Below are 144179 nucleotides of genomic sequence, written 5' to 3' on the forward strand. Positions count from 1 at the left end.
GCCACTACATCTCCCCCAGGTGCCCCACAACCGCATCGGTTGTGTCCCACCTAACCACACACCGTGGGTGGCGTCACAAACGTAATACGGCCTAGCCCGTACATCTACGTTCCCCCTTTTATTCGGCGTGTCCGCGAGACCCCTGGGTCCGGAGACCCTCAAGCCACCCCCAGAAGGTTCGTAGCGGCTGCTGCTGGCACGGGGGCGGTACATAATCATTACAGCACACACAGCTTTGTGGTGTACTGAAGGCTTCTGGTTTATTACTTCATGTGCCCAGTTTATATACGATCTCAAAACAAGGAACAAGATTCCTCTGAATTATGCACCCATAAGAGCAGTAGGGATGTGTAGCACCCACAAGGCAAGGGGTTAATTTTATTCGTCGCTGGGTCGGTGATGTCGGGTCTGGGGATGTCACGGGTGGCCCTGCCTGGCTTCTTGGCCCCGAGGCGTACAATAAAAGGGGATGATGAAGAAGGATGTTTGTGTCGTGACGCCACCTGTGGTACGCGGCCAGGGGTCAGCCGCCACTGCGGGTGGTATCCTCTGGGGCTGACGGTGTCGCAGCCAAGATGGTCCTGCTCCTCACAGTTGGAGCTGATGGGGATGATAGTCGGCATCTGGCGCTGAAGCGCAGGGCAACTGCACCGGTAATGATAGACTGAGGCAGCAGGTGCGGGTCAAGTTCTATTTACTCACAGTTCTAGTGCTGCACTCAGGATACTGGTCTCCATTGTGATGGGCCCCAGTCGATCCCGGGTAAGTCCAGGGTCAACGCCAGTGCTGTGAACTGAGACCTTCCTCCTTGCGCTTGGGGTTGGATCCCCGTGGTTTTAAGCTACTTGGGGCCCCCGGTTCTTATAACTCAGCTACCGTCCTGTATGAAGGTGAGGCGGGTCCGCTGTGGGGCCTGACCATAATCCTGACCCTGGGCCCTATGTGCCACTGTGCTCCGGCAATTGGTGGTGGCCAGAGGGACGTACAATTCCCCCTGCAGATTCTTGTAGTCCAACATGGAGTATGTTCCACCCTAGGGCTTTGCACCCTGCTCTGCGCCGGTTCCGAGGGAGCAATGAAGCTCTCTCATCAGCAACCATGTTTCTCCTCTGTCCCTCCAGCTCACCCGGTCGTCTCCTGCCTCTTCCAGTCGGGCCGGTCCTAGCTGGAGAAGCTCTTAAGCACTGTCTCCAGCGACCGTGTTGTTCTGTGTCCCAGACTATTCCGAAGTGATTTTCCTGTGTGTTCTGTAACTTCCCCAGTGCTGCCCCACCTTCCAGGCCGTTGCCCTGGTAACCGGGAATTTTCCAGGCTGGCTGACTTCCTGAGTTGTGTAACTGACTGGCTCACTAACTGGGTGTTTGTGTGAATGTTGTATAAGTGCTAAACACCAGCGTTTAACCTCTTCATTACCCGGGATAAGTACTGCACCTTAAGTGAGATGCAGTACCCTGTGGCGACTGAAGCCTCAGGGGCGCCACAGATGTGTATAGAAATGTGAAAATTCCCCGCCCATCAGTACCACCCAATCACTATGACATCATACAGTTATAAGATAAGATGTGTACTATAATAATAAGGATTTTGTTCTACTTATATAATATTATTTATTTATTAATATAGCACTATTAATTCCATAGCGCTTTACATACATTGGCAACACTATCCCCATTGGGGCTCACAATCTAAGGTCCCTATCAAGTATGTTTTGGGAGGGTGGGAGGAAACCGGAGTACCCGGAGGAAAGCAAAAAAAAAAAAATATTCAGCCTACCCCTTAGTTGGTTCAAAGCTCCACTGATGCACGGCTTAGAAGCGGAGACCACATCCAGACAAATGGAAAAAAGAAAAAACTGCCAGCACCAAAATCCACAGGAATAAAAAATCCGTTTAAAATTTTTTTGAATATAAAGAAATAAACTGATTTTTTATTCCTGTGGATTTTGGTGCTGGCTGTTTTCTCTTTTTTCTACCCAGAGGAAACCCATGCAAATATGGGGAGAACACTCGTACAAACTCCTTGCAAATGTTGTCTTTGGTGGGATTTAAACCCAGGACCCCAGCGCTGCAAGACTGCAGTGCTAACCACTGAGCCACTATGCCGCCCTACTTATAGGGGTGAGAGCAATGACAACATGCAAAAGTGACCAAAACAACAGCCAAAACGGATGAGAACAGAGAAATGGTCTGTGGTTACCACCTGCAGAATCCTCCTCCTTTTGTGACGAATTATGGCTATATCAAGAGCAGTGGTGTAACTAGAGTTTGATGGGCCCGGATGCAAAATTTGAACCTGGGCCCCTAAGTTTTCTATGTTCTGGTATCTATATTGTCCTCAGCACCTGGCTTTCCATGCTCTGCTATGCATCTTTCCCTCAGCTGCCTGCTTACCCATGCTCTGCTATACATCTGTCCCTCAGCACCCAGCTTTCCCATACTTTGCTTAACATCTTTCCCTCAGCAGCTGGTTTCCCCATGCTCTGATATACATCTTTCCCTTAGCACCCAGCCTTCCCATGCTCTCCTATACATCTTTACCTCAGCATACAACTTTCCCATACTTTGCTTAACATCTTTCCCTCAACAGCCAGCTTATGCATCCTCTATCACACATCTTTCCCTCAGCTCCCAGATTTCCCATGCTCTGCTATACATCTTTACCTCAGCATACAACTTTCCCATACTTTCCTATACATCCTTCCCTCAGCACCTGGCTTCCCCATGCTCTGCTATACATCTTTCCCTCAACACCCAGCTTTCCCATGCTCTGCTATGCAGCTTTCCCTCAGCACTCAGCCTTCGCATGCTCTGCTATACATCTTTATCTTTGCAGCCGGCTTTCCCATGCTCTGCTATACGTCTTTCCCTCAACACCCAGCTTTCCCATACTATGATATACAGCTTTCCCTCAGCACCCAGTTTTCCCATACTCTGTTATCCATCTTTTCCTCAGCAGGCAGCTTTCCCATGCTCTGGTATCCATCTTTCCCTCAGACAGCTTTTCCTGATCTGCTATATGCCTTTCCCTCAACACCCAGCTTTCCCATGCTCTGCTATACATCTTTCCCTTAGCACCCAGCTTGTCCATGATATCAGAGCATGGGAAAGCTGGTTGCTGAGTTAAAGATGTATAGCAGAGCATGAGAAAGCTGTGTGATGAAGGAAGGAGCCTCTTTCCCACAGCAACCAGCTTTCCCATCCCATGCTTTCTCATGCTCTGCTATACATTTTTCCCTCAGCACTAAGCTTTCCCGTGCTCTGCTATACATCTTTCCCTCAGTACCCAGCTTTACTATACTTTGCTATACATCTTTTGTTCAGCAGCCAGCTTTCACATGCTCTGCTATAAATCTTTCCCTCAGCACCCAGCCTTCCCATGCTCTGCTATACATCTTTCCCTCAGCAGACTGCTTCCCCATGCACTGCTATACATCCTTCCCTCAGCACCCAGGTTTCCCATGCTCTGTTATACATCTTTCCCTCAGCAGCCAGCTTTCATATGTTCTGCTATTCATGTTTCCCTCAACAACCAGCTTTTACTGATTTGCTATACATCTTTCCCTCAACACCCAGCTTTCCCATGCTTTGCTTTACATCTTTCCCTCAGCACCCAGCTTTCCTATACTCTGCTATACATCTTTCCTCAGTACCCAGCTTGACCATGGTATCAGAGCATGGGAAAACTGGTTGCTGAGAGAAAGATGTATAGCAGAGTTGGGAAAGCTGTGTGCTGAGAGAAAGATGTATAGCAAAGCTTTCCCATCCCATGCTTGCATCTTTGTCCCCCATCCTGGTAAATGGCCCTATTCTGGTATTATGTGGCCCCCACCCTGGAATTACATGGCCCCCATCCTGATAGTACCTGGCCCCCATTCTGATAGTACCTGGCCCTCTACTTGGTATAACAAGACCCCCATCCTGGTGTTATAGATCCCCCATCCTGGTATTATATGGCCCTATCCTGGTATTAAGCAACGCAAATAAAGGCATTAAGTAATAAAAGAGCAATTCCTTGGTAAATACAAAGGACTACATTTTCTGAAAAATTGGTAGGGACAAGAAGGGTTAATCAGAATAATAATTATCCCATGGTGAACACTATAGAATTTACATTATTCATATATAACTTAACACATTAGTATAAAAACACTGCTGCTATTAAGATGCCTATGCAAATTAAAGTGACAAGTGCTAGTCGTTTAAATGAACACTAAATGGCATCAGTACTCAATTATTGTCTGTAAGTACTTTAGAATGATACCATATATTTTTTTGTCAAAAATACACGACATTCAACCACTGATCATCAACTGTCAGAATATATCATCTATAAGATAGAGCTAAATAATTCTTAAATAAGACTAAGTTGGCATGAGGTTACTTTTTTTTAAAAAGCACAGAATAAAAATCACTAAACAGCCACCAGTTATTCTGCAAAAAAAAAAAATAACAAAAGGCAAAACTAGCAGATTTATTATCCCCTTCACCTCCGGCCGATTTTCCGTTTTTGTATGGGGTTTTTTTTGCTCCCGTTCATCAGACAGTCATAACTTTTTTATTTTTCCGTCAATCTTGCCATATAAAGGGGATATTTTTTGTGGAATAAGTTGTACTTTTAAAAGAAACCATAAGTTTTACCATATAGTGTACTAGAAAATGGCAAAATATTTCCAAGTGTGGAAAAAGTGCAAAAAAAAGTGATTATTTTTGGGATATTTTATTCACCGCGTTCACTATATGGTAAAACTGATATGTCGCTCAGTACGAGTTCGTAGACACCAAACATGTATAGCTTTTCCTTTTTCTAAGGGGTTAAAAAAATTCAGAAGATTGTTAAAAAAAAATGATGCACTTTTTGCACCTTTTTTCGCGACCCATAGCATTCTTATTTTTTAGGCTCTATGGCTCAGTGACAGCTTATTTTTTTGTCTCAAGCTGACATTTTTAATGGCACCATTTGTGTGCAGATGCTACGTTTTGATGCCTGTTATTGCATTTTACACAAAATTTGCGGCGACCATAAAACTCAATTTTGGCATTTGAAATGTTTAAGGTTAATTGATTTTATATTTTGATAGATCGGGCATTTTTGAACGCAGCAATACCAAATGTGTGTATATTTTTTCCCAATGGGGCGACTGGGGGGTGATTTGAACCTTTAGGTTTTTTTTTTTAAACTTTTTTTTACCTTTTTTTATTTTACTAGGTCTCCTAGGGGACTAGAAGGAACAGGAGTCTGATCGCTCATTCATTCTGTGATCAGCTGAAATGCTTACCTCTTGTTACACAGAGCACTTGGTCAGGTGAAACAGGAAGTGAGTCATGTGAGCTACAGGAGTCATCACGTAACCCTGTGCTACCATGGCAACCATCGGCTCACAGCAATCACATCACGACGTCACCGATGGAGTCTGGTGAGTAAAGGTTTACCGCAGCGGGAATTTAAATCACATTTTGACAGTGCGATTTAAGGGGTTAACAGGTACGAGTGGATCGCGGATCCACCCGTGCCTATGAGGCACACATGTCAGCTATTCAAATTAGCTGACATGTGCAGGAATTCCCACCGGCTGCCCGCAGCAGCCGCTGGTGATTACAGCTATATGGCTTAAGACATGTTGTTACAGCCCGCGGTCATTAAGGGAGTAAACGTGAGTTCAATGCATTGTAAGAGACATGAATAGCAATTTAAGTGACACCATGAAGATATTCACATTGAGTTCACAATTCATGAAACCTGAATATCCTCTTGGTCTATCCCATATATCAAAGGATCACAATTCCTCTCACCAGTACCAAGACTGCGTCCCCTGACGCGTGTTTCATGGATTTTCTTCGTTACAGGGGGTTGTTCTGAGGGGGATTCTCCTTTATATATCTTGGTGATTACCAATGTGCCACATGTGTGGGCAGTGCAGCGTTTAAACCTGCCGGAAATACTCTGTCCTGCTAATACACTTGACCTCCCAGGATTTAGCTTAGAAATATGTGTTGTCATGACTACAGCAGACTCTGCCAGGGCAAAAGTATTCCTTCTGCCTCTGGGAGTGCCGGACGCTGATAGAGTATCCCCGCTCCTGCGTACAGCCTTCTAGGGTTGAGCCCAGACGCAATGAAAGATCCCACAGGTGCTGATAGGGTGGAATGCTCCTGTGCGCCCTGCAGCGCATTGGCAGCTCAATAGTTTAAATGCCTAAGCCCAGCTGCAGATGTTGCCATGGTAACAGCAAACGCTGTCAGGGCAGAAGATCGCAATCTGTCCCGCAGCTCGCTGACAGTTCCTAAGTGAAGACCACTCGTGTGCCCAGGAGCAGTCATGGCCATGGCAACAACGTTAACGTGACGTTATCCGCAGATAGTTCGGGGGGTGCATATCAGGCATCCAGTGCCCTGGTAACAACACCAACGCCTCCGACAGCACAGGCGCCTCTTAAGGAGGAGGCACCAGCATTGGACATCCCACATCTCTCATCCCACAAAAATCAAGCCCTCATATGGCTATATTGATGAAAAAATAAAAAAGTTATAGCTCTTGGAAGCAGGGGAGAAAAAAACAAAAACAAAAAAATCGCCGGAGGGTGAAGGGGTTAAAATACCTGCATGTTTGGTACCAGTCTTCTACTGTTGCGTAATTAGGGTTGACTTTTAGCTTAGTGTAGAAACAAACTATAAAACCTTAAAAAAAAACCAAAAAAAAACCCCCAAAAACGTTAACGACATTTTTACTTTTCTAGTTGAGTTCATGTATTCATCCATCGCAGTGTTCTGACGCATGGTGCATGTATGTTGGCCACATAATATTTGTACACCTACACTTTAATTTAATACTAAAGGAACAGTCAAGCTGGAGCGACAGATGGTTGTCTTCAGCATTTTTAATTATCATTGTTAAGTTCCAACTTTAATAGCACAGTACCCCTGATCTGCAAGTTATCATGTCAATGGAAAAATTCAGGTAACTGGTTAACCACTTTGCTACATAAAACTAGGAGGATTAATCTGACTAGGTTAAGTTGTTATAAGTAGACAGAGAGAGACTTGGAATGCGTTTGCTTGAGAGAGAATATCACTTTCAGTTAGGTCCATATATATTTGGACAGAGACAACATTTTTGTTCTGTACTTTACCACAATGGATTTTGAACAAAACAATTCAGACGCAGATGAAGTTCAGACTTTCAGCTTTAATTTAGTTTGTTGAACAAAATTATTTCTCAAAAATGTGAGGTACTAAAGCATTCTATAAACTCAATCCCTTCATTTCAGGGGCTCAAAAGTAATTGGACAAATTAAATATTTTGAAATAAAATGTTAATTTCTAACACTTGGTTGGAAACCCTTTATTGGCCATTGCTGCCTGAAATCTTAAACTCTTGGACATCACCAGACGCTGTTTTTTCCTTGTTAATGCTCTCCCGGCCTTTACCGCAACGGTTTTCAGTTGCTGTTTGTTTGTGGGCTTTTCTGTCTGAAGTTTAGTCTTTAACCAGTGAAATGTGGCTCTATTGGGTTGAAATCAGGTGACTGATTTGGTCGTTCAAGTATATTCTAATGCTTTGCGTTAATAAACTCCTGGGTAGCTTTGGCTTTATGTTTTGGGTCATTGTCCATCTGTATTATGAAACGCCGACCAATCAGTTTGGCTGCATCTGGGTGGATTTGAGCACACAGTATGTCTCTGAAAAACCCAGAATTCATCCGGTTGCTTCTATCCTGTGTCACATCATGCCATGCATGCCCGGCAATCACACTGCCTCCACCGTGCTTTACAGATGATGTGGTATGTTTTGGATCATGATCTGTACCTTGCCTTCCCATACTTTTTTCTTTCCATCATTCTGGTAGAGGTTGATCTTGGTTTCATCTGTCCACAAAATGTTCTTCCAGAACTGTGCTGCTTTTTTAAGATTTTTTTTTTTTTTAGCAAAATCCAATCTAGCCTTCTTATTCTTGAGGCTTATGAGTATCTTGCACCATGCAGTGAACCCTCTGTATTTTCTTTCATGCAGTCTTCTCTTTATGGTAGATTTGGATATTGATACGCCTACATCCTGGAGAGTGTTGTTCACATGGTTGTCTATTGTGAAGGGATTTCTCTTCACTATGGTAATTATAAAATAATAAATAATAAAAAATAATTATTTTAAGCAAAGAAATGCCTGGATCAGCTGGATATTTTTGCTTCTCTTAGGCTAGATTCACATTTCCGTTAAAATGTATCAGTCACAATCCGCGGCTATGGTTAACAACGGAATCCGTTTAGCGGATTCCGTTGTGTCCCATAGAGTTGTATAAGTGGCGGATTGCGACTGATGACCTTACGTTGCATCTGCTGCGTCGCGGTCAGTTGTTTTTTGACTGACCGCTGGGCGGGAGCAACACAGAGAGTAACGTTTTTCGGGACGTCAAAATTAACCGTCCGCAGGAATCCGTTGCAATCTGTCAAGCGTGTAATGGATGTCTATAGTGCTGGATTCCGTAGTAATCCGTCTTACGACGGAATCCAGCGCTGGATTCTGTCATGCTCTACTGCCAGAGCAGACCTTCCAGAGACACCATCTATCCAAGGAGGAACAGCCAGTGCCAGGGTGAGGAAATTCTGTGATCTGTTGTCCCATATTTTTTTTTTTGTTTTTTTAGTTTGTTTTTTTATGTTTTGGGTTTATTTTGTATTTTTTTTTTTCTTTTTCATTTGATGTTTTATTAAAATTTTTTTTGTGGTTTATTGTTTTTTTTCATTTGAGGTTTTATTAATTTTTTTGTGGTTTATTTTGTATTTTTTTTTTCTTTTTCAGTTGAGGTTTTATTAAGTTGTTTTTTTGGTGGTTTATTTTGGTTTTTTTTGTGTATGTTTATTTAGTATTTTTATTTAGTATTTTTTGAGGTTAGTTTATTTTTTTTAGCATTCTTCTGAAATGTATTTATTTGTACTGTCAATTTCTTCAATAAAGAGCCTCTGCTCCATTTTTTTTTAAATTTCGAATTTTTTTTTTTAAAAAAAACTAAAATAAAAATATGCACAATCTGTTCAGTTTGCATAATTTTGTGCCTGTTTAGTGTTTTTATATGGTGTCAAATATGGTTATATTGGTTTTGTTGGATTTATCCACAATGGTCAAAAAAAACCGTTAATGCACTTTGTTGCATGGGGATATATATTGTTAAGGTTAAACGTTAACCTGGGTGTGTGGGTAGTTAATGGTATTTGATGAGGTTTTAAAAATACAATTGCAGAGGGAGGGAAATTTTGGTTTGCCAAAGGGAAAATGTTATTATTGTGCTGGGAGGGTATAGAGGTCATCAGTTCATGGGATTATTGTACTTAGGTGAATTGGGTTCTTAATGGTATTATTGTGGGTAAAAGTGGGGATATTGATGTATTCTTGGGTTTACTTATGGTGTGTATATTTAAAGTATCTACGTTAGCAGGCCAATGTACCAGTGATTAGCATCCGGTTTGTTTTCCTAATGTCTTTTTTGTCTCTCCATAGCGGTTAATCTGAGCGGTGCTTCACAAACCGTTTTCCGGTGGTTCGCAAACCGTTTTCCGGTGGTTCGCAAACCGTTTTCCGGTGGATAGCAAACCGTTTACCAACACATGTAAGTATGTATGTTTGCAGGCCAATGTACCGGTGATTAGCAACCAGTTTGTTTTCCTAACGTCTTTTTTGTCTCTCCTTAGCGGTTAATCTGAGTGGTGCTTCACAAATCGTTTTCCGGTGGTTCACAAACCATATTCCGGTGGTTCGCAAACCGTTTTCCGGTGGTTCGCAAACCGTTTACCAACACATGTAAGTATGTATGTTTGCAGGCCAATGTACCGGTGATTAGCAACCGGTTTGTTTTCCTAACATCTTTTTTGTGTTTTTTAAAATTTTTATAGCTGTTATTTAAGAAACATGTCTTCTTCTGGGAGCCCCCCTTCAAGGCGACAGCGATTGGAGGTAATTATTATCAACCGATTGACTTTGTAATCGGAGATGAAATGTAACAACATTCTTTTAACTTGCATATAGGAGGAGGAAGCTGAAGAACAGGGGATCCCAGAAGGCGGCGAACGGGGTGGCGAAATGTCTGGTGAAGGCTCGCAATATGTAAGTATATTCATATAACTTATATCACAAACATTACACCACAAAATACTTATCCAAAAAACCAATACAATGCACAATTGTTTGGAGGGGATATCATTCAAACAATATTGGGGTAGACAACATACATCACAGCACATACCTTCCTTCAAAACAGAAAAAAAATAATTATATAAATAAGTATATTATCTGTTGTTGGTGCTAAGGTTTTAATTCTATTTTTAGGTGCAGGGTGGTGCCCTTCCTAGAGAACCTCCCAGCGGCACCCAGGGTCGTTAATTTCCCCACTACTATACCACCTCAGCCTGCAGCCCCTACTGTACCACCTCAACCAGCAGCCCCTCCGCCATCACCTCACCCAGCAGCCACTACTCAACCACCTCAGCCAGCAGCGCCTCCTCACCCAACACCTGCCCAGTTTTAGCCCTCTGCCCATTACCCTTCACCTGTCCAGTACCAGTCAGGAATCCCAAACCCAACTGCAATTCCTGCCCATCATCCACACTCTATACAAACATGTTCCTTCTCCATCTCCACTTCCTAGCGCACATATGTCAGCCCCAACTCCATCCCCATCCTCAATGTCCGCTCCACCTACACCACATTACCCGTACCACCATTCTGTGTCTGTCCCCCTCTTACTACAAAATCCACCATCTCCCAGTCCTCAGCCTTCTCCCAGCCCTCAATATTCTCTCTCTCAAAACCCTTTTCTTCCAAACACTTCTCTTACCTTTGCCACACCTTCCCCTTCTGTATTACCCTCTGCCCAACCTTCTCCATCCTCTCTTAATACCCCATCTGTTGAAGGGGGCAGCCCTGCGAGCCTCTCTAGCCTTATCTCCACCCCAAAGATTTTTGAGAATTTATAACCTTTTTTTAAATTTGTTAAATTTACAATAAATGATGTCTTATTTAAATTTACTTTAGTGTCTTTTTTTATATTAAGTAACACAGTTTTCAAATAATCATTTTTATTTAAATTTTAAAAGTGTTTTCCAAAATCAAGTGTATGAAAAAATACGAATAATATTACATTACAAACAGATCAAAACAAAAACAATTCTTAATATTACTCAATATTACGGTAATTTTGCAAAAATTATGTAAACATTCTAGAACATTAACTGTCAAAGATGGTAGAACTAATATAAATCAAAATTAAAAAATATCACACCAATTGATCCTGCCAGTCCAGTCTGCCAACTGGAGAAACAAAGTAAGTGGCGAACTGTTCACGGACTTGCAAAATATCTCGACTGCTTCGAAAGGTGATGTTTGTGTACTCTGGCAATGGATTTGTAGAAACTTGTTCCTCAGTAGCAATTTCACCGTTTGATAACTTTCTTTTATGTAAAACCACACACGCTTTCACTACATGGTCAACATTGTCAACTTTCAAATTTATTGCACTTGTCAAAACTCGCCATTTTGAAGTTAGTATGCCAAAAGCGCATTCAACCTTGCGGCGAGCTCGACTTAACCGATAATTGAATATTTTCCTGGTGTGTGTTAGAGCATGGCTGTAAAACGGTTTCATCAAATGTTTGTCTATTTGGAATGCCTCATCTCCCACACAAACGAATGGCATCGGTGGTCCATCGGTGTTTGGAAGCGGTGTGGCTGCAGGGAAGGAGAAACTGTCTCAGTACAAATTGCGTCCCATTGCTGATAGTTTGAAAACCTGAGTCTCATTAGTTTTGCCATATGCTCCTATATCAACAGCTATAAACTTATACTCTGCGTCAGCTATAGCCATCAACACAATGGAAAAGTACTTCTTGTAATTAAAGTATTCGGAGCCAGTGAGAGCCGGCTTGATGATCCGAATATGCTTTCCGTCTACAGCCCTGCAACAGTTTGGGAACTGACATATTTCATTAAATGTTGATGCAATTGCCAACCAATCTTCTTGTGTGGGATGTGGTATATATTCGGATTGCAGAGTATCCCACAATGCTTGGCATGTCGTTATCACAATTCCAGCAATTGTTGATTTTCCAACACAGAATTGGAAGTGCAGAGATGCAAAAGACTCCCCTGTTGCCAAAAAGCTGTAAAAAAAAAAAAAAAAAAAAAAAGGGGAAAATACTCAACAATTATCAACAAGACAGGCAATAGATTACATTACAGTATGGGTAGAACAGAAGCTACTATACAATTGGCTTACCAGAGTGTTATCATTAGCCGCTCTGCAGAAGGGATTGCCATGCGGCAAAATGTATCTATGCGTCGTATGAATGGGTCCACCTTCTCAACCAAAACGTTGAACATTTGGCCAGACATCCGTATGTAACTGTGGAATTTTTCAGGGTGGCTTCGCAGTTCCAAATACAGGGTATTAAAAACCCCAAGGGACATCCTCACTGAGTTGATCGGGTGGATCCAAAACCGCCGACGCAAACGCCTACGCCGTTGATGCTGCTCCTCTGCAACCCTATATGCCAACATGTTGGCTTGATAAGAGTATTCCATAAAAGCCATCATAATTTTAGAAGTAACTGCATCAATCTTGATTCTTCTTCTCCAACCTCTAAAGATGAGCTGCGCAAACACATTTGTATACATCTCCAAAAGTTCAGCTACTCCCAGTGGGCAGTCAAAAAAAAAAAAAAGTGACGGATGACGACGGATCCATTAAAACGGACGCTTAACGGACGCATAACGGATGTAATGGATGCGACGCATGCGTTATTTCACAGGAATCCGCTAACGGATTCCTGTTAAATAACCACAACAATTGCGTCCGTTGCAGAAAAAAAATGACGGATCCGTCGTTTTGACGCAGCGACGGACCCGATGCAACAGAAAGGACGGAAGTGTGAACCTAGCCTAAAACTGTAGATTTAGCTACGTCTAATATTGTAGCAATTTCTTGGATTTTTTTTTCTTTTCTGTTTTTGCAGATGAATGATGGCTTGTTTTACCTTCATGGTGAGCTCCTTTGACTGCATGTTTACCTCTCTGCAAAAACTTCAAAATGCAAGCACTACATCTCAAATTAACTCCAGGCCTTTTATGTTCTTCATTGAGAATGAAATAACAAAAGGAATTGCCCACACCTGCCCATGAAATAGCCTTTGAGTAGTTGTCCAATTACTTAAGGGCCCTTTAAAACCAGGATGACACATGTAAAGAAGCTAAAACTCTTCAACCCTTTCATCAAATTGTAATGTGGATACCCTCAAATGAAAGCTAAAAGTCAGGACTTTATGTCCATGTCCATTATATAACTATAACTTTAATATGTTGCAGTAAACAGGTAAAAAAAAAAAAAAAAGAAATTGTGTTAGCTTTCAAATATATATGGACTTAACTGTACCTAGAGCTTAATATACGGGATTTCTTTAACATGGAAAGAATTTATTTCCGACATTCCCGTTACAGCTCGAGGTGTAATTGATACAGTTATTTGTTTTTTGTTCACCTCGCTTACGTCTATCTCATCTGTTTTGTGTAATTTCTATGTGTCTTCTTTCTATGTGTCTTTCTTCCTAATGTTGTTCATATACATTTTATAGAATCTGTTCAAACTGGATGTTTTACATTTGTTTTTTTGTTATTGTAGGCTAAAATTAACTAATAAACTCTTTACACAGTTACTGTAATGCAAACTTCCTATTGTAGGCAATGTTGAGCTTGGATTCCCACTGGCTGCCTAAAGTAAGGAGATATCATATGGCTTAAAGGGCCATTTCACAGTGTATGCACAGACTCCGATTTCCAAACCCATGAAAAGTCTCCTGTCTTGAATTTGACAGCTTCATATGGGTATAAATGACACAGTTTAAAAGGTTTTCCAGTCTAAAAGGACAGGTTTGCAGTCACGCTATGTGACTGCAGACTTGTGAATCCTCAAATTGCAAGCACTGTGAGGATTCTCTGTTTTCAACGCCAGGAACTTTGGTCATGTGATCACATGTATGTGATATGTATACTACCAGCCACAATCTGGCTAGATGAGTGCGGCCAATCTCAATACAAGTGTATTGTGCGAGGTCGGAAATAGTGTAGTCGGACTGTGGCCAGGAGTATGCATATCGCATACTTTGGGTCACATGACCAAAGTTGCCAACTTGGACACTGGGGAATCCTCACAGCACACAGTGCACGTTATGTGAGCCTTCAGAAGTTTGCAATCACAGAGCGACTGGACACCTTAAAGGTAGGGTCAAGAGAAGTGGCCAATCTAAGTTATTGTGGTCTGTGCATGGTTTGTGAAACTTGGACATATAAACTTTCAATGACTATTTTAAACAATTTGGCAAAATTCTGTGAAAAGCTTACTACCACAATGATTCACTATGACCAATTTTGTTTTATTTAAAAAAAGGCAGGATTACAACTTAAATCAGTTAATCTGATGGGCTATGCCTGATTGAAGCACTATGTCTATACAGTATGTCCCTACAATCCATGGGGAAAAATTGGTATTTGATTGGATACAGTTGTAATTTTATATCTCTCAGTACATCAGAGGGGCCCAGACCGAATGCTCTTAGCATGACCTTTTTGCTCACCTTCATCCCAATGGTCGTTGACCCAATTCATTCAACAGTAGACATGAAAATCAGAAAGGGGTGCCCATTATCTCCATTGCTATATGTTCTTGCCATAGTTATAGAAATTACAAAGTGGAGTTCCCAACTGAATAAAGGTTGCAGACACTCTGCTGACTGTGGCCCATTGATTCGTCAAATTGATTACAAAAAACTTCTGGCATAAATTGCTTTGAATAGTCACAGTTTTGGTGCAATGCAGAGTTCCATCATTTTTTTTAACTTTTGTCATATTCATGTCAGGTTTGTCCAGCTCTGCCAAACTAGACAAAGCATGGTTGGCTAGGGGTTTGACCCAACAGCTCATCTAATTCATGGGAAGCTGTGGCGCTTCTTACTCAAGAAATCTTACTCCAGTCACTGATTTCTGGCATAGCACTTGGAGACGTAGGCCAATTGTCAAACGTTTTGATTCATCTAAAGGGGGCTTTACACGCAACGACATCGTAACGAGCTGTCGTTGGGGTCACGGAATTCGTGACGCACATCCGGCCTCGTTAGTGACGTTGTCGCGTGTGAAACGCAGAAACGACTGTTAACGATCAAAATTACTCACCTAATCGTTGATCGTTGACGTGTCGTTCTAATCCCAAATATCGTTGCTGTTGCAGGACGCTGGTTGTTTGTCGTTCCTGCAGCAGCACACATTGCTATGTGTGACACCACAGTAACGAGGAACAACATCGTACCTGCGGCCGCCGGCAATGAGGAATGAAGGAGGTGGGCGGGATGTTACGCTCATCTCCGCCCCTCCGCTTCTATTGGGCGGCCGCTTAGTGACGCCGCTGTGACGCGTCACTTCCTAGTAACGTCACTTCCTACTAACGTCGCTGTGGCTGGCGAACCGCTTCCTTTCTAAGGGGGTGGTTCGTGCCTTCACGAACCATCCCCTTAGAAAGGAGGCGGTTCTCCGGCCACAGCGACATTGCTAGGAAGATAAGTATGTGTGACGGGTGTTAGCGATGTTGTGCGCCACGGGCAGCGATTTGGCCGTGACGCACAACCGACGGGGGAGGGTGCTTTCACCAGCGACATTGCTAGCGATGTCGCTGCGTGTAAAGTCCCCTTTACTGATTTCCCTCTCATCAAGATTGGCATGAACTTAACCAGTCTTGATAAAATGAGACTAACGACTGCAGAATTCCAAAGCTCCTCTGTCATTAAATCAGCAGAAAATCTGTGCTGGAAGCTTCAAAACATTTTTTGTTACAAATAAGCAACTGCTGCACCGCATAAAAGTCTTTCATCACCAAGCACAATGCCAAGTATCAGATGGAGTGATTAATTGCCCGGTATTGCTACCTATCCAACCCTATCTTTTCTAATTTACTGCACTTACTGCTATGGCTACACCCTACTTTGTTTGAACTTAATGGCTTTTGTACTTTATGAAACTTTTCAATAAACAGATTAAATATAATCAATATTCTGTGGCATCTAGGAAAAACTTGAGGATCAAATGTAAACAAAAAAGAGAATTCTGATATTTTGTAATTCCCATCAATTTATTTATACCATTACATTTCAGGTCAAACAATTGCTACAGTCTGAATTTTAAAATGTATTCGCTTCTTATGCTGAGCAAGAGCTGATCTATGGTTAAAGCATTTCCCACATTCGGAACACGAAAACGGCTTCTCCCCTGTATGGATTAACTGATGATTTACAAGATCAGACCTCTGAGTAAAACCTTTCCCACATTCTGGACATCTATATGGCTTCTCCCCTGTATGAAATTTCAGATGTGTAACAAGTATAGATTTCTGTATAAAACGCTTCCCACATTCTGGACATGAATATGGCTTCTCCCCTGTGTGCCTTCTTTGATGAATAATAAAATCTGATTTTTGCCGGAAACCTTTCCCACATTCCAAACATGAAAACGGCCTCTCATCTCTGTGAATTTTTTCGTGCATAGAAAGAATAGATTTTCTTTTAAAACATTTTCCACATTCAGAACAAGGAAATATTTTACCCCCTGAAATTCCTGCACTTTGTTTAATAATGTGTGATGGTCCGGATAAATGTCTGCTGTGATTTGTGGGATCAGTAGAAAGATTGCTGCTGTGAAGCACAAATAGTAGATCTGTGCTAAAAAGTGCTGAAGAACGTTGTTCACAATCGTCTTCTGTGATACTGCGATATTTCAAATCTGGTGTTATAAGGAGATTTCCCATCAGGTTTTTGGTGCAGTCATCTGTTGGGAATAGAAACAGATTTTATTTCTATTGTGCAAAACAAAGTGTATGATCTAAAACATCCGTACATAAAGCTTCCATTACAATAGCTAAAGCATGATTTAAGTTTAATTGTCAATACACAAAGGTCTGTTTCTTGTGTTACAAATCAGTACATGAATAAAAATACATCCTCAGGTATATAGGTATAAAGGAGTTCCACATCGCGAGGTAAGCGGGGCTGGTGATGTCAGGTTTACAAAGGTCTGCCTGATTTTTTTTGTGAACCTGGCCATTAGAACGCCAAATGTGTAGACATGATGTCAGCAGTTTGCTCATCTTCTGATGCAGAAGTGAATGGACTCAGATTACCCCCTTTAAATCTTTTACTGCATAAATGATATACATTATGTGCTATTATCTTATCCCCTTCATGGCCCGGCGATTATGTTTATCCCTACTATAATTCAAAGAGCAATAACTTTATTAGTTTTCCATTGACACAGCTGTGTGATGGCTTTTTTTTGCGGGAAGAGTTGGAGTTTTAAATGCCACCTTTCCATCTGTCAGTTCATCCGCAGCCCTACTAGACTAATAGGCTGCCTGTCAGTATAGCAATGACAGGTTATATAATGCAGTGTATGACATAAGTAGTGTGTAACTGCAGTCCACAGGAGCCATGTTTTCAGTATTTCCTTTGTAATGCACAGGTGATAAAATTATCACTTCCACAGGGGATAATTGCATCACCAGTGCAATGCTAAGGAAATCCTGAAAACATGCACTGCTGGTATCCCTTAAGGACTGGAATTGGGGAACTCTGATCTATTGGATCAAAGGGCGTTCAAGTCCCCTGCGGGACTAATATGTATTGTGAAAAAAAGAAGTTTCGCCCGGGTTTGTGTCTGAAGCAGGAGGTGTCATGCATGTAAATCATGTCCTGTTATCAGTCCCGAGAGGAGGGACAGACACCTCAGCACACACCTCCAATAGACAAGACTAAACAGATTTACATACAGAGCGGGAGATTTCCAAAAGGTATTTGGGAGGTATACAGAGGGAGTCAGGGGATAATATGCACCTTTATGGAATGCCGCACAGGCGCTGCTGAAGGTGGTAGTTTTGGTTTACACATGAAACATATGGTAACAGGTTCCCTTTAAAACATCCCAGAACTGTTTGCTTTTTTTTTTGCTGCTGTATCACACTGTTGACTCATGTTCAGTATGTTATCTATTAGTGCACCCAAGTCTTTTTCACGCATGCTGTTGCTTAGCCTTAATCCTTCCATTCTGCATATGCTTTTTTCATTTTTCTTGCCCAGATGTAGGACCATTCTGTTAGTTACCACACACTGTTCCAGTTTGTTTAGATCTTCTTGAATCCTCTCTTCTCTAGTATTAGCTATCCCTTCTAGCTTTATGTCATCATCAAATTTAATCAGTTTATGTAGTGCCTGGCCCCAGACCTTGTCTGGCGTCCATGCATGCTCCTGCTCCCAGGGGCGTCCCCTCTGTCACGTGTCCAGCAGCTCAATGGCTCCCAGTGCCAGCATGGCATCCACACGCGCTCCCGCTCCCAGGCTCCAGCCGATGCGTCGTCCTCCTCTCCTGCCCAGCAGCTCCACGGCTTCCTTCCCTGTCTGCCACGGCCTCTTCATGCTCTCAGGCCACGTGTACTGCTTCTGTGAATACCCTTGAGGATGGGCGCGCGGCCACGCACCCTCTCTTAAACGGCCGGCGTCCCATTACCCGGAAGGGAATCCCAGAGATCACTTATTGCTAAAAGGTATTTAAGGCATCCTCCCCTTACAGGAGGCACCTGAGCAACGTATCCTGTTTGTGCATTGCTATTCTTGACTTACTGTGTCTAGTCTTGCTGTTTAGTCCTAGTACCAGTCTCCTGTTGCTAACCTGTCTTGTTCTAGAGCCTGCTTCCCACCATTGCCCATGTGCTGTCATATCTGAGCCATCTCCAGAACGCCGCCACGTCAAAGCCTATACCATGGTGCCATCACATCTGAAGCCATCACCAGTGTGCCGCCACATCTGTGCTTCTACTTCAGTGTCATCATGCCTGAACCATCAGCAAAGTGCCACCACGCCTGAGCCATCACTATAGTGTCATCTCATCTCAGTCTCTACCACTGTGCTGCAACATCTGTACACTCCTGCATTGGATATTCAGACTTTGACCGTCCATAAGAGACTTTCACCTCTGGTCCCTGGCTGCTCGGTCCAGTGGGTCCACCCCCAGACGCTCGCAGCGCCTCGGTGACCATAACAGTTTACCTTCAATTCCTTCATCTAAATCATTGATAAAGATGTTGAACAACATAGGAACCAGTACAGAGCCCTGTGATACCCCACTTGACATACTCTTCCAAATGAATGTCCTGCCAATTATGACCACTCTTTGGGTCCATTCACTAAGCCAGTTATGAATCCACCCAACTGTAGCCTTGTCAATCCCATACTTAATCGTTTGTTTGTTTTTTCAAAAAGGATGGCATGAGATACTTTGTAAAAATGCTTTGCTGAAGTCAAGATATACTATATCTACTATGCTTCCCTGATCCACCCAGTCAGTGATTCTGTCATCATAGAAGGTAATTAAATTAGTCTGACATGACTTATTAGTTATAAACACATGCTGGGTCTGGTTAATCACTTCACTCTCATCCAGGTACTTGCATAACATGTTGTTTAATAATTTGTTCAAAGATCTTTCGTGGCATTGAAGTCAGGCTTACAGGTCTATAGTTCCCTGGGTCCACCTCCTTCCCCTTTTTAAAAATAGGGACAACATTTGTTCATCTCCAGTCTTCTGGACTTCTATGTCTATCAGCCTCTGAAATGTGGCTGGAGCCCCATGTAGACCAAAAGCCAAGATGACATACTGATAGAGACCCAGTCTTTTCTTTTGCTGACTCGGTCAGCGGTACTTGTCAGTAACCCTTGGTCAAATCGATCATTGTGAAATACTGTGCCTGTCCCAGTCTCTCAATTAGTTCATCCTCCCTGGGCATTGGATAAAGGTAACATTTTGACACTTCATTCAACTTTTGGAAATCATTACAAAATGATAACGACCCGTCTGGCTTTGGGATCAACACAATAGGGCTAGCCTATTCGCTCGTGGACTTTTCAAGAACGCCTAGTTGTAAAAAAAATTTCACCTCCTCTGCAATGGCTTGCCTCACTCTGGATTCCTCATCACTGGTTTCCACCTTGGCTGGTATCAGAGGGTCCGAAGTAGATAAAAATGGGGGTTACATCAGTCACCATGCATTCTCTATCCTTCCAGTCTTTCAAGATGTTTACGTGGTATATTTGTCTGGTTTACTTTCAGCAGTGGGTACCAACACTAAAGGGGGCTTTACACGGAGCGACATCGCTAGCGATATCGCTAGCAATGGCACCCGCCCCCGTTGTTTTTGCGTCACGCCCATGGCACACAATCTTGCTTGTCCGTGTCACACGTACAGCCCTCCCTAAGACGTTGCATTGGGTAGTGAACAACCTCCCCTGAAAGGGGGAGGTTCATTCGGCGTCACAGCGCCGTTGAGGACACAGGTACGCTGTAGTTAGTCGTTCCCGAGGTGTCACACGTAGCGATGTGTGCTGCCTCGGGAACGACGAACAACCTGCGTCTTCAACAACCAACGATTTTTTGAAAATGAACGACATGTCAACGATGGACGATTTGGTGAGTATTTTCCATCATTAACGGCCGCTCGTTGGTGTCACACGCAACGTCGTCACTAACGATGTCGGATGTGCATCACGGAATCCGTGACCCCGGCGATATATCATTAGATATGTCGTTGCGTGTAACGGGGTCCTTTTTAAAGGACTTGACAGTAGATTTTCTATCATACCTAGAGCTTTGAGCCACCTGTGCATCCAACAGATGCTCCGGGATTGCCTCGGATACTTCAACCTCTCCTAGGGGAGACCTGTTAGGATTACACTCTGTCCCTTTGTTGGCAACCCCTACAGCAGGTATCCCTGACTCAGGATATTCGGGTTCAAGCCCCTAACAAACCATTACAATGGGAGGGCTATGCCGCTTTTCCAACAGAGTCCAGAACAAGGGCAAGTCTCTCTCAAATATAGCACCATGGGGAAAAGTTTTTATCATTCCCACCTCATGGTGTACTTCTCCGCATGGCATAGAAAGGGTGACTATTTCTCTAGGGTACTTCCCTGAGATCACCATGGATGAAGAGGACCTCTACCTTTCATCCCGTGGGGTTCAGGCCTGAGATGAAAGACACATGGATGAGACTCACTAGGCTTCCTGAGTCTAAGAGAACCTCCACCAGGTGCCCATTTACACGTACCTGACACAGAGGGCTCTCCCCGCCAGTAGCAACGGAGTCTGTAGTACATCCAGTCTGGGTATACAACGACACCTGGCGAGAGTAGCCGCAGTCCATAGGTTCAGACGTTAGTGGGCACTGAGCAGCCATATGCCCCTGCTCTTAGCACTGCCAGCACCTAACAACGGATGCGATCCTGCTCCGTGCATCTAGTTTAAGGGAAACGGAATCCTGGTTGTCCTTAGACGCTCTCAGCAGGGTCATGGGCTGGAACCATCCCTGCAGAGGGTCGGGTGCTTTTTGCAGTCTCAGGGGTTGTTGTGGGCCGACGTAATGCACGGAGCGACACAGTCTCTCAGACCAAGTCCTGTGTTGTTCCACCAAACTCACCAGCTGGTCCAGGGTACCTGGATCCCCTTGCCCGACCCAACATTGAATGGTGACCGGCAATGTTCGCCCAAACCGATCAACCACCACTCACTGTATCATCTGGGCTGGGCTCAATGTCTCTGGCCTGGGAACACACAGGTTTGCTCTCCTTAAAAGTCCACAGGTGTACACGCTGAGCCTGCACATATGTGTTAACCCTATCTGGGCAAGGATCTCACCTTATAGCTTCCCATAGTACTGGGCATCTTCAGGGCTAAGGTCAAAAAAACACTTTATGGGCATCTCCCATCAGGAACGGAACGACCACTTCGGCCCACTGTGAGTGAGGAACACTTTCTTCCTCTGCTGTTCTCTCAAACACAATGAGGAAGGCCTCAGGTCATCTTCCGTACCCATTTTTCTCAGCGCCACCCTGACTTTATCTCGAGCCTCAGGGTGGAAATAAGGGGTCGCAGCCACCGCTGGTACCACCTGTGGCAGGGCAGCAATTTGTTGGATCAACAAGTTGTTGATTTGCTGTTGCTGTTCATAGGTCTTTTGCAGCTGTGCATTAACTTGCTGCTGCTGCGCATTAGCATGCTGCACATGTGCATTGGTCTGCTGCTGCTGGGCATTATCTTGCTGCTGCTGGGCATTAGCTGCTGCTGCTTTATAAGTTCCTCCATATTGACCGCTGACTTAACCTGCAGTTTTGCTGGCCTTATCACTGACGTCTGGTTAACTCCTTAATAACCGAGAATGTACCAGTACATCCTAAATTATGAAAGGGGAATCATCACCGGCTGCTGCGGTGAGCCTGCGACGATCCCCGCATATGTCAGCTGATTTGATCACGAGGAGCTGATGGTTGCCATGGTAGCACAAGGTCATGTGATGACTCCTGTGCTATTATGACTCACTTGCTGTAACAGCCGGCAGCACTGGCTGTTACAGAAGACGAGCATTTCTGAAGATATGAACTGTGCAGCTCTCATCTACAGAAATGAATGAGCGATCAGTCTGCTGATCCTTATAGCCCCCTAGGGGAACTAGTAAAATAAAAAAAAAGATTTAAAAATTAAAAAAAATAAAAAACACAAAAAGTTCAAATCACCTCCCATTTGCCCCATTGAAAATTAAAGGGATAAAAAAAATAAAAAATGTACACACATTTGGTATCGCCGCGTTCAGAAGTGCCTGATCTATCAAAATATAAAATCAATTAACCTGATTGGTTAACGGCGTAGCGGCAAAAAATTCCAAACGCCAAAAGTATGTTTTTTGTTCGTTGCAAATTTTGTACAAAATGCAATAACAGCCGATCAAAACGTAGCATCCACACAAAAATAGTACCATTAAAAACCATTAAGCCTTCACGGAGCCCCATATCCCCAAAAATGAGAACGCTACAGGTTGTGGAATATGGCACAAAAAGTGAATCTTTTTTTTGGACAAACATCAGAATTTTTTTAAGCCGTTAGAAGTAAAAAAGGTTTGGTTTTTCGAACTCATACCAACCTGAGGCATCACACTGATACATCAGTTTTACCATATAGTGACACTGAATAAAGTATCCCAAAAACAATCATGCAATCGCACTTTTTTGAAATTTTTCTGCACTTGGAATTTTTTTTGCTTTGCTGTTTTTCAGTACACTATATGGTAAAACTTATGGTTTCATTTAAAAGTACAACTCATCCCGCAAAAAATAAGCCCTCATATGGCAAGATAGATGGAAAAATAAAAAAGTTACTGCTCTTGGAAGAAAGGGAGCGAAAAACTCCAGAAAATCGCCTGGGGTTAAGAAATATGCCTTATTGGTGCCCGCGTTCTCGCACCATGTAAATGCTGTCCTATAAATGTTCTGAGGCTCACCTCCTGCACTGTTGTAGGAATCTCGAGTGCAAGGGTCCACATACAGTGTCCAGGTCTCTGTTTTGGCCTCTGTTACTCCACAGAGCCAGCCCAGTCAGCACCTACTGCTCCCATCTAAGACACACCTTGCTTTGCACTGCAGGATTAAATGCAATTCCCTGGACATGAGCCTGTTGCAAAACCTGAACTGGAGGGAGAGACCCGTCTCATTGCCAGAACCTACAGATCTCTCCAAAAATAAAAACACTTCTTGGCTCGATGACGCACGCTTTTTGAGTCCTAGGGTCCGCCTCTTCTGGCGCTAGAGCCCTGTCGTGTCACCCGTCCGACTCAACGTCCACGTCCACAGCCACGCCTCTCGCACATACTGAGCTGCATTCACCAACAGGCATTTATTTGGCTGCTGCGCCCACCTCTTGCGGATGCCTCCTCTTCTGGGCAGGACCTTAATCTTTCACCGGACTCTGCTTCAGAGGCGGCAGGACACTGGACACCCTCTTACACACACACACAATGCAGCAGTGATTTTGTCCCACTTCCCCATACAGATCTTGTCCGGATCTTTCAAGTTTTGTGACTGTTTTTGGGCAACAGAGTTTCAGCTCCCTCCAAAGATTTTTTATTGGGTTCCGGTCTGGAGACTGGCTGGGCCACTCTAGGACCTTGAAATGCTTCTTATGGAGCCACTTCTTAGTTACCCTTGCTGTGTGTTTCCGGTTATTGTCATGATGGAAGACTGAGCCACGATTCATCTTCAATGCTCTTACTGAGGGAAGGAGATTGTTGGCCAATATCTTGCGATATATGACCCTATGTATCCTACCTTCAATTCGGTACAATTATCCTTTCCTCTTTGCAGAATAACACCCCCAAAGTATGAGGTTTCTACCCACATGCTTCACGGTTGGGATGGTGTTCTTGAGGTTGTACACATCCTTCTTCATTCTCCAAACACGGCGAGTGGAATTGATACCAAAAAGTTCTATTTTGGTCTCATATAACTTTCTCCCATGCCTCCTCTGTGTCATCCAGGTGGTCATTGGTGAACTTCAAATGGGCCTAGACAGGTACTGGTGTAAGCAGTAGAAACTTGAGTCCCCTTCGGGATTGTAATCCATGATGGTGTAGTGTGTTACTAATGGTAGTCTTTGAGACTGTCATCCCAGCTCTCTTCAGGTCATTGACCAGGTCCTCCCGTGAAGTGTTGGGCTGATTCCTAACCTTCTCAGAATCATCCTTACCACACGAAGCGAGATATATGTTTTGCGCTGCTTATAGTACTTTAATTGCAGTGACACCATAAGGGTCCAACTATAAGCCACGTTTAAGTCTAATGTATGCGTTTTACATTATGGCCTGATCACACTGTTTCTGCAGTATGCCCGGTGGGTTCTGCCTGAATCACTTATGGAACCATAGACTGCAATCACAGGAACTCCATTTGCAATATTTTTCTACAAGTATCTATCTGTGAAACAGGCACAGAAAAGTGGTCTGCTTTATGGATACTTTCAAGAGAGAAAACAACAACTTTACAATATGAAAAAAACAGATGGTCAGCTTCAGAAAAAAACAACAACCCACAAATGGAATTAATTTGATCTCCATTTGTGTCATTGCAGGCTATTGCGCGTTGCCCTGGATAGTAACTGTCTCTCTCCCAGTCTCTGTCTGTCTATAGGGTACTTTACATGCTACGACCTCGCTAGCGATCCCGTTAGCGATGTGAAATTCTAGATCGCAAGTGCGATCTTTTGAGATTGCACATAGGTTATTTTACGCATGTGCGATCTCAAAAGATCGCACTTGCGATCTAGAATTCCACATCGCTAATGAGATCGCTAGCGAGGTTGCAGCGTGTAAAGTGCCCTTAAGTATCAGTCTCACTCTACCTCTGTGTCTCTGTATCTGTCTCTCTCTAGCTCTGTGTCTGTTTGTCTCACTCTCTCTCTCTGTGTCTGTATCTCTGTGTTTACAGTAACGCAAATAGAAGGAAAATTATGCTGAGCATTGTTTACCATATGACAGGTATCAGCGGCGTCTTCCAAATCAAATCCGTCCCATATGGGGGAGCCATATATATTTTTTCCGTCATGCAGAAGGATCCTGTGCACCTTCTGAGTCTTCACCTGGTCAAACTGGCTAGAGGAAAACTGATCATACCCGAGGTGCTTTTGCCATGAAACAGAAAGTCCATCCAAAGAAAGATCGGCAGCACTCTGCGGTGTAACTGGATTTTACTTTTGCTTCATGCAGACAGGTGGGACAGCACAGGGGAGGGGAGGGAGGAGAGCACGTAGGATGACGGTACCGTTTCGCACCTCAGGGGGTGCATTCACGGGTCCAGTTACACCGCAGAGTGCTGCCGATCTCTTTCTTTGGAGGGTCTATCTCTGTGTCTGACTCTTTCCCCGTCTGACTCTTGCCCTGTCTGACTCTTTCCGCGGTCTGTCTCTTTCCGCGGTCTGTCGCTGTCTCTTTTGCTGTCTGTCTCTTTCCAGGTCTGTCTCTTTCCAGGTCTGTCTCTTTCCAGGTCTGTCTCTTTCCCCATCTGTCTTTGTCTGTCTCTGTCTGTCTCTTTCCCCGTGTGTCTTTCTGTCTCTCTCTTTATGTCTGTCTGTCTGGCTTTTTTTTTCCTATCTTTCTGTCTGTCTCTGTCTCTTTCCCTGTGTGCCTCTTACTCTGTCTGTGCCTATGTCAGTCTGTGTCTGTCTCTCCACCAACATCATATTACCTCTCACATAAGCGTCTTATACTATGAATGTCCTTTGTTCTTATAGCAACCAATCATAGCTCTTATTATTAGCCTGTAGCTCGCAGCTCCATTCAGTTTAATGGAGGCAGGTTTTTTGGAGAGTAACTGTAAAGCGCAGGGTTAAATTTTCTTGTCAAAACATAGTCTATGACGTTCCCTAAGTCACATGAGGCATCTGTGCAAAATGTAATGATTATAAATGCGACGGTACGGATTTCTTTAGCGGACATACACCACACACACACACACACACACACACACACACACACACACACACACACACACACACACACACAGCTTTATATATTAGATTTTAAAGAATAGTGCCGTTTACTATGCTGTTCCAAACTCTCAGTACAGCAGCCAGACACAGGCTAGAAGGCACTTGCTTTTTCATGGCTGATGTACCCTATGGACACACTTGGGGCTCATTCACATGTCAGATTTTTCCATGCACGAGATCAACGGATGAATAATTTTGATAAGACTCTGGTCGCAGTTTGATCACGGTGTGGTCAGATACACGGCAGATTTTCTGTCTTAAAAATTCACAGCGTACCAGCATTGTGGATGAGATTTGTACAAAGTGTCATCACCCTGCAGAATATTAGAAGTGGAGATTCACAGCGTGCCAGCATTGTGGATGAGATTTGTACAGTGCAGAATATTAGAAGTGGAGATTCACAAGCACTGCAGATTACACATTTACAGCTTGTGAATTTATGCTGTGGATGTTGTCTCACAGTTTCCACTGCAAAGTAACTACCCAATAAAATCCACGCAAATTGCTGCAGATTTTACCACCTAGCGGATAAGTTGTATTTTTGCTTTTTTTTTCTTGCATTTTTTGAGCTGCTGGGTGTTTTTGCTGCAGCAAGTCAAATTTTTTGGCATATTTGTAGCATTTTTTTTCTGTAATCAAATGAATGAGAAAAAAAAGTAAGTAAAAATGTGTCAGAAACAGATGTAAAAAACCCTGTGTGTGGTATTTTTCAGGCCAACACTGTGGTTTCTGAAGCCGAACAATCAATAGCAACTAAAAAAGTGCATGTGAACATTCCTTCAAGGGGTTTTGTGAGAATGTAAAATAAATTAGCATAGAAATGGTTAATCCCCCATGGGTCCAGAACCGATGCTCAGGTAGTCTCTGCAGTATTGGCACTTGGCTGCATTCATTTTGTGGCTGCACTTTATGTAACAGCTGCAAAGTATATAATAACAAGCAGAGACACCAGAACACCAGCATTGCAGCCCGACAGGATGTATCTGGGTCGTTTGGGAGACGGAAGTCTTTTTTTTGTGTTGCTTTTTATTATGTTGGTTGTTCTTTGACTATTAGGGTATGTGCGCACGTTGCATTCGGCCGTGACAAATATTCCGCAGCGTTTTGTCACTGCATGTGCGTTTCAAAACGCATCCAAAACGCTGTGTTTTGGATGCATTTTGAATGCAGAATGGATGCATTTTTGACAGTGCGTTCCCATTCGGCTCGGCTACATCCCCATAGAGCCGAGTGGGAACGCACTGTCTGTTTAGCTGGCTGCTAGACAGAGCCGCGCAATCAGAATGAACTCGGATGAACTTCACCCTACTTCATGGTCATCGCTCGGCTCTGTGTGTGTGCCTCGGCCTGATTTGCGGTCACCAGTGAAGGACTCACCGGTGACCGCAAATCCCCTGAGTGACTGAAGTGAGCCGCGCAATCAGCTCTGCCGTCACCCAGGTTACCCTCGGCCACAGCTGTAGTCCTCCACCTGAGACAGTTGGAGGATCCAGCGGTGGCCGCGGGTAACCTGAGTAACGTCATCACTGACAGCGCGACTCACTTCAGTTGCTGCGTGGAGCTGACACAGAGCGGTCGTGCTCTGCGGCCGCTCCTGTCAGCTTCCGATGTAGCAGAGCTGGATGCGTCGTGGGACCTCGTGTGGATTACGTCGGACCTGGAGGGGTGTTTGGGGATTTTAATAAAGTGGTGAAAGAGGGTGATTTTTTTTGTCTTTTATTCCAAATAAAGGATTTTTTTTGGGTGTATGTGTTTATTTTCTTTAACTTACAGGTTAATAATGGGGGGTATCTCATAGACGCCTGCCATGATTAATCTAAGACTTACTGGCAGCTATGGGCTGCCATTAACTCCTTATTACCCCGAATGCCACCACACCAGGGCAATTCGGGATGAGCCAAGTTGAGTCCCAGGACTGTCGCATCTAATGAATGCGGCAATTCTGGGCGGCTGCTGGCTGATATTTTTAGGCTGGGGAGCTCCCCATAACGCGGGGCTCTCCATCCTGAGAATACCAGCCTTCAGCCGTGTGGCTTTACCTTGGCTGGTATCAAAATAGGGGGGGGGGGGGGACTGCACATAGCTTTTTTTAAATTTATTTATTTATTTTACTAAACGATATAGACCCGCCCATTGGCAGCTGTGATTGGTTGCAGTGAGACAGCTATCACTCACCGTGGGGGCTCGTCTGAATGCAACCAATCATAGGCGCCGGTGGGCGGGGAAGGAGGGAATACGAAATGGAATAATGAGCGGTTGCCATTTTCAAAGCAGGAGAAGGCACCAGAGCAGTGTGACAGCTGTGCAGCGCCACGCCCGTGATCGGTGAATATGAAAGAGAGAGGGAGAGACCGACCAACTGACAGAGAGAGACCCACCGACAAAGAGAGATCAACATCGATTTCAATGGGTGGAAAATGCATCCAAAACGCACAAAAGAAGTGACCTGTTGCTTTTAGAACGCAGCGTTTTGGCAAAAAATTTCAGCAGCCAAAACGCTGCGTTCTAAAACGCAACATGTGGATGGAATTTCCACAATCTTCATAGATTGTGCTGGGGACGCAGGATGCATTTGTTTACGTTGTAGTGCAAAACGCAGAGTACACGCATGAAAAAACGAAACGTGTGCACACAGCCTTACAGTATTGTTGGTGGAATATTTCAGGCTTGGGGGATTACTTTGAATTCCGTCTTGGGCCCCAAATTGTCTAAAACCAGCCCTGACTGACAGCAATATTGATTAAAAAATAAATGTGGAGAATAAAAGAGGAATATGTTATCAGAATTTAAAGCAGTTGTCCGGAGAAAAAAGTTATCACTAGAGAAGGGCGAGCACTAAAAAGTCAGGTCAGACGCTCTGAAAGAGCTGAACTCGAGTAAGGAGTATAATGGATGTCAATGATTGATTTGTCTCTCCGCCCACATACAGCCAGCCATAAAGAGACCATTTCTGGACACACTACATCCGAGAACGTTTCTTTAATCCCAGTGAGAGCCATTCAGAGAGTGCAAATGGCTTTGGTGCCTGCGTATAGCATGCAGTGAAATACACCTGTGCGTTGTGGTCATTGTTTAACGGATGAAACATCTGGGCACCCACAATGCTCAGCTGAGCTCCACGAGTACCCGACCACCCAATACTTGATCGAGTAACGAGCAGTGCCAAGCATGCTGACGCATCGCTAGTTATCACAAATCCTCAAGATAGGGGTTAACTTCTTGATTGGTGGGGGTCCCTTGGTGCTGACCTTCACCTATCCCTATTAATATGGAGTAGCAGTCTGCATGTTTAACCACTGCAACATTCATTCTCTATGGTCCTGCTGACCTCTGTACTTGGCTTTTTATGGCACCCACAGAGAATGAATAGAGCAGGTGTTCCACCTACCACCCTATTTTGTAACAGAAACCTACCGATGAACACGTTATCACCCATCTTGATAAATAGGGGTTGTCTAGCAATACAATTTATCACTTACCGGAGCTGATATCTTTAGGAAATCTCTCCTCCTCACACAGTTGGGTTACATCTGTATATGTTGCGTCTTGTTCTGTTATGTCTTCCACTTTTATACGACTCAGATTTGTAGCCTAATCCACCATATATGAAACAAGTAATTGACAATTAAGAATGGATTTGGAAAAATTAACTAAAAATTGTCACCATCACCTGTCACTATTCAATGGCAGCAATATGCATCTACAGCAGATCGATAAACTCCTGAGTTTAGTTTATTACTGCTCTAAATATTATAAGAAGAAAATAAAATTTAACATGAAGATCAAATGCTACTGTAAATGGCAAGTTCAGGTACCTGACGACACTGTGGGGCATTCTGATATTCCGTTGGATAGTCCTTGGTATATAAAGTATTGGAATATGTCTTGAGTGGTTCTTCTCTGCTAGATTCATCTGTGAAAGACAAACACAACAGAACATTCATTATTCACTTAAAGGGGGTTGTCTACTATTTGGACAACATCTTCTCATTCCACATATTTGAGCACTCTAAAATAAAAAAAGCTTGTCCTCACCCCTGCCGCCGGCACTGTTTCTGCGGTGTCTGCACTCTATCTTCAGGGGCTCGAGTGACATAACCTCAAGGGCCATTTACACGCTGTGACATCGCTAACGATATATCGTCGGGGTCACGGTGTTTGTGACGCACATCCGGCGTCGTTAGGGACGTCGCAGCGTGTAACATGTATGAGTGGCTCAAAAAATTGATCAATTATTTGCTAAAAATCTCATTTTTTTTATTATAGTACAGTTGGAATAAATCTGTGAATTCTCACTTTTATATGATGCATGCCAATTTCAGATCGTGCTGGCTCCTTTTTCTCTGTTATGACTGTAGTTATGCTACAAATTCTGGTGGCCGGTCACCACCATGCCATGCACGCCTGATTTTGGTTTGCTATGTATTCCTCCTGTTGGTAGCTGTTCAGATTCAGTTACCTCACCCCTTTCCACAGGCAATGCTAATTAAGCACCATTCTTGGATCTGGTCCGCCTTTATCAATGGTTGCAGTCTGGCACTGGGAGGGTCAGTTCTGATATAGTCCTGGTATGTGTAGAGCTTGCTCCACATGCTGGGACCTGGGCTGGTCTCTATCCACAATTGCCTTTTTTGCAACATGGAAGCGGCTATATACAGGTTACAGGTATGTGTGCTCCATTATGGTTCTGCTTTTAACTTTATCTAGGAGGCCGCATGGCACATGAAATACAGAATATAGAGTAGGACCCCCCTATTGAGATTTGCCGTGACGTTGGCAGGGGTGGCTCAAAAAATTGATCAATTATTTGCTAAAAATCTCATTTTTTTTTATTATAGTACAGTTGGAATAAATCTGTGAATTTTCACTTTTATATGATGCTGCCAATTTCAGATCGTGCTGGCTCCTTTTTCTCTTCAACATGTATGAGTGACCAACGATCGCAAAATAGGCAAAAAATCGTTGGTATGTGAGAGGTCGTTCACTTGCCAAAAATCGTTGTCTATTCAGTAGCGAGGTTGTTGCTCGTTCCTGTGGCAGCACACATCACTATGTGTGACACTGCAGGAACGAGCAACAACCTCGTACCTGCGGCCGGCCGCAATGAGGAAGGAAGGAGGTGGGCGGGATGTTCGTCCCGCTCATCTCCGCCCCTCCGTTTCTATTCGACGGCTACGGGGACTCAATCTACAGAGAGTGCCGGGGATAGAGCAACCTGGGTCACTACATTGGCACTGATACTCCTGGGACCGGAGCCAGCAACTCACTGTGGACCCAGGGGTAGAGACTGTTAAAGTTAACCTGGTGTGGTCTCCATCATTATACATCATACATCTCCCAGGCACAGCCCTACCTGCGGAGGGTCTACCACCATAGCTGCCACTATCACCATCACTGGGAGTACCCACATTGAGCAGCGGCGGTTCTCCATTCTTAACTGCAACCCGCAGGTGACGTCACGAATATTAACTCTATTATCCCCTGTAAATACCCCCTTTTATTAAGCGTCCCCAGGGCACGAGACCGGCCAAACAGCCACCTGAAGTGACATTCCCGTTTGCAACCGCCCAGGACCGAGTACCCCCTTCCCTGGGCGACACACCTTCACCTGTCGATTACCTGCCTGTTTAAATTAAAAGAGCTTTGAAGAGTGCGGTGATTTTCATACGGAAATGCAGGGATTTGCAATTTTGCACCCAGAACTGCCCGTGGTTCCGGGGGCATATTGGACCTGACAGGTTCCCTTTAACTAAATGATAGTTTCTGAAAACATGACATTGTTAATAAATGTGGGCCGTTATTTATATGAATGTGGCCTAAAAGACTGGGGATGTTAGAATAATGGTCCAAATCTTTCCTCACCCAACATTTGCCATCAAGTGAGTGCCGGGACATGCAATACACAGTAAATTCTGTGAAAATAAACCGTTTTACACTACTTTATTGTATCAAGCCAGATTTGTATATTTTTTTTTCATTTTCTGCCCTATCTGATCTACTCGTGGTTTAACTAGGCCATCTCTATAGTGCAGTAATGAACCAATGGGTAAAAAATGTATTCAAATTACCCAGAGTGAAAACAGTCTTGGACTAAATTCACACTTGCATTTTTGTTGTATGCTGTCACAAATTATTAGGCCCTGTGCGCACTGGAAAACAGAGTTTTCTTAAGAAAATTCCGCAGGGTCTGAAAGATTACCGCACCCGCGGTAAAAAAACCGTGGCAAACCGCACCCAAAAACCGCATGCGGTTTGCCGCGGTATTGTTCGCGGTATTGCCGCATGCGGGTTGGTACATGTGCTTTAATGCATTCAATGCAATAGAGCACATTGGGAAAAAAAAAAAAAAAAGTAATTTCCTTCTGAGATAGATGATAGATAAATAGACAAATAGAAGAATAGATAGAAGGATAGATAGATAGATAGGGTCCCTGTGAGCCCACGCTGCATTTCTCTCGAGCGGTAATGTGTGTTCACATTACCGGCCGTGGGAAATGCCCTGTAGTTACCTCTGCTGTCTCGCTGCAAGGCTGCATTCAGCAGTGTGTCATTCGCGGCTGGATGCAAGCATCGCAGGACGTGGATTACGTCGGAGGGAGCTGTGTGTTTCGGGGGGTTAATAAAGGGGTGAACCAGGGGCTTTTTTGTGTTTTATTTAAAATAAAGGATTTTTCTGTGTGTGTGTTTTTTTCACTTTACTTACGGGTTGATCATGTCAGCTGTCACATAGACGCTACCATGATCAAGCCTGGACTTAGTGGCGGCGATTCGCCGCCATTAACTCCTTATATTACCCTGATTGCCACCGCATTATGGCAACACGAAGAGCCGGGGACACTCCGGGACTGCCGCATAATGGATGCGACAGTCCTGGGGCAGCTGCGGGCTGATATTCTCGGCTGCAGGAGGAGGGGGGGCATTAACCCTGGCCCTCGCCCTCCCCAGCCTGAGAATACCGGGCCGCCGCTGTGTGCTTACCTCGGCTGGACGGTAAAAATACAGCGGAGCCCACGTGTTTTTTTTTCTTTATGTCCGTTTGCTTTCTATGTGTATTCTATATGTCTGTGTCTGTGTGCGAGTGTGATCTGTGTGTGTGTTTACTATATGTCTGTGTCTGATATGTGTGTGTTTACTCTCTGCTCTGCTTCCTCTTCCTGTCATAATGACATCACTTCCCTGCAAACCGCAGGCAGCGATGTACATTACCGCAGGTAAACTGCGAAATACTGGAGGGAATAACACAGGAAAACGCAATGAACCGCACAGAATTTGCTACCTGCGTTATTCCCTGCGGGATTTCACGATTACATCGCAGTCAATGGAGTGCAATGCCGCAGCGACGTGCGGAAAAGAAGTGACATGCAATTGTTTTTGCTGCGGGAATCCTGAAGTAACACATGCAGCTGTCAAAATCCGCATAGTGCGCACAGCATTTTTTTTCCCATAGGTTTTGCTGGTGATTCACTGCAGAGATGTTATGAACATAACATGTAGCAAAACATGCAGCAAAACCGCAGGACATTTGCGGCAAAAAACGGCAAGTGCGCACAGGGCCTTATGCAGGGTTTTAGAATTTTTGTTTTATAACTCCTTCCCAGCATGCAGCATGCAGCTGTCAAAATCCGCATAGTGCGCACAGCATTTTTTTTCCCATAGGTTTTGCTGGTGATTCACTGCAGAGATGTTATGAACATAACATGTAGCAAAACATGCAGCAAAACCGCAGGACATTTGCGGCAAAAAACGGCAAGTGCGCACAGGGCCTTATGCAGGGTTTTAGAATTTTTGTTTTATAACTCCTTCCCAGCATAAGATGTAATAGTATAATAATAATACAGTTTTATTTCTATAGCGCCAACATATTCCGCAGCGCTTTACAATTCAGAGGGGACATGTACAGACAATATGAGACAATACAAAACAAAACTATGATACCAGGAGGAGTGAGGACCCTGCTTGTAAGCTTACAGTCTATGAGGAAATAGGGGAGGCACAAAAAGGTGAGGGGGGGGGGGAAGCTTGTTATATATTGTCCAGCCATAAATTTAATAGGGGATTCAAAACCAGCTGCATGAACCTGAGTCATTATCCAGAATTTATACAGGTACAGGGGACAAGAATTGGAAGTAATTTTTTTGTTATGAAGGGCAGAAATTGTCTAGATTAGATCAGGGCAGTGAGGTGATAGGCTAGTCTAAAGAAATGCATTTTTAGGGCCCGCATAAAGGTGGGGATGTTGGGAATTAATTGGATTGCTCTTGATAGTGTGTTCCAGAGCATAGGTGCAGCTCGTGAGAAATCTTGAAGACGGGAGTGGGAGGTTCGAATTGTTGAGGATGTCAGTCTTAAGTCATTAGCAGAGCGGAGGGCACAGGTGGGGAGATAGACAGAGATGAGGGAGGAGATGTAGGGGGGTGCAGAACCGTGGAGAGCTTTGTGAGTGAGAGTGATAAGTTTATGTTGGATTCTGTAGCGGATAGGCAACCAGTGCAATGACTGGCACAGAGCAGAGGCATCAGTGAAGCAGTTGCAGAGGGAAATGATCCTGGCTGCGGCATTCAGAATGGATTGGAGAGGGGAGAGTTTAGTAACAGCGAGACCAATTAGTAAAGAATTACAATAATCCAGGCGAGAATGAATGAGAGTGACAGTAAGAGTTTTTGCAGAGTCAAAAGGTAAGAAAAGGTCGAATTCTAGAGATGTTTTTGAGGTGGAATTGACAAGAACGAGCAAGTGAACGAATGTGGGGAGTGAAGGAAAGATCGGAGTCAAATATAACCCCAAGACAGCGGGCGTGCTGCTGGGGCGTAATGGTAGAGCCACACACAGAAATGGTAATATTGGGTTTCGGAAGGTTGGGAGAGGGAGGAAACAGAAGAAGTTCAGTTTTTGATAGGTTCAGTTTTAGATAGAGGGAGGACATGATGTTGGAGACAGCGGAAAAGACAATCGGTAGTATTTTGTAATAGTGCAGGGGTGATGTCAGGAGAAGATGTGTACAGTTGGGTGTCATCATTATAGAGATGGTACTGGAAACCAAATCTGTTGATCGTTTGTCCAATAGGGGCTGTGTATAGAGAGAACAGGAGGGGGCCTAGGACTGAACCCTAAGGAACCCCAACCGTAAGGGGAAGAGGAGAGGAAGAGGAGCCAGCAAAAGATGCAGTGAATGAGCGATCAGAGAGGTAAGAGGAGAACCAAGAAAGAATGGTGTCCTTGAGCCCGATAGAGCGGAGCATAGTGAGGAGGAGCTGCTGATCCACAGTATTGAATTCTGCAGAGAGATCCAAGAGGATCAGCAGGGACTAGTGACCATTAGATTTAGCTGTAAGTAGATCATTAGGGATTTTAGTAAGAGCAGTTTCAGTAGAATGTAAGGAGCGGAAACCGGATTGTAGAGATTTCAGGAGAGAGTTATCTGACAGATCGCGAATTAGACGGGAGTGGACCAGGCGTTCCAGGAGTTTGGAGATGAATAGGAGATTGATTAGAGACAGGTCTGTAGTTAGCGGCTCAATTTTGGTCCAGGGATGGTTTTTTTAAGTAACAGGTGTATGCTGGCATGTGTGCAGGAGGAGGGAAAGACACCAGAGGAGAGAGAGAGAGATTGAATATTTTAGTTAGGTGAGTGGTGACAGCTTTAAGGAGATGTGAGGGAATAGGGTCACTGGTGCAGGTAGTAGGGCGAGAAGATGCGAGGAGCCTGGTGACTTCTTCTGTGACCGGATCAAAGAGTGAAAGTGAGCTAGATGTAGTGTAGGAGGGTATGTCTTATGTCGGGTCACAGTGTATGCAGCAGGCTCAGGAGCTGAGATCCACCAAACCAGGCAAATGATTACTGTAATATGAAACTAGCATCTGCCTGTAACTACAGTGGTTGGAGGTAGCTCGGAGGTAGCTCGGAATTCTTTGGTTTAACCACTTAAATGCCACTCTCAATCGCTAACACCGGCTTTTTAATGGCGTAACGTAATTGCAGGGAATTAATGATTGTGATGCCAGCCCGGGGCCTACTGATTGCCTCAGTCACTGCCATGTTGGTCATCCTGTGCAACATGAAACAAAAATATTTTTTAACAGGGACTCAGGTTTTTGCTATTTAATCTGAGAGCAGCATGAAGTAGTGCCAAAAACCCTGATTACATTGATGTGTCAATTATTGGGTTTTGTGTAGTTTTTATCTGAGTTATCAGCATGTGATTATTACTAGAGGACTAGTTGCCTCATGCCATGTAGTCCTCCTGCTCTGTATGGCCCCATCCCCACCCCAGATTAGCAATTTCTGACTATGCAGTGTGTACACAGAAACTTTCCAATCAGCGGTGTGGAGGGTTTATACTGATCTCAGCATTCAGAGAACTTTTAGATCTGCAGCAGAGACATCAGTGATTTTGCCAAATGACAGCATTAGGACCAGCAAGTGATCCATTGCTAGAATCAGTGTCTCAGACCCTACATCATGCTGCTCTAAGATGAGGTGGTAAGAACCTGCTGATAGATTCCTTTTTAAATATGAATACAAAAATTAAAATTACCTGCATTAAAAATAAACATTTGGTTTCTGTAAAAGCGCAGTCTATCAAAATATAAAATTAATCCAAATGATAACCACCATAGTGAGGGGAAAGTAAAAAGAAACAGCAGATTATTGCAACACTACAACAAATTGCAATTAGAAGTAATCAAAATATTGCATCTCCACCAAGATGGTATCAATAAAAACATCAGACGCCACGCTAGAAAACAAGCTCTCACCCGAACAATGAAAACATTACGGGGCTTAGAAAATGTCAACCAGCAAAAATGCTGTATACAGTATCCCATTACACAGTACAGTATATACTATATGGCATGCCTATCAATGTGCATTTGTGGATACAGTATTGTACTTTCTGCTAACCAGTGCAGCACATTGCTTAGGCTACTTTCCCACATCAGGTTTTTTCCATCAGGCACAATCCGGAAAAAAACGGGTAACACGGATCCGGTACTGCATCCGTTTCACCCCATAGATTTGCATTGTTACCGGATTGTGCCTGATGGCTTTGCGTTGCATCTGTTTTTTTCCGGATGCGGCAAAATCAATTAAAGGGGCGGCAGGAGGCAACATATCTTGTAACGTTTTTTTGTCCGGCAAAAAAACGCATCGCGCCGGATCCGGCGCGATACGGCATGTTTTACACTGGAAGCCTACGGACGCCGGATCCGGCACAATGCGGCAAAAAACGGATGCGGCTGCCGGATCCGTTTTTGTAAACTGTGCATGCTCCAATGTTTTGAAAAAACGGATCCAGCAAAAAAAAACAAAAAAAACGGACAAACCGGATGCAAAAACGGATGCAAAACGGATCCACCGGATCCGTTTAACGGATCCGTTTAACGGATCCGGCATAACGGATCCGGCATAACGGATCCGTTAAAAAACGGATCCGTTGGATACGGTTTTTACATTTTTTTGCCGGATCCGTTGGATCAGGAAAAAAAAAGGATTGTGCCTGAATGCAGAAAACTGATGTGTGAAAGTAGCCTTAGGCTATGTGCACATGTTGCTTTTTTTTCAGCGCGGAAAAAAACGCACCCTCTGGCAGAGGAGAGAATTGTAAACAATGCTTTTTGAGAAAAACGCATCGAAAACACATGCGTTTTTCATGCGTTTTTTTAGGTGCGTTTTTTTAAGACTTGTCAGTGTTAATAAAGTTGGTTGAACACAGACCTTTGGAAAAAAAACCCTGTGATGTCATTTCCTTCTTCTCCACATTCTGTTTGGATAAATGGGAGGGCTTGGAATGGAAGGAGCACCATTTGAATTTTGGAAAAGTTGAAATAAACTTCGTGCACCATGTCACATTAGCAGGGCCCCTTGGGTACCTATACGTCAGAAAACCCCCACAAGTGACCCCATTTTGGAATCTGCACCCTTCAAGGATTTTATTCAGGAGTATATTAAGCATTTTGAATCCACAGCTACTTCACCCAAAATGTTGCTGTAGCAACAATATTCTCACTTTTAGGCTATGTGGCCGTGATCCAGCGACACGGCGTCTAGTACACAGTGTCAGCCTTCCTGCAGAGATGTGAGTGTTGTCCACGGGAGAACGCAGCTGCCCATGCCCACGATTTGGGTTCAGGCTGCTGTGGACTTTAGCTCTGTTCTACCTGAAGAGAGCACTCTTGTCTCCGCAGCATAAATTGACATGCTGAGGCTCGGGAAGCCACGCCAACGGTCAGTTTATGCTGCGGAGAAAAGAAGCACAGTGGGCACGGGATCTCCAAAAATCCTTCCACTGTGCTTCTACTGCACAACGCAGCGTTATGGACGCAGGGAAAACACTCAGCGCCCAAACCACTGCAAAACCGGATTGTGGGCACACAGCCAAAAAAGCGTCAATGGATGAATGGATGTCAAATATATATAACGTCCCACCCCCGCCTGCATATTCTAAGCTGGCACCTTTATACCTTTCATGTGGCACTAAAGGGTGCCTAGCTTAGTATTTATCCAAAAAAAAACAAAAAACAAAACAATGAAAAAAATGGCGTGGGGTCCCCCCTATTTTTGATAGCCAGTTAGGGTAAAGCAGACAGCTGTAGCCTGCAAACCACAGCTGGCAGCTTCATCTTGTCTGGTGATCAATTTGGAGGGCTCCCCAGGCTTTTTTATTTATAAATAAAGAATTAAAAAGAAAATAACGTGGGGTCCCCCCAAATTAGATCACCAGCCAAGGTGAAGCTGACAGCTGGGGTCTGGTATTCTCAGGGTGGGAAGAGCCATGGTTATTGGACTCTTCCAAACCTAAAAATAGCAGGGCGCAGCCGCCCCAGAAGTGGCGCATCCATTAGATGCGCCAATCCTGGCGCTTCGCCCCAACTCATCCCGCGCCCTGGTGCGTTGGCAAACGGGATAATAAATGGGGTTGATACCAGATGTGTAATGTCACCTGGCATCAAGCCCAGCAATTAGTGATGTCACGGCGTCTATCAGATACCAGACATAACTAATTGACAGTAAACAAAAGCAAAAAAAATGACAAAAAATGTTTTATTAGAAAAAACACTTCCCAAATCATACCCTCGTTCACCAATTTAATCAAAAAATTTGAAAAAAATGGGTCCGCAGAAATCCATTTGGACGTCCCACGTCAGCTCTGGACCTTCTAGAATATGGGGGCACGTTCAGGGAACGTATCCCCCATTTTCTAGGAGGGCAGACCCTCCATTTGAGGAGAGTGGGTGCCAAAAATCTGCACCCACTCTCCCCGGGTCACAGCTGCACAGTGCCGAGCAGCAGCAGCCAGCACAGCTCTCTGAACATAGTGCTGGCTGTCAGCTGCTCTGCTCATGTGACCACACTGACCGGCGTCTGCTGTGAAGGAGGAGGGGGCCGCGGGGGATCAGCGCTGCGACCGGACAGGTAAGGGGGAATACCAGGGGGAATAGGGGGTGACCTGGCAGGGCCTGGGGGGCATTTTTCTGTCGCATGTCTCAAGGCACATGCGACAGAAATCATAGGAGTAGGTTGCGGCCGGTGCGCTACTGTGCGTGCGGCCATTTTGGATTTTCGGGAGGGGGGTCGGGGGTCGGGGCGGGCACTTTGGCGACACCGGGGGCTTTCCAGGACTTTGCCAGGAAGTGAGGTCAACAGGAAACCTCTTGACCTCACTTCCAGGTAAAATGCCTGCGTTCTGTATGCCGACAAAGCCCGCGGACCGCAACAACAAAGCAGCTCACTGCGGTGTAGCTGCGTTCTGACCCGCATCATTGATTCAATGGGGGAGAGAACGCAGCCACAACGCACAATAGAAGTGACATGCTGCTTTTCTTTCCACACCGATTTTTGGCATCCAAAACGCTGCGTTTAGAAACGCAGCGTGTGCACTGATTTTTCGGCTTTCTCATACACTTTGCTGGGAAAGCTGAACGCATGCAATTTGCCACTGAAACGCTGCGGTTCTAAACGCAGCGCTTCCGCGGTAAAAAACGCAATGTGTGCACACAGCCTTATACTGTACCTCCCGCACACCAACATCTCTATTGTAAGCTAAAGTGCAGTTTAAGTTGTTTCACATGTTTTTTCCTCTACTGTACAGTATTTTGTATCCGTGTACTGTAATCATTTTATATGAATACAGGACATTATTTTGTATTACTGTAATAACTTTGTATAAATACAGTAAATATTTTTGGGCTTTGGAACGAATTGTCTGTGTTTTAATTATTTCCTATGGTAAAATTCGCTTTGATATAAGAGTAACTTGGTTTAAGAGCTCACTCCCGGAACCAATTATGCTTGTAATCCAAGGTTCCACTGTATATATTTTTGTAAACAAACTGCCAACTGTATTCACCACTTAAACAACACACACTATACAAGTTTAGTATTGCAAGGAACACTGTAAATACAAAACCCAAAAAACGATTGAGGAACTGTGGTTTTTGCAGAATTTTGTTCAGATTTTGCTACAGCAGAGAAATCTGACAAAATGTCACAACCACAGAAGAGAATCAATAGCTCTGAAACTATGTTTTGTGAATAAAAGTTTGCAATGAAAGACCGAAAAAAATCCAAAACATTTTTACCTGGTGAGGTGAAAATCTGGTAACTCTCCATCTTAATGTCCTCATACTGATCCTTGTGTCTTTCTAGATACTCCCACTCCTCCATGGAGAAATGGACTGTGATATCCTGATATCTTACAGAAATCTAGTGTGCACAGATACAAACTCATTAGGAAAATGACATGGAATTTTCTTGTCTAACTTAGCCATTACTTAATGAACAAAAGGGAAGGCTAGTACCAAGATCAAGCCATGACAGCTGAAAGCGGAGTTGCTACAATGGAGCACAGCAAGTACGTTTGTGTTCTCTGACAATCTGACCATCGTTCAGGCCTGTTTCACACGTCAGTGAAAAACACAGACGTTTTTCACTGACGTGTAAAAAACGCACATGTCCCTCCGTGGTCCGTGATTCACAGCACACGTGGGTTGTCCATGTGCAATCCATGATACGTGCTCCATTATCCGTGATTGCACATGGACGTATACTCACCTGTCCCTGCTCCTGCTGTCCGTGGTGCTGAACTCTCCGGTTCTACTGTGTTTCCGCCCCCGTTGCAGCTACTTCTGGGTCGGCTGTGGCTGCATATGTTGCGGGCGGGGGCCAGACCGTAGCTAAGGGGGGCTGCTGCCGACAAGTGAAAAGGGGGGTTGTTTAAAAGGGAGATTGTCCGTGATGCCACCCACAGTGTGTGGTGAAGTGGGACTCCACCGCTACTGTTACGGGCCCCCCCGGGGGAAGATGTGATGGCAGCCGGATGTTAACCACTCCGTGGGTAGGGATGGTTGCCCCGGGGCCCAGTGTCTCTGTGCAGGGTATGGCGATGGCTGGGGCATGCGCGCCCGGATGGACCGGGGGATGCTGGGTTACTCACGAGTAAAATGAACCACACGAGTCTTTTGGTAAACCAAGGTGCTGGTGGCCGGCCGCCGCGGCCGGTTGTATTCTGGTCCCCCATTCGGGCTGATGGTTGCCGTCTTCTCCTCTGCACTGACTGTTTTAGACTTCCCGGTATGGAACACGGGAGTCCGCTCCCGGCTTTCTGTGTGCCTGAGGAGCCGTGCCCGCTGACCCGTGGGATCTATGGGCTCTGGCAGTTGCCCTATCCCTCTCTGCGGGTGGTTGTCTGCTTTTGGGACTTTGGTTGGGACAGGACCTATAATCCTGCCCTCAATCGGTTGATTAGCTAGGCAGTTGGTTCCGGTCCTGGCTTCAGTGTCCGAGTACCCCCTTTGTGCACGGTTTCCGGTCGGGTCTCCGGTGTAGGTACCGGCAGGCTCCAACCCTGTCCCGGTCCACCTCGGTTCTGCCAAGCCGTCTTCTCGTCTCCTGCTGATGGAGACCACCGTCTGCCACCTAGCCAAGGCACCAGGGCTCCGACCCTGGCCCCGTTCAACTTGAACTCACTCCTCCGCTGGAGCTACACCTAGCTCCAGCTTACACTCCTCTGAACTTGAACTCCAAACTTGATCTGACTCAGAACTGCTTGTTTTCCCACCCCGGGCTGTCTAGACCACTAGGTGGGCGTTTCCTAACCGCCTGGTCCCGCCTACTGGTGTGCCTGTCTTGCCCTGAGGGGGGTGACTAGGGTTTCAGGTCGGCTGTGTGTGACCTAGGTGAGGGATGGTGTTATGCGGGGGCCTATTGTGTGGCTACCTGGATTTCCCAGGGCGACACACATACATGAATATGTACGAGAATAAGCAGCTGTCTCTGAAGCTGCAGAGAGCAGAGGCCGGAGACAAGCAGCACAGGAGAAGGCGAGTTAAAAATGTTTTTTATTTTCAATGTCCGTGTTTTTTTGGTATGTGTTTCACGGATCCCACCATAGTGTGGTCTGTGGGACATCAGTAATGCCAGTAAAGAAAAAAAAAAAGACATGTTTCCGTGCGGCAATCCCGGATACGCATGTACGCTGCACAGAGTCATGGTCAGTGAAAAATCACTGATGTGTGAGCAGACCCATTGATTATAATGGGTCTGCGTATGTCCGTAATTCTGGTATGTAGAAAGACTAGCACATATGTACCAGAATCACTGACATGTGAAACAGGCCTCAAGTGAACAGAACTGACAATGGACCTGAACAGTTAAACATAACAACCAATGATCAGGTACATGGAATCTAATCGCATGTTGTTTAATAGCCTGCTGTTTAGACAGGCCGGTACTCACACAACAAATCGCTAATACCCTTGTCCACATAGACTGTCGTTGTACTTGCTAGCACATGTCTTATTTACATGGGATGGGGTGCAGCCGAGAACAATGATTTTTCAAAAAAAGAGCATAGATGGACTAAAGGCGGCGTTACACACAACGATTTATCGTAGGATCGCATGAGCGATCGCACCCGCCCCCGTCGTTTGTTTGCCCGTGTCGTACAAAGTCGATAAACCCCCGTCACACGTACTTACCTACCTAACGACGTCGCTGTGGGCGGCAAACATCCTCTTCCTGAAGGGGGAGGGACGTTCAGCGTCACAGCGATGTCACACAGCGGCCGCCCAATAGAAGTGGAGAAGCGGAGATGAGCGGAACGTTACATCCCGCCCACCTCCTTCCTTCCGCATTGCCGGCGGGATGCAGGTAAGCTGTGTTCGTCGTTCCCGGGGTGTCACACGTAGCGATGTGTGCTGCCACGGGAACGACGAACAACCGGCGCGCAGAAGGAGGAACGACATTATGGAAATGAACGACGTGTCAACGAGTAATGATAGGGTGAGTATTTTTGCTCGTTAACAGTCGTTCGGAGGGGTCACACGATGCGACATCTCTAACGATGCCGGATGTGCGTCACTAATTCCGTGACCCCGACGACATATCGTACCATGTAACGCCGCCTTAACAGACGCGATGACAGTAGTGTACAATTGGGTTACTACAAAAGAGGGAAGAAATGTTAATCAACAGTAGAGCAAATGTTATATCTGAAAATATGAAAACTGTTCTCCCGTTCTCTGCTCAGCAGGCACTGCTTCTCTAGCAAGACAAGAAAAGGATTCATGAAGTGGTTACATGATAGCGCACTCTCGTAAGGCTGATGCGGTGGAAACACCTAGGTTACTTACTGGTAGCCGGTTTTTCCAGAACCCATGACAGCACCACGTGAGAGAGGGATCCGCCCAGCGAGGACAGGAAACCATTCTGAAATAAAAGGGCGGTACCTCTCCCCTTCGTCAGTTGATTACCGAGAATTGAGAGGACCTCCAACAATCGTTAGAACGTTACTCTATCACCAACTATAACACACACATGCACACCCAGAATAGTGCACACTAAGGGTGAAAAGGGAGGGATTATATGGGTCCTGTCATGGGTTCTGGAAAAACCAGCTACTGGTAAGTAACCTAGGTGTTTTCCCCTCACCCATGACAGCACCACGTGAGAGATTTCCAGAGAATAACGTATTAGGGAGGGACCAACATCTCAAGCACCCTTCTACAAAACGAGAGATCAGCCGAGGAGGATAGATCCAACCGATAGTGACGGAAGAAAGGGGAATGTGAAGACCAGGTAGCGGTCCTACAAATCCAGTCAATAGATACCTGCGTCTTCTCAGCCCCGGAGGGCGACACCGCACCGGTGGAATAGGTCCTTATGCCCTCAGGGAACGCAGCCCTACTAGATGAGTAGGCTAAGCAATGGCCTCCCTAATCCACCTAGAGATAGTGCAGTTTTACACCCACAGACCTTTCCTACTACAGAGAGGGCTATGAAAAAGGACTGTGTTTTCCACACACTATGTCACTGAGATGTAGGGAAGCAGGGCCCTATGAACCTCCAACGTATGAATCTGTTTTACCCCAGTATTTGTAGGATGGCCGCAAAAGGAGGGAGGATTATTCCCTGCATGCCATGGAATTGAGAGGCGACCATTGGGAGAAAGGGTCCTATTAACACCTGACCTGGCCTATCGTTGAACAACTGAGCGTAGGGCTGTACTACCGATAAGGCGTGTAAGCACTAATTCTGCGAGCGAACGTCAAGGCCCCGAGCAAAATCGTTTCCAATGCCAGCAACGTCAGGGAGATTTTTATATTTATTATTTTTTTTTGGCAATAGGTTCAAAGGGAGGACTCGTGAGGGCGTCCAACCCTAATTTGATCCCCCGGTGGAACTGTCAGGCATGAACTCACAAACCCAAATAACCTTGAACCCACCGGTTTGCTGCCAGTTTTCCAATGTATAAGGTTCCTAGGGCAGAACAGGAACCCCTAGAGTGTACACTGAGAATCCTAGAGCACCCCGTCTGCAAGAATGCCAATTTGCATGGAATAGGAACTCATACCCAAGGGACCATTTGCAAAGAAGGGGAACTTTTGCCATCCCCTCCCATAGAGTATAGTGGTAACCGGTTTATGGCTCTTCAGCAAGGAAGAGACCGGGTCAGAGGAGAACCCTTGCGCATCAGCAACAACCTCTCAAGTTCTAAGCTGTGAAATGAAAAAACCCTTTTCCTGCACGAGGAACACAGGTTACTGCACTAACAGGTCCAGAATCCCCGGCAGAACCCTAGGATCCAGGACAGACAATGTCCTCAGGAGAGAGAGCCATGGCCCCTTGGGCCAGAAGGGGGTGAGGGGGAAGGACCCTCGCCCGAGCTTCCCCGAGCTCTTGAAGAACCATCGAGAGCATGACAACAGGGGGAAGGGCAGAGGCTATTCCGAAGGTCCATGGAATGGAAGTGCATTCACCGCAAGGGCTGGACGGCTGGGATCATGGAACAAGAGGTCTATATGCCAGTTTAGCCTGGAGGAAACAGATCCCTCCGTGGTATTCTCCACACAGCCACTACCGTTGAAAAGATCCGCGGATTCAGGGATCATTCCCCTTGCCGCGGTTGATGGCGCCTGAGGTAAGCTGCCAACTACAGGAATGGCCCATCGGGATTCAAACCCACAAGCTCACACATCCAAGGCCACAAGCTTACCACGAGACCATGGAACGAAAATTGGCATTTAGAATACGGTGAAGTGTAGAGCCGAGGGGGATTCTGTCCCGCCCAGTAAAGACCGTAAGATGCCAGAATGAGGGATGGGGACCGTGCCCCCCCCAGCGTTTCAGGAAGGAGACGGTAGACTGAGTGACTGACAGCAACCGAACGTGCTGACCCTGGTGGGGGGGGCAAAGGGAATTTAGTGCTCGTTCAGACCCTAGCGTCAGGAGGCGTGAGGGCTGTGCTGCTTCCTGCGCTGACCACCAGCCCAGGGATATCTGCACCTGGAGGCGAGCATCCCCAGCCGTACCGGCTGGCATCAGCAGTGACCACCTTCAGATGCCGAGGTAGCCAGGAACCCCACAGACAGGTTGCCTATGGACGTCCACCAAAGCAGGGAAGTCTTTACTGTCAAGGAGAGAATGACGTCCCCTTCGAAATATCTTCCAAAGGGTTTTCCTTTTGTTTTGTTTTTTTTGTTTGGCATACAGGATTTGCCATTGGAGAGCCCTGGAGTGCCCCGCAGGGATATAGCGTGTCTCAGAGACATGATGGCATGGCAGAGTGCCCCCAGGGCCTATTCCGACACCTTGAGTATCTACTCTGCTGGAACAAAAGGAATAACCTTTGGAAGGGCTGCTTGGCGTCGGATACGTTCTCCAACGCATCTTCCAGCTGTTTACCAAAAGGAGCAGCTCGACATACGGCCCTGAACATAATTCATGCTTGGTTTGCAGGCATATGGCATATAGGACAGCCCTTCAACCATAATGCCATTCCGGCCAGATTAGACAATCCTGCACAACGGGCTCCCAGCCTGGTAGCATCGGCTGCAGACTCTGCAAGAATGCCGCTGCTCCCTGCAGCAGTGGTAAGTTTAGAAAGAGATATACTCCCGAGGAGTGTTATCCTTCAGCTGATCTACAATAGTTTGTAGCCAGATCCTGAAAATCACGGGCCGTGCAGGGATTTGGCAATAGCCGGCTTCAGAATTCCTGCTGTTTCCCACAAGTGCGTGCATACAGGAACGTGCATATGGGACCTGGAGAGTGAGTGCCGTAACTGACAGTAACAAGCCCCCTGTTACGGGGGGCTGTCTGATAATAAAACCCAAAGGAATATCAGACAGTCAGGGTCCACCGTGCAAAGACTCTGCTGCAGACTATGGCAGAGGATAAGGGGTATATAAGTGTGCCACTGTAAATAGTAATAGCACAAGTGCAGAGTGCAATACCTCTGTTAAACTCACCGAGGAATATAATTAGAAAATAAAGCAATTCCTCCCTTACTTGGAGGGTGTGTGGTATGGTCTCTGTTAATGGTCACAGAGACAAAAGCAGTGAGTGTGAAATGGCACCTACCTAGGTCCGTTCCTCTAGCGGTGCCAGGAGACGGACAGCAGCGTAAGCCGCACAAAGCTCCTACCTGTGTTCGCTCCACTAGTGTGCGAGGACACGAACCACTAGATATGGCACCTGCCTAGGTCCGCTCCACTAGTGGTGCAAAAGAGACGGACAGCAGCATAAGCCGCACAAAGCTCCTACCTATGTTCGCTCCCCTAGTGTGCGAGGATACGAACAACTGCCAGACGCAGTATAAGGAACGTTACCCTAGCGGCAACGTCCACCTACGAGTAGAATCACAAGGCCCAGCCGGACCATGTGCCTCAGGCACCTGCCTATGTCCGCTCCACTAAGATGTAAGGATACGGACCGCAGCCGAAGCTGTAAGGTATAAGAACGCTACCCTGCCGGTAGCGCTCACCTAGCATAGACAGAGATGCCTAGAGGGACGTGCACAGAGCGTCTACTCTCATGCATGAACCAAGAGGACTGAGCGCCGGGTGGCGTGCGTCAGGGTCTTATATAGACTCTGTGCCTCATCCAAGATGGAGGACACCAGAGCCAATCCGCTATCAGAATGACAGCAATGACGTCACGCTGGCCTATCACCGAGCAAATCGTCACAAGCACATAACCAGCGACCAATCGGCATAGAAGGTGTCAGAGACATGTGACCACGTGTCACAAGCACATGACCAGCGGCCAATCAGCTTAGTAGGTGTCAGAGACATGTGACCTCGTGTCAGCGATGATGTCACCCGCACATGTGCAATGGCTCCAAGATAGGACTTAGTCTCCAGCGCTTGCACATGTGCAGTAGCAAGAAATCCGAACATAGTCTCCAGTGCTCGCACATGTGCAGTAGCAAGAAATCCGAACATAGTCTCCAGTGCCACAGCAACCGTAACACCCCCACTGTTAGTGACAGCTGTTAAGACAGAGCTGTCACTGTGTACATGTCATTCTGTAGGCATGGACCCCAACTTATGCTGTATGTCATAGGGGTGTTGTTGCCAACCGTGGAGGCTGCCGCTGCTGAATTGTCACAAAGGAAGGGGCTGCTACCAACCATATAGCAATACATTGTGAGGATTAGCTCAGGTAGGCATAGGCAAGGTCACAGGATGACACAGTATCTTCATAAAAAATTCCAGCCGTTTATGAAAAACTTGTCATAAACGGCAAACATTAAACATAACAGGCCTCTCCTGGCTTAAGGCAAAAATATAGCACAACCACATACCGCGGGCTTCCAGTCCAATACGGTCTCTATTAGAAGTGTGGCGCCTGTACACACTGGCTCCTGCCAGCGAACAACACTTGCTGCGGCTCCTTCCAAGAACCCAGAGACACTCTGCAGACTCCTGTCTGTCTCTCCACTCAAGGAGAGCTTTGGTCCAGTAGCCACAGCACTAACCAGCTTGGCTTGCACACTACTTCCAGTCTAAACCCAGACTGAATTCCAGAGCCCCATGTTCAGCCTCCACACAGGCTGATACATCCAGAGCTCCCTGCTCTGCTCTCACACTCTCCAGAACACACACTGCCAGTCTCCTAATCAGACTGGACACACCCACAGGTGGAGGTCTGCGATTCTCCAGACCTGCACAGCACACTGGGATAATTAAAGGGAACCTGACCCTTATATGCAGAAAGAAGCCTTTGTGGAACTACAAGTCCCATAGCAAACCTCTTCAGTTTAATATCGCAGCGACCTTCTCCACTGCGACATATAGCGACCATTTACCATATTGGTGGTCGCTACCTCACAACATATACACATTTGTAACTTGCATGCAGCAATCCATAGATCGAAGCAGAGACATTGCCATCTATGCCCCACACAAGGTGTCTCCGACACTCGGCCCGCAGGCCATATCGGCTCTCTGTACAGGGGACACTCCTTATGGATTTTAGGGGCCACCTAATGATGCAGATGACATTCACGAAGATCACTCACCCACCACAGGAGATCAAGGGTACCGGCCCTGGAGGCTTCGTCGGAACACCCACAGGTCCCGCAGAAGTCGTGGAGCCACAAGAGGATTTGCCCTTCTGGCTATTGAGGCCGGGCAGGTCTGTATCACTTAGAACGGGGACTGTTCATACGGCTATGCTGCCGGCGCTCCAGAGAGTGCTGCTGCCTTTCTGAAGCCACCCTGGGATGTAGGCACGAGCACCCGTGCTGCTCCTCCACCTTCCGGTCCCATAAGGTGCCCCCCCCGTTCAAATGCGCCCAGCGGTGTCCAGGCGGTGGGCGTCTGCCCCGAAACACCGCCGCTGCTGCATGGGCGCCGCCATCTTCTTCAGGAGACGTCACACAAGCACGCCTCCTGTACCCTGCATGCCTTGCGCGCGTCCCAGAGTACGCCACATTCGGCAGTCCTAGGCAGCAGGGGACCGCAAGGGGGGAGGACGGAGCGGCGGTCCGGAACCCCTGATGGGCTCTGCCGCACCCTCCTGTACGGACACCAGGTTCCCTAAGGGCTGGTGGACGGCGCTTCCAGCCCCGAAGAACGGCGCCGCAGGACTCACCCTGCTTTTCCGGACACCGGATGGGGCTGGGTAAATACAGCTTCTGTTCTTCAAACGTCTTACTTAAACCGCCGTATTCCAGAACAAGGTCTTCCATCAAGGACAGGAAACCAACTGACGAAGGGGAGAGGTGCCGCCCTTTTATTTCAGAATGGTTTCCTGTCCTCGCTAGGCGGATCCCTCTCTCACGTGGTGCTGTCATGGGTGAGGGGAAAATTTATGTATTGGGGAGGAAAAGCATGTTATGGCAGTTTTGAAAAACCAAGAATGGTGAAAAGACATTGCTCAAATTAAAATTGTTCTGGAAATTACACAATGGATAGACGTTACTGATATATAAATGGGGTGAACATAAGGTTAGACCCAGCTTATGTTCACCTGATTGCAGAGAATGCTTCCACCCCCATCCGAGCTAAACCTCCTGGATCCCCCAAGGCTGTACAATCTCCTTATATGATATGTAAATGATTACAAAATGGAAACAACATTTTCAAAACATCTCGATTATTCGGTGTTAAGTATGAGCCTCAGATACTGATATTACCGCACTTACATGCCTTGGTGGCTATCAATGAGGTTATTAATGCTTATCTGACAAATATTTTGCCACTCTGAATGTACTTGGGCATATCATCAAGATCCTGTCACACGGAGGTTTTTACAAACATTGCCAATTGTCATGGCGGCGTCAGAATCTGTTCAGACTGCTGATTCGGACGCTCCGCCTGATAACTTCACTGAGGTCTGTAATCAGTGCAGGCTGACTCGGGCATCGACCAGCAGATTGGTAGTTCATAGCCAGGCTCGCAAGAGGTAATCTCTGCTGGTCTGCTTGTGAGTAGAGATCAGCAGACTTACAGATAACCGGGACCGTAGGGTCCTTACTAAATTTTTAAAAAAATCTGATTCCAGTCCAGAATCCAATAGCCATATAAGTCTATGGGGACCAGAATCCGGCAATTAAAAATGGTGGTGGAAGGGATGGGGGATAGGAGCGCGTACGGTGTGCTCACCAATGCTCAGTCATGGCTGTATACTCCTTCCAGGTCATGCATTCACTTCTTGTGCTGCGCAATAGGCTCATTTCATATGCACTGCATTCCTTGTTTTCCCCACCCACTGGCGCCTGTGATTAGTTGTAGTCAGACGCGCCCCCACACTGAGTGACAGTATGTCAGTTGACTGCTTCCACTCACAGGCGCTGTGTGCATCTATAGCGTACAGTTAAAATAAGTAATCATAGGCCTCCCCTGTCTAAGAAAACCAGCCCCCAGCTGTCGGGCTTTATCATGGCTGGGTATCAAAAATGAGGGAGACCGCACGCCGGTTTTTAAAATTATTTATTTAAATAGTTTAAAAAAAAAAAAAAAACAGCATGCGGTTCCTCTTATTTTGATACACAGCCTAGATAAGCGCAGGGCTGGGGGATGCACTCTGTATCCATATCTTTATCTGCATTGGATTTCATAATATTGGGGGACCCTACACCAATTGTTTTAATCATTTACTTATTTTTATACCATGATACTGATCCGCAGACAGCGCCTATGAATGGCTGTAGGCAGACGCTGTCACACCGGCTGAGGGCGCGTCTGACTGCATCTAATCACAGATGCCAGGATGGCTGGTGGGCAGGGTAAGCAGTGCATATGGATGAGCAATGATGAGTGGCCCAGGAAGTGAAGGAGAGGCCGCAGGAGTAGTTTATTTGTCCTTTATTTTTTTTGTAATTTCTCGAGTGCCAGATTCAGATCAAACACCCGACACCCGGGTATCTTTGAAACTGTGGGGATCTGGACTTTTACAGTCCGGGTCCGCTCATCACTACTTGTGAGTCATCTTTGATCACATGTTGTGGGGGAGGCAAACATATCTGCTGCCCTCCTATATATGCTGGCTGGACACTTCCATTAGTGCCAGCAATAGTTTATCTTAGGCGTCTTTCACACATCTGTGTTTCGGATACGTGTGACATCAGCTTTTTTCCCGGATGCCACATGTACTCAGGTTATTCTATGGGCTAACTCACACGTCCGTGTCTTCACATGGACTGTGTGGCCCTGCACGTACACATGGAGACATGTCCGTTTTTTACTTCTGCAGCATGTTTGTCACACGTATCGCAAACTGATGCGATCCATCAGCGTGACATGTATCGTAGAAAACACGTGTCTTTGAAATAAAATGGTTTTCTATTCTAACCTGTCTCTAGCGCTGCTGTCTTTGGTGCTGCTATCACTTGCTTCCGACTCCTGCTAATTAGGCTCATGCATATTCACTGCACCACGGACCTGTAAGCAGCAGCATTGCTGGAGACATCAGCATCGGGGACAGCAGCGTCAGTATCCAGCAAGCAGTGTGTGTGCAGTGACGTCAGGAGGTCATTGGAGTATCCAATGAACTCGGATGACCTCCTGATGAGGCCAACGCAACACCCAAGCTACCACGGGTGTCGCGACAGTGACTTCTCGGGTTCAACAGAGTTCATTGGGAACTCCGATGACGATGCCATTGGGAACAACATGACGATGGTAGCCCACAGTGGGTACACTGTGGCCTAAACATGCTATCATGGCCTTGTCTCCATGATAGCATGCTTCATGATGTGAGCAATCAGTGTGGCAGAGCATTCCTCAGAAACAATTAGTAACCTCAGAGACCGCAGCAAAGTTCTGTAAATGTGCAGATTTCTGCAGATGGTGCTTATACTCACTATTAAATAAATTGATAAGTTTTGAATATTGTATTTCCATTTTTGGAGCATTTACTTATCAATAACATGTCTATCCATGCTGTGATTTCCATAGTTTCACAGCTTTTTCTTCTTATTATTAATAATAATAATAAAGTTTATTTATATAGCGCCAACATATTCCGCAGCACTTTACAATCCAGTGGGGATTGTATAGACAAAAACAAAACAAAATAGTACATAATTCAACAGCTACAGTAGGAATGAGGGCCCTGCTCGAAAGCTTACAATCTATGGGTGAAGCAATTTTAGTGTTAAGGACTGTAGTTTGACTAAATATTTCCCAAAATTTGAAGAAAAATGAGGAATGCTGAGCCAGGATCAGGTATTAGAGGTTATGCAGTGGTCTGGTAGAGAGCCAATTAGGCTATATATTGCAGGTTGCCTGGTGGTACATAGACTGCAAACCCACCTAATATACGGTATGTCAGTAAACAGTAGTCCTATTGACTCGAGGGGTACCCCATTGCAAAAAAATGAATTTATTAATCTCTGGAAAACCTGGGCTTACAGGTAATCCTTCACCAGGTTTTTGCCACCCCATCTGAGGGGAGCATAATGTAGTGGCAGAGACCCTGATTCCAGTGATGTGTCACTTACTGACCTGCATGTTGTTATTTTTAGAATACCCTGTTTTATTTGCTGCAGATCTACCAACTGAATGCTGAGCTCTGTATAAGCCCAACCAGACCATTGATTGCACATGGGCAGAAAGCTGCCAATAAGTCATGGGGCAGGGAACAGAGAGCTCATGCATGTGCATGATTACCTGTCAGAAAGTTTACTAGTCCTCTAATGATATAATCTACTGCTGATAAAACAGTGATTTTATTAAAACTACATTAGGCAGCCCAGTAAATGATACATCATTGAAATCAGGGTCTCTGTCTCTACATTATGATGTTCTCAAATTAGGTTGCAAAATCCTGGTGACAGATTCCTTTAATAACTTGAGACTTGATCAAGAAGAAAATAAAAGAGAATAGTTTAGTTAAAAAAGAGATGTGATAAACCCCAATTTCTAACATATCTATGAGACGTCTCAATAAGGGTGAGAATTTATGAATTAGCTTAGTTAGCCTGATTCTCTGAAATTGGAGAATATGATTTTTGCTAGTACAGCAATGCAAATCACGCACTACGTACAGGAGGCTCAAGATCCAATAAAATATTTTGGTAACTTTCAAGAGACAACACATTAAAGAGTTAGTTTTCAGCTTTCTGTAAACTGGGAACGAAAGAGGTAGAAGGAAAATCCATTATACAAAAACTAATGTGCAACTATGAAGGATTGCAAGCCAGTGACAAAATTCAAAAGAGAAATCCCACGGATTCAGTATTCCAAACACATATATGCTTTAAATGGTGCCAAATTTCATTCTGATATACAAACATACGAGCCTATATTCAATAGCTCTGTATCATAGGGGATGAACTGCTATTTTTCTCATTATAACAGTGTGGCAAGAGCCGTCTAATCAATATCATTAAGGGTTACTTTGCACGTTGCGACATCCCTACTGCGATATCGTCGGGGCCAAATAGAAAGTGACGCACATCCGGCGCCAGTAACGACGTCACAACGTGTAAAGCCTAGATGCGCCGATAAATGATCATAAAAGCGTCGAAAATCTGTGATCTGTGTAGTGTCGAACATTTTCATAATGTCGCACCAAAAGGAGATACGATGTAGTTCCTCGTTCCTGCGGCACCACACATCGCTGTGTATGAAGTCGCAGGAGTGAGTAAACATCTCCTTACCTGCGTCCACCGGCTATGCGGAAGAAAGGAGGTGGGCGGGATATTTACGTCCCGCTCATCTCCGCCCCTCCGCTTCTATTGGCCGCCTGCCGTGTGACGTCACTGTGACGCTGCATGACCCGCCCCCTTAGGAAGGAGGCGGGTCGCCGGCCAGAGCGACGTTGCAGGGCAGGTAAGTGCATGTGAAGCTGCCGTAGCGATAATGTTCGCTACGGCAGCTATCACAAGATATCGAATGTGCGACGGGGGCGGGTGCATCGGCTAGCAATGTCGCAGTGTGTAAAGTACCCCTAACTGTGATATGAGATTGTGTCCACCTTGCAAAAAGTCAGCCGATGCAGTCATGGAGTAAAAAGTAAATTTTGAGAAAACAGCAGTTGTTATAAAATGAAATTGAGAGATAGAAGCGGCAATACAAAGAACAAGTAAGAGACTGACACATGGCATTCCATAATGGACATAAATAATAATAATAATAATAATTTTATTCATTTATATAGCGCTATTAATTCCACAGCGCTTTACATACATTGGCAACTCTGTCCCCATTGGGGCTCACAATCTAGAGTCCCTATCTGTATGTCTTTGGAGTGTGGGAGGAAACCGGAGTACCCGGAGGAAACCCACGCAAACACGGGGAGAACATACAAACTCCTTGCAGATAGTGTCCTTGGTGGGATTTGAACCCAGGACCCTAGCGCTGCAAGACTCCAGTGCTAACCACTGAGCCACCGTGCCGCCCTGTATAAATGGGCTGAGTTTCTCCAATGTAATCAGACAATCGTGGCTATCCTCACAAATCAGCATGCATGTGATGAGGATTCCCTTTACCAGGTTTAATATACAAGACTGTCATCATCGAATACCTCCCGTTGTGTTGCTGTACAACCCCCCGCAGCGCTCACCTCATCAGTCAGCAGCTCAGTGATCTTATTGGAGAGCTTTAGGATCTCATGATAGTGGGTTTTGTCAGGTTTCAGTGAGTGACTTTGGTTCTTGCTCCACCCTTCGCCATTTCTAGTTATTTTTTTCACCATTATGTAATCCTGTGCATGATGAGGAACATGGAGTTAACATTTTAACATGACCGAGGGGATGAAAAGAATGTCCAATTTCCAGAATCCCTCACCTCTCCAGTTAGCAGGTAGGTCATCTTTAGACTGAGGTCTAGTATTCTATCAGTCAGGTTTCGCTCATTGTCCATTCTTGATAGACCACTCAGGAAAATAATTGTTTTCTTTTAAGGAAACTGAGGAAAAGAGAACAAGTCATTCCAGACGTAGAAGATAATCCCATATAAATTAGATTATCATTGTTACTATTATTTTGAAGCTGCAAAGGAAAATTTAAATTAGAATATATAATGTGCAAAGGGCAATATATATACTGTGTATATACAGTTGAAACCAGAAGTTTGCATACACTATCTAAAAAGACACATATGTATGTTTTTCTCACTATCTGACATGAAATCAGATTAAACCTTTCCCGTTTTAGGGCAATTAGGTTCTAAAATTATTTATATTTGCTAAATGCCAGAATAATGAGAGAGAATGTTTTAAGGCATTTTTATTACTTTCTGCAAAGTTAAAAGTTTACATACACTAAAAGCAATATGCATTTAAACAATATGGGACAACCCATATGATGGTGTCATGGCATGGGAGCTTCTGATAGGTTTATTGGCACCATCTGAGTTAATTAGAGACACACCTGTGGAATTATTTTAATGCACACCTGAAACACACTGCTTCTTTGTGTAGCATCATAGGAAAATGAGAAGAAATCAGCCAAGATCTCAGGAAGAGAATTGTGGACTTGCACAAGTCTGGTTCATCCTTGGGTGCAATTTTCAGATACCTGAAGGTGCCTCGTTCATCCGTACAAACAATTATATGCAAGTACAAACAAGATAGGGATGTCCAGCCATCATACCACTCAGGAAGGAGATGGGCTCTGTGTACCAGAGATGAACATGCTTTGGTCAGAGATGTACATATTAACCCAAGAACAAAAGCAAAAGACCATGTGAAGATGCTGGTGGAAGCTGGTAAGATTGTGTCATTATCCATAGTAAAACGAGTGCTGTATCAACGTGGGCTGAAAGGCCGCTCTGCCCGGAAGAAGCCATTACTCCAAAAGAAACATTAAAAAAGCCAGATTAATGTTTGAAAATGCACACAGGAACAAAGAATTGTTAAAAAAAACTTAATTTTTGGAGACATGTCCTGTGGTCTGACAAAGCTAAAATTGAACTGTTTGGCCATAATGTCTGTCAGGCTTCCACCTGGGGGCACAGAAGCAGAATGGAGATTGAACTCCAAAACGCAGTTAGACTAAAGCTTATAAGGGGGCACAAGCACCAGTGAAAGGCTAGTCAGCAAGCCTAACTTTAACCAGGAAGTCACGTCTTAACAGGGGAGTGAGCAAGCCGTAAACAGGTGGAAGCACGAGGGTCAGGAGCCAAAAGGTCACGTCAAAAGCCAAAAAAGTGGAAGCAGAGCCATGGTCAGGAAATATTACCGAGGTCAAAGGCCGGGAGAGCAAGTAAATACAAAGGAGGGGGAGGGGACCGAGACACAGAATAGGACCGGGGTCTGGGAGACAAGGGAAACGGAGGTCAGGGAGAGGTAAGCTGGGTAGCGGCACGGATCAGGGCTAACTCACAAGAACCAGTTGCGGACGCTGCAGAGCAGGAACTATTACTGGCGGCGTTCCGGAGGTGTTCCCACCATAATAAAGCGGCGTGAGTCCCAGAACGAGGCACAACAGAACAGACCCCTCCCAAATATAAATAATTTTGGTAATCCTGATATCCTAATTGACCTAAAATGGGAATGGTTTATTCTGATTTCTTTCATGCCAGATAGTGAGAAAAACATGCATATGTGTCTTTTTAGATAGTGCATGTAAATGACTGGTTTCAACTCTGATATATTAATTATATTATATATATATATATATATATATATTAGAAGCTGGCCCGATTCTAACGCATCGGGTATTCTAGAATTTCTTGTGTACAGTTAGGTCCAGAAATATTTGGACAGTGACACAATTTTCGCGACTTGGGCTCTGCATGCCACCACAATGGATTTGAAAGGAAACCTCTACAACAGAATTCAAGTGCAGATTGTACCATTTAATTTGAAGGTTTGAACAAAAATATCTGATAGAAATTGTAGGAATTGTGCACATTTCTTTACAAACACTCCACATTTTAGGAGGTCAAAAGTAATTTGACAAATAAACCAAACCCAAACAAAATATTTTTATTTTCAATATTTTGTTGCGAATCCTTTGGAGGCAATCACTGCCTTAAGTCTGAAACCCATGAACATCACCAAACGCTGGGTTTCCTCCTTCTTAATGCTTTGCCAGGCCTTTACAGCCGCAGCCTTCAGGTCTTGCTTGTTTGTGGGTCTTTCCGTCTTAAGTCTGGATTTGAGCAAGTGAAATGCATGCTCAATTGGGTTAAGATCTGGTGATTGACTTGGCCATTACAGAATGTTCCACTTTTTTGCACTCATGAACTCCTGGGTAGCTTTGGCTGTATGCTTGGGGTCATTGTCCATCTGTACTATGAAGCGCCGTTCGATCAACTTTGCGGCATTTGGCTGAATCTGGGCTGAAAGTATATCCCGGTACACTTCAGAATTCATCCGGCTACTCTTGTCTGCTGTTATGTCATCAATAAACACAAGTGACCCAGTGCCATTGAAAGCCATGCATGCCCATGCCATCACGTTGCCTCCACCATGTTTTACAGAGGATGTGGTGTGCCTTGGATCATGTGCCGTTCCCTTTCTTCTCCAAACTTTTTTCTTCCCATCATTCTGGTACAGGTTGATCTTTGTCTCATCTGTCCATAGAATACTTTTCCAGAACTGAGCTGGCTTCATGAGGTGTTTTTCAGCAAATTTAACTCTGGCCTGTCTATTTTTGGAATTGATGAATGGTTTGCATCTAGATGTGAACCCTTTGTATTTACTTTCATGGAGTCTTCTCTTTACTGTTGACTTAGAGACAGATACACCTACTTCACTGAGAGAGTGTTCTGGACTTCAGTTGATGTTGTGAACAGGTTCTTCTTCACCAAAGAAAGTATGCGGCAATCATCCACCACTGTTGTCATCCGTGGACGCCCAGGCCTTTTTGAGTTCCCAAGCTCACCAGTCAATTCCTTTTTTCTCAGAATGTACCCGACTGTTGATTTTGCTACTCCAAGCATGTCTGCTATCTCTCTGATGGATTTTTTCTTTTTTTTCAGCCTCAGGATGTTCTGCTTCACCTCAATTGAGAGTTCCTTAGACTGCATGTTGTCTGGTCACAGCAACAGCTTCCAAATGCAAAACCACACACCTGTAATCAACCCCAGACCTTTTAACTACTTCATTGATTACAGGTTAACGAGGGAGACGCCTTCAGAGTTAATTGCAGCCCTTAGAGTCCCTTGTCCAATTACTTTTGGTCCCTTGAAAAAGAGGAGGCTATGCATTACAGAGCTATGATTCCTAAACCCTTTCTCCGATTTGGATGTGAAAACTCATATTGCAGCTGGGAGTGTGCACTTTCAGCCCATATTATATATATAATTGTATTTCTGAACATGTTTTTGTAAACAGCTAAAATAACAAAACTTGTGTCACTGTCCAAATATTTCTGGCCCTGACTGTATTTACCGCATGATTTTTGTTTATATATATATATATATATATATATATATATATATATATATATATATGTTGTCTGTAGTCACCAAGAGTGTTTGTGTAGGGCGCTGTAAATGTTCTGGGTGTTGTCTGGGTGGGGGTGTGTGAGAGTGGTGTTGTATGTGTGTTGCGTTGATTGTAGAGCGCTGTGTGTCTGCAGCATTGTGTGTGTGTTTGGTGCTGTATGTGTTGCACGGTTTGTGTGGGTATGTGTGTGTTTTGGGGGGAGGTATGTTTTGTGCAGTGTGTGTGTGTGTTGGAGGAGTAGTCCTGGGGGGAGAATAGGATAATAGGAGGAGTAGTCCTGAGGGTGAGGAGTAGTCCTGGGGGGAGAGGAGTCTAACAGGAGGAGTATTCCTGGGGGGGCGGAAGAAGAATAATGTGAGGAGTATTCCTGGGGAGAAAGGAGGATAATAGGAGGAGTAGTCCTGGGGTGAGGGGAGTATAATAGAAGGAGTAGTCCTGGGGGGAGAGGAGGATAATAGGAGGAGTAGTCCTGGGGTGAGAGGAGTATAATAGAAGGAGTAGTCCTGGGGGGAGAGCAGGATAATAGGAGGAGTAGTCCTGGAGGTAAGAAGTATAATAGGAGGAGTAGTCCTGGGGGGAGAGGAGGATAATAGGAGGAGTAGTCCTGGGGGGAGAGGAGGATAATAGGAGGAGTAGTCCTGGAGGTAAGGAGTATAATAGCATACCTCCCAACTTTTAAAAAAGGAAAAGAGGGACAAAGATTGCGGCGCGCGCAGCGGCAAATTTTTAGCCCACGCCCCCTAACCACACCCATTTCACAGTCACGCCCATATCCACTCCCCATTCAGCATGGACACGCAGGCAGCCGGCGGGCCTCCAGCAGGGACACGCAGGCAGCCGGCGGGCCTCCAGCAGGGACACGCAGGCAGCCGGCGGGCCTCCAGCAGGGACACGCAGGCAGCCGGCGGGCCTCCAGCACGGACACGCAGGCAACCGGCGGGCCTCCAGCACGGACACGCAGGCAGCCGGCGGGCCTCCAGCACGGAGACGCAGGCAGCCGGCGGGCCTCCAGCATGGAGACGCAGGCAGCCACAGTGAGGCGTCCGGTCGCCCGCACAGTGAGGCGGCCGGTCGCCTTCAGAGACAGGCGGCGGGGGGCGCCCGCCTTCACAGACAGGCGGCGGGGGGCGCCCGCACAGACAAGCGGCGGGGGGCGCCCGCACAGACAGGCGGCGGGGGGCGCCCGCACAGACAGGCGGCGGGGGGCGCCCGCACAGACAGGCGGCGGGGGGGCGCCCGCACAGACAGGCGCAGGGGGGCGCCCGCACAGACAGGCGCAGGGGGGCGCCCGCACAGACAGGCGCAGGGGGGCGCCCGCACAGACAGGCGGCGGGGGGCGCCCGCACAGACAGGCGGCGGGGGGCGCCCGCACAGACAGGCGGCGGGGGGCGCCCGCACAGACAGGCGGTGGGGGGCGCCCGCACAGACAGGCGGCGGCCGGCCGCCCGCACAGAGAGGCGGCCGGCCGACCGCAGAGACAGGCGGCCGGCCGACCGCAGAGACAGGCTCCTCTCTGTTATGCCACGTCACGTGTTAGGATGGTAGGAGGGAAAAGCAGGGAGGCAGGGAGAGAGTGGGTGGGCGGAGCCCGGGAGACGGCCGTCCCGCCCGTGGCAACGGGACAAACAATGCAAAGCGTGATAGTCCCGCTGTATCCGGGACGGTTGGGAGTTATGTAATAGGAGTAGTCCTGGGGGGAGAGGAGGATAATAGGAGGAGTAGTCCTGTGGGGAGAGCAGGATAATAGGAGGAGGAGTCCTGGGGATGAGGAGGATAATAGGAGGAGTAGTCCTGGGGGGAGAGGAGTCTAATAGGAGGAGTAGTCCTGGGGGGAGAGGAGTATAATAGGAGGAGTAGTCCTGGGGGTGAGGAGTAGTCCTGGGGGGAGAGGAGTCTAATAGGAGGAGTAGTCCTGGGGAGAAAGGAGGATAATAGGAGGAGTAGTCCTGGGGGGAGAGGAGGATAATAGGAGGAGTAGTCCTGGGGGGAGAGGAGGATAATAGGAGTAGTCCTGGGGGTGATGAGTCTAATAGGAGGAGTAGTCCTGGGGGGAGAATAGGATAATAGGAGGAGTGGTCCTGGGGGTGAGGAGTAGTCTTGGGGGGAGAGGAGTGTCTAATAGGAGGAGTAGTCCTGGGGGGAGAGGAGGATAATAGGAGGAGTAGTCCTGGAGGGAGAGGAGGATAATAGGAGGAGTAGTCCTGGGGGGAGAGCAGGATAATAGGAGGAGTAGTCCTGGAGGTAAGGAGTATAATAGGAGGAGTAGTCCTGGGGGGAGAGGAGGATAATAGGAGGAGTAGTCCTGGAGGTAAGGAGTATAATAGGAGGAGTAGTCCTGGGGGGAGAGGAGGATAATAGGAGGAGTAGTCCTGGGGGGAGAGGAGTATCATAGGAGGAGTAGTCCTGGGGGAGAGGAGTATAATAGGAGAAGTAGTCCTGGGGTGAGAGGAGTATAATAGGAGGAGTAGTCCTGTGGGGAGAGCGGGATAATAGGAGGAGTAGTCCTGGGGTGAGAGGAGTATAATAGGAGGAGTAGTCCTGTTCGGAGAGCAGGATAATAGGAGGATGAGTCCTGGGGGGAGAGCAGGATAATAGGAGGAGTAGTCCTGTGGGGAGAGCAGGATAATAGGAGGAGTAGTCCTGGGGCGAAAGGAGGATAATAGGAGGAGTAGTCCTGGGGAGAAAGGAGGATAATAGGAGGAGTAGTCCTGGTGGGAGAGGAGGATAATAGGTGGAGTAGTCCTGTGGGGAGAGCAGGATAATAGGAGGAGTAGTCCTGGGGAGAAAGGAGGATAATAGGAGGAGTAGTCCTGGGGGGAGAGGAGGATAATAGGAGGAGTAGTCCTGTGGGGAGAGCAGGATAATAGGAGGAGTAGTCCTGGGGAGAGAGGAGTATAATAGGAGGAGTAGTCCTGGGGGGGAGAAGAATAATAGGAGGAGTGTTCCTGGGGGAGAGGAGGATAATAGGAGGAGTAGTCCTGGGGGAGAGGAGGATAATAGGAGGAGTAGTCCTGGCGAGAAAGGAGGATAATAGGAGGAGTAGTCCTGGGGAGAGAGGAGAGGGGGCAACTATGCAAAGCGGTTTCCATAGTTACCTGATGTGTATCATTGTTATCAGCGTACGTGTGCCGGGAGTCGGGGTATGCTAGTAAGCATGGTACACATCAGGTAAGTATTCAAAGAGACAGTGCTGGGTCACTTATTGGTCTCCTGCTGTGCAGCACGCATCAGCGTGTGACAGCGGGAGACCAACGATGTGAATGGGCAGGGAGCCGGCATACGCTGGTAACCATGCTACACAATATTACCCGATGTGTACCATGGTTACCAGCGTACCCCACCCCCCGCACGCACGGGAGCCCACACCAGTGTACGCCGGCAACCCCAGCAATGCGAGGGTATGTGTCGGCTAGGTTGCCGGCGTACGCTGGTGTGGGCTCCCGGGGGTACAGCACTCACCTGGGAGTCGGGGCTCCGTGTCGGTTCGGGGAATGCGTGCGGAGGGCGGGGCCAGAGAGAGCGTGTAATGCGTAAGGGGGGGCGGGGCGTGGCCGAGTTGCCAATGCGTGCAGGGGGCCGGGAAGAGAGGCCAATCCGTGTGGGGGGCGGAGCCTGGGCAAGCGGCCAATCCGTGCGGGGGGGCGGAGGCGAGGCGAGCGGACAATGAGACGCTTGTCACGGTAACGACAGAATTTTGGAGCAAGACAGACAGACAGACAGAATAAGGCAATTATATATATTCATATATATTCATATATATATGAATGTGTGTGTATGTATGGCATCTGCACCGTCACAGCTACAGCCACAAAATTTTGCACACTCACACGTCTGGACCCAGAGAGCGTCATAGACTATGTTGTTAGGCGAAATTTTAACCCCGCACGTTCCAATTTACCAATCAATTTTACGCCTATCTACATAGTGGGGAAAAAGTGAAACGAAAAGTGTGTCCCCACCGTCGCATTTACAATCACAAAATTTTGCACAGACACCCCATGTGACCCAGGGAACGTCGTAGACTATGTTTTGACAGGAAAATTTGAGCCCGCGCTTTACAGTTACTCTCCAAAAAACATGCCTTCATTAAAGTAAATGGAGCCTGGAATTACAGGTTATTAGTAGGAGCTGTGATTGGTTGCTTAAGGAACAAAAGACATTCATAGTATAAGAAGCTTATATGTGAGGTAATAAAATGTTAGTGGGGAGACGAATAGAGACAGACAGACAGAGACAGACAGGGAAAGAGACAGAGATAGAGAGGGAAAGAGACAGAGACAAATGGTGAAAGAGACAGACAGAGAAAGACTGTGAAAAAGACAGACAGAGACAGATGGGGAAAGACAGATGGGGAAAGAGACAGATGGGGAAAGACAGATGGGGAAAGAGACAGACAGACATGCAGACAGGGACAGAGACAGGCAGACAGGGAAGACAATCAAAGATAGATGGGGAAAGACACAGACCTTGATAGAGACAGAAGGGGAAAGACACAGACCTTGATAGAGACAGAAGGGGAAAGAGACAGAGAAATAGAGACAGACAAAGACAGTCAAACAGGGAAAGAGACAGACAGGAAAATACACAGACAAAGAGACGGGGAGACAGACAGGGAAAGAGACAGACCTGGGAAAGAGACAGACGGGGAAAGAGACAGACCTGGGAAAGAGACAGATGGGGAAAGAGACAGATGGGGAAAGAAACAGAGAGATGGGGAAAGAAACAGAGATAGAGACAGGCAGACGGGGAAAGAGACAGATGGGGAAAGAAACAGAGAGATAGAGACAGGCAGACGGGGAAAGAGGCAGACGGGGAAAGAGGCAGACGGGGAAAGAGGCAGACGGGGAAAGAGGCAGACGGGGAAAGAGACAGACGGGGAAAGAGACAGACGGGGAAAGAGACAGACGGGGAAAGAGACAGACGGGGAAAGAGACAGACGGGGAAAGAGACAGACGGGGAAAGAGACAGACGGGGAAAGAGACAGACGGGGAAAGAGACAGACGGGGAAAGAGACAGACGGGGAAAGAGACAGACGGGGAAAGAGACAGACGGGGAAAGAGACAGACGGGGAAAGAGACAGACGGGGAAAGAGACAGACCTGGAAAGAGACAGACCTGGAAAGAGACAGACCTGGAAAGAGACAGACCTGGAAAGAGACAGACCTGGAAAGAGACAGACCTGGAAAGAGACAGACCTGGAAAGAGACAGACCTGGAAAGAGACAGACGGAGCACATTACTTGGCCAATTTAGTTAAATCTGTGTGGAATATATGTGGTGTTGAAATATATGTTGTGAAATGCTTCTATTAGCTTAGTTTTTGCTTTTTAATAATTACATTTCTATCTATTTGTTTTGTGGTTTTTGTGTGCAGATTACATTTTTGTTAATACATTCTATTTTGTTAACAGCAGTTATTAACCCGGGCGAAGCCAGGTAGTACAGCTGGTATTATATATAAAATTATATATCTATATATACATACATACATACATGCAGTGGAACCTCTCCTAACGAGTAACCCAGTTAACGAGAATTTCGCTTAACAAGCAAAGCTTTCTGTAGATTTGTAACTCTGTTTACGAGAAAGCTTTACTGTACGAGCGAATACTCACCGCATACACTTCCGGTTCCGTACATCCACCACGCTCTGACCCGCTCTTGCAGTCCACACACATGCACACACAAAACACACATAAACATGCACATACAGTATTATGCTCACCTTACTTTCCGTTCCATCGACGGCCTCCTGGGTCTTGTAGTTCGCCGGTGCATCGTGACGAGGGAGGAATGCTCGCGGCAAACTACAAGACCCAGGAGGCCGGCGATTGAACGGAAGGTAAGGTGAGCATAATATGTGTACCTTCCGTTCCATCGCTGGCCTACTGGGTCCTGTAGTTCGCCGCTCCAGGCTGTGTATCGGTAAACATCGGCGACGAGGCAGGAACTTCCGCTGTCAGACGCTACTCAAAGGCAGCGTGCTGACCAATCAAAGGCTCCTGCCTTTGACGTCAGCGCTCTAGGTGCGGATGTTCCTCCCTCGTCGTCATGGTTACCCGATACACAGCCCGTGCTAGCGAACAGCAAGTCCCAGCAGGCCGGCGATGGAATGGAAGGTAAGGTGAGCATATAATATGTGCGTGTGTGTGAGTTTGTGCGTGTTTGTGCATGTGTGGAATGGCACAACAGGGGACGAGGATGGGACATTTAACAAGTTGTGGAACAAATTGTCTGCATTACAATGATTTCCTATGAGAAATCTTGCTTTGCTGAACCAGTAACTTGGTTAACAAGCACACTCCCAGAAGGGATTGTTCTCGTTAACCAAGATTCCACTGTATAGCTACGTGGTCTGTCCTGTCAAGAAAACGTCCAACTCTTTAGCAAGAGCAACATCGCTGGAGGTCTGCACACCTCCTCACACTGACACCTGAATGAGACTAATGGTCTCCATTTTACCTCTTGTACCTTGCCCTAGGGACCTAGGAAGGGGATATGTAACCAGTCATTCCCACGCATCTCTCTGACTACCCGTAAACCCTATTAACTCTCTCAGCATTATCCATGCTGGAGCCTTCTTCTGGGCTTATATTACCTCTGTTATACATATCTCCTTTCAAGGGCTTTTCTGGAGACTTTCTGATATACTCATACTCCCCCTCTTCCCAAAGCAGGGTTGCTTGGTACCTTTTGCCACCAAACAATGGAGCCTCAATAGAGCATCCGCATTGCCATGTAGTTTTCCGGCCCCATGTTCTACATAGAATCTAAAATCCTGGAAAGCTCGTCACTCAGGAATTGTTCCCTTTCTTTTCACTCATCCACCTCAACGGGACATGGTCTGACACCAACATACATTTCTGGCCCAATAGGTAATATTTTAATGTGTCATCTGCTCACTTAATGGCCAGGGACCCGTTCTCCACAGCAGAGTAGTTCTTTTTTCATGACGATCATTTCTTGCTCAGGTAGAGTATTGGGTCTTCTTATCCATTCACCTCCTGGGGCAGTACCGCCCATAACCTGACCTCTGAGACTTTTGTCTGGACCACAAATTCTTTACTGAAGTCAGTTGCTGTCAAGACCGGCTGTTTACACATGGCCAGAGTATGAGAGACAAAGGGGACTCACCATGCCCTGCTTTAGCAATGAAGACAAGGATCCAGAATCTGGAGGGTGCTAATCCCATACTGGTGTAGAGCAGCAAGGAACAATGAAGGCAATTAGAAGAGGAGTGAGGAGTGCAGCACAAACTATCCGGTATATTAAAACATCCAATTTATTGGTCTACATTACAAAGCAAATATGAGCATTCACTGACATGTTTCTGACACAGAGGTGCCCTTAGTCATAGCATAATAAATTTATTATGGCCAGAGTGGTTTCAGACAATTCTGGATTGCGTCTACAGTCATGGCCAAAGGTTTTGAGAATGACACCAAAATTATTTTTTCACATGATCTGTTGCCCTCTGGTTTTTAATTGTGTTTGTCTGATGTTTACATCACATACAGAAATATAATTGCAATCATATTATGAGTTCCAAAAGGTTATATTGACAGTTAGAATGAGTTAATGCAGCAAGTCAATATTTGCAGTGTTGACACTTCTTCAGGACCTCTGCAATTCTCCCTGGCATGCTCTCAATCAACTTCTGGACCAAATCCTGACTGATAGCTGTCCATTCTTGCATAAGCAATGCTTGCATTTTGCCAGAATTTGTTGCTTTTTGTTTGTCCACTCGTCTCTTGATGATTGCCCACAAGTTCTCAATGGGATTAAGATCTGGGGAGTTTCCAGGCCATGGACCCAAAATCTCTATGTTTTGTTCCATGGGCCATTTAGTGATCCCCTTTGCTTTATGGCAAGGTGCTCCATCATGCTGGAAAAGGCATTGTTGGGCGCCAAACTGCTCTTGGACAGTTGGGAGAAGTTGCTCTTGGAGGACATTCTGGTACCATTCTTTATTCATGGCTGTGTTTTTAGGCAAGACTGTGAGTGAGCCGATTCCCTTGGCTGAGAAGCAACCCCACACATGAATCGTTTCAGGATGCTTAACAGTTGGCATGAGACAAGACTGGTGGTAGCGCTCACCTCTTCTTCTCCTAATAAGCTGTTTTTCAGATGTCCCAAACAATCGAAAGGGGGATTCAACTGAGAAAATGACTTTACCCCAGTCCTCAGCAGTCCACTCCCTGTACCTTTTGCAGAATATCAGTCGGTCCCTGATGTTTTTTTCTGGAGAGAAGTGGCTTCTTTGCTGCCCTCCTTGAAACCAGGCTTGTTTAAAGAGTCTCCGCCTCACAGTGCGTGCAGAAGCACTCACACCAGCCTGCTGCCATTGCTGAGCTAGCTCGGCACTGCTGGTAGTCCGATCCCGCAGCTGAAACAGTTTTAAGATACGGTCCTGGCGTTTGCTGGTCCTTCTTGAGCGCCCTGGAGCCTTTTTGGCAGCAATGGAAGCTTTCTCCTTGAAGTTCTTGATGATGCGATAGATTGTTGACTGAGGTGCAATCTTTGTAGCTGCGACACTCTTCCCTGTAAGGCTATGTGCGCACTGGAAAATGGAATTTTCTTAAGAAAATTCCGCAGCTATTCAAAGATTACCACACCCGCAGTAAAAAACCGCGGCAAACCGCACCCGAAAACAGCATGCGGTATTGCCGCGGTTTTGCCACGTGCGGGTTGGGATGTGCTTTATTGCATTCAATGCAATAAAGCACATTGAGAAAAAAAAAAGTCATTTCACTCTGAGATAGATAAAGAGACAGAAGAATAGATAGAGGGATAGATAGATAGATAGATAGATAGATAGATAGATAGATAGAGGACAGATCGCTGCATTTCCCACGGTCGGCAGTGAGTTCACATTACCGGCCGTGGGAAATGACCGGTAATTACCTCTGCTGTCTGCTATATTCATTCAGTGCAGTGTCTGTGACAGTCGCGGCTGGATGTAAGCAGCGCCGGAGCTGTGGATTATGCTGGAGCTTTGTTTCGGGAGGGGTTAATAAAAGGGTTAACGAGGCTTGTTTGTTTTATTTAAAATAAAGGATTTTTCTGTGTGTGTGTTTTATTCACTTTACTTACGGGTTGATCATGTCAGCTGTCACATAGACGCTGCAATGATCAAGCCTGGAGTTAATGGCGGGGACACGCCGGTACTGCCGCATAATGCATGCGACAGTCCCGGGGCAGCTGCGGCTGATATTCTCGGCTGTGGGAGTGAGGCGGGGGACATTAACCCTGCCCCTCGCCCTCCCCAGCCTGAGAATACCGGGCCGCCGCTGTGTGCTTACCTCGGCTGGACAGTAAATATACAGCGGAGCCCACGTTCTTTGTTTTCTATATTTCCGTTTGATTTCTATGTGTGTTCTATGTGTCTGTGTTCTATGTGTCTGTGTTCTATGTGTCTGTGTTCTATGTGTGTGATGTCTGTGTGTGATGTCTGTGTTTACTCTCTGCTTTGCTTCCTCTTCCTGTAATGACATCACTTCCCTGCAAAACCGCAGACAAGCGATGTACATTACCGCAGGTAAACCGCGAAATACCGCAGGGAATAACGCAGGAAAATGCAGTGAACCGCACAGAATTTGCTGCCTGCGTTATTCCCTGCGGGATTTCACGATTAACATTGGAGTCAATGTAGTGAAATCCCGCAGCGACGTGCGGAAAAGAATTGACATGCAATTGTTTTTGCTGCGGGAATCCCGCAGTAAAACATGCAGCTGTCAAATTCCGCCTAGTGCGCACAGGATTTTTTTTGCCCATAGGTTTTGCTGGTGATTCACTGCAGAGATGTTATGAACATTTTCTGCAGCGAAACATGCAGCAAAACCGCAAAAAATCCGCGACAAAATCCGGTAAGTGCGCACATAGCCTGAGGCCATTTTTGTGCAGAGCAATGATGGCTTCACGTGTTTCTTTAGAGATAACTATGGTTAACGGAAGAGAAACAATGATACCAAGCACCAGCCTCCTTTTAAAGTGTCCAGTGGTGTCATTCTTACTTAATCATGACTGATTGATTGCCAGCCCTGTCCTCATCAACACCCACACCTGATTTAATGGAACAATCACTAAAACAATGTTAGCTGCTACTTTTAAGGCAGGAATGCAATGCTGTTGAAATGTGTTTTGGGGGTTAAAGTTAATTTTCTTAGCCAATATTGACTTTGCAAGTAATTGCTGTTAAGCTGATCACTCTTTATGACATTCTGGAGTATATGCAAATTGCCATTAGAAAACTTAAGCAGTAGACTTTGTAAAATTAATATTTGTAGCATTCTCAAAACTTTTGGCCATGACTCTACTTTGTTTAATTGCGGCTTGAATTCACCCCTACCCATCATATAGCCTAGGTATTTAGCCTCCTCTTTCCCTATGGCACACTTCTTTGGGTTTATAGAAAACCCCTTCTTTCTTATAGCATCGAGCACGGCCTGGACCTTTCTTAGATGACTTCCTTAATATGGCTAAAGATCTTGATGCCAACTAGGTATGCAGCTGCGCAATTCTTGTTGGAAGTTAGGAACTGGTCCATGGCTTTCTGGAAGGTGTTTGGAGCTCCTTGCAACCCAAACAGCATCCTTGTGTTCTGAAAGAATCCGTCTGGAATTGAGAAGGCCGACTTCTCCTTAGCGTCTTTGGACATGGGGATTTGCCAATACCCTTTCGTTAGGTCAAGGGTAGTAACATACTGTGTCAGGCCTAGCCTTTCAATTAGTTCATCGACACAGGGCATCAGATGCGCATGGAGACCTCATTCAGCTTCCGATCGTCATTGCAGAACCTCCATTCTCCAACTAGTTTCAGCACTAGGACAATGAGGTTGGACCAGCCGCTTTTAGACTATTCAATGACTCCCAGTCTTAATATCTACTTTATCTCCTTTGAGATCACCTAACAGCAGACTTCAGGTATCCAGTATGGATAGTTTACCTGTACATGTGGTTCCATAATGATCACATGTTCATTGATTGGCATACATCATGGTAATTGAGAGAATAAATTCTTGTTTCATTGGAGCAATTCTACGCATTACTGTTTCTGGGCCCATGACAGCGTCTCTGCCACCGTGACATCCTTCATGTCGACTTCAAGCTGGGCCACCAGGCTCAGGTATCGACCAGCTCCGTATCTCATCATGGCTATGGCTTTCTTCTACCTAGCTGAGTTACTTTGAAGTTAACCTTGTCCCATTTTTCCATTACTTTATATGACCCAACCTATTTGGCAAGGAATTTACTTTCCACAGTGGGTATCAGTGCTAACACCTGATTCCCAAAAATGAATTGCCTTAACCCTTGCCGATTGATTGTACACCCCTTGACTGGGCCACTTGAGCCTGGAGGTGTTCTCTAACAATCGGCATGACTGCCGCAATACTTTTGTTCATCTGGGCCATATTTTCATTTTTGCTCCTGTAGGGTTTAACTTTGGCTTCCCAGGTCTCCTTCGCTACATCCAGTTGTATCCGTGGATGTTGGCCATACAGCAGTTCAAACAGGGAAAATCCTGTAGACGCATCAGGAACTTCCTGGATGGAGAATAGCAGATACAGGAGCAGGTATTCCCAGTCTCGACCAGCCTTCTCAACGATCTTCTTGAGCATCAGCTTCCACGTCTTATTAAACCTCTCCACTAGGCCGTCTGTCTATGGATGGTACACGATGTCTTAAGCTGTGTAATCTGAAGTGCTTTACATAACGCTCTCATTATTTTGGACATGAAGAGAGTCCCTTGGTCCATCAGGATCTTCTTTGGCAGTCCTGTTCTGGAAAAGATATGAACCAACTCTCGGGCTATACTTTTAGCGTAGGAGTCTCTTAGCAGTACGAACTCTGGGTACCATGTTGCATAGTGTAGGACATGTTGATGTCCTCTAGTAGACTTGACCGAACAGGGGTCCATGGCTAGGCAATCAAATAGGACCTCTATGATGGGCAACGCACCAAGGGGCTACGGAAGTGAGCAACCAGAACGGTTAGTTGGCAGGTAGGACAAGACCGGCAATAGTGCAGAATTTCAGGCCAGTAGAACCTCTAGAGGATCCATTCTTGGGTTTTGTCTAAAGGGTGCTTTACATGCTGCGACATCGCTAGCGATAGCTAGCGATGTCGTGCACGATAGCACCCGCCCATGTCGCTGTTTCGTCATGGGGGTGATCGCTGCCGTAGCGAACAATATCGCTACGGCAGCGTCACACGCACATACCTGCTTAGCGATGTTGCTGGAGACACCGAACAATCTCTCCTTTAAGGGGGAGGTTCGTTCGGCGTCACAGCGGCGTCACTAAGCGGCCGCCCAATAGCAGAGGAGGGACGGAGATGAGCGGCCGGAACATGCCGCCCACCTCCTTCCTTCCTCATTGTCGGTGGACGCAGGTAAGGAGATGGTCGTCGGGCCTGTGGTGTCACACATGGAGATGGTCGTCGTGCCTGTGGTGTCACACATAGCGATGTGTGATGCCACAGGAACGACGAACAACCAGCGGCATGCACCACCAACGATATTATGATAAGGAGCGACGGGTCAACGATCAATGTTTTTTGACGTTTTTGCGATCGTTGATTGTCGCTCCTAGCTGTCACACGCTGTGATGACGCTAACGACGTGCGTCACAAACACCGTGACCCCGACGATATATCGTTAGCAATGTCGCAGCGTGTAAAGCACCCTTTAGCCATGACTAAGACAAGACATGAGTATGGGCCATGTCAAACACCTTATGTCTGTAGGGTCTTAGTACCAGCAAGTGTTCCACTACTCCACCCCTGTGCTTGGTGACCTGATACAATAATTCCCGATAAACCACAAAATACGGGTCAAAGAGGGGGGGAGCCAGCACTGCTTGAGAATGGCATGCAAATAAAAAAATTTTTTAGTGTAAATTCACAATTATTCCAACTGTACTATAATGCAAATTGAGATTTTTAGCAAATGATTGATCAATAATTTGAGCCGCCCCTGCCAACGTCAAGGCAAATGTCTATAGGGGGGGTCCTAACTCTATATTTGTATATTCAATGTGTTATACGGCTAACTAATTAAATTAAAAGCAGAACCATATTAAAGCACACATATACCTGATACATGTCAGAACCGCTCCCATGCTGCAAAGACAGGCTAAACTGCGGATAAAGGCAGTCTACGTCCCAGCACGTGCAGCTGTGTGCCGCACACACTGGGACAATGTCAAGACTAGCCCTCACAGTGCCCACCCAGCAGCCATGAATGAAAGCGGAACAGGCCCAAGCATATGGTGCTTAAATAACAATGCCTGTGGAAAGGGCGTGGTAGCTGTGTGTGAACAGACACCAAATTATATATATGTAGATAGAAACAGAAAGAATATGCAAACCAAAGTCAGGCGTGCACGGCATGGCGGGGGTAAGCCACCAAACCAAAGTACGTCAAAGAGGGGGGAGCCAGGACTGCTTGAGAACGGGTACCTGGTGTCAGCCTTCAGCTCTTGAGTGATCCCATTTAAAACGGTTACATTGTCGAATGCCCCCTTAATAGTTAGGTCCCTAAGTTGGGTGGTCCAAAAGTTCCCCCCAGACACCCCCAGCTCAGCAATATTGCCTCCAGGGAGGCTGCCTCCTCATCTCGAACAAGTACAGAAAAAGGAAACCCATCAGGCTATGGCTGTGATGAGGTTTCTTTAAAGGTAATCTGTCAACAGGATTTTGCAATGTAAGCTGATGACAGCATGCTGCAAGGGTTAAAAAAAGAAAAACATCTGTGCTTCTCTTATGTGTGTGTAAGCTACTGTATACCTAAACTAAAGGGTTTATTACCTTGTGATTAGCACTAGAGGACTAGGAAGTCAGGTGCAACATTGACACCTCACAGTCAATGCACAATCTCAAATGTGTGGGTGTGGTGTGAGTGGGACAGCCCTCCAAGCTCAGCTAAACTCAATTATTTGATAATGTCAGAATGGCTGCAGCCAGGAATGTAACATGCTTAGTTTCAGAATCCCTTTGCCTGCCCTATAACATGCTGCTCTCAGATCAAGTAGTAAAAACCTGCTGACAGATTCCCTTTAAGGGTGACTTGGATCTTACCTGTGTAACCGTTGTGCCACCCTTTCCCCACAAGTCCCATATTAAGGCAAAGTCCTGCCATATTATAATGGGGTATATGATAGGTTCTTAAAAACATCAACCTCATGGGATTCAGTTCTACAGTTTGTCTGGATTACCACAGGGTAGTCCTTAGTGTCGTCATGTTGGATACATCGCCCATGATTTTCCACAGAATCAGCCGGTCCAACAGTCCCGTCCAACAGTCCCGTCGTTGCCCAGTCCAGTCATTGCCACTCCACTTATTGACACAAGATATACCTGCGGCACCTTGTCAGGCTGAGAGTCTACAGTGCAGGCTGGATAAGCATAATGCAAAGAGTGCTGACCCATACTGCAGTCCATAGGCTTGATGACCATGGGGCAACAAGCAACTATGTGAACTGGGCCGTGACACCTCAAACAAACTACGTCATTCACTGAGAACTTTGGCAACAGCTCAGCTGCCCCTTGGGACCTCACATGCCCCCAGTTATTGCTCTAGTACCGTTCTTATGGGTATTGGTCTTTTGGAACTCCAATATGGCAATGCTATGACACCTGGTTTACTCATGGACCTCTCGACCACCTGGTAACTTTCTATCAAGTCCACCAGGTCATCAGCGTTTCGGGAATCTACCTGGGCAACCCAGGACTGCCCTGGCTTCAGAAGGGAATGAAACAATCAGTCCATGATAAACCACTCCACCGTTTGGGTGGAAGTCTCCGGCTGCAACTACTTTTGAACTAAAAACAACAAATCAAACATTTGGGAGCGAGAGGTTTGTCACTGTGATACACCCAATGGTGCACCCATTGCACCCTGACAGTCAGAGTCTCTCCTAAGCATGCTAATATCTCAGTTTTTACTTTAACATAATATTTCGCGTCCTGCAAAGCCAGGGCATAATGGTCATAATAGGCCTTTTGCAGCTCTCTGGTTAGATATGGCGCCAGTCATTATGTGGAAATGACTAGTGAGAAAAGAAAAAAAGAGGGAGAAATATAATATATATATATATTATACATACACACACGCACCACGATTCAAAAGTTTAGGGTCACTTAGATATTTCCTTATCTTTGAAAGAAAAGCACATTTTTTCAAAGAAGCTAACATTAAATTAAACAGAAATCCACTCTATACATTGTCAATGTGGTAAATGACTATTCTAGCTTCAAACGTCTGTTTTTTAATGCAATATCTACATAGGGGTATAGAGGCCCATTTCCAACAACCACCACTCCAGTGTTCTAATGGTACATTGTGTTTGCTAACTGTGTTAGAAGGCTAATGGAGTTTAGAAATCCCTTGTGTAAAGGTACCGTCACACTAAGCAACATCGCTAGCAACATCGCTGCTGAGGCACAACTTGCTAGCAATGTTGCTTAGTGTGACATCCAGCAACAACCTGGCCCCTGCTGTGAGGTCGTTGGTTGTTGCTGAATGTCCTGGGCCATTTTTTAGTTGTTGCTGTCCCGCTGTGAAGCACAGATCGCTGTGTGTGACAGCGACAGAGCAACAACTGAATGTGCAGGCAGCAGGAGCCGGCTTCTGCGGACGCTGGTAACCACGATAAACATCGGGTAACCAAGAAGCCCTTCCCTTGGTTACCCGATATTTACCTTCGTTACCAGCGTCCGCCGCTCTCAGCTGTCAGTGCCGGCTCCTGCTCTGTGCACATGTAGCTGCAGTACACATCAGGTAATTCACACCATGCGTACTGTGGCTAGGAGTGCAGGGAACAGGGAGCCGGCACTGGCAGTGTGAGAGCGGCGGACACTGGTAACGAAGGTAAATATCGGGTAACCAAGGGAAGGGCTTCTTGGTTACCCGATGTTTACCGTGGTTACCAGCGTCCGCAGAAGCAGGCTCCTGCTGTCTGCACACGTAGCAGAGTACACATCAGGTAATTAACCCGATGTGTACTGTGGCTAGGTGTGCAGGGAGCCAGCGCTAAGCGGTGTGCGCTGGTATCTAAGGTAAATATCGGGTTGGTTACCCGATATTTACTTTAGTTACCAAGCGCAGCATGCTTCCACGTGTAGCGACGCTCCAGCGATCCCTGCCAGGTCAGGTTGCTGGTGGGATCGCTGGAGCGTCGCTTAGTGTGACATCTCACCAGCGACCTCCTAGCAACTTACCAGCGATCCCTATCAGGTTGTATCGTTGTTGGGATCGCTGGTAAGTTGTTTAGGGTGACTGGGCCTTAAGTATGTCAGCACAGTTCAAAAACAGTTTTGCTGATTAGAGAAGCTATAAAACTGACCTTCCTTTGAGCTAGTTGAGAATCTGGAGCATTACATTTGTTGGTTCCATTAAACTCTCAAAATGGCCAGAAAAAGAGAACTCTCAACAGTCTATTCTTGTTCTTAGAAATGAAGGATATTCCATGCGAGAAATTGCCAAGAAACTGAAGATTTCCTACAATGGTGTGTACTGCTCCCTTCAGAGGAGAGCACAATCAGGCTCTAACCAGAGTAAAAAGAGAAGTGGGAGGCCGCGCTGCACAACTGAGCAACAAGACCAGTACATTAGAGTCTCTAGTTTGAGAAATTGGCTTCAACTGGCAGCTTCATTAAATAGTACGCCAGTGTCAACGTCTACAGTGAAGAGGTGATTCCGGGATGCTGGCTTTTAAAGCAGAGTGGCAAAGAAAAAGCCATATCTGAGACTGACTAATAAAAGGAAAGAGTAATATGGGCAAAACAACACAGACATTGGACAGAGGAAGATTGGAAAAAATTGTTATGAACAGACAATTCGAAGTTAGAGGTGTTTGGATCATACAGAAGAACATTTGTGAGATGCAGAACAACTGAAAAGATGCTGGAAGAGTGCCTGATGCCATCTGTCAAGCATGGTGGAGGTAATTTGATGATCTGGGGTTGCTTTGGTGCTGGAAAAGTGGGAGATTTGTACAAGGTAAAAAGGATTTTGAATAAGGAAGGCTATCACTTCATTTTGCAATGCCATGCCATACCCTGTGGACAGCGCTTGATTGGAGCCAATTTCATCCTACAACAGGACAATGACCCAAAGCACACCTCCAAATTATGCATGAACTATTTCGGGAAGAAGCAGGCAGCTGGTATTCTATCTGCAATGGAGTGGCCAGCCCAGTCACCAGATCTCAACCCTATTGAGCTGTTGTGGGAGCAGCTTGACCGTATGGTACGCAAAAAGTGCCCATCAAACCAATCCAACTTGTGGGAGGGGGGGGAAGCTTGGGGGTGAAATATCTCCAGATTACCTCAGCAAATTAACAGCTAGAATGCCAAAGGTCTGCAAAGCTGGAATTGCTGCAAAGATCATTCTGTGACGAAAGCAAAGTGTGAAGAGAAAATTATTATTTCACGTAAAAATCATTATTTCTTTAACTTGTTTTTATTGATTTTCATTGACACATGAATGTATTCAACATACATCTTGAAAACACATTGCTTAAGCGGGCTTTACACGCTACAACATCGCTCAAGTGATCTCGTTGGGATCATGGAATTTGTGACGTACATCCAGTCGCTTTAGCGATGCCGTTGCGTGTGACACCTATGAGCGATTTTGCATCATCGCAAAAACGTGCAAAATCGCTCATCGGTGACATGGGGGTCCATTCTCTAATATCGTTGCTGCAGCAGTAACGAAGTTGTTCCTCGTTCCTGCGGCAGCACACATCGCTCCGTGTGACACCGCAGGAACAAGGAAGCTCACCTTACCTGCCTCCTGCCCGCAATGCGGAAGGAAGAAGGTGGGCGGGATGTTACGTCCCGCTCATCTCCGCACCTCCGCTTCTATTGGGCGGCGGTTCAGTGACGCTGCTGTGACGCTGAACGAACCGCCCCCTTAGAAAGGAGGCGGTTCGCCGGTCACAGCGACGTAGCAGGGAAGGTAAGTAGTGTGATGGGTCCGGGCGATGTTGTGCGACACGGGCAGAGATTTGCCCGTGTCGCACAATCGATGGGGGCGGTTACCCACGCTAGCGATATCGGTACCGATATCGCAGTGTGTAAAGCGGCCTTTACTGTATGTGCAATAATACATCAGTCAGTTGGATGATAAACAGGATAATTAAAAAATCATTATTTCTAACCTAGTCAACGTCTGGATTAGATTTCCTATTCATTATGCAACTCATTTGATAAATAAAAGTATGATTTTTCATGGAAAAGATAAAATTGTTAAACACAAACACACACACACACACACACACACACATCTCAATAAATTAGAATATCATCAAAAAGGTTAATTTAATTCAGTAATTCAATACAAAGAGGGAAATGCATATATTATATAGAGTCATTACACACAGAGTGACCTATTTCAAGCTTTTATTTATCTCAGAAAATTAGAATAACTACCACAAAACATCTGCAAAAGGCTCCAGAAGTGTTTAAAATTGTCCCTAAGGCTATGCGCGCAGGTTGTACATTTTGATGCGTTTACGCTGCTCTTTGCACTGCAGCGTAAACTAATGCGTTCTGTGTCCCCAGCAAAGTCTATGGAACTTGTGCAAATCCCATCCGCACGTTTCATTTTAGATCGCAGCGATTTGAATGCTGAAATTTGTTGCCGAATCGCTACATTCTAAGAAGCAACATGTCATTTAATTTGTGCGCTTTGGATGCTACTCCCACTCTGTCTATGGGGAGAGAAAGCAGCCAGAGCGCATGAATTCTGCAATAATTCAGCAGTCACAATACATGGGTTTTGAAATGCACATGCACTGCCAAATCGCTGCAGAATTTTCTGCATGACAATATTCAACGTGTGCATATCGCCTTAGTCTGGTTCAGTAGGCTGCACAATCATAGGGAAGAATGCTGACTTGACAGATGTCCAGAAGCAGTCATTAACACACTCCACAAGGAGGGTAAGCCACAAAAGGTCATTGCTAAAGAAGCTGGCTGTTCACAGAGTGCTGGATCCAAGCATATTAATGGAAAGTTGAGTGGGAGGAAAAAGTGTGGTAGAAAAAGGTGCACAAGCAGCTGGGATAAACGCAGCCTTGATGGGATTGTTAAGAAAAGGCCATTCAAAAATTTGGGGGAGATTCACAAAGAGTGGACTGCTGCTGAAGTCAGTGCTTCAAGAGCCACCACACACAGCCGTATCCAGGACATGGGCTATAACTGTCGCATTCCTTGTGTCAAGCCACTCATGACCAATAGACAACGCCAGTAGCGTCTTACCTAGGCCAAGGAAATAAAGAGCTGGTCTGTTCTCAGTGTCCAAGGTGTTGTTTTCAGATGAAAGTAAATTTTGCATTTCATTTGGAAATCACGGTCCCAGAGTCTGGAGGAAGAGTGGAGAGGCCACAATCCAAGCTGCTGAGGTCTAGTGTGAGGTTTCCACAATTAGTGATGGTTTGGGGAGCCATGTCATCTGCTGGTGTAGGTCCACTGTGTTTTATCAAGACCAAAGTCAGTGTAGCCTTCTACCAGGAAATTTTAGAGCACTTCATGATTCCCTCTGCAGACAAGCTTTTTGGAAATGGAAATTTCATTTTCAGGACTTGGCACCTGTCCACACTGCCAAAAGTACCAATACCTGGTACCACAGTATCACTGTGCTTGATTGGGCAGCAAACTCGCCTGACCTAAACCCAAAGAGAATCTATGGGGTATTGTCAACAGGAAGATGAGAGACAGCAGACCCAACAATGCAGACGAGCTGAAGGCTGCTATCAAAGCAACCTGGGCTTCCATAACACCTCAGCAGTGCCACAGGCTGATCGCCTCCATGGCACGCCGCAATGATGCAATAATTCATGCAAAAGGAGCCCCGACCAAGTATTGAGTGCATTTACTGTACAGACTTTTCAGTAGGCCAACATTTCTGAGTTGAAAATCATTTTTTCAGTTGGTCTTATATGTGCCGCCCCTGCAGCGGATCGAACCGCTCGGATCCAGGGGTGGTGATTACTTGTGGCTCGAGGGGCTAGGGGCCACACTCAAATGGAAAAGGGGGTATTTACAGGGGAATTGGTACAGTTCGTGACGCCACCCGTGGTGTACGGTAATTGGGAGTATCGCCGCTGCCATTGGGAGTACCCGGGGTGATGGAGTGGGGCAGCAAGATAACGTTACCCTCCACGGGTATGGGTAGGCCCCGGGACTCTGGATGGTGATGCGGGGGTGCAGTGCAGGGGTCAGTCGGGTACTTACTCAGCAATGAAGCAGACGCTGCCAACAGGGTAAACCAAGTCTCTGACTGCCGCTGTCTCCTGAGGGGAGTTCGTCCGGGTCCCGTCCCCTGCAGCACTGCCTGGTGGTCCATAACCTGCCTCCTGGCACCAATTTAGATTGCCCGTTGTGGCCCGGTAGCTTGGAGCTTTCCGAGCCCTGTTCCCCACTGTGGCTAAGTGAAGGAGCCTGCTCTCAGGAGCTTAGGCGTGGGATTTCAGTGAGCCTCTTGCTAGGAAAGCCCTATCTCCCTCGTTGCTCTAGTGCCCCCGATCTCTGAGCTTCGTGGGAACAGTCCATAAAGGCCCTGTCCTCTGCAGGTTAATTACCGGGTCGCCTGAAGCTTCTCCCCGACCTAGGATCCGTGTACCCTGACATGCCTTCTGTCCCGGACCGGTGATAGGACCAGGCTGCTGACCATCCTCCTTGACAGGTCCCAGGCTCCTAGCCTCAATCCCCTGCGACCGGGGGTCCGACTTCTCTAGGTCGAGACCACAGTCTGCGACCTAGTCTGCTTCTCCCCTGGGAGCTACAACTCCCAGCTTCCTCAGAGCTCCTCACAGCTCGAGGGTTACTACTCAACTGAACTTGACACCTCCCACCTCCCTGTCTGACCCCTAGGTGGGCAGCCCTATTCCTGCTTAAGCAGCCCACTGGTGTGCCTGACAGGTGGGGTGCAAGATGTATCTAGGATTTGTGAATGCTGGTGGAGGCAGCACTGCAGGATAGTTTCCCAGAACCATGGGGGCTTGAGTCCTGCACGGGAAGGGCAGATTGTGCAGAACCCTGTGACGGCCTGAATAGACCATGGGCATCACATTATATAATATTCTAATTTTCTAAGATAATGACTTTTGGGTTTTCATTGGCTGTAAGCCATAATCACCATTAGCAGAAATAAACACTTGAAATAGATCTCTCTTTAATGAGTATCGAATATATGCGTTTTCCTTTTTGTATTAAATTAATTAACTTTTTGATGATATTCTAATTTATTGAGATGAACTTGTATATATTTATTTATAGCTGCTCCATCATAATCCTTCACCATATTATCTAATAAGACTATTTTTGTGCTCTTTGATTTCTAGCATTTTCTACTGCATTCCTTGCGAAAATTGGAAATCTGGGGTTAAAACAATATTTTAGTGGTAAAAATGTAATTATTTTTTATTTACCACTCAACAGTAAAAATTGCTGTGACACACCTGTAGTGTCAATATGCTCACTACACCCCTGGATGAATTCATTAAGGCTATGTGCGCACTGGAAAATTGAATTTTCTCAAGAAAATTCTGCAAGCACTGAAAGATTACCACACCCGCGGTAAAAAACCGCGACAAACTGCGAACAATACCGCTGTAAAACCGCATGCGGTTTGCCGCGGTTTTACAGCGGTATTGTTCGCGGTATTGCCGCGGTTTTGCCGCGTGCGGGTTGGTACATGTGCTTTAATGCATTCAATGCAATAAAGCACATTGAAAAGAAAAAAAAAGTAATTTCCTTCTTAGGGCGGCTTTGCACGTTGCGACATCGCAAGCCGATGCTGCGATGTCGCACGCGATTGTCCCCGCCCCCGTCGCAGGTACGATATCGTGTGATAGCTGGCGTAGTGAAAATTATCGCTACGCCAGCTTCACACGCACTCACCTGCCCTGCGACCGTCGCTGTGGCCGGCGACCTGCCTCCTTCCTAAGGGGGCGGGTCGTGCGGCGTCATAGCAACGTCACACGGCAGGCGGCCACTAGCGGCGGAGGGGCGGAGATAGGCAGGATGTAAGCATCCCGCCCACCTCCTTCCGTCCGCATATCCTACGGAAGCCGCAGTGAGGCCGGTAGGAGATGTTCCTCGCTCCTGCGGCTTCACACACAGCGATGTGTGCTGCCGCAGGAACGAGGAACAACATCAGTCCGTCGCGTCAGCGTAATTATGGATTACGCAGACGCTGCACCGATGATACGATTACGACGATTTTGCGCTCGTTAATCGTATCATCTAGGCTTTACACACTACGATGTACGATGTCGCATGCGATGCCGGATGTGCGTCACTTTCCATTTGACCCCACCGACATCGCACCTGCGATATCGTATTGTGCAAAGCCCGCCTTAGATAGCAGACAGATAAATAGCAGGATAGAAGAATAGATAGAGAGATAGCTAGATAGTTAGATAGAGGGATAAATAGATAGAGTCCCTGTGAGCACACGCTGCATTTCTCACGGTCGGTAGTGAGTTCACATTACCGGCCGTGGGAAATGCCCTGTGGTTACCTCTCTGCAGTCTGTCTCGCTGCGAGGCTGCATTCAGCAGTGTCAGTCGCGGCTGGATGCAAGCGACGCAGGACGTGGATTACGCCGGAGCTGTGTGTTTCGGGGGGGTTAATAAACGGGTGAACCAGGGGCTTTTTGGTGTTTTATTTAAAATAAAGGATTTTTCGGTGTGTGTGTTTTTTCACTTTACTTACGGGTTGATCATGTCAGCTGTCACATAGACGCTGTCATGATCAAGCCTGGACTTAGTGGCGGCGATCCGCCGCAATTAACTCCTTATATTACCCTGATTTCCACTGCATCACGGCAACAGGAAGAGCCGGGGACACTCCGGGACTGCCGCATAATGGATGCGACAGTCCCGGGGCAGCTGCGGCTGATATTCTCGGCTGCGGGAGGTGGGAGGGAGGGGGGGGGACATTAACCCTGCCCCTCGCCCTCCCCAGCCTGAGAATACCGGGCCGCCGCTGTGTGCTTACCTCGGCTGGAAGGTAAAAATACGGCGGAGTCCACGTGTTTTTTTTTTCTATATGTCCGTTTGCATTCTATGTGTATTCTATATGTCTGTGTTCTATGTCTGTGATGTGTGTCTGTGATGTGTGTGTGTTTACTCTCTGCTCCGCTTCCTCTTCCTGTCATAATGACATCACTTCGCTGCAAACCGCAGGCAGCGATGAACATTACCGCAGGAATACCGCGAAATACCGGAGGGAATAAAGCAGGAAAACGCAATGAACCGCACAGAATTTGCTGCCTGCGTTATTCCCTGCAGGATTTCACGATTACATTGCAGTCAATGTAGTGAAATCCCGCAGCGACGTGCGGAAAAGAAGTGACATGCAATTGTTTTTGCTGTGGGAATCCCGCAGCAAAACATGCAGCTGTCAAATTACGCATAGTGCGCGCAGCATTTTTTTTTCCATAGGTTTTGCTGGTGATTCACTGCAGAGATGTTATGAACATTTTCTGCAGCGAAACATGCAGCAAAACCGCAGGAAATCCGCGGGAAAAAACGGTAAGTGCGCAAAGGGCCTAAGGGGTGCAGTTTGTAAAATGAGGTCACTTATGGGAGATTTCTGCTGTCTGGCATCTCATGGGCTCTGCCAATGTGACATGTGGCACCTGCAAACCATAACAGCAAATTCTGAAGTTCAACATGGCGCTATTGCCCTTCTCAGTTTGTCACTATACCTCAATAGTAGTTCCCTATTACATCTACGGTATATGGCGCACTCAGGAAAAATTACACAGCAAACTGTGTGAACCTTTTTTTCGTAATAGCCCTTATAAAATTAAAAAAAAAAAAAATTAGGAGTGAAACAACATGTTAGTGAATAAAAATGTAATTATTCTTTATTCATTGCGCAGTGGTATATCATTCAATGACACATCTGTGGTGTTAATATGCTCACTGCACCCATAGAATTTATTGACAGGTGCACTTTTTAAAGTGGAATCACTTATGGGGGGCTGCTTTTCTGGCAAGTCAGGGACTGTTAATATGGCATGGCACCCTCAAACCATTCCAACTGAACCTGAACTCCAATATGGCGCTACTTCCTTCCTGAGCTTTGCATTGTGCCTCAAAACATAGTTTTCGACCACATATTGTGAATTGGCGAACTCAGGATGAATTGTGTAACAAATTGTATAGTCCAGTTACTCTTTTTAAACTTTTTGAAAATTAAAACTTTGGGGTCAACCAACATTTTGGTGAAAAATATGGTAATATTTTATTTTCACAACCCAATCTTATACAATTCTGTGAATCACCTGAGGTTTACAATTGCTCACTACAACCCACAATCAATTCACTGAGAAGTGTAGTTTCCAGAACAGGTTCACTTGTGGGGGTTTCCTGCTATTTTGGCATGTCAAGAGATCTTCAAATGTGACATGGCATCCGCAAATTGGCAAACAGGCAAAATGGCACTCCAAAATTTAGATAGCGCTCATTCCCTTCAAAGTCCTGCTTTGCACACAGACATTATGAGGTACTGGTGTACTCAGGAGAAAATGCACAACAAATTGTATGGTCCATTTTCTACAGTTAACCTTGTGAAAATGAAAAATTGGGGGTTAAGGCAACATTTTCATGGTGAAAGTATATTTTTTCATTTTCGCAGCTCAACATTATAAAATTGTGTGATGCACTAGTAGGTTCAAAGTGCTAACCACACTTCTAAATAATCTCATGGAGGGCTCTAGTTTCCAAAATAGGATTACTTGTTGGGTGTTTTCACTGTTTAGACATATCAAGGGCTTCCCAAATGTGATACGATGTCTGCTAACGATTCCAGCCAATTTTCGTTCCAGAAGTCAAATGGTGTTCCTTCTCTTCCGAACCCTCCGCCAACAGTAGTTTTCCACCACATATGGGATATCGGTGTACTTGAGAAATTGGACAATCAATTGTATGGTGCATTTACTCCTGTAAAGAGGGCTTTACACGCTACAATATATCTAACGATGTGTCGGCGGGGTCACGTCATAGGTGACGCACATCCGGCATCGTTAGTGTTGTTGTAGCGTGTGAAACCTACGTGCGATTGCGATTGAACGAATAAACATTGATCGCATACACGTCGTTCATTATCTAAAAATTGCACGTCAGGTTGTTCAATGTTCCGGAGGCAGCACACATCGTAATGTGTGACACCCCGGGAACAATGAACTGCATCTTACTTGCGTCCCGCGGCTCCCGCCGGCAATGCGGAAGGAAGGAGGTGGGCGGGATGTTTACGTCCCGCTCATCTCCACCCCTCCGCTTCTATTGGCCAGTTGTCGTGTGATGTCGCTGTGACGCCGAACGTCCCTCCCACTCCAGGAAGTGGATGTTCGCTGCTTACAGCGAGGTCGTATGGACGGGTAAGTACGTGTGATGGGAAATAATTGTTTGTGCGACACGTTCAACAAATTGAATGTGCCGCACATACGATAGGGGCGGTTATGATTGCATACGATATCGTATGCTTAATTGTTGTAAGGTGTAAAGCAGGCTTTACCCTTGTAAACAACGCAAAATTTAGAGCTAACAAAAATATTTTTCTGTGGGAAAAATATGATTTTTTTTTGTTTTCTTAGCTCAACATTATATAATATTGTGAAGCACCTGGGGGTTCAAAGTGTTGACCACAGATCTAGCTAAATTCCTTGAGTGATTGTTTCCAAAATGGGGTTATTGTGGGGGGGTTTCACTGTTTAGGCACATTAGAGGCTCTGCAAACAGGACATACTGTTCGCTATCGATTCCAAACAATTTGGCATTCCAAAAGTCAAATGGTGCTCCTTCCCTTCCGAGCCCTGCCATGCGCCCAAACAGTAATTTTAAACCACGTATAAACATACAACACATTTTATAGTGCATTTTCTCCTGTTAACCTTATGAAAATGCAAAATTTGGGGTTAAAGTAACATTTTTGTGGAAAAAAGTAAAATTTTTTTATCCTTCTGTGACGCCCTGGCCTATCATGTCGTCACAAGGGTGCCGTGCAATCTGCCCTTCTGCATGGTACCCGCTCCTCCTTGGTTACGGGTCCTGTCCCTTTGGTGTTGCTAAGAACAGGTATACACAAATCCTGAAGAACACTCTGCACCACACCCACCAAACACCCATTGGGCAGCCTGAGGGGAATAGGGCCGCCCAGATGGAGGGATGGTATAAGGAGGGCCAGAAGTGTCAGAAGTAGAGTGAAGTGCCAGTGAGCCGTGACAGGACAAGGTCACGCTGCGGAGCTGGGCTCCTGTACCCGTCCCAGGTGCCAGACAGGGGGCACGGTACTGCCACAGAGGGCAGATCGGCGGCCTTGTGCTACAACCAGGCAGGGACCAGGGCACGACGGGGTACGCAGATCCTAGGCTGGGAAGGAGCTTTATGCAGCCCAGTAATTCACCCGACGGGAATGGAATCTTCACGAACTGTTGCCCACCCTCTCCAGAATCGGGGTACTAGCGCAACGAGGGGGATAGGACTTCCCAAAACCATCCAGAAAATGCCAAGTGTGAACCCTGAGAGCAAGTTCACCCTGCTAGCCACGCAGGTGAGCGGGATCTGAGTTGTTTCAGGTAAAAGGGATCCACACAGAGTAAACACAGTGCCAAGGAACAAGGCTTCAGTAATGTAATGTAATGTAATGTAATGTGGCCAACACCTTTAACTAATTCTGAATCCAGAAATAGACAATGTAATACAGCAGCTATAGGACGCAAAAAGTGCAAAATTTGTAATGAAACCCAATTGCAAAAATTAATTTTAGCCCAAATTGTATGCATTAATGTAAAAAAAAACAACAAACCCACAAAGGTGGACAAACCATTTAAGGATATGTGCATATGGGGCAGTTATGTTACATAGTGGATCCAACACGTAATACAATATCAGCAATGTGTTAGAGTTTGTATTATATACACTATCTATATACAGTAAAGACCAAAAGTTTGGACACACCTCCTCATTCAAAGAGTTTTCTTTATTTTCTTGACTCTAAAAATTGTAGATTCACATTGAAAGCATCAAAACTATGAATTAAAACATGTGGAATTAAATACTTAAAAAGTGTGAAACAACTGAAAATATATCTTATACTCTAGGTTCTTCAAAGTAGCCACCTTTTGCTTTGATTACTGCTTTTCACACTCTTGGCTTTCTCTTGATGAGCTTCAAGATGTAGTCACCGGAAGTGGTTTTCCAACAGTCTTGAAGGAGTTCCCAGAGATGATTAGCACTTGTTGGCCCTTTTACCTTCACTCTGCGGTCCAGCTCACCCCCAAACCATCTCGATTGGGTTCAGGTCTGGTGACTGTGGAGACCAGGTCATCTGGCATAGCACCCTATCACTCTCCTTCTTAGGCTAAGTTCACACTTCCGTTGTTTTGCATCAGTCACATGCGCTGATGCGCTGTACAACGGATGACAACGGATGACAAAGAACAGAATTCTTTGTCGGATTCCGTTGTGTGCGGGGGGCGGCGTTCGGGGGGCGGACTTCGGGGTGGGTGGAGCCGAGCGGGGCCGTGGCATTGAGTACGTCAGTGCCACGGGGACTGCAGGACAGGTGAGTGTAAGTGTGTGTGTGTGTGTGTGTGTGTGTGTGTATACATGCTGTGTGCGGGGGGTGGAGCGCAAGGGTGCGGAGTTCAGGGTGGGTGGAGCCGAGCGGTGCCGTGGCACTGAGGACATCAGTGCCGCGGGGACTGCAGGACAAGTGAGTGTGAGTGTAAGTGTGAGAGTGTGTGAGTGCGGGAGGGGGCGGAGCCGAGCGGTGAAGTGTCGGGCTCCGTGCACAGCCAGGGCAAATATCGGGTAAAAGCAAAGCACTTTTTGCTTGGTTACCCGATATTTATCTTGGTTACCAACATACACCGCTTAGCGCGGGCTCCCTGCACCCGTAACCAGTGTAAATACCGGGTAACTAACCAAAGCGCATTGCTTAGTAACCCAATGTTTATCCTGGTTACCTGTGCGGGGAGCCAGAGAGCGCATGCGCAGCGAAATCCAACGGATTCCACTGCACAAAAAACGTTACATGCTGCGTTGCTCCCGCCCGGCGGTCAGTCAAAAAACGACTGACCGCGACGCAGCGGATGCAACGCAGCATCATCAGTCACAATTCATCGCCAATAGAGGTCTATGGGGAAAAACTGGAATCCTGCAAAATATTTTGCAGGATACCGTAATTCCTCAAGGCAACGGATTGTGACTGATACAAAACAACGGAAGTGTGAACTTAGCCTTAGTCATATAGCCCTTACACAGCCTGGAGGTGTGTTTGGGGTCATTGTCCTGTTGAAAATAAATTAAGGTCCAACTAAGCGCAAACCGGATGGAATAGCATGCTGCTGCAAGATGCTGTGGTAGCCATGCTGGTTCAGTATGCCTTCAATTTTGAATAAATCCCCAACAGTGTCACCAGCAAAGCCCCCCCACACCATCACACCTCCTCCTCCATGCTTCACAGTGGGAACCAGGTATGTAGAGTGCATCCGTTCACCTTTTCTACAAAGACACGGTGGTTGGATCCAAAGATCTCAAATTTGGACTCATCAGACCAAAGCACAGATTTCCACTGGTCTAATGTCCATTCCTTGTGTTCTTTAGCTCAAATAAGTCTCTTCTGCTTGTTGCCTGTCCTTAGCAGTGGTTTCCTAGCAGCTATTTTACCATGAAGGCCTGCTGCACAAAGTCTCCTCTTAATAGTTGTTCTAGAGATGAGAAGGTGTGTCCAAACTTTTGGTCTGTACTGTATACACACAATATATATTTACATATAAGGGAGAGGGAAATATGAGATGCCTTCTTATTTGGAGCCTATTGACTGCACTTGTATTATTTCATAGTTGCATGTTCCTTTATGGATTAGAGGAATGTTTTAACCCCTTCACGACCTATGACATACCGGTACGTCATAGGTCGTGTCTGTCACTTTAATGTGGGCTCATGCGGTGAGCCCGTATGTTTCCTCACACATGTCGGCTGATCTGATCAGCCATGTTCAGGCAACAGGTGCCTGAGTGGATCTTGGATCTACCCACACCTGTTAACTATTTAAATCCCGATGTCAATATCCGACAGTGGGTTTAAACATGCTCCAGACAGGAAGGTGCCATTTCCCCCCGCCATTGGTGGCCCTGTGATGTAATCATGGGTGGGGGAGGGGGGGGGGGCGATGGGTTGTCATGCTAGCCAGGGGCCAACTGATAACCCCTGTCACTATCATGACATAGTTCTTGTGAACGTCGGCATTCACAGGAGATCAGCATTTCTGCTTTACTCTGTGCAGTAGAAGTGATCAGAGTGTATAAGCTTCAAGGTCCTATGGGGACTAGTAAAAAAAAAAAAAAAGCGTAAAAGAAAAAGTTTTAAAAATATGAAAAAATTAAAAAAAAGTTTAAAATCACCCCTCCTTTTGCCCCATTGAAAATAAAACTATAAAAAATACACGTTTGTTATTGCCGAGTTCAGAAATGCCCAATCGATCAAATATAAAATAAATTAATCCGATTGGTAAGTGGCAAAATGATGAAAAAAAATAAAAAAAACGACAGAACTACGTTTGTTAGTTGCCATAACATTGCAATAAAATGCAATAAGAGGCGATCAAAACATCACATCTACCCAATAATGGTATAATTAAAAATGCCAGGTCAGGATGCAAAAAATAAGCCCCAGATCCTGAAAAATGAGAACACTATGTTGTCTTGGAAAATGGCGACAAAAGCGCAATTCACTTTTTGACAAATATCTAATTTTTATTATCATTAAAAATAAAACTATACATGTTTATTGTCTATAAACTCGTACTGATCTTGGGAATCATACTGTCAGGTCACTTTCACCATTTAGGGAAGATGGTAAATAGCCTTCCCACCCAAAAACACAAATTGTGGAAATGCACTTTATTGCAATTTCACTGCACTTTGAATGTTTTCCCGAACATTATATGGTAAAATGAATGGTGTCATTCACAATTACAACTCATCCCGCTAAAAACAAGCCCTCACATGGCTATGCTGACGGAAAAATAGAAAAGGAATTACTCTTGAAAGACAGGGAGGAAAAAACGGAAACTAAAAATGGGTGATGAAGGGGTTAATTCTATAATCATATGATGGGTCATCGAATATCAGATCTTTGAGGTTGGACGCCAGACACCTCCACCAATCAGCAGTGCCAGATGTAAACAGGAGCAGTACGGTTTGGTGGCCGCTGCCATGTTCTGCAGATTAGGTCCTACTCAGGTGAATGCCAAGAGAACCTGGCAGCGGCCATCAAACAGCTGTTCAGCTCTGCAACCAGTTATCTCCAGAGAACCGCCGATCAGTGGAGGCGCGAGATCCCAAGATAGGTCATTGTAGTGAAACACCCAAATTCAGGGAAGAATAAAGTCACAAAAACAGTCCCAAATTGCTGAAAACCTCTCCATTATTTTTAGCCTATTAACCAGCTTCATGCGTCCTCTTGGCTGCTGATTGACGTCTCCAGCATTGGGTGCCATCATTATATCCTGACATCTCCAGTCAGCAGTAAAGGAGAAGCACTGAGCTAGTTTGCTGACACTGCCATAGGTTTAATAGATAACAAGCAGCAGGGACTCCCAGCTTTGAGAAGACCCCCCCATTTCAATTCTACAACAGACATGTACTACAACATAATAATACACTGCATGTAATACACACAGTCAGGGCAGGACTGGGGTGTGAGGGGCCTACCAGGGAAATTGCCTCTAGGGGTCCACACTATGGCTACCGTAAACGTTTTTATTACTTGATCATTTCCGGCTTCTCTCAGTATAACGTGCGCCTTTTAGCAAACTCTACAGTGCGCATAGAGCCCTGTCCTGTGCCTGCAGATAGCGCATAGAGCCCTGTCCTGTGCCTGCAGATAGCGCATAGAGCCCTGTCCTGTGCCTGCAGATAGCGCATAGAGCCCTGTCCTGGGCCTGCAGATAGCGCATAGAGCCCTGTCCTGTGCCTGCAGATAGCGCGGAAGAGCCCGGTCCTGTGCCTGCAGATAGCGCGGAAGAGCCCGGTCCTGGGCCTGCAGATAGCGCGGAAGAGCCCGGTCCTGGGCCTGCAGATAGCGCAGAAGAGCCCGGTCCTGGGCCTGCAGATAGCACATAGAGCCCTGTCCTGGGCCTGCAGATAGCGCATAGAGCCCTGTCCTGTGCCTGCAGATAGCGCATAGAGCCCGGTCCTGTGCCTGCAGATAGCGCGGAAGAGCCCGGTCCTGGGCCTGCAGATAGCGCAGAAGAGCCCGGTCCTGGGCCTGCAGATAGCACATAGAGCCCTGTCCTGGGCCTGCAGATAGCGCATAGAGCCCTGTCCTGTGCCTGCAGATAGCGCAGAAGAGCCCTGTCCTGTGCCTGCAGATAGCGCAGAAGAGCCCTGTCCTGGGCCTGCAGATAGCGCAGAAGAGCCCTGTCCTGTGCCTGCAGATAGCGCATAGAGCCCGGTCCTGTGCCTGCAGATAGCGCAGAAGAGCCCGGTCCTGTGCCTGCAGATAGCGCAGAAGAGCCCGGTCCTGTGCCTGCAGATAGCGCAGAAGAGCCCGGTCCTGTGCCTGCAGATAGCGCAGAAGAGCCCGGTCCTGTGCCTGCAGATAGCGCATAGAGCCCGGTCCTGTGCCTGCAGATAGCGCAGAAGAGCCCGGTCCTGTGCCTGCAGATAGCGCATAGAGCCCTGTCCTGTGCCTGCAGATAGCACATAGAGCCCTGTCCTGTGCCTGCAGATAGCACATAGAGGCCTGTCCTGTGCCTGCAGATAGCACATAGAGCCCTGTCCTGTGCCTGCAGATAGCGCATAGAGCCCGGTCCTGTGCCTGCAGATAGCACATAGAGCCCTGTCCTGTGCCTGCAGATAGCACATAGAGCCCTGTCCTGTGCCTGCAGATAGCACATAGAGGCCTGTCCTGTGCCTGCAGATAGCACATAGAGGCCTGTCCTGTGCCTGCAGATAGCACATAGAGGCCTGTCCTGTGCCTGCAGATAGCACATAGAGGCCTGTCCTGTGCCTGCAGATAGCACATAGAGGCCTGTCCTGTGCCTGCAGATAGCGCATAGAGCCCTGTCCTGGGCCTGCAGATAGCACATAGAGCCCTGTCCTGTGCCTGCAGATAGCGCAGAAGAGACCTGTCCTGTGCCTGCAGATAGCGCAGAAGAGACCTGTCCTGTGCCTGCAGATAGCACATAGAGCCCTGTCCTGTGCCTGCAGATAGCACATAGAGACCTGTCCTGGGCCTGCAGATAGCACATAGAGCCCTGTCCTGTGCCTGCAGATAGCACATAGAGCCCTGTCCTGTGCCTGCAGATAGCACATAGAGCCCTGTCCTGGGCCTGCAGATAGCACATAGAGGCCTGTCCTGGGCCTGCAGATAGCGCATAGAGGCCTGTCCTGTGCCTGCAGATAGCACATAGAGGCCTGTCCTGTGCCTGCAGATAGCACATAGAGCCCTGTCCTGTGCCTGCAGATAGCACATAGAGCCCTGTCCTGGGCCTGCAGATAGCACATAGAGTCCTGTCCTGTGCCTGCAGATAGCACATAGAGCCCTGTCCTGGGCCTGCAGATAGCACATAGAGCCCTGTCCTGGGCCTGCAGATAGCACATAGAGCCCTGTCCTGTGCCTGCAGATAGCACATAGAGCCCTGTCCTGGGCCTGCAGATAGCACATAGAGTCCTGTCCTGTGCCTGCAGATAGCACATAGAGACCTGTCCTGGGCCTGCAGATAGCACATAGAGCCCTGTCCTGTGCCTGCAGATAGCACATAGAGCCCTGTCCTGGGCCTGCAGATAGCACATAGAGGCCTGTCCTGTGCCTGCAGATAGCACATAGAGCCCTGTCCTGTGCCTGCAGATAGCACATAGAGCCCTGTCCTGTGCCTGCAGATAGCACATAGAGCCCTGTCCTGTGCCTGCAGATAGCACATAGAGCCCTGTCCTGTGCCTGCAGATAGCGCATAGAGCCCTGTCCTGTGCCTGCAGATAGCGCATAGAGCCCTGTCCTGTGCCTGCAGATAGCGCATAGAGCCCTGTCCTGTGCCTGCAGATAGCGCATAGAGCCCGGTCCTGTGCCTGCAGATAGCGCATAGAGCCCGGTCCTGTGCCTGCAGATAGCGCAGAAGAGCCCGGTCCTGTGCCTGCAGATAGCACATAGAGCCCTGTCCTGTGCCTGCAGATAGCACATAGAGCCCTGTCCTGTGCCTGCAGATAGCGCATAGAGCCCTGTCCTGTGCCTGCAGATAGCGCATAGAGCCCTGTCCTGTGCCTGCAGATAGCGCATAGAGCCCGGTCCTGTGCCTGCAGATAGCGCATAGAGCCCGGTCCTGTGCCTGCAGATAGCGCATAGAGCCCGGTCCTGTGCCTGCAGATAGCGCATAGAGCCTGGTCCTGTGCCTGCAGATAGCGCAGAAGAGCCCGGTCCTGTGCCTGCAGATAGCGCAGAAGAGCTCGGTCCTGTGCCTGCAGATAGCGCAGAAGAGCCCGGTCCTGTGCCTGCAGATAGCGCAGAAGAGCCCGGTCCTGTGCCTGCAGATAGCGCAGAAGAGCCCGGTCCTGTGCCTGCAGATAGCGCATAGAGCCCAGTCCTGGGCCTGCAGATAGCACATAGAGCCCAGTCCTGGGCCTGCAGATAGCGCATAGAGGCCTGTCCTGTGCCTGCAGATAGCACATAGAGCCCTGTCCTGGGCCTGCAGATAGCACATAGAGCCCTGTCCTGGGCCTGCAGATAGCACATAGAGCCCTGTCCTGGGCCTGCAGATAGCACATAGAGCCCTGTCCTGGGCCTGCAGATAGCACATAGAGGCCTGTCCTGTGCCTGCAGATAGCACATAGAGCCCTGTCCTGTGCCTGCAGATAGCACATAGAGTCCTGTCCTGTGCCTGCAGATAGCACATAGAGCCCTGTCCTGTGCCTGCAGATAGCACATAGAGCCCTGTCCTGTGCCTGCAGATAGCGCATAGAGCCCTGTCCTGTGCCTGCAGATAGCACATAGAGCCCTGTCCTGGGCCTGCAGATAGCACATAGAGGCCTGTCCTGGGCCTGCAGATAGCACATAGAGGCCTGTCCTGGGCCTGCAGATAGCGCATAGAGGCCTGTCCTGTGCCTGCAGATAGCACATAGAGGCCTGTCCTGTGCCTGCAGATAGCACATAGAGCCCTGTCCTGTGCCTGCAGATAGCGCATAGAGCCCTGTCCTGGGCCTGCAGATAGCACATAGAGCCCTGTCCTGGGCCTGCAGATAGCACATAGAGCCCTGTCCTGTGCCTGCAGATAGCACATAGAGGCCTGTCCTGTGCCTGCAGATAGCACATAGAGCCCTGTCCTGTGCCTGCAGATAGCACATAGAGGCCTGTCCTGTGCCTGCAGATAGCACATAGAGCCCTGTCCTGTGCCTGCAGATAGCGCATAGAGCCCTGTCCTGGGCCTGCAGATAGCACATAGGGACCTGTCCTGTGCCTGCAGATAGCACATAGAGCCCTGTCCTGTGCCTGCAGATAGCACATAGAGCCCTGTCCTGTGCCTGCAGATAGCACATAGAGGCCTGTCCTGTGCCTGCAGATAGCACATAGAGCCCTGTCCTGTGCCTGCAGATAGCGCATAGAGCCCTGTCCTGGGCCTGCAGATAGCACATAGAGCCCTGTCCTGGGCCTGCAGATAGCACATAGAGCCCTGTCCTGTGCCTGCAGATAGCACATAGAGCCCTGTCCTGTGCCTGCAGATAGCGCATAGAGCCCTGTCCTGGGCCTGCAGATAGCACATAGGGACCTGTCCTGTGCCTGCAGATAGCACATAGAGCCCTGTCCTGTGCCTGCAGATAGCACATAGAGCCCGGTCCTGGGCCTGCAGATAGCACATAGAGGCCTGTCCTGTGCCTGCAGATAGCACATAGAGGCCTGTCCTGTGCCTGCAGATAGCACATAGAGCCCTGTCCTGTGCCTGCAGATAGCCCATAGAGCCCTGTCCTGGGCCTGCAGATAGCACATAGAGCCCTGTCCTGGGCCTGCAGATAGCACATAGAGCCCTGTCCTGTGCCTGCAGATAGCACATAGAGCCCTGTCCTGTGCCTGCAGATAGCGCATAGAGCCCTGTCCTGTGCCTGCAGATAGCGCATAGAGCCCTGTCCTGTGCCTGCAGATAGCGCATAGAGCCCTGTCCTGTGCCTGCAGATAGCACATAGAGCCCTGTCCTGTGCCTGCAGATAGCACATAGAGGCCTGTCCTGTGCCTGCAGATAGCGCATAGAGGCCTGTCCTGTGCCTGCAGATAGCACATAGAGCCCTGTCCTGTGCCTGCAGATAGCACATAGAGGCCTGTCCTGTGCCTGCAGATAGCACATAGAGGCCTGTCCTGTGCCTGCAGATAGCACATAGAGCCCTGTCCTGTGCCTGCAGATAGCACATAGAGCCCTGTCCTGTGCCTGCAGATAGCGCATAGAGCCCTGTCCTGTGCCTGCATATTGCACAGGATTTCTTATAGCCTCTTATTTATTGTAGATAATAATGGAATCTGTTATTTACAGTCAGTCGCAGTTTTTCTTACACACGGACGTTCCTTGTCCTAGGAAAACCACCGAGTCCATCAGGAAAACAATATTACAAGAGAAGCAAAATGAAGCATCTTCACATGGAAAAGATTACTAAAATGAATCCACCTGTGCCGCCATCTATCCACCCATATAGGGTCTGCCCTGACTTGGGAACTCCCCTATAGAGTCAGTATGGGGAGAGCGCAGCATTACCACCCAATACTCTTCCATATGGAGACTGGTGAATTCTCTTCTCTTTCCGCCCTCACACATTACATCATTATCCGGTAATGATCGGCCCCAGTGTCTGTACTGGATGTGACCAGTCATTCTGTGGGACAGAGGCCTAGAAAAGCCGCACTATGGTTTCCACATTAGTTTTACTTGTTGGATAAACCCTTTACTAGTCCTGTGTATTCTGACAACACTGCTCTATGGGCAGGTCATGTATTTTCTTTTTTATATTTATTTATATTGAGGCCCCTCCTGTACTATCATCACGTATAGAGGCCCCCTGAAGAGTTATTACATATAGCCTAAGATACTGACACTGGGGGTACAGGATAATGGCACTGACACTGGGGGTGCAGGATACTGACACTGGGGGTACAGGATAATGACATTGACACTAGGGGTACAGGATAATGACACTGACACTGGGGGTGCAAGATACTGACACTGGGGGTACAGGATAATGACATTGACACTAGGGGTACAGGATAATGACACTGACACTAGGGGTACAGGATAATGACACTGACACTGGGGTACAGGATAATGACAATGACACTGGGGGTACAGGATAATGGCACTGACACTGGGGGTACAGGATAATGACACTGACACTGGGGGTACAGGATAATGGCACTGGGGGTACAGGATAATGACACTGACACTGGGGGTACAGGATAATGACACTGACACTAGGGGTACAGGATAATGACACTGACACTGGGGTACAGGATAATGACAATGACACTGGGGGTACAGGATAATGGCACTGACACTGGGGGTACAGGATAATGACACTGACACTGGGGGTGCAGGATACTGACACTGGGGGTACAGGATAATGACATTGACACTAGGGGTACAGGATAATGACACTGACACTAGGGGTACAGGATAATGACACTGACACTGGGGTACAGGATAATGACAATGACACTGGGGGTACAGGATAATGGCACTGACACTGGGGGTACAGGATAATGGCACTGACACTGGGGGGTACAGGATAATGGCACTGACACTGGGGGGTACAGGATAATGGCACTGACACTGGGGGTGCAGGATAATGGCACTGACACTGGGGGGTACAGGATAATGACACTGACACTGGGGGTGCAGGATACTGACACTGGGGGTACAGGATAATGACATTGACACTAGGGGTACAGGATAATGACACTGACACTAGGGGTACAGGATAATGACACTGACACTGGGGTACAGGATAATGACAATGACACTGGGGGTACAGGATAATGGCACTGACACTGGGGGTACAGGATAATGGCACTGACACTGGGGGTACAGGATAATGGCACTGACACTGGGGGGTACAGGATAATGACACTGACACTGGGGGGTACAGGATAATGACACTGACACTGGGGGTACAGGATAATGGCACTGACACTGGGGGTACAGGATAATGGCACTGACACTGGGGGTACAGGATAATGGCACTGACACTGGGGGTACAGGATAATGGCACTGACACTGGGGGTACAGGATAATGGCACTGACACTGGGGGTACAGGATAATGGCACTGACACTGGGGGGTACAGGATAATGACAATGACACTGGGGGTACAGGATAATGACATTGACACTGGAGGTACAGGATAATGACATTGACACTGGGGGGTACAGGATAATGACAATGACACTGGGGGGTACAGGATAATGGCACTGACACTGAGGGGTACAGGATACTGACACTGGGGGTACAGGATAATGACATTGACACTGGGGGTACAGGATAATGACACTGGGGGTACAGGATAATGACACTGGGGGTACAGGATAATGACACTGGGCGGTACAGGATAATGACACTGGGCGGTACAGGATAATGACATTGACACTGGGCGGTACAGGATAATGACATTGACACTGGGGGGTACAGGATAATGACATTGACACTGGGGGGTACAGGATAATGACATTGACACTGGGGGGTACAGGATAATGACATTGACACTGGTGGGTACAGGATAATGACACTGACACTGGGGGTACAGGATAATGACACTGACACTGGGGGTACAGGATAATGACACTGACACTGGGGGTACAGGATAATGGCACTGACACTGGGGGTACAGGATAATGGCACTGACACTGGGGGTACAGGATAATGGCACTGACACTGGGGGTACAGGATAATGGCACTGACACTGGGGGTACAGGATAATGGCACTGACACTGGGGGTACAGGATAATGGCACTGACACTGGGGGGTACAGGATAATGGCACTGACACTGGGGGGTACAGGATAATGACACTGACACTGGGGGTACAGGATAATGACACTGACACTGGGGGTACAGGATAATGGCACTGACACTGGGGGGTACAGGATAATGACACTGACACTGGGGGTACAGGATAATGACACTGACACTGGGGGTACAGGATAATGGCACTGACACTGGGGGTACAGGATAATGGCACTGACACTGGGGGTACAGGATAATGGCACTGACACTGGGGGTACAGGATAATGGCACTGACACTGGGGGTACAGGATAATGGCACTGACACTGGGGGTACAGGATAATGGCACTGACACTGGGGGTACAGGATAATGGCACTGACACTGGGGGGTACAGGATAATGGCACTGACACTGGGGGTACAGGATAATGGCACTGACACTGGGGGTACAGGATAATGGCACTGACACTGGGGGTACAGGATAATGGCACTGACACTGGGGGTACAGGATAATGGCACTGACACTGGGGGTACAGGATAATGGCACTGACACTGGGGGTACAGGATAATGGCACTGACACTGGGGGTACAGGATAATGACATTGACACTGGAGGTACAGGATAATGACATTGACACTGGGGGTACAGGATAATGACATTGACACTAGGGGTACAGGATAATGACATTGACACTAGGGGTACAGGATAATGACACTGACACTGGGGGTACAGGATAATGGCACTGACACTGGGGGTACAGGATAATGGCACTGACACTGGGGGGTACAGGATAATGGCACTGACACTGGGGGGTACAGGATAATGGCACTGACACTGGGGGGTACAGGATAATGACACTGACACTGGGGGTACAGGATAATGGCACTGACACTGGGGGTACAGGATAATGGCACTGACACTGGGGGTACAGGATAATGGCACTGACACTGGGGGTACAGGATAATGGCACTGACACTGGGGGTACAGGATAATGGCACTGACACTGGGGGTACAGGATACTGACACTGGGGGTACAGTATAATGACATTGACACTGGGGGTACAGGATAATGACACTGGGGGTACAGGATAATGACATTGACACTGGGGGGTACAGGATAATGACATTGACACTAGGGGTACAGGATAATGACATTGACACTAGGGGTACAGGATAATGGCACTGACACTGGGGGTACAGGATAATGGCACTGACACTGGGGGTACAGGATAATGGCACTGACACTGGGGGTACAGGATAATGGCACTGACACTGGGGGTACAGGATAATGGCACTGACACTGGGGGTACAGGATAATGGCACTGACACTGGGGGTACAGGATAATGGCACTGACACTGGGGGTACAGGATAATGGCACTGACACTGGGGGTACAGGATAATGGCACTGACACTGGGGGTACAGGATAATGGCACTGACACTGGGGGTACAGGATAATGGCACTGACACTGGGGGTACAGGATACTGACACTGGGGGTACAGGATAATGGCACTGACACTGGGGGTACAGGATACTGACACTGGGGGTACAGTATAATGACATTGACACTGGGGGTACAGGATAAAGACACTGGGCGGTACAGGATAATGACACTGGGGGTACAGGATAATGACATTGACACTGGGGGGTACAGGATAATGACATTGACACTAGGGGTACAGGATAATGGCACTGACACTGGGGGTACAGGATAATGGCACTGACACTGGGGGTACAGGATAATGGCACTGACACTGGGGGTACAGGATAATGGCACTGACACTGGGGGTACAGGATAATGGCACTGACACTGGGGGTACAGGATAATGGCACTGACACTGGGGGGTACAGGATAATGACATTGACACTGGGGGGTACAGGATAATGACAATGACACTGGGGGTACAGGATAATGACATTGACACTGGAGGTACAGGATAATGACATTGACACTGGGGGTACAGGATAATGACATTGACACTGGAGGTACAGGATAATGACATTGACACTGGGGGTACAGGATAATGACATTGACACTGGAGGTACAGGATAATGACATTGACACTGGGGGGTACAGGATAATGGCACTGACACTGAGGGGTACAGGATACTGACACTGGGGGTGCAGGATACTGACACTGGGGGTACAGGATAATGACATTGACACTAGGGGTACAGGATAATGACACTGACACTGGGGGTACAGGATAATGGCACTGACACTGGGGGTACAGGATAATGGCACTGACACTGGGGGGTACAGGATAATGGCACTGACACTGGGGGGTACAGGATAATGGCACTGACACTGGGGGGTACAGGATAATGACATTGACACTGGGGGGTACAGGATAATGACACTGACACTGGGGGTACAGGATAATGGCACTGACACTGGGGGTACAGGATAATGGCACTGACACTGGGGGTACAGGATAATGGCACTGACACTGGGGGTACAGGATAATGGCACTGACACTGGGGGTACAGGATAATGGCACTGACACTGGGGGTACAGGATAATGGCACTGACACTGGGGGTACAGGATAATGGCACTGACACTGGGGGTACAGGATAATGGCACTGACACTGGGGGTACAGGATAATGGCACTGACACTGGGGGTACAGGATACTGACACTGGGGGTACAGGATAATGACATTGACACTGGGGGTACAGGATAAAGACACTGGGCGGTACAGGATAATGACACTGGGGGGTACAGGATAATGACATTGACACTAGGGGGTACAGGATAATGGCACTGACACTGGGGGTACAGGATAATGGCACTGACACTGGGGGTACAGGATAATGGCACTGACACTGGGGGTACAGGATAATGGCACTGACACTGGGGGTACAGGATAATGGCACTGACACTGGGGGTACAGGATAATGGCACTGACACTGGGGGTACAGGATAATGGCACTGACACTGGGGGTACAGGATAATGGCACTGACACTGGGGGTACAGGATAATGGCACTGACACTGGGGGGTACAGGATAATGACATTGACACTGGGGGGTACAGGATAATGACATTGACACTGGGGGGTACAGGATAATGACAATGACACTGGGGGTACAGGATAATGACATTGACACTGGAGGTACAGGATAATGACATTGACACTGGGGGTACAGGATAATGACATTGACACTGGAGGTACAGGATAATGACATTGACACTGGGGGTACAGGATAATGACATTGACACTGGGGGGTACAGGATAATGACAATGACACTGGGGGTACAGGATAATGACATTGACACTGGAGGTACAGGATAATGACAATGACACTGGGGGTACAGGATAATGACATTGACACTGGGGGTACAGGATAATGACAATGACACTGGAGGTACAGGATAATGACATTGACACTGGGGGTACAGGATAATGACACTGACACTGGGGGGTACAGGATAATGACATTGACACTGGGGGGTACAGGATAATGACATTGACACTGGAGGTACAGGATAATGACATTGACACTGGGGGGTACAGGATAATGACATTGACACTGGAGGTACAGGATAATGACATTGACACTGGGGGGTACAGGATAATGGCACTGACACTGAGGGGTACAGGATACTGACACTGGGGGTAAAGGATAATGACATTGACACTGGGGGTACAGGATAATGACACTGGGCGGTACAGGATAATGACACTGGGGGGTACAGGATAATGACACTGGGGGTACAGGATAATGACACTGGGGGTACAGGATAATGACATTGACACTGGGGGGTACAGGATAATGACATTGACACTGAGGGGTACAGGATAATGACATTGACACTGGGGGTACAGGATAATGACACTGACACTGGGGGGTACAGGATAATGGCACTGACACTGAGGGGTACAGGATACTGACACTGGGGGTACAGGATAATGACACTGGGCGGTACAGGATAATGACACTGGGCGGTACAGGATAATGACACTGGGGGTACAGGATAATGACACTGACACTGGGGGGTACAGGATAATGGCACTGACACTGAGGGGTACAGGATACTGACACTGGGGGTACAGGATAATGACTGACACTGGGGGGTACAGGATAATGACACTGGGCGGTACAGGATAAGGACACTGGGGGTACAGGATAATGACACTGGGCGGTACAGGATAATGACACTGGGGGTACAGGATAAGGACACTGACACTGGGGGGTACAGGATAATGACACTGACACTGGGGGGTACAGGATAATGACACTGACACTGGGGGGTACAGGATAATGACAATGACACTGGGGGGTACAGGATAATGACAATGACACTGGGGGGTACAGGATAATGACAATGACACTGGGGGGTACAGGATAATGACAATGACACTGGGGGGTACAGGATAATGACAATGACACTGGGGGGTACAGGATAATGACAATGACACTGGGGGGTACAGGATAATGACAATGACACTGAGGGGTACAGGATACTGACACTGGGGGTACAGGATAATGACATTGACACTGGGGGGTACAGGATACTGACACTGGGGGGTACAGGATAATGACACTGGAGGTACAGGATAATGACATTGACACTGGGGGTACAGGATAATGACAATGACACTGGGGGGTACAGGATAATGACATTGACACTGGAGGTACAGGATAATGACACTGACACTGGGGGTACAGGATAAGGACACTGACACTGGGGGTACAGGATAAGGACACTGACACTGGGGGTACAGGATAAGGACACTGACACTGGGGGTACAGGATAAGGACACTGACACTGGGGGGTACAGGATAATGACACTGACACTGGGGGGTACAGGATAATGACACTGACACTGGGGGAACAGGATAATGACAATGACACTGGGGGAACAGGATAATGACAATGACACTGGGGGGTACAGGATAATGACAATGACACTGGGGGGTACAGGATAATGACAATGACACTGGGGGGTACAGGATAATGGCACTGACACTGAGGGGTACAGGATAATGGCACTGACACTGAGGGGTACAGGATACTGACACTGGGGGTACAGGATAATGACATTGACACTGGGGGGTACAGGATAATGACATTGACACTGGGGGGTACAGGATAATGACAATGACACTGGGGGTACAGGATAAGGACACTGACACTGGGAAGTACAGGATAATGACATTGACACTGGGGGGTACAGGATAATGACATTGACACTGGGGGTACAGGATAATGACATTGACACTGGGGGGTACAGGATAATGACAATGACACTGGGGGTACAGGATAATGACATTGACACTGGAGGTACAGGATAATGACAATGACACTGGGGGTACAGGATAATGACATTGACACTGGGGGTACAGGATAATGACAATGACACTGGAGGTACAGGATAATGACATTGACACTGGGGGGTACAGGATAATGACATTGACACTGGAGGTACAGGATAATGACATTGACACTGGGGGGTACAGGATAATGGCACTGACACTGAGGGGTACAGGATACTGACACTGGGGGTAAAGGATAATGACATTGACACTGGGGGTACAGGATAATGACACTGGGCGGTACAGGATAATGACACTGGGGGGTACAGGATAATGACACTGGGGGTACAGGATAATGACACTGGGGGTACAGGATAATGACATTGACACTGGGGGGTACAGGATAATGACATTGACACTGAGGGGTACAGGATAATGACATTGACACTGGGGGTACAGGATAATGACACTGACACTGGGGGGTACAGGATAATGGCACTGACACTGAGGGGTACAGGATACTGACACTGGGGGTACAGGATAATGACACTGGGCGGTACAGGATAATGACACTGGGCGGTACAGGATAATGACACTGGGGGTACAGGATAATGACACTGACACTGGGGGGTACAGGATAATGGCACTGACACTGAGGGGTACAGGATACTGACACTGGGGGTACAGGATAATGACTGACACTGGGGGGTACAGGATAATGACACTGGGCGGTACAGGATAAGGACACTGGGGGTACAGGATAATGACACTGGGCGGTACAGGATAATGACACTGGGGGTACAGGATAAGGACACTGACACTGGGGGGTACAGGATAATGACACTGACACTGGGGGGTACAGGATAATGACACTGACACTGGGGGGTACAGGATAATGACAATGACACTGGGGGGTACAGGATAATGACAATGACACTGGGGGGTACAGGATAATGACAATGACACTGGGGGGTACAGGATAATGACAATGACACTGGGGGGTACAGGATAATGACAATGACACTGGGGGGTACAGGATAATGACAATGACACTGAGGGGTACAGGATACTGACACTGGGGGTACAGGATAATGACATTGACACTGGGGGGTACAGGATACTGACACTGGGGGGTACAGGATAATGACACTGGAGGTACAGGATAATGACATTGACACTGGGGGTACAGGATAATGACAATGACACTGGGGGGTACAGGATAATGACATTGACACTGGAGGTACAGGATAATGACACTGACACTGGGGGTACAGGATAAGGACACTGACACTGGGGGTACAGGATAAGGACACTGACACTGGGGGTACAGGATAAGGACACTGACACTGGGGGTACAGGATAAGGACACTGACACTGGGGGGTACAGGATAATGACACTGACACTGGGGGGTACAGGATAATGACACTGACACTGGGGGAACAGGATAATGACAATGACACTGGGGGAACAGGATAATGACAATGACACTGGGGGGTACAGGATAATGACAATGACACTGGGGGGTACAGGATAATGACAATGACACTGGGGGGTACAGGATAATGGCACTGACACTGAGGGGTACAGGATAATGGCACTGACACTGAGGGGTACAGGATACTGACACTGGGGGTACAGGATAATGACATTGACACTGGGGGGTACAGGATAATGACATTGACACTGGGGGGTACAGGATAATGACAATGACACTGGGGGTACAGGATAAGGACACTGACACTGGGAAGTACAGGATAATGACATTGACACTGGGGGGTACAGGATAATGACATTGACACTGGGGGTACAGGATAATGACAATGACACTGGGGGTACAGGATAAGGACACTGACACTGGGAAGTACAGGATAATGACATTGACACTGGGGGTACAGGATAATGACATTGACACTGGGGGTACAGGATAATGACATTGACACTGGGGGTACAGGATAATGACATTGACACTGGGGGTACAGGATAATGACATTGACACTGGGGGTACAGGATAATGACATTGACACTGGGGGTACAGGATAAGGACACTGACACTGGGGGTACAGGATAATGACATTGACACTGGGGGTACAGGATAATGACATTGACACTGGGGGTACAGGATAATGACATTGACACTGGGGGTACAGGATAATGACATTGACACTGGGGGTACAGGATAATGACATTGACACTGGGGGTACAGGATAATGACACTGACACTGGGGTACAGGATAATGACACTGACACTGGGGGTACAGGATAATGACATTGACACTGGGGGTACAGGATAAGGACACTGACACTGGGGGTCCAGGATAAGGACACTGACACTGGGGGGTACAGGATAATGACACTGACACTGGGGGGTACAGGATAATGACACTGACACTGGGGGGTACAGGATAATGACAATGACACTGGGGGTACAGGATAATGACAATGACACTGGGGGGTACAGGATAATAGCACTGACACTGAGGGGTACAGGATACTGACACTGGGGGTACAGGATAATGACAATGACACTGGGGGGTACAGGATAATGACATTGACACTGGGGGTACAGGATAAGGACACTGACACTGGGGGGTACAGGATAATGACAATGACACTGGGGGGTACAGGATAATGACTGACACTGGAGGTACAGGATAAGGACACTGACACTGGGGGGTACAGGATAATGACAATGACACTGGGGGGTACAGGATAATGACATTGACACTGGGGGTACAGGATAAGGACACTGACACTGGGGGGTACAGGAAATTGACACTGACACTGGGGGGTACAGGATAATGACACTGACACTGGGGGGTACAGGATAATGACTGACACTGGGGGGTACAGGATAATGACTGACACTGGAGGTACAGGATAAGGACACTGACACTGGGGGGTACAGGATAATGACAATGACACTGGGGGGTACAGGATAATGACATTGACACTGGGGGTACAGGATAAGGACACTGACACTGGGGGTACAGGATAATGACACTGGGGGGTACAGGATAATGACACTGGGGGTACAGGATAATGACACTGGGGGTACAGGATAATGACACTGGGGGTACAGGATAATGACACTGAGGGTACAGGATAATGACACTGACACTGAGGGTACAGGATAATGACACTGACACTGAGGGTACAGGATAATGACACTGACACTGGGGGTACAGGATAATGACATTGACACTGGGGGTACACGATAATGACACTGAGGGTACAGGATAATGACACTGGGGGGTACAGGATAATGACACTGAGGGTACAGGATAATGACACTGAGGGTACAGGATAATGACACTGGGGGGTACAGGATAATGACACTGGGGGGTACAGGATAATGACACTGGGGGGTACAGGATAATGACACTGGGGGGTACAGGATAATGACACTGGGGGGTACAGGATAATGACACTGACACTGGGGGTACAGGATAATGACACTGACACTGGGGGTACAGGATAATGACACTGACACTGGGGGGTACAGGATAATGACACTGACACTGGGGGGTACAGGATAATGACACTGACACTGGGGGGTACAGGATAATGACACTGACACTGGGGGGTACAGGATAATGACACTGACACTGGGGGGTACAGGATAATGACACTGACACTGGGGGCACAGGATAATGACACTGGGGGTACAGGATAATGACACAGGGGGTACAGGATAATGACATTGACACTGGGGGGTACAGGATACTGACACTGGGGGTACAGGATAATGACATTGACACTGGGGGGTACAGGATACTGACACTGGGGGTACAGGATAATGATATTGACACTGGGGGTACAGGATAATGACACTGGGCAGTACAGGATAATGACACTGGGGGTACAGGATAATGACATTGACACTGGGGGGTACAGGATACTGACACTGGGGGTACAGGATAATGATATTGACACTGGGGGTACAGGATAATGACACTGGGCAGTACAGGATAATGACACTGGGGGTACAGGATAATGACATTGACACTGGGGGGTACAGGATACTGACACTGGGGGTACAGGATAATGACATTGACACTGGGGGGTACAGGATACTGACACTGGGGGTACAGGATAATGACACTGGGCAGTACAGGATAATGACACTGGGCAGTACAGGATAATGACACTGGGCAGTACAGGATAATGACACTGGGCGGTACAGGATAATGACACTGGGCGGTACAGGATAATGACACTGGGCGGTACAGGATAATGACACTGGGGGGTACAGGATAATGACACTGGGGGGTACAGGATAATGACACTGGGGGGTACAGGATAATGACACTGGGGGGTACAGGATAATGACACTGGGGGGTACAGGATAATGACACTGGGGGGTACAGGATAAGGACTGACACTGGGGGGTACAGGATAATGACTGACACTGGGGGTACAGGATAATGACATTGACACTGGGGGGTACAGGATAATGACACTGGGGGGTACAGGATAATGACACTGGGGGGTACAGGATAATGACACTGGGGGGTACAGGATAATGACACTGGGGGGTACAGGATAATGACACTGGGGGGTACAGGATAATGACATTGACACTGGGGGGTACAGGATAATGACTGACACTGGGGGTACAGGATAATGACTGACACTGGGGGTACAGGATAATGACACTGGGGGTACAGGATAATGACACTGGGGGTACAGGATAATGACACTGGGGGTACAGGATAATGACATTGACACTGGGGGGTACAGGATACTGACACTGGGGGTACAGGATAATGACATTGACACTGGGGGGTACAGGATACTGACACTGGGGGTACAGGATAATGATATTGACACTGGGGGTACAGGATAATGACACTGGGCAGTACAGGATAATGACACTGGGGGTACAGGATAATGACATTGACACTGGGGGGTACAGGATACTGACACTGGGGGTACAGGATAATGATATTGACACTGGGGGTACAGGATAATGACACTGGGCAGTACAGGATAATGACACTGGGGGTACAGGATAATGACATTGACACTGGGGGGTACAGGATACTGACACTGGGGGTACAGGATAATGACATTGACACTGGGGGGTACAGGATACTGACACTGGGGGTACAGGATAATGACACTGGGCAGTACAGGATAATGACACTGGGCAGTACAGGATAATGACACTGGGCGGTACAGGATAATGACACTGGGCGGTACAGGATAATGACACTGGGGGGTACAGGATAATGACACTGGGGGGTACAGGATAATGACACTGGGGGGTACAGGATAATGACACTGGGGGGTACAGGATAATGACACTGGGGGGTACAGGATAATGACACTGGGGGGTACAGGATAAGGACTGACACTGGGGGGTACAGGATAATGACTGACACTGGGGGTACAGGATAATGACATTGACACTGGGGGGTACAGGATAATGACACTGGGGGGTACAGGATAATGACACTGGGGGGTACAGGATAATGACACTGGGGGGTACAGGATAATGACACTGGGGGGTACAGGATAATGACACTGGGGGGTACAGGATAATGACATTGACACTGGGGGGTACAGGATAATGACTGACACTGGGGGTACAGGATAATGACTGACACTGGGGGTACAGGATAATGACACTGGGGGTACAGGATAATGACACTGGGGGTACAGGATAATGACACTGGGGGTACAGGATAATGACATTGACACTGGGGGGTACAGGATACTGACACTGGGGGTACAGGATAATGACATTGACACTGGGGGGTACAGGATACTGACACTGGGGGTACAGGATAATGATATTGACACTGGGGGTACAGGATAATGACACTGGGCAGTACAGGATAATGACACTGGGGGTACAGGATAATGACATTGACACTGGGGGGTACAGGATACTGACACTGGGGGTACAGGATAATGATATTGACACTGGGGGTACAGGATAATGACACTGGGCAGTACAGGATAATGACACTGGGGGTACAGGATAATGACATTGACACTGGGGGGTACAGGATACTGACACTGGGGGTACAGGATAATGACATTGACACTGGGGGGTACAGGATACTGACACTGGGGGTACAGGATACTGACACTGGGGGTACAGGATAATGACACTGGGCAGTACAGGATAATGACACTGGGCAGTACAGGATAATGACACTGGGGGTACAGGATAATGACATTGACACTGGGGGGTACAGGATACTGACACTGGGGGTACAGGATAATGATATTGACACTGGGGGTACAGGATAATGACACTGGGCAGTACAGGATAATGACACTGGGGGTACAGGATAATGACATTGACACTGGGGGGTACAGGATACTGACACTGGGGGTACAGGATAATGACATTGACACTGGGGGGTACAGGATACTGACACTGGGGGTACAGGATAATGACACTGGGCAGTACAGGATAATGACACTGGGCAGTACAGGATAATGACACTGGGCAGTACAGGATAATGACACTGGGCGGTACAGGATAATGACACTGGGGGGTACAGGATAATGACACTGGGGGGTACAGGATAATGACACTGGGGGGTACAGGATAATGACACTGGGGGGTACAGGATAATGACACTGGGGGGTACAGGATAAGGACTGACACTGGGGGGTACAGGATAATGACTGACACTGGGGGTACAGGATAATGACATTGACACTGGGGGGTACAGGATAATGACACTGGGGGGTACAGGATAATGACACTGGGGGGTACAGGATAATGACACTGGGGGGTACAGGATAATGACACTGGGGGGTACAGGATAATGACACTGGGGGGTACAGGATAATGACATTGGCACTGGGGGTACAGGATAATGACTGACACTGGGGGTACAGGATAATGACACTGGGGGTACAGGATAATGACACTGGGGGTACAGGATAATGACACTGGGGGTACAGGATAATGACACTGGGGGGTACAGGATAATGACACTGGCACTGGGGGTACAGGATAATGACACTGGGGGTACAGGATAATGACACTGGGGGTACAGGATAATGACACTGGGGGTACAGGATAATGACATTGGCACTGGGGGGTACAGGATAATGACTGACACTGGGGGGTACAGGATAATGACTGACACTGGGGGGTACAGGATAATGACTGACACTGGGGGGTACAGGATAATGACTGACACTGGGGGGTACAGGATAATGACTGACACTGGGGGGTACAGGATAATGACTGACACTGGGGGGTACAGGATAATGACTGACACTGGGGGGTACAGGATAATGACTGACACTGGGGGGTACAGGATAAGACAGGATATCAGAGAATGGGAAAGCTGAGAGCTGAGTACAAGATGGATATCAGACCATAGAAAAGGTGGATGATGATGAGGAAAAGAGCCTCTTTCTCTACGCTCAGCACCCAGCTTTCCCAATCCCATCCCATGCTGTGACTGCTGCTATCCCTCTTTCCCTAATCCCTACTGATATATGGCTACTGTGTGGACTTCACTCACATCATGCAGCAGGGACTGGTGCACACACCCAGCACCCCCAAATCACATACACCCAACACCCCCCTAATTACACACTCCCTGCACCCCCCAAATCACACACACCCAGCACACCTCAAATTACACACACCTTGCACCCTCAAATCACACACACCCAGCACCCCCCAAATTACACACATCCAGCACCCCCCAAATCATACGGCACACATCCTTTTCCGTATATTATTATTATTATATTACCACGCTCTCAAACACACTGAAATCGCACGTGTCACACACCCTGTATCCCTTAACACCGCTCTGTCACAGTCTGGACAGAGTCCCCCCCTATGCCACTCACCCAGCACCCCCCCATGTCCCACTTATCCCCCCCTCACCGGACACTTCTTCCTCCGGCACATCATCCTTGCTCGGCAGCTGCTGCTCGGCTCCTCCCACACAGTCACATGGGCATGAGTCATCGCAGGTCCTGCTGATGCATCTTCTTCCTCTCGGATGGATCCTGCTCTGCCCCTGCCGCTCATAACCTCAGGGTGCCTCCAGGTCAGGAGCCCCCCACCATCTGCCTGCATACGATATTATCAGCTGCGGTGGCGTCTGGTGAGCCGCGGCCGCAGGCCATTGTAAGGGTCGTTTCAGATCAGCGGTATACTGCCGCGGGCAGTACAGTTCACTGGCAAGCTCCGGGCACATGCGGTCATGTGACCAGAGCATGTGACAGCATGTGACGGGGCTTCCCGCACTGCCTGTGAACTGTATTGTACTGTACTGCCCCTACCGCTGATGTGAAACGGCCCTAATACACCTGGCGGGGGGCTCTGCAGGCTGCAGGAGACAGCATAGATTACAGACAAGGGCGGAGCCTACCGGGGGCTTCCCCGCTACCCCGCCACGCCAGACCGAGCCTGCGCACAGTGCAATAAGGAACACTAATATCCTGACCACTGTGGTGTCAGTACAGTAGAAGCAGGATGCCAGGGAGCTAAAGGAGCTGTGATTATGCTATGGTCATGTGATCAGTCACATGTGGGGGAGGGGCAGGCCAGGTGTATAAATAGAGGCGTTTCCTGGAGTTCTCGTGACACTGGCTAGGAGCAGGTTATAGAGACGGACGTCTGTGCTGCCTGATCCTCACACATGGCACGTACAACCCTATTCAGGAACATGTGTCACCACATGGAAGGCATACGGTGCTGTTATGTGTATGTAATGTACACGTGTTTCTATCTGTGTATGGACCACAATGAGCAGACTGTCCGCGAGTCTCCTGACTCCAACTAATAGGCTAATATATGCCTGTGACCCTGTTAGTTTGGGTAAGGAGACGCCGGTCGGGGTATTATGGTGCATATAAAGATGGAAACACAGAATTCAGCTACAGGCTGTCCAAATGTGGGTGCAGAACTAATATGGCATGTGAAATTGGAAATATTTCGAATTTCAGTCCTTCGGCATGTGGGTTTACCCTGCCATGGAATTCCTAGAGCTGAGGTCCCCAACCTTCCTAACCGTGACACCCCACATCTAGCTCTGAGAGGGTGACACCCCACATCCAGCTCTGAGAGGGTGACACCCCTCATCCAGCTCTGAGAGGGTGACATTCCTCATCCAGCTCTGAGAGGGTGACACCCCTCATCCAGCTCTGAGAGGGTGACACCCCTCATCCAGCTCTGAGAGGGTGACACCCCTCATCCAGCTCTGAGAGGGTGACATTCCTCATCCAGCTCTGAGAGGGTGACACCCCTCATCCAGCTCTGAGAGGGTAACACCCCTCATCCAGCTCTGAGAGGGTGACACCCCTCATCCAGCTCTGAGAGGGTGACACCCCTCATCCAGCTCTGAGAGGGTGACATTCCTCATCCAGCTCTGAGAGGGTGACACCCCTCATCCAGCTCTGAGAGGGTGACACCCCTCATCCAGCTCTGAGAGGGTGACACCCCTCATCCAGCTCTGAGAGGGTGACATTCCTCATCCAGCTCTGAGAGGGTGACACCCCTCATCCAGCTCTGAGAGGGTAACACCCCTCATCCAGCTCTGAGAGGGTGACACCCCTCATCCAGCTCTGAGAGGGTGACACCCCTCATCCAGCTCTGAGAGGGTGACATTCCTCATCCAGCTCTGAGAGGGTGACACCCCTCATCCAGCTCTGAGAGGGTGACACCCCTCATCCAGCTCTGAGAGGGTGACACCCCTCATCCAGCTCTGAGAGGGTGACACCCCTCATCCAGCTCTGAGAGGGTGACACCCCTCAACCAGCACTGAGAGGGTGACACCCCACATCCAGCTCTGAGAGGGTGACACCCCTCATCCAGCTCTGAGAGGGTAACACCCCTCATCCAGCTCTGAGAGGGTGACACCCCTCATCCAGCTCTGAGAGGGTAACACCCCTCATCCAGCTCTGAGAGGGTGACACCCCTCATCCAGCTCTGAGAGGGTGACACCCCTCATCCAGCTCTGAGAGGGTAACACCCCTCATCCAGCTCTGAGAGGGTAACACCCCTCATCCAGCTCTGAGAGGGTGACACCCCTCATCCAGCTCTGAGAGGGTGACACCCCTCATCCAGCTCTGAGAGGGTGACACCCCTCATCCAGCTCTGAGAGGGTGACACCCCTCATCCAGCTCTGAGAGGGTGACACCCCTCATCCAGCTCTGAGAGGGTGACACCCCTCATCCAGCTCTGAGAGGGTGACACCCCTCATCCAGCTCTGAGAGGGTGACACCCCTCAACCAGCACTGAGAGGGTGACACCCCACATCCAGCTCTGAGAAGGTGACACCCCTCATCCAGCTCTGAGAGGGTGACACCTCATATCCAGCTCTGAGAGGGTGACACCCCACATCCAGCTCTGAGGTTGACACCCCACATCCAGCTCTGAGACGGTGACACCCCTCATCCAGCTCTAAGAGGGTGACACCCCTCATCCAGCTCTGAGAGGGTGACACCCCTCATCCAGCTCTGAGAAGGTGACACCCCACATCCAGCTCTGAGAGGGTGACACCTCATATCCAGCTCTGAGAGGGTGACACCCCACATCCAGCTCTGAGGTTGACACCCCACATCCAGCTCTGAGACGGTGACACCCCTCATCCAGCTCTAAGAGGGTGACACCCCACATTCAGCTCTGAGAGGGTGACACCCCACATCCAGCTCTGAGAGGGTGACACCCCACATCCAGCTCTGAGAGGGTGACACCCCACATTCAGCACTGAGAGGGTGACACCCCACATCCAGCTTTGAGAGGGTGACACCCCACATCCAGCTCTCAGAGGGTGAAACCCCACATCCAGCTCTGAGAGGGTGACACCCCACATCCAGCTCTGAGAGGGTGACACCCCACATCCAGCTCTGAGAGGTGACACCCCACATCCAGCTCTGAGAGGGTGACACCCCACATCCAGCACTGAGAGGGTGACACCCCACATCCAGCTCTGAGAGGGTGACACCCCACATCCAGCTCTGAGAGGGTGACACCCCACATCCAGCTCTGAGAGGGTGACACCTCATATCCAGCTCTGAGAGGGTGACACCCCACATCCAGCTCTGAGAGGGTGACACCCCACATCCAGCTCTGAGAGGGTGACACCCCACATCCAGCTCTGAGAGGGTGACACCCCTCATCCAGCTCTGAGAGGGTGACATTCCTCATCCAGCTCTGAGAGGGTGACACCCCTCATCCAGCTCTGAGAGGGTGACACCCCTCATCCAGCTCTGAGAGGGTGACACCCCTCATCCAGCTCTGAGAGGGTGACATTCCTCATCCAGCTCTGAGAGGGTGACACCCCTCATCCAGCTCTGAGAGGGTAACACCCCTCATCCAGCTCTGAGAGGGTGACACCCCTCATCCAGCTCTGAGAGGGTGACACCCCTCATCCAGCTCTGAGAGGGTGACATTCCTCATCCAGCTCTGAGAGGGTGACACCCCTCATCCAGCTCTGAGAGGGTGACACCCCTCATCCAGCTCTGAGAGGGTGACACCCCTCATCCAGCTCTGAGAGGGTGACATTCCTCATCCAGCTCTGAGAGGGTGACACCCCTCATCCAGCTCTGAGAGGGTAACACCCCTCATCCAGCTCTGAGAGGGTGACACCCCTCATCCAGCTCTGAGAGGGTGACACCCCTCATCCAGCTCTGAGAGGGTGACATTCCTCATCCAGCTCTGAGAGGGTGACACCCCTCATCCAGCTCTGAGAGGGTGACACCCCTCATCCAGCTCTGAGAGGGTGACACCCCTCATCCAGCTCTGAGAGGGTGACACCCCTCATCCAGCTCTGAGAGGGTGACACCCCTCAACCAGCACTGAGAGGGTGACACCCCACATCCAGCTCTGAGAGGGTGACACCCCTCATCCAGCTCTGAGAGGGTAACACCCCTCATCCAGCTCTGAGAGGGTGACACCCCTCATCCAGCTCTGAGAGGGTAACACCCCTCATCCAGCTCTGAGAGGGTGACACCCCTCATCCAGCTCTGAGAGGGTGACACCCCTCATCCAGCTCTGAGAGGGTAACACCCCTCATCCAGCTCTGAGAGGGTAACACCCCTCATCCAGCTCTGAGAGGGTGACACCCCTCATCCAGCTCTGAGAGGGTGACACCCCTCATCCAGCTCTGAGAGGGTGACACCCCTCATCCAGCTCTGAGAGGGTGACACCCCTCATCCAGCTCTGAGAGGGTGACACCCCTCATCCAGCTCTGAGAGGGTGACACCCCTCATCCAGCTCTGAGAGGGTGACACCCCTCAACCAGCACTGAGAGGGTGACACCCCACATCCAGCTCTGAGAAGGTGACACCCCTCATCCAGCTCTGAGAGGGTGACACCTCATATCCAGCTCTGAGAGGGTGACACCCCACATCCAGCTCTGAGGTTGACACCCCACATCCAGCTCTGAGACGGTGACACCCCTCATCCAGCTCTAAGAGGGTGACACCCCTCATCCAGCTCTGAGAGGGTGACACCCCTCATCCAGCTCAGAGAAGGTGACACCCCACATCCAGCTCTGAGAGGGTGACACCTCATATCCAGCTCTGAGAGGGTGACACCCCACATCCAGCTCTGAGGTTGACACCCCACATCCAGCTCTGAGACGGTGACACCCCTCATCCAGCTCTAAGAGGGTGACACCCCACATTCAGCTCTGAGAGGGTGACACCCCACATCCAGCTCTGAGAGGGTGACACCCCACATCCAGCTCTGAGAGGGTGACACCCCACATTCAGCACTGAGAGGGTGACACCCCACATCCAGCTTTGAGAGGGTGACACCCCACATCCAGCTCTCAGAGGGTGAAACCCCACATCCAGCTCTGAGAGGGTGACACCCCACATCCAGCTCTGAGAGGGTGACACCCCACATCCAGCTCTGAGAGGTGACACCCCACATCCAGCTCTGAGAGGGTGACACCCCACATCCAGCACTGAGAGGGTGACACCCCACATCCAGCTCTGAGAGGGTGACACCCCACATCCAGCTCTGAGAGGGTGACACCCCACATCCAGCTCTGAGAGGGTGACACCTCATATCCAGCTCTGAGAGGGTGACACCCCACATCCAGCTCTGAGAGGGTGACACCCCACATCCAGCTCTGAGAGGGTGACACCCCACATCCAGCTCTGAGAGGGTGACACCCCACATCCAGCACTGAGAGGGTGACACCCCACATCCAGCTTTGAGAGGGTGACACCCCACATCAAGCTTTGAGAGGGTGACACCCCACATCCAGCTCTGAGAGGGTGACACCCCACATCCAGCTCTGAGAGGGTGACACCCCTCATCCAGCTCTGAGAGGGTGACACCCCACATCCAGCTCTGAGAGGGTGACACCCCACATTCAGCACTGAGAGGGTGACACCCCACATCCAGCTCTGAGAGGGTGACACCCCACATTCAGCTCTGAGAGGGTGACACCCCTCATCCAGATCACGCCACCCTTACACTAGTGGAACCCAGAGCCCCCATTACTGGTATAATGTCATCAACCAAATACCGATCTTGAGATACTAAGGTAGAACCTTCTAATCAAATACCACAATTTCACACTACCTTAAAACAAATTAATGAACATTTATGCCACAAACATAGTACATATAATACATATAATAATTTGATTTCCGTGTGCTGATAAATGAAGAGAAAGGTGGGAAATTCATATACACCCTACTCTCGCCCTTCCTATGATACGGGGGTCGGCATCCTAATTGCTGTTGACGCCCCCGTTCCGCGTCAACTTATCTGTATATTGTCCCTCCTGTCTTTTGATACCCAGTGTCTACTGGCAAGTCACCTTTCATTGGTGCATATGTCTTTCATCCGCAATTTGGTACCTTTAGAGGTAGATGGTCTTTGGGAATTCCTGAGGAGAAACGTTTTGCCTCATCGCTCTCTTCTATATGGCAAGGGGTTCAGAGTACTTTGAAGCTGATGGGAGACAGATACAAACATATGGCTGATAAAAAACGCTAGCCAGGTCTAGATTTATGCGTGACTATGTGTGGTTGTCTACCAGAAATATCAAGATGAAGGTTCTTTCCTGGAAGCTGAGACCTAATTATTGGTCCCTATAAGGTAATCTCTGTCATTAACCCAGTAGCGTTTCGTCTGGAGTTACGTGAGGCTCTTAGGATCCACAATGTGTTCTAAAGGTCTCTGCTCAAGAAGTATGTGGTACCTTTGGAGTCGTCATCCTTGCCGCTGGCCCCAATCATGGCTGATGGCAAATTAAAGTTTCAGATTGCTGATTGCCATTTTCTACCTTGTTCCCTTCAATACTTGGTGTACTGGCAGTGTTACGGACTGGAGGAGAGGATGTGGGTCCTAGCATTGGATGTAAATGCCACAGGGTTGGTTCATTCATTTCATGCTTCCCATCTGGATAAGCCTTGTCCTGAGTATCTGGAGACCACTCGTAGAAAGAGGGTACTGTCATGGGTGTATCACAGGTGACAGACAGTACTATGGTGTCCGGCTATAGAAGGTTGCAGCATTTGGCTGCTTAAACTGCTCCGAGACCTTCTATTATTCCTGCTTGGTGAATATGGTAACTTATGTATCTCCTTTGCTTGGGAGCCATCCCTTTCCCTTTAGGACCCGCAGAGGTCCTCACCTTTTTAGCTGTTTTTCATTAGCACTTTCGTTTGTGTCCTTGAATACCCTCATTCCCTTCTGGTATGTGCTGGTGATAGCTCTAGCTACCTACAAATCCTGAATACAAGCAGTTAGCTTGCAATCATGTGGAGTAACTTTGTGTCATGTTGCAGTCTCTCTCCCTGAATATTTTTGGAGATAAATTGTTTATTATTTTCCCTTATTTGTGATCCTTGTATGTCTTTAGCTCCTAGTGGGGTTGACGAAGAGCTTATCCTATCCGTTCCCTACCTAGGGCCCAGATCAGGATCAGCCTATCGCCAGGTATCCTGATCGGTGCATAGGTTCAGAACCTATCTAGGGCAGTAAGGGAAGCCAGGGGCCATCAGTAGGCTTGGTCAGGGGTCACCAGCTCCCTTTTCCTTAGGCACAGGGTCTCCCTTTCCCTTGTGCTGTTCGCTGGGTAGTTTCCCTTACCTAGCGTGATAATTATTATTTTTTTTTAATTCTTTATTTATAAACAAACCTCAACAAAAGAAGGGCTAGCAGACATAAGCCCATAATGGATAACAATAAGGGCAAGAAAACTCCATGTACAGTAGCAAATCAAAACAGCCTACCCCCGCCAAACTGCGGGTCTGTACATTTTAGAATTTAAGGAAGGGGATTTGGAAGGATAGTGAGACACCAGCGAAAAACCAGGCCCCGCTAATATTAAGGGAAGAGACCCCCTAAGAAGAATATAAGAGGAAGAAATTAGAAGAAAGAAGAGAAAAAAAAAAGAGGGGGGAAGGAAAGACAAAAAAGGTGGTTAAGGGGGGAAACAGGGAGAGCTGGGAACCAGAGAGGATGGGGAGGGGAGAAGAGCCAGTGTAGCACCCCACGGGGCCTCAGGGGTTTACTTGTCACCGGGCCAGTGGTATTTGGAGTTGCTGCTGTGACTGGCCTGACCTGGCTCCGTGGCCCCATTGGCTACATGAAAGGACAAACGTGGGTGCAAGGTTGTCCGGTGTAGAGGGGGTTGGAAGGAGGGTGAAGGGTCCCTGGGGAGCGTCACCGGTGGCAGTGGTGACAGGGGTTCTTGGCCGCTGACCCCTCATGTGACCTCTCTCCCAGGAGTGGTGTTGGATGGGAATGGGGGATGCTTTGCAGCACCACCCGTGGTGTGCGGCCAGGAATTAGCTGCCGCTGCAAGGTGTTGCTCTCCTCTGGGGCTGATGTTAACGCAGCTCAAATAGTCCAGCTCCCCACAGGTGGAGCGAGCCCCAGGGAGGATGAGGACGATGGGGTTTGCTGATGGAGCGAAGCGCGTTGCGGCAGCGCAGGCAATGATAAGGACGACACAGGGGGCTGCGGTTCAAAGTTCCGTTTACTCACAGTTTTAAGGTGCCGCTCTCCGCCATGGATGGACTTCAGCCAGTCCCAGGTGAATCAGAGGCAATTACCGGTGTCTGTGGAAATGTGTGAGACCTTCCTCCTTGTGCTGACACACAGTTCCCCGTAGCCTGAAATAATTTGGGGACCCCACTGTTGGTGTTAAGTGTCCCGTCCCGTATGCGGGTGACAGGGCTCCTCGCCGACCGTAGCCCTGACCCCGGATACTATATGTCACTGTGCTCCAGGAAAGTGGGTAGTGGACGATGGGACATGAAATCCCCATCTACTGCAGATTTGTTGGAGTCCGTGTCCCCAACCGAGAGTCCTGCATCTCGACTTGCGCTGGCACTGTGGGAATGGTTAGGCTCGACCTCAGCTACCATCTCCTCTTGTCCCAACATCTCCACCGGCTGCTTCTGTCTCTCGCCCTCTTTCAGTCTCACTCCTGCAGACTCAGTGCGGTGTTGTGGCCACCTGTCTCCTGTCCCAGGGCCAGTCTGTTAAACGCTGCTCCCTCAAGGCTGTCTGCTCTACTCTCTGTCCTGGGCTGTTCTCTGACTAAAAGTGAAACGGCTTGTCTTTTTACTCTCTGAGAGCAGCCCCCATCTCAGGAATGTCCCAGCGGTGCTGGGGGAATTTCCCAGCCTGGTTTCCTGTGTGTGGTGACTCATGCTAGATGGAAGTTCTGTGTGAGTGCAGAAACCAGTGATTAACCTCTTCTCAACCGGGAGAGAATTACAACTTAAAACAGATGCAATACTCTGTGGCGACTGAAGCCTCAGGGGTACCACACCAGCACCTACAGGGGGAGAAACCCATCCAGGTCAGGCGGTCAACATCAATCAGCCAACAGGCGGGTATAATTACTGGAAAACTTAAATTCCAACCAGGGGAATCAGGTCCTGTAGAAGAGCTCATACCTATCATAAAGTGAGGTGTTATGATCTGGTAACCGTGGACGATCACGAAAAATCCCATTAATAAGGTGTGAGCGATTGCCTGCTCACGGGAATGGGTATACTCATTTGGCTGCATTTCCGAGGTAACACAGGAACACAGTCTTAAAAATCCAAACGGTTTATTAAAAAAAAAACATAAACCGCTTCTCCAAACAAAATCACAAATACAGACGGATTTCAAGTCCGTTGAACTCACGGTTCTCCCGCTCAGTTCAGATATCCTTGATCTGAGTGGAGCTCTCTCAGCATCCACTCACTTACGTGTGAAGCCAACCCTCTGCTCCTTCAGATGGGTTCCTTCCAGAGGTTTCAGACCTCTCTGAGGTAAACAGCCTCTCTTCCCTCAGAAGCTGTTCCTCATGCAGTACTTCTCATACACTGCTCCACACACTCACTCCATGTGCCAAACAAGCTAATTAAGACTTGTGTCAGACACACCCATAGGCAGGGGTATGTGGATGGCCAGTCCCACCCATCTCTTAGCCATCCGTAATCCTGGCCCATTTAAAACTATAGAAAATGTCTGTGGCACTACAAGTACCAGAATGAACTCCCAGGATCACACCACTTCTGTGGTACATACCTGTCATTCACAAAATAACCGGTTGCTTTGTCACAAAGGACAAAACAAAACCACAAGAGTAGTTGGAAACTGAGTTGACCGCAATCCCCTATCTCTCAGAAAACACTAGAAGTAGCAGTGGGATGTTCCTAACACACCTAGACACATCGTCACTGCATGATAAACTTGCTACACCTCAAAGATAGAATTGAGGAATCCTAACTTGACTCGGCGTAGTCCCCAAAGAAATAGCAAGCCCCCAACATGCAACAACGGTGATGTAAGAAAACACAATACACAGAAAATATAGATCAGCAAAGGTGAGGCCCGACTTACTAGATAGAACATGACAGGAAAGATAACTGATTGCGGCCAGCAAAAAACCCTGCAAAAAATACCAATTTCCTGATAGGAAAAACGTCTGAGACCACACGGTCTCCCCCTACTATAATCAGGTACTCTTGTGCTAAACACTTTAGACAGAACTGCAGATATAATGGGAAGACACAAAATCACAGAACAAATAATATTCTAAAGTGAAAATACTCCAAATATGAACAGGGAGCAAGCTCCTTTTCTTGCTGGAGGGACTGCCCTGCTCACAAAAGCAGAAAGACAGATCCTCACATACAAGAAAACAAACACAGAATCAAATGGAATATGCAGAAACACTCTTAAGTACAAATCCAGCAATTAAGCATAGTAACAGTAAACTTATCTGGAGTAGATTCAGGCACCAAATAAATGGGAAAAAAACAAGGGAAAACTCCCAGCCATCTTCAGAAGCAGACAGGAACATTTATCACCGGCGACCGCCAGGTACAAAATGCTCTCCTAAATCAACTAGGCTGATCTGCAATAGGACTTCCGGGATTCCCAATTAATTCCATCACCTGTCTGAATCACAAATTCTAACTCAGCTTCATTACCATTCCTGGCCACCAGAGGGAGCTCCACACCAGTGTGATGCCCCTGGACTATTTAGAGCGTCACAGGGTACTGCACTTCCTGCTCTTTGGTGCCGTATCCAACCCCTCATGGTTCTGGGTTCCCAACCTGTAGTGCTGCCTCCATCAGCATGCAAAATCCCAACCACACCTCACACCACTCCCTGTCAGGCACACCAGTGGGCTGCTAAGCTGGAATAGGGCCGCCCACCTAGGGGTCAGGAAGACTGGTGGGAGATGACAGAGCAGTTGGCTCCAGGGGAGCAAAGGGAGAGGAAGTAGAGCAGTTGAATGGTAGCCCTCGAGAAGTGAGGAGCTGCGGAGTGTGTGGCTCCCTGTTTGTGACAGTTTGGGTCGCAGACGGTGGTCTGGGACAAGAGGAGTCGGAGACCCGGTCACAGGGTATTGAGGCTGGGTACCTAGTCCTGATCTTGGAGGACAAGGGGCATCTGAGTCTAATAACCGTTCCAGGACCAAAAGCACGGCAGGGTACAGGACTCTAGGTCGGGGAGTAGCTTCAGGCAACCCGGCAATTAACCTGTGGAGGATAGTGTCTTCAAGGACTGTCTCCAAGAAGCTCAGAGATCGAGGGCACTAGCACTACGAGGGGGATAGGGCTTTCCACCCCAAGCAGCCCACAGAAATCCTACGCATGAGCCCTTGAGAGCACAGCTCCACTACCAAAAAGGAGGGAGCAGGGCCCGGACAGCTTTACGCCAATGGGCCACAAGGACACTTTCAAAATTTGTGCAAGGAGGCAGGCTCTGGATCACCCGGCAGTACTACAGGGGATGGATACCCGGACGGGCTCCCCCAAGAGGGCAGCGACACCCAGAGGCTTGGTTCACCTTGTTGTCAGAGTCTGCTTTGCGGTCGCACCATCACCGATACTGCCTGAGTGAGTACATGGTCCTCCCCTGCATCCAACTGGCCCTGCGCACCCCCACTCCACTATCTCACAGAGTCCCGGGGTCTCCCCTACCCATGGAGGGAACATCATCTGACTGCCCCACTCCATCTCCCCCAGGTACTCCCATCGGCACGGGTGGCGTCACAAACTCTTATCCCCTGTAAATAGCCCCCTTTTTATATTTGAGTTGCCGCAAGCCCCTGGGTCCGGAGACCCTCGAGCCACAGCGGTGACCCCGGATCCGAGCGGTTCGACCGCTGCAGGGGTGTCACACCAGCACCCACTCGGATGACATTCACAACAGTGAGGAAGACAGGTCCTCCATTTTCAGTAGATCATTGACCCTGGTGGCCCGTAGGGCCAGAGTGGGGGGAGTGCCAGACTTCCATTTCAGGAAGATACACGACCTAGCCGCCATCACCAAGAAACGCAACAACAATTTTTTGTACAAAGAGAGCGGGGTCATCGAAAGTTGTAACAAGAACAACTCCGGACCAAGGACCTGTACCGGTCACATGTCTGATCTCCTCATTCACTCTGTCCCAAAACCATCTCAAATCCAGACAGGTCCAGAATATGTGTACAAAATCCCCCACCTCTGCCCCGCATCTCCAGCAGCTGGGGTCCCCTCCGGGGAACATCCTATGCAGTAATTTTGTGAAAAAGCAGTATCCAGCCAACCAGTAGATGTAAAAGATACAATTTAGTATTTTATTTTGAAAAATTATTCTTAAAAATCTAGCTTCTCATGAGCCAGATCAGACACCCCATACTTTGCACTGACGAGGGGCAAGCACCTCGAAACACCGTGTCTGCAAATTGGGATTCTGATCTGGCTTATATATCCTAGGTCATATGCAAAGGATTGTTAAAAATCCACATTTGACTTTTAGGATAGCTACTTCCAGTAGGTGGCGCTGCACTAGAGTTTGTCTCCTTTCCAGGAGAGACAATCTTAAAAATCTATAAATTCCATTCTCTTACAGGCTATAAATGGCAGAAGTGAAAATTTATAGTCCACTAGGGATAAACAGGAGACGCGTTTCTGCTACGCCTTCTTCACAGTCTTGATAGAAAATACTGATTCCCTAGAAAGTTATAAAACCAAAAGAATCACGTCTTCTAATTAACTCTCATTCAAAAACATAGGTAAAAATTTAGTTACTAACAATTCCCTTTTCAAAAAGTGGTAATAATTAGTGTTGAGCGGACCCGAACTGTAAACGTCCGGATCCGTGCGGTTTCAGCGCTATCTCCGGGCCGGACCTGGGTGCAGGATTCCGGGTGCACGATCCGGAATCGGCAATTAATAAAAATGAAAAAAAAACAATAAATAAATGAGCGTTTCATAGTTACCGAGACTCAGTGTCATGGCGGCATACTGCTTTCGGGTCGCGCTTTGACTTCCTGTGCTGTGCACGCAATCACACAGCTTTCCGTGTTTTCCTCGCCCACCGGCTGTCCTCTCATCTGTGATTGGCTACTGGCTGACGTGCCCCCCAGCCTGTGACAGTCTCTGCCACGGTCATCACTAATCGCGGCTCCGTAATAGGCTGCACTCAGAGCGGGCAGTCTTCTCTATAGCTGCTCGCTCTGACATGTAGCAGTGCTGGATGTGTCGGCGTGGGACATCTTCTGTGGATTACGTTGGAGCTGCAGGGTGTTTGGGCTTAATTAAGAGGTGTTTTGTACTTTATTTCAAATAAAGGATTGTTCTCTGTGTCTGTGCTTATTTACTGTCACAGGTTTGTGTGATGCAGTTATCTGATAGACGCCTGTGCCATCACACAAAGCTAGGGTTTAGCAGCAGCCGTGCGCCGCTATTAACCCCTTATTACCCCGACTGGCACCGCATAACGCCTCCGGGAAGAGCCGGTAATGTACCGGGATTGCCACATCTAATAGATGCGGCAATACCGGGCAGCTGCGGGCTGAGGATATACCAGCCCCCAGCCAGCGTTATTATGGCTGAAGTGTGTCCCACTAGCCAGATTCCTACTCCACACTGATGAGGGGCAAATACCCCGAAACGGCTGTCTGTGGATGGATACCATGTTTGGCATAGGTGGTCTCCTTGACTGGAGACTGCCCTTCCCGTGGTTGTTCCTTCCCGGTGAAAGACCTGGCTAGTTTCCTGCCAGCGTTGAGAAACATGTGATGGTGTCTCCGCAGGCCTTCTTGCTTTGAATATTTCCCAGGGGGCATTGCTCTAGAATCACTGCGTTGAGAAACACGTGATGGTGTCTCCGCAGTGGTGGATGTTGATCTCCCTAAGGTCAACCATCCTTGCTCACATAGTCTTTTACTAGGCAATGTCCCACTAGCCAGATTCCTACTCCACACTGATGAGGGGCAAATACCCCAAAACGGCTGTCTGTGGATGGATACCATGTTTGGCATAGGTGGTCTCCTTGACTGGAGACTGCCCTTCCCGTGGTTGTTCCTTCCCGGTGAAAGACCTGGCTAGTTTCCTGCCAGCGTTGAGAAACATGTGATGGTGTCTCCGCAGGCCTTCTTGCTTTGAATATCTCCTGGTAAAAATAACCGCAGCAAAAACCGCGGCATATAAATTGCATCAAAACACCACGTTTTTTTGGCAGGAGGTGTAGATTAGATGCAGGAATATAGTGTAAAAATCTCAGCATCAAATTTGCATCCCTTGGCCCCTAGAAATAATAATAAAAAAAAAAAATAATTCTTCCACAGGTGATTTGGTGCTGAAAGCTGGTGCAGACAATTTCAGCACCAAATGTGCACCTCCTGGCAAAAAACCACGGCAAAAATCGCGGAAAAATAACCGCGGCAAAAACCACGGCAAAAAAATTGAGTCAAAACACTGCGGTTTTTTTGCCAGGAGGTGTAGATTGGATGCAGGAATATGGTGTAAAAATCTCAGCATCAAATTTGCATCCCTTGGCCCCAAAAATAAAATAAAAAAATTCTGCCACAGGTGGAAATTTGGTGCTGAAAGCTGGTGCAGACGATTTCAGCACCAAATGTGCACCTCCTGGCAAAAAACTGCAGCAAAAATCGTGGAAAAATAACCGGGGCAAAAGCCGCGGCAACAAAATTGCGCCAAAACACCGCTTTTTTTGCCAGGAGGTGTAGATTGGATGCATGAATATGGTATAAAAATTTCAGCACAAAATCTGCATCTCTTGGCCAAAAAAACTGCGATTTTTCTGCTAGGAGATGCAGGTCTGTGAAGTCAGTGACCTCCACCTGAGGTCAGGTTACCTGCGATCACAGATGAAGGACCGTGGGAACCTCCAGCTGTGACCACAAATGACCTGAGTGACGTCACCGCTCAATGCGCAGCTCATTCATTCTCTGGAGCTCACAGAGAGCGGTCGGTCGTGCCGCTCTCTGTGATATTCAGATGTAGCAGAGCTGAAGCAGCGTGGGACTTCTCCTGTGGATTACGTCGGACCTGCAGGGTGTTTGAGCTTAATAAAGTGGTGAAGGAGGGGATGTTTGTATTTTATTCCAAATAAAGGATTTTTCTCTGTGTCTTGTTTATTTACTTTCATTTACAGGTTTGTGTGATGCAGGTATCTGATAGACGCCTGTGCCATCACACATCCTAGGTAGTTTAGTAGCAGCTGTGTGCCGCTATTAACCCCTGCTATTACCCCGACTGGCACCGCATCACGCCTGCGGGAAGAGCCGGTAATGTACCGGGATTGCCACATCTAATAGATGAGGCAATACCGGGCAGCTTCGGGCTGGAAAATTAGGGGGAACCGCAAGGCGTTTTGTTTTTTTTTACTTTCACCTGACTCACACACGCAAGGGGCTCACGCGAGTCTGCCATGGCAGAACCCGGCAAAGCCTCGCACGTGTGCCTCTGGGCACTGGATACACAGCACAGATACAGCGCGACAGCTGGGGCTGCAGCCGTGCACTATAACTGTGCTGTCGAGTGCCGAGTGTTTATTTTTACCATCGTGAACTGACCGACAGTGCACTGCTTACCCCGCCCTCCGGCCGTCCTGGCGCCTGTGATTGGTTGCAGTTAGCTGACATGCTGACAATCAGGGTGGGGGCGCGTCTAGCTGCAACCAACACGCTCCGGTGGGTGGGGAAAATAATGAATATTGAATTGTCAGCTCCAGAAGGTAACAGCGTGACCCGGAAGGAGTGTGCTGCCATGACAGCGCCTCGGTGAGTATGCCGCGCTCGCTCCTAGCCCCCTAGCCCCTCCACAAATGTTTTTAACCTCCGGATTCCGGTCCTTATTGACTTATATGGGCGCCGGATTCCGGAGCGGATCGGACTCTTTTTTAAATCTGGCAGTGATCCGCCGCTACCGGATTATTGGCCGTCCGATCAACTCTAGTAATAATATAGCAGACAAATATAAACATGATTATATATGAAAACAAAAAATATCTTATACAATAAATACTTCAGAACAATGTTTCCAATAAATTTCAACAGATATATTACAAAAAAACATTAAATTAAGAAAAGAATTTATATTTCAAATAATCCCAAAAAAATAATTTAAACATTTCTCTCGGAGTAATGATGACAATAGTTATAATATTCATCTGGGCAAAAATCCATCATAAGCCGCATTTTAAATACAAATCAATCTCAATAGAAAAGAAATGAGTAGGAAAATCTTAAAAAAGAAAAAGAAAAAACAAAAAAAACCTGACATATTGTAACACCTTATTTTTATCAATTGCCAAACTGCTGTACTTTGAAGGTCACTAGTACTAGCCAGATAAATTGCATATGCTGATACTAATACCAATACCCAAAAACTAGCATTATTACCGTATTTTTCGGACTATAAGACTCATCGGACCAAAAGACGCACCCTGGTTTTAGAGGAGGAAAATAAGAAAATGAAATTTTAACCAAAAAAAGTGGTCATGACACACTGTTATGGATCGAGGATCTGCTGCTGACACTGTTATGGGGGTAATGTCCCCAAATTCTTTACTATGGCACCCCATCCTGGTAATATATACCGTATATGTCCCCATCCAGGTATATGCCCACATCCTGATATGTGCTCCAATCCTGCTATATACCCCCATCCTGATAAATACCCCCATCCTAATAAATACACCCATCCTGATTAATACCCCATCCTGATATGTGCCCCAATCCTGCTATATACCGCCATCCGGGTATATGTCCCGTATCCTGTGGTACATAAAAAAATAAACGTTATACTCACCTTTCCTCACTCCACGCAGCATCGCTCGATCGCTCGTCTTCCTGTCTGTGCCAGAAGCAGCGCTGCTGACTTGTGTCATCGCTGTGCGCATCGCACTCCACACACATCAGCGGGCAGGCAGACAGAAGGACATTGCGATGCTGCAGTGATCGGTAGCCAGTGAGTATACTTATCACTGCCCCCCCGCGCTGATGATGATGTGCGGGGGGCAGTGAATATAGCCACACTTGATCTTTCGAGGCTGTAGGAGCCAGGGATGATCACGCAGGCCGGCTGTTTAGTATGCGCGCATCCCCCGCCCATCATCCTGCACCCCTGTCAGCACCGGCTTCAGCACTGAGAGATGATGGGCGTCGGGATGCAGTGCATGTGAAAAGAGATAATGAGCGGGCCCACGTGGTCATGGTAGGCACTGCTACAGCCTGCTCATGCCGCCGATGACCTGCTCCACCACCACCACACCCCCCCTTCACCGCAGCCTTCGGACTTTAAGACGCACCCCCCACTTTCCCCAAAAATATTTGGGGAAAAAAGTGCGTCTTATAGTCCGAAAAATACGGTATGCATCGCTGAGATGGTTACTCTCTGTAATGTAAGCCCGGGAGCAAGCATGTAGTACTAAAGTGGGCCTTACACGCTGCGACATCGCTAGCGATGTCGCGAGTGATAGCACCCGTCCACGTCGGTGGCGCGTCACGGGGTGATTGCTATCGTAGCGAACAATATCGCTACAGCAGCATCACGCAATTACCTGTTCACCGATGTCGCTGTTGCCGCCGAACAATCTCTCCTTTAAGGGAGAGGTTCGTTCGGCGTCACAGCGGCATCACTAAATGGCCGCCCAATAGAAGCGGAGGGCCGCCCACCTCCTTCCTTCCTCATTGCCGGCGGCCGCAGGTACGATGTTCCTCGTTCCTGCGGTGTCACAAATAGCGATCTGTGCTGCCGCAGGAATGACAAACAACCTGCGTTCCCAACGAGGAACGATTTTTTAAAAATAACCGACGTGTACACGATGAACAATTTGATACCTTTTTGCGATTGTTTCTGATCGTAAAAAGGTGTCACACACAACGACATCGCTAACGAGGCCGGATGTGCGTCACCAACACCGTGACCCCGGCGATATCTCGTTAGCAATATCATTGTGTGTAAATGGGCCTTAAGGGAAATTAATAGGGCATATCAGGGTCAGATTTTATGAGCAGCCGGAGTGACCGGGCGGGTCTGGCTGCTCACATACCTGACCCTTAGGTGTGATGACCAGTAGTCTCATATGCTGGCTGTGTGTAGAGGTTGGAACTCCTCCTGTTGGCTATCAAGGTGAGACAATCTTGTGCAGGCGAACCCCGCAGAGATATATATAGACTTTTTTACTTTCTGTTGTTATTGTGTGCCCAAGCAGGCAATTTGTTTTTCTATTTTCTGGAACGGTTTATGAAGACTTAACAAACCTGCTGGACTTTAATAAAAAAACGTTGCTGTGTCATACCTCAACTACCTAAGGGTACTTTCACACTTGCGTTGTTTTCCTTCCGTTACAATCCGCCCTTTTGGAAAACAGCGGAATCCGTTAACGGATTCCGCTGTTTCCCATAGACTTGTATGGGTGACGGATTGTACCAAAAGGACCTGCGTTGCTTCCGCTGGGCGACGCTCCGTTGCTTCCGCCCAGCGGGAGGAACGCAGCATGTAACGTTGTTTTGAGCAGCGGAATCCTCTGCGCATGCTCTTTTTTTTTTTAAATCACAAACTTTATTTTGGCTTGCGGTGGCCGAACGTTCAGCTGAGCGCCCGGCCGTCGGCAAGTGACAGCACTCAGCTGAACGACCGGTCGCCGACATGCCCGGGCCGCCGGCAAGTGACAGCGCTCAGCTGAGCGCCCGCCCGCCGGCATGCCCGGCCGCCGGCAAGTGACAGCGCTCAACTGATCACCCGGCGGTCGGCTGCAGGGAACAATCAGCTGATCACCCGGCGGTCGGCTGCAGGGAGCGATCAGCTGATCACCCGGCGGCCGGCTACTGGGAGCGATCAGCTGATCACCCGGCGGCCGGCTACTGTGAGTGATCGGCTTATCACCCGGCGGCCGGCTACTGTGAGTGATCAGCTGATCACCCGGCGGCAGGGAGCGATCGGCTGATCACCCGGCGGCCGGCTACTGGGAGCGATCGGCTGATCACCCGGCGGCCGGCTACTGTGAGTGATCGGCTGATCACCCGGCGGCCGGCTACTGTGAGTGATCGGCTGATCACCCGGCGGCCGGCTACTGCTAACGATCAGCTGATCGTTCACAATAGTCTGCCGACGGTAAAAAAAAAAACAAAACGGATTGCGTTGTTTTGCAGCATCCGTTGTGCCACTTTATGCAACACATCGCAATGCAACGGATACCGTTCAACGCAAGTGTGAAACTAGCCTAAGAGTGGAATAAAACGCAATCAAAAAGTTATATGTGAAAAGGAATGGTATCCCTGTAAACGTCATCTTGTTCCGCAAGAAACAAGCACTCAATTAGTGCCGCCAAAGGAAGAATAAGCATTAGCTCTCTATTTCTTTTCCTAAAACATGTTTATTCTGTATTGTGTGAAAGCAACAAAACCTAAAAACCTACATGAATGTGCATCGCTGTAATTATACTGACCCAAAGCCTTGTGAACAGTATAAAATAAACAGTTCCTGAATGGGTTTCTTTTGTTAATCCTGCATCCCAGAATCAAAATTGAAAGTGATTAAAAAATGTTGTGCACTCCAAAATGGTACTAGTAAAAACATCAACTCAAACTAAATCCTTAAGCGGGCTTTACACGCTACGACATCGCTAATGCGGAGTCGTTGGGGTCACGGAATTCGTGACGCACATCCGGCCGCATTAGCGATGCCGTTGCGTGTGACATCGATTAGCGATTTTGCATCGTTGCAAAACAGTGAAAAATCGCTAATCGGCGACACGGGGGTCCATTCCCAATTATCGTTACTTCAGCAGTAACGAGGTTGTTCCTCGTTCCTGCGGCATCACACATCGCTGCGTGTGACGCCGCAGGAGCGAGGAACGTCTCCCTACCTGCCTCCCGGCCGCTATGCGGAAGGAAGGAGGTGGGCGGGATGTTACGTCCCGCTCATCTCCGCCCCTCCGCTGCGATTGGGCGGCGGTTCAGTGACGTCGCTGTGACGCCGCACGACCGCCCCCTTAGAAAGGAGGCGGTTCGCCGGTCACAGCGACGTCGCCGGACAGGTAAGTATGTGTGACGGCTCTGGGCGATGTTGTGCGGCACGGGCAGCGATATGCCCGTGTCGCGCAACAGATGGGGGCGGGTACGCACACTAGCGATATCGGGACCGATATCGCAATGTGTAAAGTAGCCTTTACATGACTCTTGTCAGAAAAATGTAAAACTTATAGATCTCGAAATGTTGGTAGAAACATACACAAATGATAACTGAAAATATGGTGATGAAAAAAACTTACTTGAAAAAAAGAAGCATTTTTTTAGTTTGAGATAGTAGCAAAATTTAAAATAACTATACACTGACAAGCAAAAGGGTAACAATGTTTTGATCGCTTCACTTTCAGGCTTCATTTCTCACCATCCACTAAATCTTTGAGTATGAGACAACCTTCATTTTATAGACAATCATCATGGCGATCTCTTAAATAAATTTGACTTGCAACTACTTAGCATTAGTGATGAGCAAATATATTGGGCACTATTTGTTACTTGATTAAGGTTTTTGGGATATTCGTTACTTGTTGAGTATTTGATATTCGCCTTGTGAGTTTAAAGTCCTTTCCCCACATGTTTGGAGCCTGATTCTCAGCCACTAAACATACAGGGATTGCCTGTCAAATACAGTAATGCTGTAGCCATCTTTGCTATTGGCATTACTGTGATTGGCAGACTGTTATTCTCAGGCTGGGAAGATACATGCTTATTGGGACCTCCCCAGCCTAAAACTACTAGCGCACATACATTAGATAATAATAAATAATAATAATAATAATAATAATTAGATGCGCCATTGTGGCACTTTACCCAGCTCATCCCGATTTCCCTTGTGCGGGGTTGATATCAGCTGTCAAAATTCACAGCTGCCTTCAAGCCCTGGGTTGGTAATTGAGAGGTGTCTATGAGACCCCCCATTATCAACATTTCAAGTAAAAAGAAAAAAAATCACAAACACACAAAAATACTTTATTTTAAATAATTAAAAAAAATCCAACACACCCTTATTCACCAATATAATAACCCCAAAAACACCTTTGCAGGCCCGACGTAATCCACATAACGTCCCCGACTCTGCTACATCCAGATGCTGCAGTGATGTAAAACATGACCGATCACTGCAGCTCCTGGGACACACTGGCAGCGCGGGACCAGGCTATGAGAAGCAGTGATGTTAGTCAGGTAACCGGAGTTCACAGCCAAGCTCCCACAGTACCAAGTGTGACTACTAGTGAACCTGCTGCTGGACTGCCAAATTGCGGAACATGGCAGCACAGCAGTTATGTCATTGCAGTTCACAATTGGGAGCTCTCCCGCTGCCCTCAATGAACTCAGTTGAACCAGATGCCAGATTGCTGGACTGCTATGCGGCCGAGTCCGGCAATCCGACAGTTCGGCAATAGGTTCAACTGAGTTCAAGGAGATTAAATATAGGGACCCCCATACAGCAGTATGAAAAGTCATGCTGGGCATTGTCTAGCCCAATTTGGTCAGTGTGACCATTGCACAGACTCAAGTAACCAATATAAAAATAGGAGGACTGGAGTCAGAAAAGTGCCAATGAAGTGAATATATTTTATTAATTTACAATAAAAAGATGTGCAAACAGCAAAAAAGAGGATAAAAACACATAGGGGTGTGAAGATGCATAATCAGGATCAAAATGATAGACAATAATCACGAATGGCCAGTTGGAATAACATGAATCAAGCAAAAGGGTAATGTCCGAACAGGCATAAAACGAAGGGTATACAAATAAAGTGCATGTGCATCAATACATGTAGTAGCCTGCTCAGGCACACCCAAATTCATTAATGGGGCGTAATACCATCCGATAAATATTGCAATACATTCAGAGAAAAAGTGGCCAGTGCATTTTTAAAGTGACTAATGCATGATCCCAAGAACACAAGAAAGAGGCTCCCCCATACCCCACCAACGTACGTTTCGCCTATATGAGCACCGTGCTCAGATTCGGCTTCCTCAGGGAGGGAGAAGGCAGCGCCTTTATTATTGTCTATCATTTTGATCCTGATTATGCATCTTCACACCCCTATGTGTTTTTATCCTCTTTTTTGCTGTTTGCACATCTTTTTATTGTAAATTAATAAAATATATTCACTTCATTGGCACTTTTCTGACTCCAGTCCTCCTATTTTTATATTTATATGAGTTCAAGGAGAGCAGCGGGGAAGCCCCCGAGTGTGAACTCTGTTGACCTGACTGTCAACAGAGTTCACACTCAGCAGTCCAACAGTCCGGTAACTGTTAGTACACCTGGAGGCTGTGAACTCTGGTAAAAGGTCACTGCTTCCATATGTCTCAGCAGCCGGGAACTCCAGGAACTTTAAAGGCTCTTTTAATGTCTCTGGGACTCAGCTATCAGACTGCGTTGCCGCAGTGTCAAGAAGTCCGACAATCCATCACTGAGTTCATCTGAGGTTACAGTCGGTGACTCACACAGAAGGTACTGTGAGAACCACCAGAAGAGACCTTTTGTGAATTCAGTGTTGAACTGCCCTGCTGCCTTGACACGCAGTCAGACAGTCCAGCACGGAGTTCAAATGAGGTCACTTCTGGCAGCCCCCAGCGTAGTGGAGGCCGCGGTGAGTGGTCATGTACCGCCCCGCACTCGACTGCAGCCGAGCCGCTCAGATCCGGGCTCGTGTGTCAGTGGCTCGGGCGCTACAGGACCGCAGGTCACTTTGCTCTGAATGGGGCTGGCGTTTTGAAGGGGGTTTTAGGGTTACGGCCGAGGCCGTGGTTTTAGATTAGAGTTCGTGACGCCACCCACAGGTTGTGATGAATGTGGGCACCACCGCTGCTGTTGACTAGGCACCCCGCAGGAGATGTTGTGCAGCTTTGATGTTAACCCCTCCGTGGGCAGGGGTGATGGCCCCGGGACCCGTTTGGTGTGATGTATTGGTGCTTGGCGGTGCAGGGCGATGCGTGGCCCGAGAGCACAGTCATACTCACTATTAAAGATGAACAGAGTCTCTGGTAAACCAAAAATATGGTGGTCGGTGCCCGCAGCCGGCTGCGTCTGGTCGCCAGTCGGGTTGGTGGTCTCCACCTTTCTCCTGCACCTTCTTAGTAGTTGGACACCCGTGCTTCAGCTACGGGAGTCCCGCTCCCTGGCGTTGTGTCGGGAGAGCCCGTTTGCCCGCAGACGCTGGCCCGTGGGATCTCTAAGCCTGGGCGGTGGCGTTTATCCCTCTCGGTGGGCTGTTGTCTTCTTTCGAGACTTGGGTGGGAAAGGACCTCAATCAGTTAATTAACGGAGTCCGGTAGTTTCAGGACCGCGTTTCAGGATCTGAGTACCCCCACTTGTGCTCCGGTTTCCGGTCGGTTCCCCGGTTCGGTCCCGGCGGGCCACTACCCTGTCCCGATCCCTAACGGTTTCACCTGGCCATCTTCCCGGCTCCTACAGGCTGAGGCCACCGTATGCCTCCTAGCCAGAGGTGACTGGGCTCCGACCCAGACACCTGAAGTTAGACTACGGCAGATCTGGGCACAGGTCTGCCTCTGCACTTGAACTTCACTCCTCCACTCCTAAACTCAATCTAAGACTAACTGGTTTTTCCTGCCTCAGGGCCTGTGAACTCCTCAGTGGCCGTGTCCAACTGCCTGGCTCCGCCGCCCTGGTGTGAACATCAAATCCTGAGGGAGGCGACTAGGGTTTTAAAGGGTGGCTGGTGACACCTTTTTAGGGGACGGGTGTTTGTGCAAGGGCCTACCTGTGACTACCTGGCTAGTCCAGGGCGTCACAGTCACATGTTCTAATGTAACCACTCACCATGACCTCCAAATATAACAGAGCTGGGATCACTGTGGGATGTCATGTGAATTTCCTCGGACCTGCGGGGGTGTTTTTGGGGTTAATAAATTGGTGAAAGAGGGTGTATTTTTTTATTATTTAAGATAAAAGATTTTTGTGAGTGTTTTTTCCTTTTAGGCTATGTTCACATTTCCGTTTTTTTGCATCAGTCACCTGAGTTGCTTGACGCTTGTGATTGATGCGTTATACAAGTGACAAGAATTGTCATGAGAAAGCGGATTCCGTTGGTGAAATGCTTTCAGTATAAAAATGAGAGAGCGATCAGCTGATCGCTCTCAAAAGCTGGCTGCCGGCAGATCAGCTGATCGCTCTCAAAAGCCGGCTGCCGGGAGATCAGCTGATCGCTCTCAAAAGTCAGCGGCCGGCTATTTTGAACGATCAGCTGATCTCCCGATGGCCGGCTGTGGAGACACGGGGCTCAGTGGGTGCTCTCGTCCGCTAAAACCGGCCGCCTTTAGAAAGACATCGTGGCTCAGGGCTCATCCCTACTGAACGCCGGCCTCCTTAACCGTGGGCGGAACACTACTCAGACAACACAGGGTGAGGGAACCACAATAATTAGATTTTATTGGATCCCCAAACAAGTAACGGCACATAACCAGCAAAACGCACAAATGTAACAGGCAACAGAGTCTCACCCTTCCGCTGGCTCACCAGGGATTTAGAATGTCCATGCCTCAGAGGTTCCAGTGCTAATTACTCCAATCCAGCAGCACCCCGCTTTCGGTGGGCACCCACCGAGACTGGAATAACGCCAGATTTAGGAAGCTGGCTGAGGTCTGCAAAGTCTGTACCAGGTGACCGAATTGTCCCAACCTGGGTTTCCTCCTTAAGTAGTCTCTGGTTTGAAGTCTTGTATCCAAGTGTTCCTCTAGTCGTAGCCAAAGTCCCTAGACTGAGTCCACAAGATATCTTGGTTATGATCCCCTAGTCAGCTCCTAAGAGCTTAGACTGGGTCCATCAGCATCCATCAACCACCGGTGACTTAAAGAAATCCCTTTTATAGCCATAACCTTCCCTTAGGATAAACTGTGACCTTATCGGATTAGTTGTACAAGGTTGCTTCTCTTATTGGATGAATTTCAAGCTGCATGGATAATGTTCATTTAAATGATGTGCATAGAAAGACTGAAGATATCTACATGAAGTCTGCAAGTCACAGACTCGACAATGGCTACTAAGGTAATTTACATTAGATTAGCAATACACAACTACATTACAATGAATGCTCTGAAGGGTCTGGTCCCAAACAATAGTTTAGCAAACATGAGTTAACACAGAAGAACAATAGGTCTGGCTGAATGTTAAGAAACTTTAACCCATGAGAGTCCATGTCGTCACAGTCCTCCCCCTTCTTAATATTAGCCAGACATGATAGGCTTCCGATCATCCTTCTCCTCTTGACGGCATTGTCCTTTATAATGGTGAGGTCAGCAACAGAGGCTCGCATCTATACACCTCCCCCTGATTACCTCCCCCAAGTTGAGCAGCCATGTTGCGGACAAGCACTAAGGTGGGGTCCATGAGTTGGGCTTGCATACATTTCTTACTATCAATCTTCCCCCAGTCAATAGCCACAGTGTGGTTAGGCTTACTCACGATTCTTGGCTCAGAAGTGGATGCTGGAGACTGGGAATGTGAATTCTCCTTGGAAAAGATGTTAGAAAGATCCACATCAGGGTCCTGCTTGGCTTGGAAGTGGGTGATGGCTGCTTCAAACTGACTGGATAGTCCTTGTCCTAGGTCATACTCCAAAATAACTGGTGTGAGCAGGTAATCCACACGCCCCACTTCCACTCCCCTCTGGGTGGTAGCCAAAACAACAGACTTGGTGGGGCCATCCATGAACCCGACTTCAATTTTCTCCTGGTTAGTCCCCGAAATAACAGAAGTGGGGAGACCATGCATGAGCCCTACATCAACTTCATGCTGGTTAGTCCCCGAAACAACAGGTGTGGGGAGGCTGTCCATAAACTCCATATGGACCTCTTCCTGGTCAGACCCCAAAATAACAGGTGTGGGGATGCTGTGCATTAGCTCCACATCAGCCTTGCTCTGGTTAGTCTCCACAATGACAAATGTGGGGAGGCTGTTCACAAGTCTCACATCAACCTCTCCCTGGTCATTTCCCAAAATATCTGGTGTGGGGACAGTGTCCATAAGCTCCACATCAGCCTTGCTTTGGTCAGTCTCCACAGTGACCGGTATGGGGAGGCTGTTCACAAGCCCCACATCGATTACTTCCTGGTTGTTCCCCAAAATACCAGGTGTGGGGAGGCTGTCCACAAGCTCCACCTCGACCTCTCCCTGGTCGGTCCTTCGGTCCAACTGCACACATGCCAGAGGGATGTCTGAGCGCTGGCCCTCAGTCAGGGAGATGGATAATTGGGAATCTGGTAAAGGGTCTTCTGGGGAAACAATAACTGGGCTTACCAGGGTAATGGAGGAACCAGTGTCTCATAGTCCCTGGCTCTTGACCGGCTGAGCTGGTAGATGGGCTCCAAGCATGCGGCCTCGGTTTTGGAGACAATCTTTATCTATATGTCCATGGCGCCCACATGTATAACAGTGCCATAGATTGGGCGAGTCACAGGCCCTGTTTGTAGTCCTTTATTTTGGCGCACCTTCTGCTGGGTAGCGGGACCATCCTTCTCGAGCGGCTGGTGCTAGCAGTATGGCAGCCAGAATCCCATAAACATATTCCAGAACATAAGCCCTCTCTTCTCTTGAGGATTTAGGCCCCAATGCAGCCAACAACGCTGTGGCTTGGGCCATTTTGGACCAAGTTGATTCCCGATTGTCACTAGATCCATGATGTGGCACATAGTTTAACTCCTCTGGGTCAATATCGGCGGGATCCTCATCGTCCTCTGCATCATTCTGGGCATCCCAACGGACTAATTTCCAGATCAAGTCTGACAGAGTGTCAGCGTTCCTGTAGTCAATCTTTCGCCTCTGGCACAGATCCTGTAGCATCCATTTACTGCTGCGGTCGTATCTCCTCTTTTGTCCTTGTCCCATGGCTGAGCTGGTGGGGTTGGACATGGCAGCGTCCGAAACCTGAATGCCTCCCTTATGGCCCACTAGGTATGCTTATGTGCCTCCCTGGTTGTTGAGCCCTGGACGGTGTCCACGAACACCAGTCCGCTGCAGCTCCCCTGGGTAAACCAGGCTGAGTAGTATCCCACCGCTGCCACCAATTGTGGAGACACGGGGCTCAGTGGGTGCTCTCGTCCGCTAAAACCGGCCGCCTTTAGAAAGACAGCGTGGCTCAGGGCTCATCCCAACTGAACACCGGCCTCCTTAACCGTGGGCGGAACACTACTCAGACAACACAGGTTGAGGGAACCACAATAATTAGACTTTATTGGATCCCCAAACAAGTAACAGCACATAACACATAACCAGCAAAACACACAAATGTAACAGGCAACAAAGTCTCACCCTTCCGCTGGCTCACCAGGGATTTAAAATGTCCATGCCTCAGAGGTTCCAGGGCTAATTATTCCAATCCAGCAGCACCCCGCTTTCGGTGGGCACCCACCGAGACTAGAATAACGTCAGATTTAGGAAGCTGGCTGAGGTCTGCAAAGTCTGTACCAGGTGACCGAATTGTCCCAACCTGGGTTTCCTCCTTAAGTAGTCTCTGGTTTGAAGTCTTGTATCCAAGTGTTCCTCTAGTCGGAGCCAAAGTCCCTAGACTGAGTCCACAAGATATCTTGGTTATGATCCCCTAGTCAGCTCCTAAGAGCTTAGACTGGGTCCATCAGCATCCATCAACCACCGGTGACTTAAAGAAATCCCTTTTATAACCTTCCCTTAGGATAACCTGTGCCCTTATCGGATTGGTTGTACAAGGTTGCTTCTCTTATTGGATGAATTTCAAGCTGCATGGATAATGTTCATTTAAATGATGTGCATAAAAAGACTGAAGATATCTACATGAAGTCTGCAAGTCACAGACTCGACAATGGCTACTAAGGTAATTTACATTAGATTAGCAATACACAACTACATTACAATGAATGCTCTGAAGGGTCTGGTCCCAAACAATAGTTTAGCAAACATGAGTTAACACAGAAGAACAATACGTCTGGCTGAATGTTAAGAAACTTTAACCCATGAGAGTCCATGTCGTCACACCGGCTTTTGAGAGCGATCAGCTGATCTCTCGCGGGCCAGCTTTTGAGAGCGATCAGCTGATCTCCCGGCAGCCGGGTTTTATGAGAGCGATCAGCTGATCTCCCAGCAGGCAGATTTTGAGAGCGATCAGGTGATCTCCCGGCAGCCGGATTTTATGAAAGCGATCAGCTGATCTCCCAGCGGGCGGCTTTTGAGAGCGATCAGCTGATCTCCCAGCAGCCGGGTTTTATGAGAGCAATCGTTCACAATAGCTGGCCGCCGGGCGATCAGCTGATCGCTTACAGGAGCCGGCCGATCAGCTGATTGTTCACAGAAGCCATCCGCCGGGCGATTAGCTGATCGTTCGGCCGCCGAGAGAGAAAGAGACAATGATTTGAATGATTAAACACAAAATCTGAGCATGCTCAGTGAAAACAAAAGGATTCCGCTGCTCAAAAAACATTACATGCTGCGTTCCTGCCGTCCGATGGTCAGTCGTTCCATGACTGGTCAGTCGGGCGGCGGATGCAACGCAAGGGCATCAGTCGCAATCTGCCGCTCATACAACTCTATGGGAACAACAGAATCCGTTAAACGGATTGAGTTGTTTATCAGAGCGGTGGATTGTGACTGATCCTAAACAACGGAAATGTGAACATAGCCTTACTTACAAGGTTGGTAATGGGGAGGGTCTCATAGACACCTCTTCATTACTAACTCAGGGCTTGATGGCAGCTGTAATTTTGACAAACCCATTTTGACAACCCATATATTACCCCACACTAGGGCCATCAGGATGAGCCAGGTAAAGTGACACAATTGGCGCATCTAATGGATGTGCCAATTGTAGGGAGGCTGCTGGCTGCTAATTTTAGGCTGAGGAGGATCCAAGAACCATGGACCTTTGATGCCTGAGAATACCCAGTCTTTATCTGCGCTGGTTATCAAAAATGGGCTGGAGCCAACCTCTTTTTTTATTATTATTTATTTAAATATTTTATTTATTTATTTACTTATATATTTTTTTTTTTAAATGTCATGGAGGAGCCTCTATTTTTGATAACTAGCCAAGATAAAGCACACAGCTGAGGGCTGCAGCCCCAGCTGTGTATTTTACCTGCGCTGGTTATCACAAATAGGTGGGGGACCGCATGTCAAAATGGTGGAATCCTTTGTCCACATTGTTTCCAGAAGTGACCTGTGTTTCAGAGATGCATCTAGGCATCTTTCCCATGCTGTTCCCATTCAATTTCACCAATTTTCCATCCATTTCAGCATTTTTATAGACCCACCAGACATCCTGGGATGGTCCGCCGAAAAATTATTTGAGTTTCCCACTGACTTGCATTAGGCTAATTATTCGTTAGGAATACACAAATAGTTCAAAATATTCTAGACAAATAATCTGAATCTTAATGAGCTAAGAGGCATTTCTGGGAAATGGTCCACCACCCTTTAAGAGGAGGGCCAGTGTGCTTGCACTCTAAGTGCATTCCCATAGAGCCTGTACAATCTGCACAGGCCTCAGTAGAAAGGAAGGCAGACGAGCACATGGGCAGTAGTGGAGCTTCACTGGAGGACGCAGCCCGGTGGCTGTGGTGAGTAAGTCAGTATCCCTGTAGGTACACCGGCACTACACTTAGCATATGATTAGTTATGCAGATTCTTGTAATGTCACTGCATTATTACTGTTTTGTTCTTAAAAATCTAATTTAAATTTGTATTATTTTGTTAGTATTTTGTAAATCGACCTTTGGCTTTCAACACTGCCTGAATCCTTCTGTGCATGTGTGACGCCCTGGGCAAGCCAGGGGTCACAGGTCACAACACCACCACACCCCACACTCCAGGTAGGCACATCACAGCTAAACTACAAATCCTTGTTGCCTTCCTCCAGAGGCTGATGATTCACACCAGGGGGTGGGCCAGGCGGTTGGCTCCGCCCACTGAGGAGGTCACAGCTCTGGAGGCGGGAGAAACCAGGCAGATAGCTCAGGGAGGAGCAGGAGTGAGGAGCTAAGGGAAAGGAGTGAAAGTAGAAAAGTGGTAAAGGAGGAAAGCAAGTGAAGTGACAGTAAAGAAAGAAAGCCTGAAGGGTCCAGCTTTGTGTAGGGCCAGGTCAGCAAGGTCAGCGACGGCGGTGACTGTCTGGAAGGGGACCGTTTGGAAGTTCCTGGAAGGACCCCATTGGCTGTGTGCCCGGTGGTCTGGAGCAGTGTTCCGAAGGAAAGTCAGCACCAGGGCAGGGGCCTCTCGGACCCCGGCAAGGCTAGGAGTCGCCAAATTTGCCAAATCCGTCAGTGAAGGGGACGTAGATCCCCCAACAACCAAGTCCCGATTGAAGGCAACAGCCCAACCGGAATAGGAGAGACACCGCCACCGCCACGGCACCAGTTTCTCAGGGCCAGCGGCTGCGGGCAAAGTGTAGGGCTCCTCCGGCCCAGATTGAAGCCGGGGAGCGGGTAACCGGAGGGAATCCACCGCTACCACAAGTCAACCAAAGGTGCAAGGAAGAGGGACATCACCGTCACCTACCGGGAGTGCAGGTGCAGCCGTCCGTGGGACCCTCCTACCAGCCGTTTGGTTTACCGTAAAACTGTGTCCACGTCTCAGGCTGAGTGAGTACCACAGTGCCGCAAGGCACAGCGCTGCCCCCGCGTCCCTGCGCCCACCAGGCCCCGCACCTCCCAAACCATCACCGGGCCCCGGGATCACCAACCCCTGCCCACGGAGGGGCAACACAACACCTGGCTGCTCCGCATCACCATCCCCGGGATCCCCGTATTGAGCAGCAGTGGTGAAATCACCACAACCGTGGGTGGCGTCACGGACTATAAACTATCCCCACACCCAACCAACCCCTTTCACTCACGGGCGAGGAGTGCCGCTCGAGAACCCCCGGGATCCAGCCTACAGCTCGAGCCACCACTGAGCAGCGGTAGCCGGACCCGAGCAGAAGGGGGTGAGCGTAGTGTGCTGACACCCTCCTCCCCGCCCGCGACAACTTGGCGTCACGAACAGGATCTTACCGCTCTGCCGTCTGGTAGAGGTGCGCCTTGTTACCGCCGGAGGTATCCGGCAGAAAAATTTCAGAAGCCGCCATCTTTGGCGCGAAAAGTTCCCGCTCGAGCGTCTTCTCGAGTAGCAGAGGCGCGAAGGCCAAAACCCCGCCCCGAGAGAGGAGGGGCCGGAAAGAGCTAAGGGGGACGCGATGGTGGCCGGCGGCATGTAGTCACAGCTATAAAGGCAGGGACGCCAGGACCCTGCAAGCATACTGTTCCTGGAAGGAAGAGAGAAAGTCACCATGTGGATGCCGTCCCGAAACACCGTGGCCCCCGCGCCGGGAACCGCAGCGTGGGTGAAAATCCGGACCGCGCAGCTCCATCTAAGGCTGCAGGTCAAGATGCAGCTCCTCTTGGAGGAGTGGGAGACCGACATGGCGGACGTTATAGCCACCGTGCGGAGACGCGAGGAGGAAGGGAGGGTGAGTGACCCACGCCCCTATGTCCCGGAGGGACCGGTCGCTGCGGCTGAGGGACCCGGTCCAAGCCCTCTCCCCCCGTTGCCTCCCTCGCCACCCGTCTCGGGGGCCGTGACCCCGCCACTAGGCCCGCTACCCCCCGCAACCGGTAGCGATACCCAGCCCGTCCGCCCCAGCGGACCGACCTGTAGCCGGAGCCCGTAGCAAACCGGAGGTGTTGCCATGGAAGGCCCCGAAGATTGTACCAGAGACAGTCCCCGAGCAGTTTCCCGAGCCGGAGCCGATGACCCGCTCCGAGCCGAAGGCCCAGCTGCGGAAAGCCCCTGTGCCCATCCCCCACACCTCGGCTGAGGTAGCGCCAGGTTGTTGCTGCAAGGCAGCGCCCAAGGCCAAGACACCGCGGGATGCGCCGCCCACCTTCCTGACAGTGGGTAACGTTCTGGATGTCCCGCGGGGCCCGACCCGTGCGCCGGCGCTGGCGGCAGCACCGTATTGGGATAGGGAGCCGACATCGCTGGGCCTGGAGATCGCGGAGAGGGAGAGAAGGAAAGCCGACCTGGTGGCCCGAGCCATTCGGGAGAAAGAAAATCTTCGGCAAGCGACCTTCCGTGTCCGGGGCCCGTTGTACGAGGGGCAGGTGAGGCGGTTTGATGTCCGCCGGGGCTACGGGTTTATATATGAACCGGGCCTGGAGGCCGAAGTGTTTGTAGCCCAGAGGGATGTGAATGCCCACCTGCCCGAGGAGCATCCTGGCCGTAACCTCATGCCGGGAGACATGGTGCGGTACACCCGACACTGCGAAGAGAGGGGGTGGTTTGCCCTGGATGTGAAGCTCAGGGGCAGCAAAGAGAGCAGGTTGAGTTCTGCACCCCCTCCCTCGGATGAAGCAGCAGAAGGACCAGAGTAGGGCAGCGGATGCCCGTTGCACCGTCCCCGTTGGGACCACCAGGAGTTTGTTTGTTTAAAAGTTGAAAATGAAAAATGATTGATCCAAGAAGAAGTTACCTGATTGTCTGTAGTGATTGAACCGGCCGGAGCCGGCACCGTTGTCCCTGTGGGGACCGTTTAAAGTTTTGCATGGAGGACTTTCCATGGACAAGCCCGTGAACTTGCAGGGCAACCACAAACGTTAGTGGCTTGTAAATATGTTGTTTACCGTTACCGTTTTCCGCAATGCCGCCTCCGGAGAGGCAGGTTGGAGGGAGGGCCCTCAGCAGAGTAGGCTGGGGCCCAGCCACCAAAGGAACCGGTGGCTACCCTCTGGAGGGAAGGACAGATCCCGCTCGGGTAACTTGTGCTGGACTGTGGGTCAAGGGGTGCTGCCTGGGCTTTAGGGGCAGCATCAGGGCCAGGTTGCTTGGGTGGGAGAGAGCGGAAACCGTAACCGTAAACCGTTATGCAACGTTAAAAGTAAATGTGCCTCCCGTCTTGGGAAGAGTTATTATTAAAAATGTATATATGTTAATTTCCAAATGTTATCTTTTTCAGAAAAATAAATCCGGTGTAGGACGGCAGCCCGCGGACGGTCTGCATTTTGCTAAGGGGGAATGTGACGCCCTGGGCAAGCCAGGGGTCACAGGTCACAACACCACCACACCCCACACTCCAGGTAGGCACATCACAGCTAAACTACAAATCCTTGTTGCCTTCCTCCAGAGGCTGATGATTCACACCAGGGGGTGGGCCAGGCGGTTGGCTCCGCCCACCGAGGAGGTCACAGCTCTGGAGGCGGGAGAAACCAGGCAGATAGCTCAGGGAGGAGCAGGAGTGAGGAGCTAAGGGAAAGGAGTGAAAGTAGAAAAGTGGTAAAGGAGGAAAGCAAGTGAAGTGACAGTAAAGAAAGAAAGCCTGAAGGGTCCAGCTTTGTGTAGGGCCAGGTCAGCAAGGTCAGCGATGGCGGTGACTGTCTGGAGGGGGACCGTTTGGAAGTTCCTGGAAGGACCCCGTTGGCTGTGTGCCCGGTGGTCTGGAGCAGTGTTCCGAAGGACAGTCAGCACCAGGGCAGGGGCCTCTCGGACCCCGGCAAGGCTAGGAGTCGCCAACTTTGCCAAATCCGTCAGTGAAGGGGACGTAGATCCCCCAACAACCAAGTCCCGATTGAAGGCAACAGCCCAACCGGAATAGGAGAGACACCGCCACCGCCACGGCACCAGTTTCTCAGGGCCAGCGCCTGCGGGCAAAGTGTAGGGCTCCTCCGGCCCAGATTGAAGCCGGGGAGCGGGTAACCGGAGGGAATCCACCGCTACCACAAGTCAACCAAAGGTGCAAGGAAGAGGGACATCACCGTCACCTACCGGGAGTGCAGGTGCAGCCGTCCGTGGGACCGTCCTACCAGCCGTTTGGTTTACCGTAAAACTGTGTCCACGTCTCAGGCTGAGTGAGTACCACAGTGCCGCAAGGCACAGCGCTGCCCCCGCGTCCCTGCGCCCACCAGGCCCCGCACCTCCCAAACCATCACCGGGCCCCGGGATCACCAACCCCTGCCCACGGAGGGGCAACACAACACCTGGCTGCTCCGCATCACCATCCCCAGGATCCCCGTATTGAGCAGCGGTGGTGAAATCACCACAACCGTGGGTGGCGTCACGGACTATAAACTATCCCCACACCCAACCAACCCCTTTCACTCACGGGCGAGGAGTGCCGCTCGAGAACCCCCGGGATCCGGCCTACAGCTCGAGCC

At 48.1% G+C, this 144179-nt stretch overlaps 1 protein-coding gene across 2 annotated transcripts; it reads right to left on the reverse strand.

Moving 5' to 3' along the window:
• Positions 1-16132: 16132 nt before the first annotated feature.
• LOC142311101 (gastrula zinc finger protein XlCGF66.1-like) lies at positions 16133-110601 on the reverse strand. Of its 2 annotated transcripts, XM_075349205.1 has the most exons (8): positions 110184-110601; positions 76382-76444; positions 55448-55567; positions 55224-55364; positions 41009-41132; positions 30247-30344; positions 29911-30022; positions 16133-16845 (listed from the first exon to the last, which is right to left on the reverse strand). In XM_075349205.1, the coding sequence occupies exons 3-8, from the start codon at positions 55520-55522 to the stop codon at positions 16178-16180; spliced, it is 1218 nt and encodes a 405-aa protein (XP_075205320.1). In that variant the 5' UTR covers positions 55523-55567; positions 76382-76444; positions 110184-110601; the 3' UTR covers positions 16133-16177. The 2 variants fall into 2 exon arrangements, with proteins under 2 accessions (XP_075205320.1, XP_075205319.1); XM_075349204.1 differs by lacking the exon at positions 76382-76444 and having other exon boundaries at positions 110184-110600.
• Positions 110602-144179: the final 33578 nt, after the last annotated feature.

Source organism: Anomaloglossus baeobatrachus, chromosome 5 (genome assembly GCF_048569485.1).
Source record: "Anomaloglossus baeobatrachus isolate aAnoBae1 chromosome 5, aAnoBae1.hap1, whole genome shotgun sequence".
NCBI lineage: Eukaryota > Metazoa > Chordata > Amphibia > Anura > Aromobatidae > Anomaloglossus > Anomaloglossus baeobatrachus.

Excerpts from the sequence above, each read along its gene's own strand:
- LOC142311101 (XM_075349205.1), bottom strand. The coding sequence starts at position 55,522 with ATGGACAATGAGCGAAACCTGACTGATAGAATACTAGACCTCAGTCTA. Across the intron at positions 41,133-55,223 it reads CTGAGCTGCTGACTGATGAG|ATTTCTGTAAGATATCAGGA; the intron begins GTGAGCGCTGCG and ends TGTGCACACTAG. Across the intron at positions 16,846-29,910 it reads TCCTAAAGATATCAGCTCCG|ATGACTGCACCAAAAACCTG; the intron begins GTAAGTGATAAA and ends TATTCCCAACAG.